The sequence below is a fragment of the Scophthalmus maximus genome, chromosome 2, assembly GCF_022379125.1.
Source record: "Scophthalmus maximus strain ysfricsl-2021 chromosome 2, ASM2237912v1, whole genome shotgun sequence".
Classification (NCBI taxonomy): domain Eukaryota; kingdom Metazoa; phylum Chordata; class Actinopteri; order Pleuronectiformes; family Scophthalmidae; genus Scophthalmus; species Scophthalmus maximus.
In genome coordinates this window covers 17,828,478-17,972,656 of record NC_061516.1, presented here as the reverse complement: position 1 = coordinate 17,972,656, position 144,179 = coordinate 17,828,478, and the positions used below count along the sequence as shown (strand labels likewise).

Sequence of the window (144,179 nt, the reverse complement as noted above, 5' to 3'; positions counted from 1 at the left end):
GCCTTGTTTGAGTTATTTGTCGTGTTAATGGCTTAAGTAAACTTAATTTTGTCATTAAGTTGTCAGACTAAAAATGACTATACAGATAGCTTTGTCCCAACACTCTCATATGACCCGTTGGAGCATTTTTTTGAATTAGTGCGTCTGTGTCGGAGGCAGGAGTGTGACACATATAAACTGTTGGATAAATGCAGGATCCAGTAGTATTCGCAGTTGTGCTTGTTGGCTTCTCCATGATCTTCTGCAAACTGCTGTTACCCATAATACCTTCCTTCACATAGGTTTGCAGATGTTTATTTGTACAGTATCTTCAGAGAATCAAAAAGCTGATTTTTACCCATTGTCAGCAAGACCAACACCAAAAATGTGTAAGTTTCTCAATATTTCCTGATTTATTTAGTGTGTGGCACCCCAAACCCCTTGATTCATACTGTAGATGCAAGTCTTTAAAAAAGCTCACAAATATACTGTTTCATTTTATAAAAGGCTCTGTGTAGACTGATATAACTTTAGCCGGCTTACCGTGACAAAAAACGACGAGCTTGTCGATGGCTAAACTATTGTAATGTCTCCAAATGATGGAGGAGTGTAAAAGAATGGATAAAAACAACAACAACAGAAGTACACACGTCCTTCCTGTACTTTTACTCTGTTGGAGGATAGTTTAGTTTTCCTCCAGGTGTTTTCCTCTCAGACAAACGCCTGTGTTTCCTGGCTGGTCAGGGGGTCTAACCTTCGCTCTATTTTAATCAGGTAAAGTAGTCCTTCAGTAATCCACTGTGGCTGTCGTGAGGTACAAGTGTGTGCGTCTGCGTGTGTGTGTGTGTGTGTGTGTGTGTGTGTGTGTGTGTGTGTGTGTGTGTGTGTGTGTGTGTGTGTGTGTGTGTGTGTGTGTGTGTGTGTTTGCGTGTGTGTGTGTGTGTGTGTGTGTGTGTGTGTGTGTGTGTGTGTGTGTGTGTGTGTGTGTGTGTGTGTGTGTGTGTGTGTGTGTGTGTGTGCGTGTGTGTGTGTGCGTGTGTGCCTGCCTGCTTGCCTGCCTGCCAGTCAGACAGAGGTCTTGTAGAGATTGGAGTGGCCTTGAGGTCAGAGGTCAGATAAACACAGCTGGCACTCTCCTCCTGGCTGGCTTAAAAAAGCTGTTTCTCCTCTTTGCTCCTCCCTCTCTCTCTCTCTCTCTCTCTCTGTGTCTTTATCTCCTCCTCCATCGTCTATCTGGGTCGGTCCTCACTTCTGTCTCCCTTGTGATCTTCATTTCTCCCTCTGTCTCCTCTTTCTTTCGCTCTTCCAACCTCTTCCCTGCCATCTCCCCTTTTTTCTGTAATCCCTTCTTTCTCTCTCTTCTAAGCCTTTTATCTTAACTTCTCATTTTCATGACTTGTCTCTTTTGTTCGCCCTTCATCGCATCTATTGTCAATCTATTTCAATTTTCTCTAACCTTAGTCTCGCTGGTGGACCTTCAATTTTTTGTTTCTCTCAAACATTTTCTTTGATTGTCCTGATTTCTTGTCTCTTCTGTTTTCCATTCTCTTCTTCTCTTCACCACTCTGTTTCTCTCTCTTTGTGTCCCCCCATTACCTCTGCTCAGGGAGGGATGCCTCCTAGATGCTCAGATCCATCACATCTCCACATTGTTGTCAATAAATCAGCCTCTTCTGTCTCTTTCTGTATCTGTCCGGCTTTTTAATCTGTGGCCTTGTCAAAGGTCGGTTTGATCATCAGTATGTGGACACCCGAACATTTACTCAGTAGGAAGTCCCCCAAGTCCACCTAATACTCATAAAAAAAGAAGAAAAACTTATAGCTAAATGCTAACATAATTGTGTTAACATGCTCATGATCTAGACAGTTCCTCAGCCCATCGGATGTAGAGATAAAAGCCATAAAGTTGTGACCCCAGTGTCTTCAGCCCACGCACCATCAAAAGCACCACTTTTTGCAAAGACTTCTTGCGGAGCTTGCTCAATGCTCCCTTTATCCCTCAACCAAAGGCTATTGTGATACTGTCTCAACCTTTGATCAAACACAAACCCGTACCCTAAAATAGATCTTAAAATCTCACTCTGTTTCCCACAGATCTCTTTGTTCTTGCGTTCAGGTCTCAGACTGATTGTGCCATGAAGAGTAGTAGTAGACACGTTGGACAGTCAATCATGGTGTTCTTTTGAAGCTTTCCCCCTTCAGTCAAGAAGATTATGATGTCAGTGCACAAGATTTATTTGTGTCTTAGTGTTTGAGTGTGCGTGTGCATATGAAATTTTTGCCGTTACATTTGTTTGTCCTCATGTCTGCGAGTGTCTCTGAAGGATCTGTGTTATCCGAACTGGTATTGAGAGTCAGAATGTCCCTTGGTATCTTCTTCCATCGCCGAGTTAGACGCCTCCTCTGGTTGAATTAAGTGTCTCCACAATAACATCAGAAAGTATCTCCAGTTGCTCGGAGTCCATCCATCATCGCCTCCACCTTTAAGTGTCATAGGTGAAGATGTGCATCCACAAGTCTCCCGGAGAAGCCTCCGCCGGGCAGATGAGACGAGTTGCCATGTCGGTATGTTTGCGTGGTTTTAACCGGCCTATCGTCGAACGAGAGGGCTCAGTAGTGGGGTTGTTATTGCGAGGTGGGGTGGGAATCCTCGTCTTGACTGGGAAAATAATAGCATGCAACAAGAACTTGTAAATATCTCCTGTCCATCTGTACACAGCATGAAGGTGCCCTTGAACAAAGCCTGGGTGCCCAGCTGCTTAGTGGTTAGCCGCACACAATTGTGGTTTTATTTATGCATGTAATGCAGTTGTTGAATATGAATCCAAAGGATGGGTTTTATGCAGAAGCCATGTGTTTAACTGTTTGAATGTTGAAGCAGGGCGGTCTCTGAATACACACAGGTTAACAAATGGTGACATTTTCTGCTGGTAGATATAACTAGCAAAAATAGGATATATGTCACCGGAGCATATATCCTATTTGTGTTTTTGCGCACGCACACACACACACGCACGCACGCACGCACGCACGCACGCACGCACGCACGCACACACACACGCACACACACACACACAGATGTGGTGATTGTTCTCTGAGACATTACAACGTTAGGTGTGCACAGTTTCTTCCTCTGGTTGTATTCATCATCGGGTGTAATGAATTGCTGCTCTTTTGTGCACTTTCCAAACACAGGATGTGTCACCTTGATGCCCTTTTCTTTTTGTCTCAGGAGGTTGTGCCTTATGTTGGGCACTGCCAGTGGCTTTGGGGCATTTTTCAGATCTGCGGCCTGTACCTGTCTTGGCAGTAGCTCGCAGCTGGTCCGATTGCATTGTCAATACTGTTCAGAAGCACAGATGGAATAATTCATGCTCACCCCTCCCATTCCTACAATTATACAACTAGCTTCACGCCTCCATTACTGATAGTCTCCAACCAGCTCTACCTGCTTAATATAAACACTGGCCTGCTGCAAGGTAGTGCCGGGACGTCCGCATTGCATGCAAAGGAGTTGGTTGGCTCCTGACAAGAGGCCACAGCTGCCAAATGAGAGACAGCTTCATCATTGTCTTCATGTTACAGATGGATGGCAGTGCTGACAGACAGGCAGAATAAATTGGCGCGGATATAAAGGAGAGACAAGCTTACATTTCAGGGCTTCTCTTTTTTTCTTCTTGTTGCGCTTGTTCTTTCAGCGTCAAGGTGCATTTTTATTCAAATGCAGAGAGAGAGGGTAAGACAGACCGTTGACCCGGTGCAGATGTTTGTTTTTTTAAAGGTGAATTTGATGCAAAGCAAAGCATTTGCCTTTATCAGTTGCTTGTGTATACAAAAGATTTCCCTCTGGATAACTGTGATGTGTTGTTGAGCATAATATTCAGCCGGCTTGAATTAAAACAGGGTGGCTTCATGATGAACTGTATTCAACAGAAATGAATTTTAAACGGTTTTGGCCAAAATGTCCTTCATTTCAGAATCTGTTGTTTCCTGCCCTTCCAGAGGCTGGTGTCCTACTTTCAATGTGAGACCTGCTCTCTGATTAGATTCGCTGATATTTGAAGAAATAGTTGATCTGTGACAACATGTTACATGTGCAGGTCTGAACTCCCATGTCTGCCGAGTAGCTATATTTTTATGGATTGGGCCATACCAGAGTGTGTGCAAGGTTTACCTCGTCACATATGAATCAACAACACCTGAATTCAAATTCAGAGCATTACAGGTTTCAGAACTTAATTAAAGTCTCAAAAAAGAAGAAAGCACGGATATCACACTTTTCACACTGTAGCTTTCCTATTTTTCAGCTGTTATATTTCTTTGACGGTGCCCCTGCAGAAGAGACACAACCGTGCATGTGCTTGCTTGTACTGGCCTTGTTGGCTTCATGTTTGGCTTGACTTTACCTACCTGCTGTTGCTCATTGACAGTTGGTCAAACTTCCCTGTGCAGCGGCCTACAGTGTCAACCTGTTAACCTAGACCCAGCTGTACACACATACATAAATTAATATTCTCTGCAATACACATGCGTTACATTGCTTAATGCAGTTTAAAAATAACGTGAAAAAATAACATCATTATTTTCACACACAATGTTACATTTTCAAGTGCATCCTCGTTTTTTGGACCCAAATGACATATCATATAACTTCACATGTTATTTAAACACGTTTTTCAGTCCTGGTCTCGGACAAACACCTTTACCGGTGAATTATGTCCCTCAACTCATAGGGGCTGTTAAAGTACTCGGGGAGAAGGGGGCAAGCAGTATATTAAGTCCAATTTCCATAAGCCCGGCCCTAAATTAGACGTTTGCGTTTGGTGGTGCTTTAACTAAAACCTGAAGGTAGAGGAGGCCAGAGTGGAGCCAGAGAGATCAGGAAGATATATGGTGACATCAAAGCTGTTCTTTGCACCCCACAAAACCTCGACAAAATCAGAAAAATCCATGCACCTCAGAAGGGGAAGAGGGCACGTGAAATCTGTTTCTGCCCTTTTCACATTGCTAAAGACCATAGCGCCACGAAAAACATTTTAATATTTTGTGGGCCTCCCTTAACAGAATACAGTAAGTAATGTTTGTGCTTTTTGTGTATCTGTATATGAATGTGTGTGTGTGCGTGCATACATGCGTGCGTACATGTGTGCGTACATGCGTGCATGTGACCAGTTGAGCAGTGGTGGAGAGAAACTCTACTTTTACAGAAGTACAATTTTTTGTTACAAAAAAAATATAAAATGAAGATATTTTTTCATTTTTTAAAGAATTCTTTTAAAATATATCACAGACATTAAGTGACAAACCAGAGACAAACAGATTTGCATTAGGTACAGTACTTTTGTACTTTGTTTATACTATAAAGATGCCTTGTGAGTATTAGGAATAGCAACCCTCTGACCTCCTGACCAGTTATGTATCATTCCAACTTTGCTCCCCATTTTAAACATAGCCAGCCTCCCATGCATGCAGATGACTCAATACAGACTGTATTCCTGCTGTTGGTTTCAGTGTATTCTGCTGATCAACAGTTGCACAATGCATTTTGATCAGAAACACTGATTGTAAACAGACGGTAAGTTTTGTTTGTTTGCAAGAAAGGTCCAAGGGAATATAATTATTTTTCTGTGTCTTAAATGCAATAACAGTCATGTCTTGTGGTGTTTAGGTTCTAGTTTTTGACATTTGATAATTGCCCAGCATTACCACTTTACTTTAGGTATCATGGGTGTCACATGAAATATGTCTGCAGGCCTGGAATGAAACTGAAATTTAATTTGTTATGAATCCAGTCATCAGAGGGGGTTAGAAGTGTGTTTCTGCAGTCTAGAATCCATCGGACTCACAAGCAAATTTGTATCCATCCTGCAGGATTTCTGTCGAGCCATTTGGTTTAAAATGAGTGTGAACCACATTCCTGGGAGAGTCATGCATGTAGCATTTGTAAGGCTGCACTCGTCAAACCCAAGGAGCCAACATGCGCTTTGTGACAGGTTTGGTTAGGTAAGAAAAACAAAACGAGGGGGAAAGATTAATCATCTTGGAAGTTTGGAGCAGTACGAGGGTTGACGTTTGTGTGTGCAGGAGAATAACCGCTTTGTTTTCGTCACGGCTTACAAAAATCAGAGAGCAGTCTTCGGTCTCACGTGACACCTCAAATTGCCTCATGTCAGAAAATTGGTGTGATCTGGGTCTTTTCAATCACACTGTATTTATGTGCCATTAAGGAACGATAACCTCAAACCTGCTCGCTGAACCTGGAGTTTATGAAGAGGTTACGGCCTGCTTTGATTTACCGTGCCAACCCTGGCAGCTCTCTGGCTGTAGGAGTTGCTTGTCCCGAGACAGGTACTCCCAACCACACACAACCACACATATAATTAAAACCAATTATATACCTGTATCATTCGCTCTGCCTTCCCCAGTGACTTCTTGTTTTCCTTTGATGTTGCACTCTTCATGGGTTTGAGAACCATGAATGTGTGAAGTGATCTTGCTTCGGTTGCTTTTCTCGCCCTCAAGAGAAAATTTCGTGTGATTAAAGAAAAAAAATGTCAACATTCGCTGCCAACTGGTAACCTGTGCCACGACTTGAGCTTTGCAGGTATAAAAACAGAACGGATTACAAAATATAGAGATTGCTCTACAACAGAAATTATATCTTTAAAAAAATGCAGCATCTCACAGTATTAGCACCCAAGGCAACACTCAACACTAGTTAATTCTGGAGAGGGACAATTACTACTTAAGCTTGATCTGGAAATACTTGGAGTAAATTAAATACTTTCTAATTTCTGTTATGTTATGCTTTTACTTAACTACATTTCAGAGGCAGTAATTAGTTTTTATTTACTTTTCGGATTCAGTGAACACATGAATGCATCACTCTTTGCTATATGTTCATAGTGTTTTTACTTTTCATGCTTAATTTATGTAAACATTGGAATGCAGGACTTTTACTTAGTAGTACTTAGTATTAATACCACAGTTTTTTTCTGTGTGGTATTAATACTTACATGAACCAGTGCCACTTGTTTTAATTTATAAAACATAAATTACAGGTATGTTCATGGTGGTGGTTATTATTATTTATTCAATTAATGAAGGCTACTTAATCACAATTGCACAGCACAAGTTACATTGATTTATTTAAATAAGAGGTAAAGATAAGATAAATAATATGATTTTCATTGTAAAAATGCATACTGCTCTTAGTTGTTTTTTTCAGATGTGATAGTATTTATATAAAATGTATTGCTTTTGCCCATATTCAACCTTCTACAAACCAAAGTTTTCTCTTTTGCTTCTTATTAACAAATTCAGAAATGTTGTGACAGAATAATTGTGGCGTAAATCCAGGGGGGACACAGGTGCGACAGCGATACTATTGTTTTGACAGCGTTTTAGGTAAAGTCCCGCCTGAATTATTCAGACATGCAACTGAAGTCATTGCACGCAGATCCCATATGAGCCCTTTGTGAGCCGTGACTGGAAAAAGGAAAAAGAGAACAAAAAATTATTCATGGTAGAATATATGAAAAAAACTGAAGACTGAAAGAAACTGTGACTGTAAATAACAATTGGAAAAGTGAAAAAAAAGCAAACAAAGATTGAAAGACGAAGAGAGAAATGGTGAGAGAGCAAGGACTTACTTTGGACTTACTGTAAGTCCTCACCCTGTCACTCTGCTACCGAAGCCTAATGCCGACACCTAAGTGGCCCTCATTTAGTCCGTTAGGAGCCACCTATAGTCAGCATGTGTGAGTGAGGTGGAAACAGATACAGCGGACGTGGGGATGTGGAGGTTAAAGTGGGGATTGGATGGATTTTGTGCAGTGTGGATGTAAACCTGTCTCCACGCCTGCTTGAGATTCGAACTCTGTTTATGAACCTACGCGCTGAGATTTCATTCTGAACCTGGAGATACTGCATCTTTGTGTTTGTTTCAAGAAAACCGTGGCACCAATTTGCCACAGGACAGTGTCGCGATGTGTTGCGGAAGAGAGAGTTTACATCCGCGTCCCTAGTTGAATCCTTCTAACTCCCTCTGGGGAAAAGACGCGGTCATTTTGGTTTCTTCACTGCTCAGCTTATGGTCCTGGCTGTGCGTTTAAAGCAGCAGCAGTAGCAGCAAACACAGCCCCACTGTCTTAGCAGCCTTCACACAGGCTACACACAAGTGCAGACAAAAGCCTGAGCTTATACCTGTAAATTTGCCTCACTGAAACGGCCTGTTGTAATCCTGTGAGCCTCCACAATCCGCCAGCACAAAGGGAATTGATGATAGGGTATTATAGCGGTATAGTAAATATGTCCCACCCTTAGAAGTGCCTGAGATGATATATTAACACTGTTTCCCTAAATGCAACTGTACCAACACTGAGCTGCTTTTTAGTTTGTAATTAGATAGAGGATATTCAGATCAATCGTTAGATGAAACCCCGTTGTGATTATAGTTATTTGTCTGTATTTGAACAGAATAATAAACAATAATTAGCTCAGATTGGTCTGATTCCTTTTTTTCTCATTCAGTATCATTTCAAACAAAAATCTGCATACTTAGAAGGTTTAGTCATGATGCCAGTATTACCCTGTTATGCAGGCAATTATCTTCTCCCAAAAAAGTTTATTTAATGGCTGAAGTGATCTTTGGGTTTTTCAAGCTCAGTCATAACCCTTTGGTAGTATATCCCTGTAATGAGATTCAGAAAGATTAGTAACAAAAGCTTTTTAAAACATGCTCCTTAAGGATCCAAAAAAAAATTACAACTGCTATCCATATTTTGAGATAAATGGGAACCTACTATAATTCGTGCTGTAAGAGGACATGACCTGCCATGACTGAAACTGCGATCAGTCATTCTGCCCTCAGACTCCTATCTTGCGTTGAGCTGCTGACTTTAAGCAGCAGTGAATAATTCAAATAATTCAATAATATCAAATCCACACGACCTTCTTCAGTCCGTTCGATGCATCCAGTGTGATCCGTGGTCGTCAAATGACACTTTCTCCACAATTTGACCGGTGTGTCTTGTTTTGCACTTTTCATCACGGGTGGTGACATTCCGAAAATAACAAAGTTGTCGATCCACTTTTTATCCAACCAGCAAAACATGTTTCCTGTGTTCTGGTGTGTAATGAGCACTACAGCTTCATGAGGCCGGTGGTGTGGCTACACGATTTTTAGGCTCATAGAAAGTAAGTTGACTCGAGTGGATTTATGTAAGTACAGCGTTTAGACAAGAGAAGTCAATGTGGTGTTGCTCATTCCGATTCTTCCTGCCAGGCCTGACAATTTTCTCACAAAGTCGCTTTTCTTTGTTCACATTACAACTAATGGGTCTCATACAAAACTGGCGGAACTTTATCAGAGTAAATGCAACATCAAACACATCCTTGTCTGTATCAGCAAAGCTCATCTGCAGTCCAACCGCAACATGTAATAATAACTTGCCAAACTGTTTAGTGTGAGTTCAGTGGCTTCGAATGGCTGGTAAATCCAAGTCACACAAAAACAATAGAGGCGTCACTCTTTCCTCATCACAGCCTCGAGTCAAATGTTTCCCCGGCTTGTCACAGAGTCACTCCGACAAGGACGACTTTTGAAAGACACATACACACACCACACACAGCCTACAATGACACGCCACAATCACACAGGTAAATGGGAATGCGCACGCACGCACACACACACACACACACACAAAAAAAAAACTGACTGTGACCAGAATACACACATGGACGTACTTGCGCATGCTTGCACACACTCTCTCCCTCTCCCGCCCTCGTTCAGCCACAATTGGAGTGTCAAAGTGTCAGAGGAGCATTTGAAAAGCTGTAGTAATAACAGTTAAGGCAGGGCATCAGCGCGACGCAAGACTGACACTCTTAACCTGCCTCCATCAACACACACGAACTGCCTCACTGGCAGAGCAACAATTCTCTCACGGCACTAGTCAAAACAAAGTGCACTGTTCACACACACACACACACACACACACACACACACACACACACATTGTGCACTGGCCAGGAAGCTCTGCTCCCCCGCGCACAATGCTTGTTTGTCGTATCCACACAGTGTGTTAAAAAAAACAACATGCTGTTCTCATGAAATCAAAAGACCCCCTGAAATCCAGGTGAAAGCCCTCATTTCCTATTGATCTCACCTGCTAAATCCGGCATGAAGGGACGGAGAGGGAAAATAAAGTTTCCAGAAGGATTTGGAAATCCCGAGAAGATTTGGATGGAAATTGTGAGGAGGGCCGCAACTCAATACGGAATAGATGGTCTTCATAGTTGTAAATCCGCTGCAGAGTATTGCAGTGTTTTTCAGCATCTGGGCTGAGGCCCAGAGGTGAGTCAAGGAGAGATTAAAATGGACTTTCTGGATCCATCCTTGATATAACAAAAAGCGTTGGCTATGATGTGGTCAGAGATTTTTAGACTCTCTTTAGAGAAAGCCGAATAAAGTATATCATGGCTTAAATGTAGGGTGACTTATTATTATTATTGACAATAAGCCTTTGTAATTTCTGGCTGCAGGAAGTAAAAGAGTGATTCCCAGGAAACAAAACTGATATGAAATGTAGAACGTTCCCATTTGTCTGTACAATTCTCTTCTGTTCTGTAGTCGCAGCATACATCGTCTGAGGTTGAACAATCTCTTCACTGCTCTTTCTGAACTTCAAAGATTTACGGCTTGTTGTCAGTGTAGCAACTCTTGCCTGTGATTTGCCACAGGCCACCACCATCTTGTTTTCTCGCCCGAAACAATCCTAGCTCTACCTCATGAAAAAAAAGAAAGAAGAAGAAAACAGACAAACAAATATCTGCCCCACAGACAGGCCGCATCATTTCCATTCTGAAAGATTCATAGGGATATTTTACACCCTCATTATGTTTACATTAGGAAAGTGGGTGTGCGTGTAGTGTGCTGGTGAATGTTTTATGAATCTATATCCCTTCGGTGAGCTGCACGTGGTAAAGTACACGCTGCCAGGATGTAATGAGGGATGATGATAGCCTTAACAAGTCAGAGGAGGGTAATGAGGGCTGGCGGGGGTGGGAGAGCTTTGTGCAAAGCTCTGGCACCATTAAGATGGGCGTGCTCATGTAAGATGCGGCCGACTTTAATCGACACGGAAAAGCCTCCAAAAAGCTACTGAATTTCACTGTTGAAATATGTCCGATTTGTTTTAACACCCTTGCTGATGTTTTATCATCGTAGATTTGCTGAGTGGACATTTTTCTGTGCAACATCTGATATGGAATCAAGCATTTGTTAAAATACTTGATACCTGAACTGAACCTGAATTATTTAAGTTCTAAAGATCCTTCTGGATCGGAAGCTGAAAAAAATCACACGGTCTGCTCAAAAACTGCTCTGCAGCTTTCGATCTTATCACATGATCGTAGACAGATGGAGTTTGTTCAGTTGTAATGGGATTTACAAAACAAATTCTGAACACTTCATATCCACGTTGCCGGAAAATCTGGGGTCAATTTAGAGCTATTCAAATTTGCCCCTGAATAGCTGTAAATTGATCTTGTGGTGACCCTGTTTTCTAATTGGTCTAAAATGTGTTGATATTATTAAAACATAGCCTGTGTATTTTATTTTTATACATAATTTAATGATAAGAGATTTGATTTGACCCTTTTCCAGTTTCATGTTTTACAGTGTAGAGGAGGAAGCAAACTAAAAACTTTTAGACACCAAGATACTTGTTCTCCTTTCTAACCATGGCTCTCCAGTGATAACTTAGTACAACTATCATTACCTTTCAGAAAATGCTTCGCGTAGAGTCACAGAAAAAAGATTTCAGTCTACATCTTGTCAAAGTTAAGTGGAGGAGTGAAGGTGAAGGACGGTATTATAATTACCACACAGCTTCTCCCTCCAGCCCTCTTCACTGACTCTCTTGCCGTCTGCAGTTCCTTTCCCAACATGACAGGATGCCCGCAGGGCCACCTGTCGATCACTGCTGTGACAGTAGCACGCAGGAGTTTGTCTTCTTACTTTTTCAATATAATATGAACAGTCGAACGGAAATGTGTGCAAACCTGCACTTGCAAACAAAAAAAGCGCAGATCCTGACATCAAACATACTAAAACACCGGAAATGGCGACACACCTGACCGACTCATCCTGACGTGGTCATTAAGGGAAACGGTAAATGATCTTTTGTCTGTTGGCTGCTGCCCGAAGGGATTGCAGACATTGCTCTGCCTCTGCACTATGTAAATTAGAAGAAAAAAATGAGTGAAGTAGATGAAGAGATAAAGGAGTGGTTTAATGTTCGGGCGGGGCTGAAAGTTCAAACCAATGACTCCTGTTCAGACCTGGTATTAACATCCGTCCTGAGTGATCCGATCACAAGTGGAGAGTTCTTAGTAGAGGTAGGTCATCGTTTCCAAACATCTCCGTTTTTTGCTCGACCATACTTCACGCAGCCCCAGAGTTTTAAAACTAAAATGGGGCGAGCATCTTTTTCCAAACTTTTCCCTTTCAGGCACTTGAACAATGGTTGCAATGGTCAACAATGGTCAACAATGGTCAATGTTGCATCCCCATCCTGTCTGACCATCTTGATATTGTTGGCTCCTAGAAAGAGTTGAAGCATGTTCCAGCATCTCAGAACATTTAGGAAAGAAACAAATTCACCAAAGTGACACATAATGTCCGTTGGATTTGCAGTGTTTATTTCCGAACAACATAAATATCAAAGACCAAGTGTTTTTAACTTTTTTGGATAGTTTTTGAGTGCATAATAGAATAGTCTTCAACACAAAAAAAAAAAATGAAAAAGGAGACTCGATATTTCATTCATCCAACCATCATTATGAATAGTTGCTTTCCTTTCTTCTAATATGTTGGGAGGTCAAACTTTTAATCAATACAATTGTCCTTGTAGTCTCTGGATGTTACTCTACAGGTTTAACTTGCTTCTGTTTTCTCTGTGTGACATTGACAGTAGCCTGTGAGCTCATCCCGGAGACTCTATCTAGACTTCATCAGACAGACAGACACTTAAGGAAGCCCCTTAAGGAAGCCCCTTAAGGAAGCCCCTCTCAAATAACCTCAACTATTTTTTCACATAACCTGCTGCTCTTACAAGGATGCACTGCCAGCAGTTGTAGGCCCGGGCAAGGAGTCTTGTATCCGCTGGGCCTTCCTCTGCAGAGTTTGCATGTTCTCCCAATGTCTGAGTGGATTTTGTGCAGGTACTAAGGTTTCTTCCCACAGTCCAAAGACATGCAGCTTAGGTTCACGACAATCCATCTGATACAGTAGTTGCTTCACTAAAAACCACAAAATGGTGACACTATAAGAACAGTTTGGGGAACATCAACAGGACCAACAGGATCATCCAAATGTCCAAAACCAAAATTCTGATTGATGGACAGAATAGAAAGCTATTGTAGTTAAATAGTTGTACTCTTAGATATGGGTGCAGTGTGTACAGTCAGTCCATTAACCCCCGCCCCCAGTTGTGTGATTTTCCTCTCAGCTCTTCAGGATGTGCATGGTCCAAGTCTGCCGCTCACACTCCTTCATGACTCATACATCTGTCAATACCAACTGTCAGAGCACTGCAACCGTAGCAGGTTAACAACTGGTGCCAGAGGTATGTTGTAAAGGTCAGACAATAATTTTCCATATGGTTCAACCTGTTGTGATGTTTCCAGGTTTTTGTAGTGACTAGCTTTTTTTCAGGCGTTTGAAGTCCCTAAGTTAACTTTAGATTTTCCACTAAATGATGGTTGTGTGTGTGTAATTCATTAATACCCCTCCCTCTGCTATTCTGAACAACTGCGACAGATACTAACTCTGACTTTCGTTGTCAGCTGCATATTTCAGCCTCGCTCGGGATTGTAATGACATCCTAAAATCACTTTGTCTGGTCTTTAGAAGAGACACATTTTAACCTGGCATGAAATTGGTCTGTCTTTACATCCACTGAAGATACATTTTTGCTGCTGTGTTTTGAGTATGTTTTTTATAGACCGTCATGTTGAGTAGATGATACATTGAAAACATGAACTCTAAGAGCATGAAGTATATTGGATGGTTTTTGTATTTCTGTCTTAGAAATGTTGCAGAAAAACGTGCTTTGTCACAAACAAGGTCATGGGAATGTCATGTAAAGAATTAACAGAGTGAGAAACACGGTTCTTCAATCTGGAAATGTTGAGGTTGTCGAGTCAATCGTGTTGCAAGTAAAGCAGCCGGAGGCTAAAGAAGAACATGAAACACAATAACTTGTGACAGCTCACCAAGCAGAATCGACACCTGTGGATTTGATATCAAAACATTTACAGTCTTTGTAAAGGTGATTCTTGGGCACGGCTGCCTGCAGGACATGGAATTATGTCTTGGTTTTGACGAGTGGAATCTATTTGCTTTTTTCCTTTCTTGTCGCCCCATTTGTTGTTTATTCTCTCTTGACCTGAATCTGAACAAGACCCAGCACAATGACACATATCACACAGGATACATTTTACATTGTGTTACATTTACATTTTTTTTTTTCATTGTTTGCATCATACCTAAATTGCTGATTTAGATTCAGATCAATTTAACTCTTTACTCTTCAAATTGTCTTCGCTAAACATTTCATCTATTTCTCTGCTGATTCTCTACAATGCGAAATTCCTCTTTCAACTCTTTGGTAACTTTTTTTGTCACTGAAACTTGCCTGCACATGAGGCAGAACAAGTCGTTGTTGAGGGCCACGACTCATGTAAATCACACTGTTACATGACTGTAACTGTGTCATGGTGTGTGACACTTGATCGTCCTTACAATCAAATCTCAAAACTGTGGGCCGACCATGGTTGCGTTCATTAGGCAGAAGAGTTTGGTGAATCTGAATTGGGGTGCTTGAGCAAGCAATCCTCATTTAAGAAAAAAAAACGGGAAGGATTCAGGAGAGCAATATTGAAATGTTCATGCATAATTCCCATTCTGTCCAAATCTCCGGAGAGGTCAGGTCGGGTCCACATAGATCGCAACCTAATAGGAATAAATTGCAATGGTTACAGTTCATTGGGTCTAAATCCAGCCTAACTTTCACAGTTATGATAGGAGGTGACCATGATGGTAAATGGAGGCTGAGGACAGGGTGTGAGGACCGATTTGTGAGTACTTTTACATTGTCTTGATGTCTATGTTCATATCAGTTAATAGTTTAGATTGTATACGTGCCAGTCTGAGAAAATTGAAGTAAATTCTGATACTCTTCAACTCCCACAACTCCAACAACTTGAGTATCAAAGGTCTCCTTTAGACAACATCCCGTTTGACATTCACTTCCACATCTCTCGTGTCAAACTTGTCCTTTAATTCCCTTGAAGATATATGTCTATATGCATCTTTCACCCTTAAAAAAGTTCCAGCCTCCTTTTAATTGACTCGTCTCAAAGATGGGCCATCACGTCTGTCTTTCTTAACAACCATATCCACAAATTCACCCACTGGAGGATAATGGCCAGGAGGAAAGGTGCCTTTAGGTGCCTCGGAGCTCCTCTCTTTCCTGCTACCTTGCATGGCCTGATTAAAACAACTGAGGGGGAACACACGGGCTACTTGACCCAAACGGTCTATTGTACCAAATTGCTTTTGTTAGGTGTACCCAGCGCTACGCCTGGCCTGCCTATCTGCCCGTGTCTAGGGGGGATTTGAGATGCATATACATGAGCGCTGCAGGCTGGGAGGGGAGGCAGGTGGAGTTCTGGAGGCCAATTTAGGCCTGGTGGAAGAGGTGAGGAGGACAAAGGAGAATGGAGAAGAGGGCGAACCTAATGGAGCTTCCTGCTAACAAGCCCCATCTCTGGGCTTTTCGTCTGATGTCACCACATCTTCTTCTCCCCCTCCTCCTCCTCCTCCTCCTGTGTAACGCTCACTGTTTGCCTCTGCATAATTTCCCATACCCATTTTGTTACGCTGTTATGCCGCCTTCTCGCCCTTTCTCCTTTCACACCAATTTGGATGAGCAGCAGTGAGTTAAAGACTTTTTCTCTTTCTGCCTCATTTGCGGAGGCATACAACAGGGGCATGTTCCAGGATTTGTTTGCATGTTTTTTTGCGTGTTGTCTATCCATCTTTGTCAGACAGGTGCTTTGTTAAGCTGCTGCAAATCATTGTCTGGTTTGTCTTCCTCTCCTGAGGGGCTGAGTTTCTTTATTTTCCTTCCATGCACTGTTTGCGGGTGTAACCACAAAGCAGCAGACAAGTTCAGGAGAGGAGATTACATCTCTAAGTTTTCTTTCCTTTTAGACATTTCTCATGCGTCCCACGCTCCAGACAGTCAGAGGAGTTCATTAAGGTGGAGTTCCATAGAAGAGCTTCAGGCCTGGTAGGTAACAGGTCAAAAAGTTCCCCCAGGCGGTGTCTATCTATTTAACAAAGTCACAAAGAACAAAATCCTTTGGAGTTTTTTTTTCTATGGGAGCAAAGTCACATTACTTCTATGAGGAAATAGTTTTGTATGAATATCAGATTGAAGCCATTTTCAGACATGAACTCGGAGAGTTTCCTGTTGTATTCGCAGTACGGCAATGTCGGAAAATGTCCAGGGCAACATTTGCAGTGTTTTAAACTCTAATCAACCAACTCACCCCCACGCCTCAATTTTAAGCAACTAAAATTGTCTTCATGAAAAGAAAACCAGCATGGACTTATGGTGATAGACGATAATGGTTGTCTCTGATCTTGAAGTCAGACGAGTTTACTGCCATTGATCTTCCCACCTCGCACTCTGATGTCCACCCAAAAGACTTGGTCGTACCAGCATTCATGTCAACAAAAGTTTGGTTTTAAATCAATTCAATCAGTGATTTTTACCCACAAAGACAAAACATATTCACCATGTCATGAGGATGTGAAAGTGATTGTGTGACCAGGTTGAGTGTTTGCCACTGGATAGGAGAATCCCCAGAACCGTGCTATTGGGGTGACTACAAAATTCCTCAGCCTCCTAAGCCAAAGTGTCAAATTCAAATGAAAACCCCCTTTGACCCCACAAAACCCTCCTGAACACGAACAGCTGCTTAAATTGAGTTGTGTTACCACTTTATCATTCAGGCGAGGTTCTGTCAGACATGGAGGGTTAAACTGAGAGCTTGTCTCCCTGTCAATCACAAGCAGCAGGAGATGAACATCTCAAAAATCGACCTCATCCTCCTCCCACCGTGCCGCGCTGCTCTCATTTTGACATCTGTGTTAAACAAGGCCTCCGACAAATCTTCCCTCTGCAGGCTTAGAGCAGCTATCTGGGGAAATCACAGCTGTCTGGGTGTGTGATTGTGTGAACACATGTGTCATACATATCCATAATGCCACTGCTCCTCTGACAGCATGTGAGAATAGGTGTGTGCATGTGTATGTTGGCGGCATCCGAGATGCTTTGGTGTACCAACTCCTGGGGGTAATTGACAGGCTTGGCTCCGTAGTTTAGTCCGGCCTCAGGGGAGGCAGTTAGGTTGCCTCCGCTCTGAGCTGCGGACCTCCACTCATGGAGAATGCATAAAGGGATCTCTGGCGAATCTGCGGATTAGCTGCATTGTGAAGGGCAAGGGGGCAAATAAGGCCACGACAGGTGAAATTATTTGTCATGCTTTAAGTGTGCATATTTGGAAGTGTGATTTCAAAACCTGCACTAAGTAGTCGAGGCAGTAATTATGGCAGAAGGATAAGACCTGGAAATGAAAAAGAAAAAGTCAAAATCACTGTAAATGTGACAATTTAATAACAGTGCAGGATATTTCCTTTTTTCTCATGAGGGGTCACCACTGATATATTTGTTCTCAATTATTATAGTCTGGCAAGTTAAGAAAATAAAGTTTGGCCTGACAAGGTAGTAAATAAAAAAAAAATCCTTGGTAAAAATATGGCTAATTCTGTATTTTGTATTAATTTTATCGTACAAATTTACAGTACAAGATGTAAAAGCAGACATGGTTGCAGCGGCAGGGCTGCAGCTCGGGTGTGATGATTTGATCCTCTGCTATACTTGTCAACGTCTCAAAGTGTCCTTCAGCGAGGACAACAGTATTAACAGCAACAGTGGTAGCAATAGTAGGAATAGAAATATAAGCCTTGTTTGCATCAGAAGAAAACGTATTGCACTTGCCCCCAAATTTCCCTGTTGTGGGACGAATAAAGGAATATATTACTGGTGCCATAAGGACCGAGCACACAATATCTGCCCGTCCTCTCACATCCATCTTCTGTCTGCAAGTGTCTCCTCACTGATACTTCCCACCCACAGTGAGGCAGACAGGACCCAACCTGCGGCAGGGCTGACCTGGTGGGTCTTTGCCTGCGGTCGCAGCATTAACAAACACTACCTCTCATCCAGAACATCAAACAGGGCAGGGCCTCCAGGAGGAACCAGGAGAGAGGTTAGCAGGTATTACTGATGACGTCTTTAAAAACATTAACATAAACATTGGATTAGCACTTGTATCCAAAATGATTCACAGCATGACATTTTATTTTCATAACATAATGCTCGGCCCCTTGAGGCATATACGACTAATTTACACAGCATTGATTCTGGAAGTAGCAGCAGTAATAACATAGCAGCGGTCTACATACATCCAACACAAAGAGTTTTAATTCTAAAGGACGACATCCCTGTTGCAAACTCCAAATCACACACAGCTATGGAAAAACCCTCTTACAGCCGTGCTAACAGTACGGCTAACAAACCTCTGTGACCAAGCAGGTGCAGTAGTCAAAAAAGCTCATTACAAAATGAAAACATTGAGGAGAAGAATTTGGAGTCAGGATTTACATCCATTTTGAATAATTCTGAACATCAGGGTGGTGGTGAAGTGCTTGTGACCTTCATTCTGGAAATTGAAGGTCAAAGCGCTGCAGTTAACTTGTTTTTTATGCTTTATTAATTGTAACTTTATTAACATTTTTCCAAACCATGCAGAGATATTGCAAAAGATCCGGATCGGAAACACTTGATATTAAAACATTTTGTCACCGAATGTACAAGCTCAACACCAAGAGAAAACACAACACAATTAACTATTTTGTCAAAATAGCAACTGTGCTCACAAAATCTCACCTGAGCCACTGACGTAGCAGGAGGGAGACGCGTCCTCGACAGTCGGCATTCATTTACTGAATTCCACATCTGCTATTGGATAGAACTATCAGATGATTGTGGGAAATCTGGCACGTTGTCCGTGATGTTAACCAGACGGGAGAGATCACACAGGAGGTGCTTATTTTCTCTGTCTGTGCCTGGCAGTCATGCCTGGCTTTGCTGAAACTCCTCAAGCAGAACGTGCCCTCATTAGACCGAAGAGATAAATTAATTACGATCTGACAGCGTGTGGATCCGCAAAAACAACTGGGGGTTGTGTGTGTGTGTGTGTGTGTGTGTGTGTGTGTGTGTGTGTGTGTGTGTGTGTGTGTGTGTGTGTGTGTGTGTGTGTGTGTGTGTGTGTGTGTGTGTGTGTGTGTGTGTGTGTGTGTGTGTGTGTGTGTGTGTGTGTGTGTGTGTGTGTGTGTGTGTGTGTGTGTGTCTGTGTGTGTGTCTGTGTGTGTGTGTGACACTGAGTCATCACCTTGAAGGAGATGCCGAAGTAAATGCAGGGTTTGGATGAAGGTGTCTGTGCTTTTATTGTGGAGTTTGACTTTGTTCTCCACAGGCGTGACAGTGCAGAATATCTCCTCCTCCACATTTTGGACTGCTGCACAGCTCAATCTGGTAGATCCGCGGTAATGTGTAATGCTCATACAATCTCCTTTAACAAATGACATAAAGATGAAACGCTTGAGATAGATGTGATACTCAAAACAATTCTCGTTTCTGGTCAGCCTGAAATTCAAATAGCTGCAAATGAACTCAAAAACTTTCTGTATCATATTTGGTTCCAATAGGACCTCTTTTATATAGAAAAAAAATACAGGGTTACAGTTACACTTTTGAGATTGTTGATTCCAAGATCGCACACGCATGCAAACACACACACACACACACACACCACACACACACACACACACACACACACACACACACACACATCATACCAAAACATAACACACAAGAAATAAAACAACACCCAAGAGGAGCCTGGGTGATGTGAAATGTGTATTCAATGAGTTTCGTTTTGATGTTTGCCCTTTTGTAGACCAATCTATTCATCCCTTTATTGTGGACATATTCAGTAGATTAATCAATAATGACGGCGTTGCAGCCCGACAATGAGGCTTAACTTCCTTCAAAATGACAGTTGTTTTACGCCACCTGTGTTGTGCTGATGTGTACTCTGCTATTTGGTCTGTCTCATTTTCTCATGGTTTGTGTTTCCTGTCAAAATGTGTTTTCACACGGTGAATATCATTGAAAAATTCTACCGTGACAGATGACAGATTTTTTTCTCTTCAAGTTGGTGAACAGAGTGAGCCTTGGATCTGTGTGGCACAGGAGTGATTAAAGGACTGCCTCAGCAGGTAGGCCCCGCACTTTGCAGACTCTGGTCTACAGTTTGGGGTTTGGCGCTTTGCGGACGGACCTTTTCTTTTCCTGTGGGTAAACAAAGACATAATCTCTCCTGGGTCTGCATGTCATTAAACTTGTTCATCTGATTGTACACTGTGGCACTGTAATGACAAACATGCTGTGGTGGTTTCTGTCTCAGGCCACATGCTGCTAAACCCTGAGGTGTGGCTGCCTGGTGTGATTACCTCTGCTCCAGACGGCTGTTTGGTTTGGTATGCTGGCAATTGGATGGCTTGATTGATGGTTTGGTTGACTGATTTGTTGTCTGGTGAGCACTGACTTTTTTGGTTGTTTTGTTGGAGTCTTGTTTGACTGGTGATTTGTGGGATTGTGTTTGCTGTTTCACGTGTGACATTTGTGCACTTTGTTCACCTGCCATCCATCCTAACCACCTTGTAGCAACTCTGTTATCTTTGAATACAATATTTGCCCCAACAACATCAGTGGGAACAGCTTAAGTAGCTGGACATCATTTTAAAGAGGAGATGAATCTTAATGAACAAGATTTTCAGATTTCTCATTTGGTCTCATTGAGGTACAATGGCTCCATCTCACTTGACCCACCTCGGCTTCAGCAGTTGCCTCACTTTGGATTTTCTTGTTCTAGTAACTGACAATAATCATTGTAAAAAAACTAAACACACAACTCCTTCCAGGCAATCACTCGTGCATGAGAACTTTAAAACACAAACTGCAGCTGGCCCAAGTGATGTGAACCACATCTGGTTATACACAGGAAAACCAAGCCGTAAGCAGCCAAGCAAAATCATACACAAACTTGGTAATAAGTAATCTCTGTCAACATACAGAGGAGACAGGAAAAAGATCAAGATTATGGTTTATGATCTGACTGCATGGTGGCTTGTGTGTATTCCATCTGACAGAGAGAGGAGGAGGAGAAGGAAAGACAGATGTTGTTTAAAAAGCATAATCCTTGCATCTGTGACAGGGCGTGTGGCTCTGCCGTGCATCTCAGCTCAGCCTGTAACGGCGTATGGCAGCTTCGTTGTGCCTCAGCCACAGGCCTCTTTCTGCATTTGGTTCTATTCTTTGTTCTCCAGCGTTATTTACATGTGTGTTTGTGTAGCATTCCTGCCTGTAAAACACAGTCACTGAACGAGACCGAAAGAGAGGTAGAAAACAAGAATTCGCTGAAACTGCAGCATCTAGAAGATTATTTCTACTTAAATTATTTATTATTTCTACCTAAATTAAGCCTGTCTGCATCTGGGATCCATGTGTTTGTGTGTTAGACGAAGTGGGTGCGTTTCAATAATTTTATTAATGCATGTAAGATAAGATATTTGACTTTTGACGTGTTATGGATTTATTAATTTCAAAATACAGTATAATAACATCTCCTTGAATACACACATCAATTTAAATTTAAAACTACTTTATGAAATCACACTTTTAACAAACAAATTCACACAAAAATGTTGAGTGAGACAATTAGGTGCTGGAGAGAGATCATGTCAACAATGTCTTACTGAAAACTGTCATCAGTTTGACAGCACTCATTAAGAGAACCCTTTCCTATTCCTATTCATTCATTCATGTGGCATATGTTTTTATTTTTTTTTATTCAGCTGATTCTTAACATGGGTCTAATTCTGTGTTTGCTGCCCTGCCAGCTTCCTCGACACTTCTCCACAGCACAGGTGAGTTGAGCGTTTTATTTAGCAAAACAGTAAAAGAAGCTCACAATCAGTTATGACTAAGACTCATCCCGGTAAGCCCGACTTTCATGGATCACCAGCAGCCTCTTTACTTGATCCAACATCAGTCATGAAGTTCATGGGTGGGTTGTTGTCAGTCGCCACCGTGTAGCTTTAGCTGCTCCCATTAGCAGACAAACGAATATAGTTACTGCAGCCATGCAAAAGTTTATATGACATTAGATAAGGAGGCACAGCATACGGTAAAATATGGTTTGACGCAAAAGGGCCTCTAAGCGTTTCAGGTGGCTTCTTTAAAAATTATTTCAAAGCAGAAATTATTTCAAGAAATGTTATTTTAATTATACCAGCAGCATTTCAACATTTGCTTTGGCTCAGTTTTCACGTGAACATTTTTGCAAAAAAACTTTAACCTCATTTGGGAAAGCAGAATCTCAGTGCATGCAAGATGAAAATAACTGTATTAGTGGATCAGTAGCATTTATCAGACCATCTGAACATGCTTAATGGTTGCAATCAAATTGTATTCATTGTTACGGAATAAAACAATCTTTAAAAATATATATTTTTACAACAAGGAAAACCCTGTTTGTAAAGATTATACCCCAAATTACAATTAAAGCACTGTATGTTTTATCAATGGGACCCTTTTAGGCTGTGCAGCACAATTTAAGTTTTTTATACAGTACACATGTAACAAATGTACCAGTTCAAAGGCAGCCAATGTCTTGTCACTAGTGTTCAATGAGCCTGTGTTCTCATCCCTCGCAGCGTTATTGTCAGAAAATGTCATTGTTGTTGTTATTGAGCATTCCATTGATCCATTAATCAGACTATCAATCAAGTGTTTGTGCAGACAGAATACAGGATGAAGGTGTGTGTAGTCTGAATGTTATTTCATGTCCTATTGTGTGTTTGTCATTCGGCGACATGGTGGGAACATTGCAAATGCTGCCTCGTCTTTTCACAGGAGTGTTTGTCGGTGTTTCTGTGTCTGACTGGCTTCAGTTTCTCACACAAACTAGTTTCTGCTTGCCTCACGGCAACATCTGAAGTTAGGAGTCTGTGTGCTGATGTGTACACGTGTGTGTGGGTGTGTGTTTGTGTGTGTGTGTATGTGTGTGTGTGTGTGTGTGTGTGTGTGTGTGTGTGTGGTATACAGGCTCAAAGCAAGTTTAAATCCCGAGGTAAAAGGAAAGGGATGTCTTTTAATTATTGTGTTAACAATGGAGGATTCAGGAAATTCAGATGCTAATGTAGCACATGCTATCTGCTGCCCTGCTCACCTGGACAGGTAGACAAGTCGCATGATGAATTAAATAATTTGCATTTCAGGGAGAGAGTATCGAGGAGGAGGTGGAGATGAAGAGAGCCCAGATAGAAACTGAGAATGAGACGTCGAGAGATGCTCGGGCTGCAGGGAGGAGGAGGGGTTAAAGACGGAGACGGGGGTTGCCACAGCAACATGGGTATATAGTATATTGTTTAAGGTACAAGGGAGAGGCTGGAGGCAGACAGGTTAATCCTCTCCGGGCAACCAATTACAGACTTCCATCTCCCATCCTTCCTCCCCCATATAATCTCACTGACTCACCCTCACACTCCCTTCCCTCCTCTCTACCTGAGTCTTATCCCAACTGCTGTGCTCTCCGCCTCCTCAGTTGTTTTTTTTCACCCACAGCGCAGCCAAGTATCCAAAGAAATTCTTGTACATATTGAATGATTGTCAAAACTTACGTGCAGTGCCAATGACGAGGATGAGTTATGGTGTGGATCATTAACACTTTCTATCCCGACATTAACACTGAAATATTTGCTACACGCACATATTGTAGGCATAATGTTGATGGCACTGGACACAGAACCAAGTTTTGCTGAATTGTTCAATATCAACTTAGTTAATTTACCTGTAGAAACCACAGGGTGTCAATTTGTTGGGGGGACTCTTGAAAATCTGCTGTAGCATACATAAATAATAATTGAACAGGTTTGGTAAATAGAGGCCAATGTGTTCATACACACCCACACACACATAAAATGAAATGACAATCACAATGTGAGTGTGAATCAATTTAGTAATATAATATTACATGAAAGTGAACAGTCAGACCTCCACATCTAAAAGGTGCAAACCAGAGTGTGGCCCATCACCAAAATCGTCTCAAAGCGAATATAAGTGCATTAGTGTTATTAATGTCGTGCATATTTTGTACAGTTTTAGAGATAACTGAGTGTGTTGTGAGTTTGTGTTTTAATAGTCCTTGGACTGCATCATTTCATACACTTCATAAAACAGTATGGGGCAGGAAAGGCGACGTACTGGAGCAGACAAGATACTTTGAGACTTTGATCTGTGGAGCAGCAGAAAACCATTTAATCCTTTAATGGGTGGATGCTGAGTCATCCTGACGTTCGTCACACTGAGAACCATCTGTCTCACACACACATGCACGCACCCACGCACGCACACACACACACACACACACACACACACACACACACACACTCTGAGATCAGGTCTGGACCACATTATGAATAAATATGATGATGATAAAAGTATGTTAAGTAAGAGCAGAGAAAGATACATTCATTAATTTAATCAATGAGGTTGTTTATGTATTTTCTCAAAATATAATTCACAGCTGACTTCAATAGTATTCTGTCTCCACATGTGGTTATTCTACTAAATCCTGCAGTTTAAACATATTTTTCAGTTTATTCTGAAAGCATAAATAACTTCCCATTTTTAGATGCTATCTTTTGTTCGTCTTGCATGTGTGTGTCTTTCCTTTAAGTTTGGATTTTTCTGCTGCAGTTAATTATCCAGCCACGATGCCAAAAATCACACATTTTAATCCTTGACGTGCATGAATGCATTTTACCAAACTGTCTTTGCTTTCACAGTGTTTAGACACCTCAGAAAACAAACCTCTTTATTCTGTAAGTCTCTAAGAAGGGCAGCCAAGTGAAACACAGGCCCCAAACACGATCAGATTTGCAAAAAATGAACAACCCCTCAGACTCACTGCAAGTTTTTTGTTTTTTTTATAATATAATTGTGGGTTTTATAGTGTCACATCTGAGTTTGTCTGCCACACAAGATGGCTGCTCACAATGAGGAATGATAAAGACACCATTTTGGTTTCCCCCTCCACACATGGCCTCTTCATTGGTCACCGTGATGAAGCATTTGTCAGTAAGGCACCACATTTATTAATGGTAAATATTAATGGTAAAAAAATAACACAAATATTGTAAAAGTGTCCAAACCAAACAAGTTACAATTTAATCTGAAATAACATTTTCCTTGAAGACTGATGCTGAAACAGATCCTCTGTGCAGTGCAGCTGAGAGCACTCACTGTGGCTTACAGGGCCCCAATTAGGCCCCTGCTCCTGGGTTGAGAGTACCCCAGGGAGGCCCTCACCCTGGAGGCCCCATCCCATCCCGCCTCACCCCCACCCCCCCTCACCACCTAAATCCTTGTGTAGGGATTAAAGATGGCTGAGCAGCAGAAAAAGATGATCCACAAGGGCTTCTTGCTCTTTTTTTCTTCTGGTGTGAGAGAGAAAGTGTGGGTCTTGTGGGGGAGGGATGGAGATGGAGCGATGTGAGCGCATGTGCATGAATGCATGTGCTCTTCCAGTCAGCCAAGTTCACTGTATCTTGCTCATGTGGCACTCTGAGTGCTGCATTTAATGAGCTTGGGGTCACAGAGTCGGCTGGACTTCTGTCCCCTAGTTGCACTGCTTTAAAACCCTTCCTGCCTGTCTGGTTACCTGCAATGAGGTGTGTGTTTGTATGTGCGCGTGTGCGTGTGTGTACGTGTGTGCGCGAGTACGTGTGTGAACGTGTGTGTGCGCGTGCATATTATTGCCAGAAGGAGGTATTAGTGAACAATGGGTTGGAGGAACTAAAATGGCAGTCTGCTACACTGAAGTCATTTGTTCTTCGTGGCTTTACCACACTGCAGCACACCCACGCATGAGTTTCTAAACTGTCCAGAGTGATGCTGTTTACATTGCATTGTTTTCTGTAACATGTAGTCCATTCATAAAGTTGACACCATCGCACATCCACTGAAGGAATTGTGCATATCCCACCATTTCCAATAATTCTCTGAAGGTGCAGGTTGACACCGACCGCCTTCAGGGTTGACACTTCAAAGGGCTCTGCAGCATCCAACAGCAAAAAAAAAAAGATTACAGGTTCAGTGAGAAGAAGATGTTTGGTTAGTTTAATATTTGACCAAACATACTGATTTATAATAAATCATATTGAAGCTACCTGTTCATAGATTGTACATACACAGTTATTAGTGACATTTGGTCCATAAATGTGGAAAATCAAACGCAGTTGAGTTGGTTTTCTGACAATGTGTGCGCTTCTATTTACAATAGATCTATGTAGAGAATGATACAAACGATTGTCAGAGTGACTTTTACAGAAACATGGCATCCTGTCTCTTTTCCTGTCATTTAGCTTTTTGGTTCTTTTTTTCTCCAGGTGATTATGATCAGATTTTAACATTGACCTTCCCAGTAGTGTCGTAGACGTACTGTGGCTTCATGAAGTATGCGGACACTTCAGTGTATTGTTCACTTTATTGTGTTGAAATCATGAATTGATACAGCAGGCCATTGAACGACATTGAAAACACGTTTTTAGACATTCTTTTGCAAATGTATTAAAAATCTAAAACTGAAGTCTTTCATAAATATTCATCCCTTTAATTCAGTACTTTGTTGGAGTCCCCTTTGGCAGCATTAGTTCCAAGTCTTCTTGGGTAAGTCTCTACAGCTGGTTTATTCCATTCCTCCTGGATGATACTGTGGAGCTGTCAGATCGGGTGGAAAGTGTCTGTGAACTTCGTTCAGGGCCGCTCACAGAGAGTCAGAGCTTTGTCCTGAAGCCACTCCAGCATTGTCCTGGCTGCCTGCTTCGGATCCTTGTTGTGTTGAAAGGTGAACCGTCGCCCCGTCTCAGGTCATGTGCTGCCTGGAGCAGCTATTCTTCGGGAACATCTTTGTAATTAGCAGCATTCAGCCCTTCCATCGAGTCTGACCGTCCTTCCCGTCCCTGCTGTTGAGAAGCACCTCCGCAGCGTGATGCTGCCACCACCACGCTTCACCGCAGCATTGGTTTCAGCCAGGTGTTGCAGTGTCTGGTGTTTGCGAGACATATGTTTGGAGCTCTGCCCAAAAATACAGTATTTCTTTTTTTGCTCTTGCTCTCAGAGCCTTTAAATGCTCTCTGGCAAACTCCAGGCAGGCTGTCGTATATGCCTTTTACTCAAAGTGGCGTCCGTGAAGCCCGTCTACCATAAAGGCCTGTTTGATGGAGTGCTGCTCACATCGAGGTCCTTCTGGCAGATTCTCCCATTTCTGCAGAGGACTGCTGAAGCTCTGTTGGATGCCCCGGTCTCCTACCTCCCACCTTCGTGTCCAGCTACTCAGGTCTGCCAGACGGCCAACTCAACTGGTGTTGCCAAACTTCTTCCATTTCACATTATTGAGGCCACTGAGCTCCTAGGAACACTCAAAGCTTTAGAAATGATTTAAAACCAGACTCTGATCTAGAGAATGTAAGGTTTTATTGCTGATGTCTACAGAGCGTTTCTTGGATCTCATGGCTTTGTTTTTAGTCCTGACATGTAAGTGTTAGTTTTGGGACCTTTATATACACAGGTGTGTTTCTTTACATCCATACTATTAGGTTTCAGTTTACAAACACGTTTGAAACTCTCTGTATCTGCATTTTGTTATTTAGTTACAGAAAATGCCAGGAATGAGAAACAACAATGGTGAAAAGTAAGATCAGGGATTTCATCTCCTGGACCGACAATGAGGTGAAACTATTACTTTACTGCTGGTATTGAGTCTTGACTGATAATAAGACTCTTTCATCGTCTCCAAGCGTTTTTTTGCCCGAAGCATCCCCTTAATTTTTTCAAACTGGAATGAGCAGCAATTAAAAAAACAACAACATAGCGATGTGGATGTAGCCTCAGTTTTCACAGGTGGACTCCAACAATCAAGACCACAGTATGGAGCACCACAGCAAATGGTCTGCCTACTTTTATAAATGTATCTTGCAGTTTTTGATTTAAAAAAAATAACATTCTAAAACATGTTTTCATAACAGGTTATTTGGTGTAGATGGGGCAATTTTATCCATTTATTTTTTGATTAAAAAAAAAAGAAAAGCTGAAGGCATCTGAACACGTCCTGAAGTCACTGTCAGGCTGAAGGCTTTCTTTTTCTTCAAATGTTTCAAAAACATATTGTTTCCTCTCCACTTCAGTGTCAGTCAAATCTCCAACACACACACACACACACACACACACACACACACAGATGCTTGTTAGGCATGGAAGAGAAAAAAACTGTAGTAAGGGGGGAAGAAAGAGAGAGAGGGAGAGAGCGAGCCCCATCCCCTAGGTACCTTGTAAATTGCACTGGAATGCCGACTCAGCCAATCAAATCACGTGGGACCGAGCCAGAGTGGGAGGGGCAGGCGTACAGCAATGATGATGCTAATGCAGCCAATTAGAGCTGAGGCCGCTCACACTCTGTTTTCCCTCCTCCACAATGTCAATGGCAACATTTATCCCCCAATAAAACAGACATGATCTCAGGAGCCGGGGCCCTGCCAGGGCTTTTCCGTTCCTACAGATTCCAGTTGATTGTACAGTGGTGAGGCTGTGAGCACTTGGAGGGATGATTACTGAGCTTGCATTACATGTTTAAAAGGAGATTCCACTCTTGTTTTTTGGTGGGTTTTCTTTCTTTATGTTGGAATTCTTGACTGAAATTGTTTTGTTTTTTTAAACACACACACACACACACACACACACACACACACACACACACACACACACACACACACACACACGTTAACAGAATTAACCTCCTAAGGTTGGAAACAACCACAGAAGGAAACAGTTAACAACAACGGACTGAAAGGAATTCAAATCACTTTAAAGTGTAATAATGCGACAAGTTTAGGTGCTTTAAGTTGCTGTCAGGTGAAAATGTTAAGATTCAATTTTTTAAGTAACTAAATATTTGTTTTTAAATTAAACATTATTTACTTTTGACTCTTTTTTTATTTACTTGAAATTATATTGAATGTGACAGAGTTTACTTAAACAATAGAGGATATTAACCTCTAACTCTAGAACAAGATGTGCACTGTATTCATGGAGCTACATAATTTATAAGACATATTATTATTTTTTATTAAATGTTATGCTTGTTTTTTTGTGGGATGGTAGATGTTTAAATAAATCCTGAAAATATCACAAACAACATTTATCCGAATACACACATTCATCAGTCAATATAAAATATTGAGTAACTAATTGATGACGGTGGACTTGGTGTTTGAACGCGGCAGTCTGTTGCAATGTGTGAATGCTCTCCAGCAGCAGGGAGGTTCAGAAATGTTGCAGCTAATCTGGTTGATGCATCTAAAGACCATTATGTAGCGAGCCGCATCACAATGGTCCTTTAAGCCTCATAAAACCTGTTCAATTAACAACTAAATACTTCTGTCTGTGGTGCACGTTTTATGTCCTCGAAGTGGTGTGTGTGTGTGTGTGTGTGTGTGTGTGTGTGTGTGTGTGTGTGCGTGTGTATGTGCGTGCGTGCATGTGGGGATGTGTGTGTGTGTGTGTGTGTGTGTGTGTGTGTGTATGCTTTTATTTTTCCTGCACAGCACTTTTCGTGCACACTGTCAGTCCTCGCTGATTCAGGTTGCTTCCATGTGAGCGCGTGTGCCTCACAAAAAAAAAGTGTGGTTTTGTTAAACACTTCACAAAACCACAATTTTTTTTGGACCTGTGAAATAGCGAAATGCAATGTTTCACAACACAAATGACGTAGGACCTGCTTTTTTTCATGGTGTAATATGAAATGTTGTGGTTTTAAAGGATACAATAGCTGTTACAACATACCTACTGTACTTACTGTACCTTTTTCAGTAAAACCGTTTGTCAATAATTTCTTCCCACATTTCACACCTCCTGTTCCACACGTCCCATAGTGTTCTCCGCATCTGACTGTGTCTATGCTCCATAAAGACAGGGTGTTCGCCGTTATCCTGCAGTGATCCCCACCTCTCCTTGGTCATTAGCAGCGCCACTTAACAGCTCTGCCTGCCTTTCCCCGGGCTCTGCAGCAGCTGTGATCCTAAACGCCCGGTCCCTGAGACAGACATAATCTGCAGGCTTTGTCCCGCCACCAACAGTCACCATGCAGGAATGGTGAACTTTATACAAGCAATGCCAATCCAACACTTGCTTTCAATTACGCTGCTGTGGTGGCTTTTCTCACTTACTTTGCCCGGTGCATGAATGGGCATTGTTTGGACAAAAAGATAAGGACGAGAGGCAGAGAGATAAGTGACCCAAAAGGCTATAAGGGCCACCGTGGGGCCTCCGACACCAACCGAATATGTGATTTTTATTTGTTCCTGTGTAAGTTATTTATTTTTTGTCCAACTGAAGTATTCAAGGACACATTCCATCATTGTTTTAGTGTATACACCCACATGCCAAAAATACTCCACAACTATTTGTTGTCTGGACCAGGCTTTAAGTTTAAAGTTTCTAACCCTAAGCTGGAAAAGATTTTTATTTTTACGGTTTAATTTTTTTTCCCAATTGATAACTAATTAGCTAATACAGTAAAAGAATCCAAGGCCTAATGTAAAGCCCTACTCACCCCACATCTGCTGCACAAGCCTCCCTATAGACGCCTGGCAGTGCTAAAGTGTGTGTGCGCGTGTGTGTGCGCGTGTGCGTGTGTGTGTGTGTGTGTGTGTGTGTGTGCGTGTGTGTGTGTGTGTGTGTGTGTGTGTGTGTGTGTGTGTGTGTGTGTATGTATGCTTTTATATATGTGTGTGTGTGTGTGTGTGTGTGTGTGTGTGTGTGTGTGTGTGTGTGTGTGTGTGTGTGTGTGTGTGTGTGTGTGTGTGTGTGTGTGTGTGTGTATGTGTGTGTGTGTGTGTGTGTGTGTGTGTGTGTGTGTGTGCGTCTGTGATTGAGGGGCTTATGGCTCTCCTGCCTGGGTTTATAAACCAGTATAAGGGCTTTATTATAAAGTGCTCTGCCTGTTTGGAGGTAACGCCATGTGTTCTCACAGTATTGGAGGCTTTGGCGTCACTTTAAACTTCACAATACATCATTTAAATTATTATTTTTATGTTTGATTGTTGTTTTTTCCCCTTCAGGTGATTAGTCTGTAAAGTGTCCTGCGGGTTTAGAGAAGTGTTTTAACAACATATTATCTCCTCTAAAATCATGTTTCCTCTCAATTATCACGGCTCTTCTGTCCTTGATTCACGACGCTGTCACACGTCGTCTCCCACCCTTGAACAATAAAAGGTTGAACTTGACCGGTGAGGTGCTTTTACTCAGCGTGTGTGTCTCGCAGGGTCAAGCTGTGTTTTAGTCCATTCACACGTTTTGAAGAAATTGTGGAGCGACTGTGAATCATTCCATGCCTGAATTAAACATTTCCCCACGTAATTTAATTTCTCTTCAAATTTATTTTTAATCCAGAGGTTTTCAAAGTGGGAGGCGGGCCTCCAAACAGTACATATTACATTATTTATTCCTTTAAAAGGAGATCGTCTCAAATAGCCTGAATGTGTGCTTCAAATATATAGCAGGTTTGGGGATTTCTACAGTTTCCCAGAATCCTAAAAATAATGAAATACCGTAGGTAGGAAAGACCTTTTACTTGGTGTGGTCTTAGGTTATGTCAAAAAGCAGTACAATTAGACTATTATTGCTCAGTTGTTGAGTGTCTATGGGATCAAATAATGTAAAAATGAACAAAACTTGGCAAGTAAACTGCGATGTGGAGAGGGGAGGGTGCAGTTCTGCCTTTCTCAGGCTGTGTCATGGGGAGGCCCACAGTCTCAGACATGGAAACCCCATAATTTAATCCATATGCGAAATCATAGAAATACAGAAAAACATATAATTGAAGTTGGGGTCAGAATTGCATTTTAATTTTTTATAGATGTAGAAATGTAAATGAGATTTCATGCTGAGTAGAGTACAAGAACATATTTCTCTTTGCATTTATTTTGAAATCTTACATTTGAATCAACAGAATCAGTCTTCACAAAAACACATCCACATCCATGAATCAGAACGGCTTTAAAAGCCATGGCTAAAATGCTTACATTCAGATGTCAACATCCTCAAGAGCAGCCAAATAACACACACACACACACACACACACACAGTGGGAGGCATCCAGGGATGATTCATGTCTATCGGGCGTCCTCAGATGGAGACAGGGGTCTAATGGCTGGAAATTGATCCGTGTCCATCAGATCGGGTGACGTTTTCTGCGTCCTCTGGCTCCTGTCAGATGATCACTTCTGATACTGTTCGCTCTTTTTATCTTCCTTGTTTTTCCGGCCTAATGTTTTCCCACCGTGATCTCTCTCTTCTTCTTTCTTTGAGAACCAAAGACAAAGAAAGTTTCTTACTGTACTCTTCTGGCATTTTTTGGTCTTTGCCCTTGTTTTACATCAGAAAGCATCAGGGTTTTTTTTTTTTGTTGAAGTTAACAAACTTTACTTCATCAGTATTTTTTTTTTCTTTCAAAGAAGGAGGTTGTTTGTGTTGCTTAACACATTTCATATTTTAGCCGTGCTTCTTGGCACAGTCGGAAAGTTCCCTGTATCATTTCCGGTTTCCAGTTCTTTTTTTTCTTCAGGTAAAAGTAAGACATTTTATTTTTTGCTGCTGTATTTCTGTGGTCTCTGGAGGCGAAGCAGCAGTTTTAAGTAACATCAGGAATCTTTGTGTGTAAGAGGCTCAAGTGTAGAACAATAAGGAGGGTAAGTCCCCCTCCTCAGGGGGAACAAATAAAAAGAGCTGAGCCCCCCAACCCCTTCATAAAAAACAGAAAACACATCACACACACATTCCCTTTTAACACACACACACACACACAAACACACACCCTTTTCGTTTCTTTTCATTTCTTTTCAAGGTGAATATTTAATTTTCGTTTTCAAAATACATGAAAAATATTTTCCAGTCTCTTTTACAGTTTTAAATGATTTTAAAACACATTTCTGACAATTGTCTGCTTAAAATAATGTCTTTACAATTTTTAAACCGCATTTTATTGATGCAAATAATAATGATTTTATTATAAATAGCCTATATAACATATCTATGCACAATATAAAGAAACGTGTCCACACATTTCATTCAAATAGGCTGATTTCTATTATTAAATGTTATTCGTGCCTCTTCGTGATTTTACATGAAATTATATTGTTTTCTAAATATGTAAATCTGTTTAAATTTAAACTGAATAATGAGTCGTTGGAATATATATTTTTTTCAATGTATTTTGCCAAATTCAACAGATGTTTGTTTCCTGTATTTTTCTCCGTCCATGTTTAATTTTTCCATCCTCTGTTTTTGTCTCAAGCATGAAATGAAATTCACCCTAAACACGGATATCTTCTCTCGTTAGAAGAGTCTGTTTTCTTTTCTATCACTGACGGAATGTAAACGTGAAGGTGACGCGTCAACTCAAGTTTGATTTCCCTCGTCTGCGAGTTGGAATCCATCACTTTTATTTGTCATACTTCGAGGTAATGAGTTCACAAGGTTTCACTTGTTTTCAGCGTCTCCCGCGAGTTTTGAAATATGTATTTCGATGTGTTAAAATGCACGTGTTGCGACGTTAACGTGGATGAAGACGCGGACGGAGCTTCGCGATCATCACCAACAGTTCGAAGCTTTTACAATCAGAGCCCGAATGGCCGCGCAGTGGGAAGGTGAACAGGCTGCATGTCGGGAAATGCACAGACTGACCATTATTTAAACATCCTTGCTGTTTTTAATTCTAATGAGGAATAAGAAGTTGGAATAAAAGACTCGATAAACCACACGAACACAGTTTTGTAGAGATTATTCACATTCCGCTTCACCAGAGCTTTTGTGATGAAATGAACAATTCAAAGTGAGAAGTTGTGATTTGAAATAGCTGATGAGCTGATCCTGTATATTCTCTGCTGCAGGTTTCACTTACTGTAGGCCTACATGATCTTCTCTTATAACAAACAGAGCCATGGGGTTTTTTTCTCCTCGTGAAAGAGAGGTATAAATTCTCTTCCCCTCCTCCTCCTCCTCTCCTGCCTTATTTTATTTTTTTTTACCAAACGTCTGCTTTTGATTGAGGCCTAAAGGTCAGCGTTGGAGTTTTTCTTTTAAAGCATCTCTGACTCCAGCTCTGTGGCCAACAGCTAACAATAACGCCCCCAACTCCCCTTGAAATAACTGAGATTTTTTTTTTTTTTTTTTTTAATCAAGCCTCTAAACACCCGTTTTCCTTGTGAGGGCTTAGGTACTTTCATGTCTGTAATAACTTTCCATACAGAGCATGTATACACGCTAAGCTACAACAAGGTGATAATAAAGCGGCTGCTACTCATGGCGAGGCCAAAGCCGAGCACGTTTCATAAAAAACGAAAAATTGACGGCACCTCAGCAGTAGGTTATTAGTATTTAACGCGGCTGTGGTGAGTTCAGCCGACTGAGTCACAAAACCAGGCAATTTTAATCAAATTCCTCGACTTGCTGGGGTGAAGCATGTGCTGCAGCGTGGGATTTCACTGTCATCGGGAAGGGAAAAAAGGCCCTGATTGATGCAGTCTTAAAGTTTTGTCTCAGTTTAACATAGCCTTGTATGAATTCAGATGTTATGCCTCAGTCTGCAATTTGGCACCTTGAAATTAAAGCTCACTTGTTTAGAAAGTACTGGAAATGGTAACAAAATAGTTTTGCATACTTGCAAACACATTTTAAGAAGTTGTTGTTTTTTTTCCAACATGAAGAGTCTCCTCTTTATATGGTATATATATATATATATATTATATATATATATATTCAGTGTTTGAACGGCCCCTGACTGATTATACCTGATACGGCTGCTGGGATCCTCTCACCCACTCTTCAATGGCCTGTGCAAGTGCTTTCCATCCGGCCTCAAGTGCTCTTCTTCATACTGAGTAGAGTTGATAACGTGAAGCTGCGCACACACAAGAGCAGGAGCATGTGAACGGGTTTACCTGCACACAGGGTTTGACCTATTTGTTTCACTGAAATATCAAATATCCACCTGCCACGGTGACGTATCACAATCAAGCTCCAGGACATCGGCCCGTAAATCCTGCCATCACATTTTATTTTCCTCGCATCCCTTATTTATTCCTCTAATTGTTGAAACGCTAGGTTTGGAGTATGTTAATGTTTCCCAAGTGTCTCTACAAGCAAACAGGTGTGGTGAGTCAGCCCGCCTCCGAGATGGTTTATTTAATCTGGCTTTTCTGTTAGTGTCTCTCCAACGCCCCAGTCATGGTCTACATGCTGTTTCTGAGGCTTTTCTGTCACAACAGTAATTAAAATGCTAAGAAGGAAACACAGAAAACCTTTAATTTTGTGGCTTTTGACTTGAGTTTAAAAACATCACAGCCAGCTGTGGGCTTTTAGAGCGCTGAACTTACATAAACACATGAAGATGACAGACATACGCAGTACAAGTTGTACTTTGTGGGTTTTGACAGTATTTTATTGTTATTTCATTTCCATCACACTTTTGAGAAAAAAAAATGTAATTCCCATCTTCCGTCTTTTCTCATATGGAGTTTTCCCTCTGAGGAGCTGTTGTGGGAGATGTGGAAAACACTTTAACTCAAGTTCTGGGCTGAAACGAGAAGACCTTGCAATCTGGGCATCCCCACTTATTGCTGCATTAGTTTATTCTTTTTCAGACGCATTTCTCTCAGTAAGCATTGTCTTTTTAAAAACGCTCAGGCTTTACCTCAAGCCTGCAATTTTCATTTATTTTCTTCAGGGCCAAAGGGCATTGCAATTGAATATCATATGTCTCTTGCTATCGTGAGATCAAAGGGGGGGTTTGCCAGCAGCTGTGTGGTGCTTGTGTACGTGAAAATTTAATTAGTTTTAAAAGCTTCTGTGCAGCTCAACAGGCAAAATCAACATTTTCAATTTATTTTAGCCCGGCCTGCTTCACATCTTTCCTCAAAGGCATCTGTGAACTTCATGAGCACAAGTCGCCCTCATGGCCAAAATTCAAAAGAAACATGAACATGTAAATTACAAAAAAAAATTATAAAAAGAATAATCAAATAATGAATCACATTTCGGCAGATGTTGTTTATTGCACTTCAAAATGAAATAAACCGGATTTGTAAAGAAATCACTGAGGAAAACGACTATTTTTTTCACGTTTCCACACCAAAAAAAATCTCACATCTAAATTAGATGCTTATTCTGTAAATTATGATCCATTATAAATATGTCAGTGCTTCCGGATAGAGGGTGAAAGAAAATACTGTACATACATGGTCAAAAAAAGTCAGACTGGACCTTTGAGGTGATTTTCACCTTGAGAGAACTGCAGCACTGGAGCTGTGGATGTTGACTCTGACTTCGTCTGCGTGCCGTTAGTCATGCTGAGGCCCCCTGTCCTGCCTCCAGCTCCGGGAGACACAGAGGCACTTTCTCAGGGCTGCTCAGCTCTGCTGTTCCGTGATAATGATAAGGCCTTAAATCCCTCTGCAGATTTGACCTCTGTCCCCTCCTCTATTTTTAAACTGTCTTGTGCGTTCAAGAGTTGCTATCTGGGCCGGTGCAGGGAGGATTAGGTGTATGTTTTGGCAGAGGTGACTCCGAGGGCCCCCCCTCCGTTTGGTTTGGCTACCCCGCAACCGCCACACAGCTGCCGGCAAAACCCCGCTTGATCTACCAGATACCCGAAATCATTATGTGGTGTTTGTTATGGAGCAGTGTGCAGAAATGAAAAGAAAAGAAAAGAAGAAAAAAAAAGACAGGTTCACGTTTGTTTGAGGAAGACTTTCAGTGTTTGAAGTCTGGTCACTCAGATATGTCACAGGCGTCTTTTCAAACTTGACTGAGATTTTTACGTTCGACTTCCCCTTTTAGACGTCTATCGGCAGCCTCATGTTGTGCTGCATCACATCACATCACATCACAGCCACCATACAGTTACACAGCCACCTCATCACAAACAGAAATGTATCATACAGGCCCCTAAAGAATAACACACTGGTATGGAAATATTGGTTGTTTGTGTTAATCATGCTCGGAAAAGTTAACTAAATGTAAATACGCACATCTGCAGTACATTGAAATTATATTTTGCTTTAATTATTTTGCTTAAATAAAAAAAAAGGAATTAGTTTTACTCAAGTAAAGTTCAGAAGTATTTGGCTGGATGGGTGGACACCACTTTTTAGTAATATTTAATTTAAAGGTGTTTACTAATGCATTAAGGTCTAAGCAACATTTCTGATTTAGATGAAGCCAATTTTAATTAGGCTGCTGTACATGATGTTTAATCAATAAAAATATAAATTTTTATGAATGACAAATGAAATTTGTAAGATAAACACAGACATTGGCTGTAAACTAAATATGGCAGAGCAAAATGTACAATATTCCCATCTAAAATGTACGTGAAAGTATGAAGTAGCATAAACTTAAGATAATTAAGTAAAATATAAGTACCTCAGAATTAACTGGCTAAACACACTTACATACTAGATTTGGGTTCAGATGTTTTCAAAGTAAATCAAATCCCAAAGGAGGTACTGTTCAAAATTCTAAAATATTTGACCATTAAAAGTTTCTCACGTATTTTTTGTGGAGATAAAGTCGCTCTCTTCAAATTCTGAACTCAGAATTAGTCTCAGAGTGACACCCACATTTTCATGTCTACTCGAGGCCCTCTGATGCGTCCGACCAATCGAGCCGTCCGTCATTCTTACGGAGACAAACTCGTCCTTTGCCTGACAGTTAATGGGTTTGGCCCACTGATTAATTGTGATGAATGGGGGCTCATTCATAACCCATTGTGCAGTTGGCCGTGTGTGCTGTCAGCTGTGCTGGATACAAAAGCAGCAGGAGCAGCAGCAGCAGCAGAGACAGAGTCAAGTTACTGTTTTTTTTCTTACAGCAGAAAGAGGCAAACTACTGCCCCCTGTTGACCAGACACGCTCACTGAGGAAACACTGAGGGATGGAGGACGTCTTGTAGCTGCGGGTTTGGAAAAAACAAAAGTACAATTTAATATTGTGATATTTTCAGGATGGATAAACAGGAAGACACACACACTCATGCACGCACACACACACACACACACACACACACACACACACACACACACACACACACACACGCACACAGGCCGTGAATTATAAACAAGATATTTATCTCCCTTGTCAATTCTTATGGTAATATGAAAAACACATGAAAAAATGTAGCTGCGAGCAGCGATCAGGGGATTAAAGCCCATATGGGAATGTTAATAATTTAAGGCTGTCAGGGGTCAAGAGCTACATGGGAATGCTGGGAATGCTGAGAGCAGAGATCTCCCTGGCAATCACAGACATAATGATATGGAAACCATCCACACAGGAAAAGTTGTTTTCATCAATATTAGTGTAAGTATTTATCCATGCTTTTAATGTCACAGCCGAGGCTGTTGTGACGGGTTCACTGCCACCTCCGTGTCGCAGGAGTGAATCCTGTTTGTGAGGTACGTTTCAGTGGGAGGGTTTTCGCGTGTACGACATGTTTTTCCTCAGAAGTGTACGAAGCTACTGTGAGTTATTGTAAGTCAATACACACCCACACTTACAGCGCAGCAGTGCACCCGACTATTCAAGTCACCACATCCAGACAGGGTGTGTTTTGTCATATGTAAACATCAATGTAGAGTAGGTATTTTAAAATCATTACAGAACTTAACACAATTTGTTTCCTTAATGAGCTGGGATTCAAATGAGCGAAAAACTCATCGCTTGCTTCCACTACTTGCTGCTGCTCGTGACCTTATCACTGGTTCCTTTGAGGATGAAACCAACTGTTAAAATAAAGCGGTTACAAAAAGTTTGCCTTCTTTGCCAAATTAAAAGTCCATCTCTGAGTTTGACATATCTAATGTCAGGTTTGGACGCCAACTGAACATGTTGGCAGTGTTGTCGATGTTGCCTTCCAATTTTGCAGCTGCACATGAAACTGGACCTGATCTTTACAAGGGAACCGCTGCTGCCTTCGCTACAGTTCTGACGCCTGTCGCATTTTAACATTTCAAATGGACTTCTCCAGTGATGGTGTTGATGCTGAAGGTTCATCTTATGGTTTTTTCGCACTTGGCAGATGATGACATTTTGTGTCCATCAGTCAGGGCCCCTCTTTCTTTAGCTTCCGGCCGGTGAAGTTTGAGTTTCTGAAAGTGCAGGAAATATAATGGACAGCACTGTTTCTGTTGGGGGAAAAACTTTCTTAAACTGATTGGAGGTTGAATCACAACTGTGTTTTAATAGCAATCGATGGAGAGCAGACAAACAGCCTTTTATTTATTCTTTGTTTCTCTTCCTTATATACTTTCATTATTCCTGTGTCTGTCTCATCCCACACAGCTTATACTATACTCTCTCTCTCTCTCTCTCTCTCTCTCTCTCTCTCTCTCTCTCTCTCTCTCTCTCTTTCTCTCTCTCTCACATACACACTCACACACGCACACGTCCCAGTGCAGCTCCTCCAAGATCTGAGGCCAGATATTTGATTTACACCCGCGGGGTCAAAGAGAATGCATTAGGGCCTTTTGCAGGAGAGGCACAAGGAACGGCCAAGAGTTATAAAGTGGTCGGATGGATGCTGACACATGGCCCTTCATAACAATCAGCAGAAGAGTTAGATGCACTAGCCCTGACCTCCTCCCCACTAACACCATGATCTACACACTCCAGCCCCCTGCTCCTCTGCACCACACAACAACTCCTGTCAGGAATCTGCCTAAAATCACTTTTTATTATGCCCATTTCTTTTTTACTCATGTTGAATTTCTAATCCGCTGTTTAATTTCTCAACTGTTGTGGATAGTCATCATCTTACGGCATGATATAGTGTACGCTTCTAGAGTCTTGTCTCTTTTATATGTAGTAGTTGGCTATAACCCAGCTCGGGTTGAAGAAGCGGAGCAGAGGCCATGTTACTCCCATGTAGATGTGTTATCCGAAGGTCTTTGGGGATTTTATGTCTGTTGTAACGGCTCTTTATCTTTGTTTGAGCTGATTACTCAGTGAAAGGATCTTCAGGTGTATTTAACACACGTTTTTATGTTTGAAACGAGCCTTTTAGATATGACAAATATGACAGTCAACAGCTCACACGTGAAATGTAATATTTTGTGTGACAAGTTGAAATTTTTGGATTAGGAAAGTTACGTGCACAAGAGCAGATGAAAGGGGTTTTATTGTTGTAACTTTAGCACGATCGGTGCCATTTTGTTTTTAAACAGTATCTCTCAATCATGCATTGATTCAGAAAAGGAAAGGAGGCAAATATGCAGGCACATATTGTCATGCAACATTTCTGATTACTCTGTTGCTACAGCAACCGTTACTGGCAGAGCTTGACGGCAGTGTCAGGACCTGTGTCCACAGGCAGCTGTTTTTGCGCTGGCAGCATCTATTTTCTGTACAAATCCTAAGTAAAGTATTGAGGGTGCTCAACGTCGTCTGAGCAAAGATTCCCTCAGTGTGCAGCTTTTTTCCCACTACGCTCATTTCTATCTCACCGACCAATAAAAATCAATAAGGAGGCGGGTCTCACAGTATCAACACTGTTCTGCTTCACGTTGTTGTTGTTTTTTTTCAATGAAATTGCAGAAGCAAGTGAAAATTGCAAAAAGAATTCCGATTTTTGTTTGTATAAAGCTTTTACATCATGTTTAAATATGTTATTTGAGGCTTTTTGTTCATGAACTACTTTCACACTGCACTGGCTGTGCACTTACACAAACATTCATTGAATAAAAACAAAACATAAGACGCTGCTCCACACAAATAACGCCTTTCTCTATGAAGAGCTCCATACTGTATTCTCCTGCCAGACCTCTCTCTCTCTCTCTCTCTCTCTCCAGGCCTCTCTCAATGTTTACATCACTTTTTATAACTTTGGGATAACAGACACAGACCTACTCCAACCCAAGTACTACACACACACACACACACACACACACACACACACACACACACACACTCACACACACACACACACATACACACACACACTTGTGTCTGGACAGCATCAGGCAACACTTCAAAGTGCAGGATCCCCCTTTTTACAAGCCATATTAGGCTCACATCAAAGTACGCGCTGCGCTTCAGACCAGAGTTTTCTGGACAGACGAGCATCTCGGCCTCATTTTGCGGTGATGAAACGCCGCAGCGCTGCACATCACGTCACGTCAGACCTGACACCCACATACCCGCGCAGGAACATTACAGCATGGACTCAGACCAGGGCACCGAAGCTTTGACCTTTGAACTCTGTTCCACCAGCCGCGCGTAATGTCAGTGTGTCAAGGAGTTTAGCGGGGCTCTGCTGGTGCGTCTGTCCATATCGGCTGAATGCATGCAGCAGTCCATGCAGTGCGTGCTCAAAATGTCAAGGAAAAATAAGCTTTACAAGTTTTAGACTTCCAACTACGATTTGGCAGCAGATCTGATTTGTGAGTTCAAAGCGAAAAAATGTACGCAACATATAAAACTTCTTGAGTGTTAATAAGAAAATAAACCTTCTAAAGCTATTAGATCTGTTTAATCTCAGTCTTTAATAAACTCACAGTTCGGCGGCCACAGTTTTTATAGGCAGTGTTTTGATTCTTCTCTTCATACTGAACAGTTCTTAAGACACTCTTTTTTCTCTCCACTTATTTAGTGTTTCTGTGTTCCCAGGCCTATTTTTAACAGGGTGTCTGAAAACAGTGAGGTAAATTCAAGGCGATCTCTTTATTTTTTTCACCTCATCCTGTCGTTAATCCCCTGGTGAAAAGCACTTCAAAGCGTCACGCAGAGCCCTGCTTAGCTGTTGTTGCCTTAGCATGTTTCATGCCTGGATTCTCATGCAGCGCGGCGTCCATGGCGAAACACGGCATTCGTCATTCGGTGGGGAACGGCATTGTCAGCGTGCTGAGAATCCCCAATACATCAAACCTCTCCAACTGTAGTCATGGTAGAAACCAAATAAATACTGAGCGTCAATGTGCAGAATCGTGTTGACAAAGAGCAACTATCCGTCTTTTTGACAACAGCCGAGTCCTTCGATAAACACAGCAGCACCCACGGTTTGCGCCCGGATACTGTAGGCTTTGTTCGAAAACCATTTTTTCCCTCCTCGGTACTGGTTTCATCTCAGGGAAGTGTACACAAGGAAGCTGATCGTGACTTCAAGTGTTCTCAATGTTCTGAATGGCCGGGCCACCGTGCAGGAGTTGAATATTTTTGATGTGCATACCTCTCCTCCAGTGAGTTGTGTTGTCAGTTACCTCAGTCAGGTTCTACCTTTTAATTCACCTTAACCTTTCGTTGTATTTGCCACTCAACCTTATACCTCCACCTCTTCTCTTCATGGCTCACTTCAGTCGTCACTGTTGCTGATCAGAGCTGCATCATCTTGAAACTGTTTTTGTTTTTTTTCTTCTTTTGGGACATAGTTTTACATGATACATCACGTAAACTTTTTCCACACGAGAAAATGTCAGCCAGCATTTTTCTCTTGCATTTCACTCGCCACTCCTCACCCTGCCAAACAGACATATAGGCCACCTATTCATCCGCACTGGTTTGCTCTTTGTTTTAGACCCAACTTGTTTTTCCAATGGGCAGCGTTTTTAAGGGAAACTCCCTTTCCAGAAGTTGACTTTGTGCAACCGTACCACCCGTCTTGATTCAGAAGTCCCACAATTCATCAGCTCCTCCACGTCACAGGGCTGCTGTCAACCCCCCCCCCCCACCCCCCAGCTACTCCGTGTTGGGTCACAAAGTTGAAACCAGACTACTGCGTCTTCAGAGGATACACCTCTCAACTATTGTGCACTGCTTGTTTCATAATGCAGCACATCTTCCCATGCAGCATCGACAACGAAACACACATCGTCTGCTCAGAGTTGTGTCCCATTACTGTGACCTGAAAAACAGTCTGTCATACTCTCAATATACAGTTTAAAGTTAACAGTAGTGGAATTAACTACATTTACTCTTTTGTTCTACTGTATCATTTTGAGATACTCGTTTATGCCAGTATTGATGTTTTATGCTGTTCTACTCTGTTCTATATTTATGTCTGTGTTGCTACTGAGTTTATTTACAAAGCATATGATGACGTAAACTAGTAAAGAAAGTACTGCAGTAATTAAAACAATATATTATGTGTATATATATATATATATATATATATATATATATATATATATATATATATATATATATATATATATATTTATAGTCCTTTCAAAGATCATGTGTTGGTCGATTGCATTAACCTAAAGTAAGCTCTTGCAGCAAAAAAAACTAAACAGTCTTTGGTGATTTGTTTTGGTTGCAGATAATGTGTTGAATTAATTAAATGTTTATAGTTGGCAATTCGGACACTTCATCCCCATTTGCACATTTACATGATTTTCTTTCCTTTTCTATTCTTTTTTTTTTCATTAATTCATTTTTTCTTTTGTCTTGTGCGTATGCAGAATGAGTCACTCCAAGGCGTTTTCACTGCAGAGTAAACCAGGCAGAAACTCCCATTCATCAAACAGGTATGTGATTGTTGTCTTTGCACACAGGAGGGATGCAATGGGGGAAAAAAAGGCTGGTGAGTTGTTTTTTTTTGCAGTGTTTGGGCTGCCCTCCAAACCTTCATACCATCCCTGGGCCGTCCTATCTCCCACACTGAGGCCTGGGGTGGAGGGGGGGGCAGAAACCCTGCAGGATTAACACAAAGTCCTCTAATGGGGCCTGAGGTGCAGAGACCCTGCATACGGCAACAACATTTAAAGATCACCACTTAGGCTTTAGGTACTTAGGTTAGATACTCAGCTCGTCTGGCTCCTGGTGTTCAGCAGCGCGGTCAGCGTTTGTGTAGTGTTGTGGCAGAAATGGTGATTGTTAAAAATGGAAATTGGCATCAGGAGATGGCAGGTGGCTGTGACCGGCTGAGTTGATTTATTTCTCAGTAATTATTTAATCCTGTGGCCGCAGACAATATGAGTCTGGAGGATTCTGTGTCTGCTGAATTCTAATGAACCCTAATCCCGGTTTAATACTGAATTCATTCAATTCTGCGCCTGGAGTTTAACCGTTGAAGGAACCACTGCTTCGGTTTGTTCTCAAAGTCAAACACAGGGTCGGCGTAGTCTCTCTCTGCTCCTGACCTATTCATATCTAAATTCTTACGTGTCATAAATTACAAAGCACCCATCAACCAACTTCCTAAAACCACATCAGTGCAGGCAAACTATGAGGAAATGCTCCTCTGCTGCTGCTGTTTGAACAGGGACTCGTATCTCCTCCTCAGAGACTCAGGGGACAAAGAGGGACAGCGAGATAGGCCACGTCGACCAAATCCTCCAGAATTCATTCACCCAAACTATCTCCAAGTCATTGGGCATTAACAAGGATCTAATGGGCTAATTGCCATTAGTAATGGCTGTTATCAGTGCGGCTTAGGCGGCCTATCGCGCAGTGTGAAGTGTGTGTATGTGTGTGTGTGAGGGTCCTCGCCCTGAGGAGAGGCTCTTGGGTAATCCTGTGTTGACCAGAGGGCTTCGTGGTCCATTACAGGTCACAGCTCTAGACGGAGTGTAAACAAATTCCTAACTAACGAGGGATGAGGAGGGAGGGGGCCAGCCTTCACTCCCTCCTCCACCTGAGAGGATGACCTCACATGTGTCATGGCGGTACAATGACCGTTTCCAATTTAATAACAGACTACTGATGTATTATTTTGCTAACATTCAATATAGCAACACTTGAGTGTGGGACAGTTTATCGGCTGCTCTTTACTACTCCGACTCTGTAAAAGCTGACTGTGTTGTTTTAGGCCCCATTTACAGAGGATCAGAGAGTACATTTATCATGTGGACCGAATGACACTCGAAGGATCTCAGCCGAGCGATGAGGCTCAAACAATGCGGTTTCTGACTGATAAGGATGGATCTGAAGGCAAAAAAAGTTAAAACTTTGATCTTTGGTTTGCCAAAAATTGAGCAACTATTTTAACTTGTTTGAGATCACTCAAATGAAAGACAAACATGAACTAAACTGTAATTTTTAGGTACTTTCCAGTTGTTGCCTGAACACTGAGATTGTTCTATGATGGAATCCTAATCTAACAACAATAGAATAAAAAGGATTTGCAGAAATCAGCGAGATGTTTAAACATCCTCATTTACTTCGAAACCTCTGCTCAGGCTCAAACACGTAAGTTCCATTGCAACTATACTATGAGCTCGCCCATAAGTTCCTCCACCTTTTTCTAGCTTCAGTCTAGTGCAGCAACTTCATTGTCGATTCATCTATAGATTATGTTGACAGTTAAATGATTATATTTTAGGGTCAATAAGCTCCTAGAACCCAAACTATCTTTCTTCATGAGACCCGTAGAGCAAAACCCAAATATATTGAGTTTACAATCACAGAAGAAATAAAACCACAGAAAGTTATAATAATAATAATAATTATTATTATTATTATTATTATTATTATTATCATTATTATTGTTATCATTATTATTGTTATTATTATTGTTATTGTTATTATTATTATTATTATGAGTAGTAGTAGTAGTATGTAAATTCTGCTGGATGCCTGAATTTCCATTGGGATAAATAAAGTATCTATATATCTATCTATCTATCTAGTAGGAGGAGGAGTAGTAGCATTGTGCTAATTATTTGACTAATCCAATAATCGACTAATGCTTCAACTCTGCTTCTGTCATATTCCATTCAAATATTCTACTATTCTAAATTTCCCTTGGGATCAATAAAGTATTTATCTAATTATTCGGGTTAATTTTTACCGCTGTTCTCATCTCCAATAAAAATAAAAATGGACTCTGTTTTCATCAAACTATCACGTGATTTTTAAAAAAGCATTTCAACGAGGACAGTCGCAAAAAATAGTTTGTTTTACTTAAGATTGAAGATGTTTTCGCTTTGATGTAAGTCACACTCTGCATGTCACAATGTGTGCGATCTGTCTTCTCGGTGGCAAACATAAGGCGTCAGCTGCTGATTATCCTTAAAACCCTTTTTTAGCATGAACTGAAAATACTTTTAAGCCTGCTCTGCACACGAGTTGACACTTCCTCTCGTCCTGCGCTCCACGCCTGGTTTACACAAGCAGCCGCTGACAGCCAATCGCTTCCTCCATGTTAACATGCAGATCAGATAAGGACAACATTCCCACCCTCGCTAAGACTCGGGAAAACAAACGCGTGCTCTCAGACAGTGACAGCAGCGGGACGCCGCTGCGTAACACAACATCCATCAGCTCTTCTCCAAGCTTAAAATGTGACGCCGATTTCATAAGAGTTAGGGAAACAAGCTTGTTAATTAGCCAAAAATGTACAGTTTTTGCATATAAAAATTCCATCTATCTCAACAGGTAGATCTGGATGAAATCTGAACTTTGAGTGAGAATAATTATCTAATGGTTAATTAGCTGCCTGGGACCTTTCACTGGAGATGCAGCTTCCTGCATTACACTTTCAGTAAGAGACTCTTTCCCCAAGTATTTAAGTGTGTAGCTGCATTATAGGTTAAATATCAGCTGTTATATGGATTTGGTGCATGCTCTCCTCGGGATGAGTTCACTTTTAATATACAATGTGTAGCACCTCCATCAGGGCAAGATGTACATTTTTCTTGTAATCCTTTGGATCGTGACTCAACACCTGTAAAACTATAACAACATCTCTGTCATCCTCAGCTGCTCTTCGTGTTTAGTGCCAACTAGCAAACCTTCGCATGCTAATGTGCTCGTTTTACTGTTTCAATTGTATTTTCCTTTTATTATGGTCATGTTGAAGTAATACTATGCTCAATGCTGAACTTAAAACTGAGAAATCGGAAATTATCAATCAGAAAAACATGTATAAAACGTCTTCATTGGCCTTCAGTACACCCATTAGTGTGTTAGTGTGCATTTTCAGCCACTAACTAAAATAAGATGAGAAAACACAAGTGTAACATCATCTCTTAGTGAAAGGATTCACCCATGGATCATTAAACACACAGATCAGATCAGATCAGATCAGATCGGATCAGAGCTCTAAGTCTAACACTGTAGCCTCAGGGCCATAAATACTCATTAAAAATGGTGAACATTTTTACACTCTTGCACGGTATGGACACACACACACACGCACGCACACAAACATTACAACATCCCCCCTGTCACTCCTGAACAATGACAAAAAAACCTGTGTTTAGGTTTGCAGACGGTGCAGCAGCCGGATGCCCCGGAGCAGTGTCTCCCCCTGACGCCACGCATGTCATGCAAACATGTCACCCGTGTCAGTTTCGTTTTAACACCTTGGGAGGGATACGGGCAGAAACGCAGCGGTCCGGCTGACAGACAGCCTCCTCTGACCTGACGTTCACCGCTAGCCTTCCTGTAAAGGCTGTGAGACGCAGCCAAAAATATTGAGACAATGTAAACGCATGCACTCGTGAGATTTGTCAACATGCTGTTTGTACAGTAGCTGTAGGCCGTGATGTAGTGGTGTTGTGAAAAGCATGTTGACTAAGTGACCTCTTCATTTAGGGTCAAACAGCCATGACACTTGAAAAAAAACTGTTCTACTTCAAAATTCCATCGTCTGTATTGTGTGACATCCTATTGTCATGAGTATAGATGGGTTATTAAATGTACTGCTTTGCTGGGAGAAGATGAATTAATTTGAGGAATTTGTCAGGAAAAAATTAAAAACATAATGTCATAATCTTTGGTCATTATCTGTCCCCAATCGTAACCGAGGATTTTTGAATGACTAAACAAAACCATGAAAAAGAGGAATTGTGTTTTTTTGGGGGTATTGTTTTGCAAGCTTTAATATTGTAGCATGAACAGATGAAATATTTGGTCAGTTTTAAACACGCTTTAAACACTTTTTTTTTAAATTTGACATTTCGCTGATAACAAATGCATCCACAAAATGTTGATTAAAACAATTAGGACGTCATTGCGATTCTGTCTTTATGTATTTATTCTTTGAAATCAGTAGATTATGTAAATGTAAACTCTTGGAAACATGACTGAATAATATTTCACTGACAAATGACTCATAAAGATATTTTATATTCGTATCAGGCAAACACATAAGCATTGCGTGCCGCAGTTTTCTCGCAGGTTGAAGAGTGCAGCCGGGCCGAGTTTAGCCTCCGCAGGAAGACGTCGAGGTTGTTGGTTTAGAAAATGCAGGGTTTGTTGTATCGTTCGTGACATGCAAACACACTGAACTTCACCACTGTCCAAACATGAGAGCATGTTCCACATGGCGCCTTGCTGAGAGAACCCATCAGCATCTGCCAACGGGACACACACACACACACACACACACACACACACACACACACACACACACACAAACACATACACACACACATACTGTATTTTTGCACTTGTTCTAAGATACAAACAAACAAAGATCTTGTTGCGATGAACCTCCAAACAGAAACACTCGTTTGTCACGAGTGTTTAATTATTGAAAGACCTCCTTACTTGACATGTGGGTCATTCAATTGATCAGTAACCAGCCTCAGTGTCACCTCTGCGCTGACACCATCGCGGCGATGGTCACCACAGTTTGACAGCCGATGTGTTTGTCATGATGATTTTCTCTCTGATAAGCCAACAGCTTTGGGATCAGGCTGCTGCAGTGCCTGTCGCAACGCAGCACCACGAGGTAACCATTCACCGAGAGTCAACAACACCCGGGACCCCCTCGACAAACACAACACGCACAGGTATGCATATTAAACTACATGCTAGAATGTCCTCAGAGAGATAGAGACCCGGTGAATGCAGGTCGATTCCTGCTAAATGACGCGGAAAGGAAGGGAGGGGAACACTTATGATGCTGGCCTTGTTGTAACTCTAGCATCTTCCTAACCTCCATTTCTGAACGATGATTAGGGTGTATGTTAAAGACATTAATAAGCCATGCAGAAAGACAAAGGCTGTTCTACAGTGTGCAGTGCAGTTGGGTGAACAATATTCATCAGCTTCAGGGTCAAATGAGCTCTCACTCTCTTTTGCACGGTCCAGTCGTTGCCTGCCTCTGTTTGCTCATCGACTGCCACAGCAAACACTGAGAGAGAGAGGACAAAGCCTGCACCACCTCCGCAAAGTGTATTCAGCCCTGTTAGACATCAGCAAGGCCCTTGTTAAATATATATATTGTACAAACACACACACACACACACACACACACTCGCTGTTCACAGACAGACACACATAGCATCACAGCACAGATCCCGTCCCTGCATTTCATCAGTGTGGCAGAAAACGAGCCCCCGTGTCTTCGTCTTCCCTCCTCAGATGCCATGTGTTGTTAATAAGAAGTAAATACACACTCAGATGAATACGTCTGCAGATGGATTCCCAAGATGTTTTACTCCTGTGTGTCTGTGTGTGTGTGTATGTGTGTGTGTGTGTGTGCTAACAAAGTGTCAGTGATTACTCTGGTGTAATCAAATGGTGAAGTTACCATAGTATGTGTTTAAACTCTCTCTCTCTCTCTCTGTGGGTCCATCCGAGGGATGAAACAAATCTCATAAATACTGTCATTGGGGAAGGAATGGACCTTAACAAGGTAACTCTAGTGGCCGCCTCGGCACAACCAATGTGGACCAGCTGTGCAGACTAATCTGTTACCTTACAGGGGATTTGGGGCGACCATGTCAAGTTTAATTGAGCATTAATTACAAACAGTGCAATTTCTCAATGAGATGGGTCTTGTGCATGATTGGGGGGAGCTGGTTTGGATTCACTGAGTCGGAGGCTCCCTTATTTGATTCCTCGTGCTTTTTCTTGCTGTTGGTCTTTGACTGATTAAAGTCAGTTATGAGACTTTAATAATGATTTTGACTTTTCAAAAGATAAATTATTGCTATGACAGGGCGCTCCCAAGAGAAAAGTAATAGTTATAGATGCTTATTTCTTGAAATGGCATTAACAAAAATAATAGTTTGTTTCCTGATGTAACTGTAATTTTAAGGGACATTTGAAACGCTGTCATTTTTATATGCTTACTGTGTTTTTCTGTTCCACTTCGACCCTTATCTTCAAAAAGTCTTCTTTCAAAAACCTGTGTTGAAAAAAATGGGGGAGAGACGTTCTTATAATCAGGGTCATCTCGTATTCAGTCCACTATTCAACATTCAACAGTGTTCTGGGTTGTGTTATGACAGTACTGTGCCAATATCAGGTTTCTGCTCAATAATACACACACACACACACACACACACACACACACACACACACACACACACACACACATGCTTGACAGATATAATCTGACTAAACTTCATTCAGCTCTTTATCAGCCTGTTCTTCTCAGCTTAAGTGTTTGTTTCTAATACAGCACTTGACCCAGACCTCGGCCGTATGATGTGTTTGGGAGTGTGTGAACGTGTCTTAGCGTTTCTATGTGTGTGTGTGTGTGTGTGTGTGTGTGTGTGTGTGTGTGTGTGTGTGTGTGTGTGTGCGTGCGTGTGTGTGTGCGTGTGTGGAGGACGAGAAGGGTTTAACAAAAACAGTTTAAACTGTAGTAGGTCACAAACACAGGAAGCCGTATCCACTTGCTCTGTGGATTTACAAGCTCTCACAGTTATGGTGTAAAGACACACAGACTGGCTGTAGCAGCGTCCTCGGTGACTCGCTACAGCGTGATCTCTGTCAGGAGCAGCTGCTGTTCTGTCCACCGCTGCTTCCTGTGTGTGTAACCTACAGACGACATGAACCACCTTCAGCTACTAGCAGCTGATTTCCTACACCCGTTGGAAGCTCTTTGAAACGCCCTCTCTGGGTCACACATCAGCAGCAGCAATGTATTCAGCCACCACCAACATTTGCCCAGAATGTATGATTTTTTGTAATAAAGGGTCCAGGCCTGAAACATTTGAATATGGATAAACTCCACAAACTGTGCAAAGGGTATCGCGTCATTACGCGAGGTTCAGGTTGATGATTTTATCCCTTAAATCAGTCATGGATGACCAAACTACCACCAACCAAGTAAAATCAAAATTAAATGTTTAATAACACGAAAATGAACAAGACTGAATATGACAGACTTTAAACCCAAAGTGTTTTCGAAAACTTGAACTTTCTGATGCCGAAACAACAGTAAGAAGAACGGGGGGGAAATAAGTTATAACATTTTCCTGGGTTTGGATTGCTTATTTTTATCCATAAACCATATTAAATTAAAATAATCTGAGCTGCCTTGAAGTGGGGGGAGGAAGGGCAGGAGGGTGTGAGTAAATTAGAGGAGGATGGATGGATGGATGGATGGATGGATGATGAGCTTGAGGAAGAAGAGTGGGGAGGAAGGCGGTGTTGGTTTATCTTGACTGGCTCAGAGTGGTCACCCCCTTCAGTCAAATATACACGTCTGACCCCGGCGCTTTCATCTGGGCTCAGAGAGAGAGACGGAGCCACGCTGCTGGCGGTGGATATACAGTGAAAAAACAAGCTGTCCTCAGCCGAAGCAGGCAGGGATGGCCGGCTGACACGAGATGGGGGGAAGTGGGAGGGTGTCGTAGTGTAAACACAACTCAATCCTCCGAGGCCATGATGTGTTCTTTGTGAGGGGGGGGGGGGGGAGCGAGGGCGCTGCACGGGGAGTCTCTCGTGGTCATCTTTGGCTCAGCGGACAGAGAGCAGCACTCACGCCAGCAGGGTTTACATTTTTCGCAAACATTTATCAATTACAATGTTGGCGTGTTGCTCGATCAGTACGGCGGTTGGTCCTTTTCCCTCTTTCTGTGCCGTTTGAAAATATCCAAACATCTTTTCCGTGGATATGCTTTGAAATTTGGCCCAAACATTAGAGGTTGGCAATGAATCCTACAGACTTCTTTGGGTCCTCTGACTTTAACAATGACAATGTTGACACGGGCTCGTTGGCATTTACTGTATGTCAAAGGGCCGCTCTGTCCGTGCGCCCCCCGGAGCCACGAGAGCAGCTGGAGTCATACTTGAATAACGTATGATCGAGACTCAGAGAGGTATGGCACGACCAAAATAAACAAACACAGAAACAGACCTTCATGGCCTCACAGTAATTTGTTTTCCATTTGGAAACACTTCAGAGTTCAAAAATTCTCGTCTTCCACACTGTCTGTGACTCCAGACTGTTTTGTCACAACATGAAAACATCCCGTGTCTGTCCACCGTGCTTGTTCACATTAGGCAAATGGGAGCAAATAAACAACATGAGCGAAATGCTGTGAGTCTGGATCTCATGGTGGCTGCAGTGGTGACCCACGGGGCCTTGCTATTGATCCTTCCTTTTCTGTCAAACATTTTTGGTATTTTTGACGCAGAAATGAATCGTAACATTTTTTTGTTACATCTATTTGTTTCCCCTTTTTCTATACGAGAAATTGTTCCTGTTGTGCAGAAGCATTTTATTTCTGTGTCGCCGCAGTTCTGTGGCTCAGAGGTTTTAGATGAAAACGTATGATCTTCCTCCGGCGAGAAAAACATCTAAAGACGCGACAAGAGAGTCAAGTGGCAAGACAAACGACAACATGGCTGAGCCGGAGTAATTTCGCCAAGTCTGACTGTCGTACCATCTGCTCCATTCCTGCCCTCCTCACCTTCGACCATCCCTCACTGTCATGTTGTAGAACGAGAGGGAACGCGGCCATTAGGGTGATCCGAGCTCTGTCACGCTCCACAAGGTCTAGACATGGCTGACATTGACAATGGCCACCTCACCACCATATGTTTCTGCTCGTCACACATTTTTCGGTTTTCGATCAAATCGATTCGGATGAAACATCCCCCTGAAGTGATTGGATTTCACGTGCAAAGCGGTCGCTGCTTTGAAGTGACAAAATCAATTGTCCTAAGTTGCTGACTCGGTATCATCTGCTGAACACGACACTGCTCATTCCTCCCACCAGCGGAAAACGCTTTTTCCCAATGTCACATTCCTCGGCCTTGGTTGGGTTTCAGATGCATTTACATGCAGACAGTGACTGCAACTTTGAAGTAGAGAATTCGCAAACTTGTACAGCTGTTCGAGGCACATTAGACACATTAGGTACGTCAATCAGCTTTGTTGAAAGCTCTGGAAAAGTCCGGTCAACCTGCATCTGCGTGTTCATCTTTAATCTACAGTATCATCTTCTATCAGTGCATTTTGAATCGGCAGTGGGCTGAGTTGAAAAATCTTCAACTTGTCTAATTTAAGAATGTCTTTTTATGAGGTTTGACAGACCTACAACCTGAACCACAGCTGCAGTACAGTATAGCTGCTCCACCCTGTTACCGCGATTACTGTGATAACTAGTATTAACTACCACCACTGGTACAAATAATATCAAGACCAACTCTTGTACTTGCTTCAATATTTTCACTCTAGTCCCAGTGTTAATAACTTCTATTACACCTGGTCTACTCTCACTACTTACGTTACGACAGTACAGCAACTATGAATGATATTGTTTATTACTGATACTACTCCTGGTGCTGCTACTCGGCTCTAACGTCCAACTACAGTACATGTGTCCCTCAGGTTTCGGCCTGTAACACCTTCATCTAGAACATCTTACGTGTACAAGGCAGTTTGTGAAGATTTGGAGCTTTAGCTCACAAAATCCACGTGTACATTTTTTCACCAGTTACGAGCTTTTTTCAGAAGAGAATATTGATTTCATGAATCAATAACTAATCTTTATCAACTATTAACCTTCCATCCTCTAATATTTAACTTTCAAATCTGTCTATGTTTGGGCTACAGTAATAATGTAACGGCAGCCTCTGAGCTGTGACTTGATTTGATTAGTGCCATAGCCTGTAGATTAGCAACTGACAACTTTATTATCACATAATCTGCAGACTATTTTTGATTGTTATTATTATTATTATTATTATTATACAATTTTAGTTAAGGAAATTGTGACTAGACCTCGTCACAATTACTAGAGAGAGCGTTGCATTGAACAACAATATGAAAGAAAAAAAATGGAGCTGAAGGCCACATTTGAGAAGCTGTTTGGAAATCAATAAATACGTCACAAATAACCTAGACATTTTATCAATTATCATAATACTTTTTATAAATGAGTTTAGTAAATAGATTCAACACAATATGGAATGAGTATTAGTGTCGTTAACTATTTCTATGCTGCTGTATCTCAATACAACGACAACGATAACTGCAGTTCTCAATCAGGCGGACATCAGGGCAGCGGTACGACCTCCTGTCTGCTGCTGAATGTTTGCTATTTGTATGTTTGTCCTAATGAAGGAGTGTTTGTGTTGTCGGGCTGCTAACAGGGGCGACGGCAGCCAGTTCTCTGGTTTCAGATTGATTCAGCTGCATGTTTCTGAGGATTAGAGCCAGTAGCCAGCCAGTCTAGACTGGTCTCCTGTTACACTGGACGCACACAATGACTGGGACGCAGACAGAGAGGGGGACACCATGGACAATGTTCTTAATGGATGAAGGGGGTGATGCTCTCGCTCTGTGTGTGTGTGTGTGTGTGTGTGTGTGTGTGTATTATGCAGTGCATCACTGTACGAGGATTACACAAACACTATAATCAATATAAAAAGCGGGTCAGTTATTGTTGTTTGTTTGGGTTAATAAATTATTAATGATCTAATTGTTGATCAAGAAAGAATTCAGATAGTGTTTTATGTCATTTATCAAGCAAAAATACATGAATTTCTTCCAAAAGAATAAATATGAAGAATTCATATTTTTGAGTTTCGAACTCTTGCCTAGGCGAAACAAAAAACAACAAGGGAGAACTGAGGGGTGTGGAAACCTGTCACCTGGACATTTTTCATTACTGACTGACACTTTATAGTCCAAACCAGTGATTCTCAACCTGGGGGTCACCAGATGGTTAGGGGTGGGGGGGTCCCTGCCCTTCTACACATTTTATATATTCTTAAACAAATATGTTATACGAATTTCAGTCAATTATCAAATGAGCTAATTTACGCATAGCCCATCAAGTGTCCCTTTCAGTAATCGTTTTAATGAGAATTTGAGACTCCGGATCTCCACCAATCCACAGAATTACAACGACTCCCTTAAGTCTAATAGAAGCATGCCTTATTAGTCCCTTATCCTTCAATGGCCTTGTTCCTATCATCCAACTTTAATATCTTCGTAATGTCTAATGTCTAAGCCTCTGTAAAGCACTTTGACATCGTCTTGTCTCTGGATGTTGCTAAATAAATAAACTTGCATTGCCTCGCCTTAATTATCTTGTCTAAAATACCTTCTTTGGTAGAGAATAGAAAAAGACAACAAGAGGCAGACATTAATAGAAAGAGAGAAGTACACACACACACACACACAAAGATTTTGCGTGTGCTCCTCCATCAGTATTTGTTAACCCGGCAGTGTAAGGCCTGTAAGCTCCTAATTGTGTGGCATTGTTCTGCTGGACTTTGAACTCAGAGGGTGAATGGATGACACCCAGGGCTGCTGTTGGAGTCCTGCAGATGTGTGTGTGTGTGTGTGTGTGTGTGTGTGTGTGTGTGTGTGTGTGTGTGTGGGACAGGCAAAGGCCTAAGGTCCTGCTGTCTTCCTGAAAGCATAAAGGAAAAAGGCTTAAAGCATCAAGAGCCTGACACCCAAAACACACAGACAAAGAGGTACATGTGTGGCCTGAGCAAGCACGGAAAGATGATGTGACACACACACACACACACACACACACTCAACCTTGTGTTAAAAAAAATACACACACACAGGTACATGTTTACATATGCATGCAGAAATACAATTCCAACCCCCAGACCTCTCTCTGCCTCGGTTTCGTTTCGCCTGAAGACCACCAGGTCAGCTCCACCTGTCGAGCATACTGACAAGATCTTCTCAGACACAATCTGTCTTCAGGGGGAGTTTTCTTATCCCACTCTGACTGACTGGGCTGAGATATCTGTGGGACACATTTACGCATCCAGAACTAGTGATGCGGAAGGTAGATTGATACTTTTTTTGCTAGGTATGTTACTTACTGATCTAGTAGAAAGAAGGCCATCTGCATGTGGTTTCTGAAGCCTCTGAAGTCCCGGAGCTCTCTCCACAGAGTGAATGTCCGTCTGAGGTTCACTCTTGTTTTTCTATCACTCTCCCTCTTTGTCTGCTTCTTGGTTCTCCATCAACAGGATTCTTTTTCCCTTTCGGGGTTGAGTTGATTTTGTCAATTAGGCTGTTCCACCGTCTGCCATTTTCATCACTAGGGATAGGTAGCGGGAGAAAGCTATTCTGTTCCTTGGTTTTTTCATGCAATGGGTGTTGCAATTCCTTTGTGCCGTAAAAAGTAATCATAGTTTTTCCGGGAAAAGCTGTGTCCCGGTGGCCGAGAGAAAAACATGTTGATAGAAAGGCTTATAGGGGACCAATATAAGCGTGAATCGTGTCGCCATTACACTGTGCAATCAGTTTTTACAACATAGTTTAAGCCAAAAAGTTGTCTATTGCTGTAAATTAAAAAGTAAATGAACTTTGTCGCCTTCTACCTCTACAGGCTCTGAACACAGACCTACTGTATGCAAAACTTGTGCATTATTGCTTCCAAACATTGTACTTGATGTACACAGCTTCAGTGATAATGGGCAGATAATGTAGTTTAGTGTACAATGGAATACAGACACATTTAACCACATGAATTTGGTTGTTCCTCCATGACAGGATGTGTGCGGATCAGCAGATTGCTCTGATGCCAATCATATTGTACTAATTTTTCTTTTAATTATGGTATGAAGCCAAAAAACACAGAGCATGCAAGATGATCACACATCACCTGCTGTTTACCCCAAAAGATGGTTCATATATTATGTAATATAATAATAGTTTTTTCTTTTAACATGGCATAATATTTAAGAACACGTGTACACTGATTTGCTTTATAGCATTAGCTGCAGTGGAGATCTTGAGCCCACAAAGTTGCCAAATAACTTAAATGCAAAAAGCAGAAAGGATTGCCAAGGCTTTATACAGTATGGGGCATTGGTGAGAGTCGGTGACTGGCAGGAGTTTTACTATAGCAACCGTTTCACATTACAATGAGTCATTGTGTTCAGTGTTGCAATGAGTGAGACGTAGTGGAGCATAAAGCTAATAAAGTCAATATTTTTACATTTGGTAATAATGGATCAAATGACTGTGCATGTGCAAGGCATAGTGTTTAAGGGTTCAGCCCAAATTGAACTGTTTGCAGCAACAGTTTGTGAACGGCTGATTTCATCAGTCCACAGCATTTCGGGCCCTTAAATGCTATGATCGGAAGAAGATTTCCACAACACCACGGTAGGGACTTTCCTAATGAGGCCCCATGCCACGAGCCTTCTGCCAAAAGCTTCGACATTTTAACGGTTTGGTTGAAGATTTTCTGAAATTTACAGAAATGATAAGACGTCCGCAAAGCGTTTTTCAGCGCACTGACGGTCGAGGTCACAGTTCAGGTGGAGTTAACAGCCTGCTAAAAACAAATAGTAGCACAGGGAAATTCAATACAACCAGAATCAATAAAGTCACATGACCATGACAGACAGTAGGTGAATGGCTCACACAAGAATACCAGGCGGCCATATCTGAGGCCCTTTTACATTTCAGCAACAACAACTAGTAACTTTTCATTGTCTTCTTATTACTAACTTATTAGTATAATTATTCAGTTCTTCACGGATTTAGAGGAAATTGTGTGTGTAACGCTGATGCCCTTCCCTTGATTCATTTGCAGCATTTTCCTAAAAGCCAATTTCCCCTAATAGGTCTCAACGATGATAACAAGGTTGCCAGGTTAGACCAGCGATTCCTCTGCAAAGCCTACTGTTCACTTTATCTCCACCGTTCCATCTGCGGCCATCTGACTCCCGGCCTCTGGTGTTCTCAGGAAATCAGCTGGCTGAGGACGGTGGCGTCAGTGGGGCTCCGTGGCTCCGAGCGGCCTGAGTGGATTTAGGGTCACACCCAGCGTTTGAAATGAACACCAGCCTAACACCGACCAAATGCTGATAGATGTAATCTGAAAATGGTCTCCAGCTTTTTTGACAGTGTTCTACTTGGACAAGGTGAACCTTTTATTATTCTCTCTCTCTCTCGGGAGAACTGAATAAATATCGAAAATCCTTTTCTGATGCGAGTGAAATGTGATATGAAAACAAGCAATGTTTATGTAATATACTTCATTCCTGTTGTCATTAACACATTCAGATCTACGAATTTTGGCGGTTTTGTTTAGTAGCTGTTGGTGACAGTTATTTTTGTCAACTGAGAGGTGTGACACAGTTTTAAGAAGTCCAAGTGAAACACTGTGTCATAGTTGTCGGTGTTTCATGCAGTGGAGTGGTCACACCCTGCTGAATACCTGCAACAAGTCGGACACACACACTCACCTCCCTGTGTGGAAAGTGTGCAGGCTTACACATGCATGAATACAGACAGACAGGAACACACCATGCACACACACACACACACACTAGGACACAAAAAGCAACGTTCAAACAAACGCAGGGAAGAACCTGAGTCACGGCGCCCTAAGGTACACCCTCATCCTACCTCCACCCTTCTTCCCTCCTCCCTCCCTTCCACTCATCTTGGGTGGGGGGCGCCGTGGCGTCACCTGTCTCCTTCTAAAGGTGTCAAAGCGCCGAGGTGAGAGCTTTCAAACTCCTCGGACGAAGGTTGGGATTCCAGTTAGCCAGAGGCCGACCTCCCTCCGCCCCACACAGGCATCGCAGTGATGAAGAGACATGTTGACGGTGAACCGAGGGGCCCCAGTGGCGAATCCTCTTTTAAAACACGATTAATGGAAACATTACTTTGGCCTCGTTGTTGAAAGGCTGCCCAGCTGCTGATTTGCCTTTTTATTCTGGCTCATTCTCTTTACTTCAACCTCCACTACTTTCTTTTTGGATGTTATCTTTCCTATTCGCTTTCTCCTTCTGCCCCTTTCTTCTCTTCTCTCTCTCATTCTGGCCCTCCCTCCATGCCAAACCTACATGCTTTGATACCCTTCATTTAGCATGTCAGCAGCGATGACACACAAACCCATTCATCCACCCCCGTCTACATTGTTGGAAGCGTATTCCAAATCAAGCAGGAACAAGCACGGCCTTTTGTTTCTCATTGAAAATTTTCTGCCCAATAAAGCCTCCAGACATTCAAGCGGCTGAATACTTGGTCTTTTCAAACGGATAGCTTCTTGGAGATCCCTCATACAAAGCCAGGAGAGAGTATAATTTGTGTGCTGTGTTTTCAGCGAGATCCCATCCTGTCAGGGCTGAAGGGTCTTTTATCTCTGGGGGTGTCTTGAGTGGCTCTCATGTCTGGTTCAGAGCATGCAGGGGCTCAGAGCTGAGCGACAGAGTAACGTCAACGTGAGTGGCAGCGGGGTCGGCAGCGACGGCTCGGACAAATCCAGCTCCCTCTGGCCCAGAATCCTCCGGGGCTACTAAGTGAGCTGCCGCGAATCACCTTGAGCTTAATGATTTGTAGATATACAGAGAGAAGGGGGCTGGCCCCTCCAGGGCCGGAGTTTATCTCCTGACCTGACCCTTTGATCTGGCCCACAGATTAACCCTGTAGACAAAGAGATACAGCCTGTGTCTGTGTGTCTCCGTGTGTGTATAAGAAATGACAAGCCTCTTGTGTGCATATATCTTGAGTGAATATATTTGTCTGGAGCTGTTTGAGACTTGAGTAACCTCAACATAACCCTAAGTCCCTGGCAAGACCAATAAAAGCAATTTACAACTGTCCAGTGATGCGTTAACTGACCCCGTTGTCCTGTTCTCAAGGGGAGAAATTGAGGCGTCAAGGTTCCTCTCCTGCTGTCCATCATGCGACTGAGCCGTTTGTATTGGTCCAAGTGACACATCCACATTTAATTGCAAAATTGCAAAAATGAAGTCTGGTCCAGAGTAATATATTTGAAAAGGGCATTTCATTTTAAATTCAGTGAAGTATGCTGCCATTTTGATCAGTTAAATTCAGTTTTCACGTCTGTTTCACCTCTGACTTCATCCGCCGTCTCCGATGGGTGTGGCTGTGTGCTGACAGAAGTTTGCTTTGATGCGCCTGTATGCCACCCAGGTACTGGAGTTCCTAAGCATCACCGCCTCGAGTTAAGTAGAATGTAATTTGGACTGCAACATTTTGTACATTAACAGTATGACAGATTAACATTACTTTTTACCACGTGAGTCAATTATTGCCAAACCCTAGAATGTTTGTGGTCTCCAGCACCATATGTTTTTCGTTGACCCCTGACACTTCCATTATCTCCACGAGCCATGTTTCCATCCAAATGTAGCACACACACGTTGACCAAATTACCATAAAATCTGCAAGAGAAAAATGCTAATTAATGCTTGTTTCATTCCACTACCATAATGTGAATGTTATTATGTTATTATTGCTTTGATCGATACCTCAGCTTTTCCACTTCAGCCAAAAATACAAACTTTTTGGAGATATTTGGATTTGGATTTTCAAACTTCAAGTTTCCATTCATGATTTATATGCACAAATGCAAAAACAGGTGAAAGAAAAAAAATGCTAGTTAAAATTTCCCCCCTTCATCCAAAACGTGGATTTTCATTATCCAGAGATTTAATATTTCTTTGGGGTGACAACCTGACCAAGCCAATTGGATTACCATTAAATTTAGTGACCCTTACTCCTTCATATCTCCTAGAGGATGAACTCTTTCCAAGTCATTGAGCTTTCGACTAGCACCACCCCCAGCCCTCAGCTTCACTCTCAGGATATCATATAATCTGATGGGTAGATTGCTATGAAATATGCATGTATCCAAAGTGGTAAACCATTATGTTTTCAATGAGAGGATTGCCTTTCCTGTAGCCGCCAACATCATTAGTTATTTATTAGCCTTGTTAAAATATAGTTGGTTGGCTGGATGCAAAATCCATGAATTTAAAAAACAGTGTATCAGGAAAAAACAAAAACATTTGTTCTTTACCCTCTTGAAAAACCTGCATATTCAATATAAAGGTTTGGAATGTGAATACAGATCTGTGTTACATTTAAATGGGACAGTGATTAGTACAATCTGCTCAACAACTGTTTCACCGCAGTTAAAGTTTATGGTCTTCAGATTGTTATCAAATAGGAGTGTGGAGTAAAGTTTATTTTGTCAGATCCAGTGTTTGCAGACTGATGAATATTGTACCGTGAGCCTCTTTTCACTTCAGTTGAACTGAAGCCTTCTACTGTGCGATTTGTGAGATACAAAAAAAAACTGGATAGACCAGGGCAGCATTCTTTGCACTTTACCAAAACCCCAAAGGCTCACTCTCCTCAGACTGCTCCTGCTTTATTCCACTATAATGAAATTGTGCTCCAGTTTGACTGCTCTCCAAGCTGTGGATGAGGACGTCGCAGAGACCACCCACTGTGCCGACGACAGATGGAGAGACAAAGAAAGAAAGAAAAAAAAAAGGAGAGACTGGTAGTAGACGGACGTTAGATGACTCAATTCGCAGTTGAACATGCCTGACTTGGACCTTATTGCAAAGCCACGTTATGCAAGAGTTTGTCAATACGCCCTCCGTCTCAGCCTGAATCACAAAGACGAGCAGTGTCACAGATCGACCGCCCCGTCGCAGCCAAGCGTTCACTCCGCTTGCCAAAGTAACATCCTCGTGAAGACGACGACAACTGAAATGTTCACTCCCTTCGCGTATAGGAAGTGGTCAGTGAAGAGAGTCAAACACATGATTTATGACCATTCTTTCACTGTGAGCTGCTTTTCTTCCATATCTTCTCTATTGCAGGATTGCAGGGATGTTAAAGATGTAACTCTCTGCAGGTTTTGGTCATTTCATTTCGTAATTAGACAGACTTCCCAAGGTTTGCACGATATTTCCCTCTTTTTGTCAATTGCTGATTGTATCTATTTCTTTATTGCTTTAGATTTTTCTCCTATTTCAGTTCCTGTCTGTATTTGGCCCGTGGGAACTAACTGCGTTAGTAAATTGTATTTAGTTTCATAGTGAAGCATAGGTGTGTTCTACTTGATGTCGTGGAGCCTTTAAACTTATCTGCAGGGATGCGTTCTTGTATTTTCATCCTCCCTGGAAACTGCGACACAGCTCTGCTGCTCCCAGTCCCAGACTCAGACGACACGGACCAGTATTCCAAACGCATATTACACAAATTGTTGTTCCCCCCTCGGCCATAAGACCGGTGGCTCTGCTAAAGCCCCTGACACTGCGGCGAGGCATCGTGGACTAGGGCGGAATACTTTGAATCTCAGACTCTTGAGCCACTGGGTGACACATCTTCATCCCCGTCCCTTTGATTTCCCTTTCCAAAGCAATGGTTATTTCCCACGTCTCCTTCTCCGATTCCTCACGCTGACTGACAGCTGCTGCGAGACTTCATTATCACCACACAAAAGCCATATTTTAAACATTATTCACCGTTTTCCTCAGTAGGGCAGGATGGCGGCAGGCTGGATGGACAGGCGTTGTGGAAGAGGAGGGCAGGAAGGGAGGGAAAAGCTCCCCAGATGAAAATCCTAAATCAGTATGCCCTGCCGCTGCAGCTGAGGCCTCAGCGGGGATTGCATTTAATTTATTCTCCTAAGCCTGGGAATCAGGCCATCAAAAGGAACCAAACTATCAGGTTTCCTGCACTGAATGGCCCAGCAGTGTGATGTGGCCAGCCTGGGATCCGACTTAACCCTTGCGAGGTGGCAGGCGAATGTCAGAGTCAGTAACCTTCCTTGTCCGGACTAATTCATCCCCTCAGACTCTGACGCTGCATGCACAGAGGTGTCCGAGCTCAGTGAGGACTTGTGGACTGTAGGTGACAGAGTGGGGACGGTGGCACCCCCCCCCCCCAGTGTTTGGCAGATGTTGGATATCCCCTCTTTAGCCTCGTTTAATGGTTGTGAGTCATGGGATTAAGGGACACAGGCTCGCAGTAGGCCATCGGAGCACAGCCTTCCTCTTTAGTAACCTGTTGAAATGCCAGGCCATGTCTCTCTAGGAATTCTCATTGGATTATTCAGCATTAGCTTTAAATCTACTGCCAACATTCAGCGCCGATGCAGGATGTATTCTGCATTTTACTCAGCGAGGCAACAGAGTGAGGACAGTGAGCTCAGAGCGGTGGATCGGACGTCTCTCTGCACCTCATCATTTATGTCAATGCCAATGTTCAGTGCCAAGGCACGATGCACTGTGTCCCTAATGTCCTTTATTTGCCATACATTGCTTTGTTTCCCAGCCATAAACTCATTGTTTTACTGATTTATAGTAGTACACAGATACTGAAGAAAGTTTGAATTTTTAAACAGTTGACATAATAGTTACTATAAAGTAAAATGTGATGGGGGCAAACAACATTAGCATGCAACACATGGCTCTCATGAAGGAACATAGTAATGTCTTTACATGGACAATTCATAATGGATTTTTTTCTTTTTTTATTTGCCCCATTTTCCTTTTTGGTCATTTCTGGGCAGTGGAAACAAGTCATATTGACGTTTAACTACCTTTGAAGGGTGATTAATGAAGCTTCCTGGAGAACAGTTGCTTATTTATCCAGCGGTCACAAAGCAACATTAACATTCACTTTGTGAAAACAGACTCTGACATTATGAGAGCAGTGAGGATGGTCACGGGCCGGGCAGCTTAACATGAGCTGGAACTCTATAAAGCTCTGTAAAGCTGCGGCGAGCTGCAGATTCATGTGATAATTCTCGGCAGATTGATCACCAGCAGCTTTTCCCACGATACACATTGTCATTTGATGCATTGTTTGTTTTAACAAATATTAATTATAGCTCCCTCGCCTGTATTTTAATTTGCATGTGACCTTGACAATTGTTTTTCCATAACCACAAACTTCACGCCAGGTGTGTGAATGCTGTAGGATTCAAATCTTTGTTTTGAATCTTAAGTATTTCTCTTCAACATTAAATATTTGTAACTAAATGAGCAATAAATCTATGTAATGAAAAAGTTTTCCCTAAATACTGAGAGATACTTTACATGAAGAGATAGGAGAATAAAGGCATAAAAGACAAACACAATACAAATCAATATGAGCTGAGATCAAAACACTGAGAGTAGCTTTAAGAGGCAGAATTATTTAACACACTGCTTCTTCAGAACTTTGATCAGATTCGATGGACAGCAGCTTTTTTTATTCTGGTGCTATAAGCAAATGGTAACAGCTGCAGATTTTGAGTCATATATTGCTACCATCTGACTTACCAGTTTGAAGTGGGCAGGATGAGAGAGGGGCACAGTTTTTGAGTTTTTTTGAATGGGGAAAAAATGCAGAACTTGCTTGTGAAATAACCAAAAGTGCTCAAACTTTGGCAGAAAATTGTATTTTCATGTAGAAGCCTATCACTTGAGAATCCGGTTGAGAACACATGTTTTCAGGGCCTTAAAGCAGGCTCGCATCGAGGGTCTGAAAAAATATAATTGAACGTGATTGTGGTTTTGCAAAATCAGCCAAAATCAACGTTGTGTCCAGCGATAGGTTTGGAAAATGCAGAGGCAAATGCGCCAAGAACTGATTGCGTTCACATTTCAACATCTGGAAAACACAGATACTGACAAATTTACATTTACTGTCTAGTGGATTCAGTCGACGAGCCTTTTAGAAGAAGATTTTATTGAGGTGCAGTTGCAGCAGATACTTTAAGGAGGAGATATAAATATATATATATAATCTATTATTTATTTATTTAAAACAACTAGAGCTTCTCCTGAAAATCCAGTTAAAAAGTCTGTTAAGTTTTGTGATGAGATTCACCCATGATGCCATGTTGGCAGGCAGCTGTGGACACGAGGAAAGTTAGACATGAGACAGGAAGTGACAAGTGAATTTGTACAGTTTGTCTCTGTTTACACATCTGACACAATCTGAACTGTCCTCATGTTGTTAAACCAACCTCAACCAGTACCGTAGAGAAAGATTCAAGTTGAGTCAGGTCGGCATGGAGCGCAAATTCCACGGTTTCCCAATATAACTGATTTGGGTCACACGAGGTCACATTCAGTTGTTTTGTTTTTTTGCTCGTGTGTAAATCCATCACTTGAGCTCTTTTTAAAGTATCGAATTCCTCTCTGTGACTTTGTCCTGGACCACATGAAACCCACTTATGACCAACAACAACCAAAGGCTACGGTGTAGCTGTTGCTGAGAAGCACAAAACACCGACCGCGCTCACAGATATTCTACACACAGGCCTTATTTCCTGCTCAACTCCAAAACCAGTTTCACCGCAGAGGGATTAGGAGGTTTTTATTAACTTATTCCAACATGAGTGGTAGTCTGGTGCACAGGTTTCTCAAAGTGAGGTCCTGGGGTACCTCTCAGGGTCACCCCGCAGGTTGAAGGAGCTTTGTCCCAAATCCACATGACATACTGATTCTGAGCATGTGGTGAAAGTGGTTATACATTTAAAATGTAAATATCAATATTTCTTTTGCAAAAAACATCATGCTTTCTTTTTCTACAGTGGCAGTGGCATTTCAAAGTTGCAAATTTTGCATAATTTCCCCAAAAGTACAACGTACAACTTCTATACAAGTTCCAAAAACTATATGCAGATACAATTAAAAAAAAAAAACACATTACATGGAATTTGCTTTGCTAAAATCATCACAAAAGAATGCTCTTGATGAGGTCCGATTATTTTTTAAAGAATAATTCTCAGTTGTGTTGATGTTTTATGGAGAATTGAGATAATGCCATGTGCACTAGAATGAGATGATCTCAATGCTCTGTTGTGTAGTGTGTGATAGATTTATTGTCCTGTTTATATTGTCTGCAATGGATTTTTTCCTATAGTGCTTGTTTTTAAGCTGCTTTAATTGGCCACTTTAGAAAAACAGATTTATTTTTCCCAGAGACTTAAGTATATTAGAAACAGTTGACTAAGATAAAAAAAAATCTGCAGTGTTATGATAAACACATCTGTGTACTATCTTTAGAAAAACCTGTGCATGAATATATAAGGGCACTTTTAAGTATTAGAATTGCTCAAAAAATGTCACTCGGTTGCGTCTCGATGCCGTTTTTCTAAAAAATGATGGCGGTAATTAGCTTGTTGGCCTTTTCTTAGACCCACATCCTCTACAGCCACAGACCGTCCCTTGTCTTCAGCTCCAACACTTTTGTTGGAAGAGTAAATGTCCCAGACCAGCAGCAGTTGGACGCTGGCTGTTGTTGTTATCAGGCTCCAGTCAGGACTCACAGCCATAGAGAACATAATATTACTTTCTTATTATGAACACACTGGAACAGATCTCTGATGACCAGCTCCTTAACCCTCATCTCCTCGCCTCCTTGATCTTCCCCCACTGTTTGCTTTACTTTATTTTCTGTTTTTTCTCCCCCCTCCCCCTGTAATTTTTTCGTGCAAAGAATAAAATTTCATCTGCGCGGGCTCTGGGAAAGGCGGCCCTCGGATTGGCCCTTGCCCGTACAGATGCTTTGAATTTATGGGGCTTTTCTGCCTGCGAGGAGAAACATAGAGGGATGGTGGGATGGATGATGGGATGGAGGAAAGCAAATGGGAGGGATGCTGGGGGGGAGGTGAAACCTGCCTGTATTTCCTGGGGATTAGGCGTCAGATGGGCCCTCAGAGGAGGTCTCGGGTCCCGGCCTCCCTGGATGGCTGGGAAACTGACCCCCCTCTGACTCCCCTGTACCCTGCCAGCATGTAGCCCCAGGCTGAGGCCGAGGCCTAGACTCTGTCTGATGACCAGGCAGCATGTACCTTCCATTTTAATCTCCACATTTGTTCTTCATTTAATAACATATGCCTGTTGTTGTTTTTTTCCGCTTGAGTCATAATTTCTATCATTTATAATAATATTCTGGTCAACACAGGTTGCGAAAAAAGATGTGAGAACTTATGTGTGATAGAAAATGAATAACCCGCTTGACTAACTGTTACCAACATTTCAGGTGCGGTCACGACCTGAAATGTTACAAGACGTGGTTTGTATTATCTGAACAGTGGATTATCAGTTCGTCCATTGATCATCTGACTTTATCAGACTCGACATTAACAGCATCCAAGCTACAATATTAAAGTATCCCAAAAACAAAAATCCAAAAAGCCTTTATATTATTTCTGTGGGTCAGCTCACTGTCTTGTATATGGTCTAAAACACTACAGATTGGGCCTCTCAAGGCAAAATGTAGTTTTCGTGTTTTGATGCAGAGTTTATCAACTTCATCGGTAGAAATTAGTTCATAGGTGAGTGGCTTGAAAAAAATAACTCGCTGATCTGTCACTGCCAAACTGAAAAGAAGGGGCAACCTTGCAATTTTGGTTAACTCACCGCTTAAGAAAAATCAATGTTGATTTCAGAAAAGTAGGCAGCTGTATTTACGTTACCTGCCCAACACCAAGCGACAGACAAAGTTAGTGACTCATCATGAACACAGAGTGGGATTTAGCAGCTCGAGAGCCAGATGTGTCCCTCGGGAGTTGGTGGAGACTAAATCAGAGGTCAATGCACAATCCCGTTTGCCAATCTTATTATTTTCTGAGATTTTGTTGTTATTTTGTTTGTTTTTTCACTGGTGGACTTTGCTTCCTTGTGTTACAACTTCATGCCGTTGAAAATGGGACCATGTTTGGGAGGCTGTATGGAAAATAGTGCGGATTAAAAAGTAACATCAATGAAGCAGTTACAGTTGAGCAACAACGGCATAGTCGTCCCAAACAAAACCTTATGCCGACATCCTTTAAGCCTTAAATGAAGAGAATTTAAATAAATGTAACTGAAATGACATCTCATCACTTCTCACACCGTAAATATTTGTTTCCTCGTTGCGAGACCCTTTGGGCCTTCACTGTGGCTTTCAGTCAAAGCAAATAACTATAGCACGTCATCCTCTGCCATTTTTTCTGCAAGCATCCTGAAGGTGTGCATGAAACACAAAATGATCTCATAATATCAGAGGCACAGGAGGTTTTTTTAAAGTTATTTTATTACCGGAGTGTGTACAGACCTTTTCTAGAATCATCAATTCTTTAGAAAGCATTTTACATGTTTTTTTTTATTTTTTTTCATAAGAAAGTTAGACTGTTGAAAAGTCCAAATGCAGCAGAGCAGTCTGGTTCCGCGTACACGTCCGTCAATCTCAATTCAAATCCAACTCAAATCGATCAGTGTCTGTGTGAAGAGGCCTGCTGCTGAACAGAAAATGGCTGAGGTGAAAAATCCAATTCTTGATTACAGGGAGCCATCTAGTGGCAGCGTGAATGACAGAATGAAACCGAAAACAACAGAGGAGAGAGCGTCTACTGCCATCAAAGATTAGTAAATATGTTTTATGGCTTAACAAAGACAAAACACACAAAAAAACTATCCCTTAGATTTTTCTTTTCCTTCAAATTACCTGTTGCCTTTTACAATCAGTGTGGAAATTAAAATAGTAAATAAAAATCTACGTTAAAGTCCAATAATTTCCAATAACAGTTCACAAATACTCCATCTATATAAACACAGAGAGCAACACACAATACAAACCAAGTGCCCTGCAAAAACCTCCGTTCTCTAATTTGACCATTTTATGTCATAGTTTGATTTATTTGTACTGTAAACGAAAACCAGCTGGTTTTCAGTTTTGCAGTACACTGATTGCACTACTACCAAGACAATATAATATATGGGTATTTAAATTACAATTCAGGGTTTTTTTTATATTTCAATTAGCTTTTTTTGGAAATCCAAGGTCTCTGCAGCACACCAAGATTTTTTTTTGCCTGTGTAAAGGAAGGCAAAAACATAATTATGATACACACAACACAAAAACAAATTCCATAATTCTGTTATATTAGTCTCCTGAAGACCAAAGTAGAGCAAGCTGTACTTTTCTTTATGCTTTACTTTCTCAGTATACAGTACTATTAACAAACAGAGATGTTCCAAAACGCAGAATCGACACCAACAATACACGTGTCTTGTGTTTTTGAGCTCAAGAGAAAGAGATCAGCTGTCTTTATTATCTTTACTGCCACATGCTTTAACCCGTATTCATCTGACTTCTCTGGAAGCCTTGTAATTGAGGTGTAGCTATCTCAAAACATCTTTATTTTTATATAATGAAAATTAAATCTTAAAGTGAGCCTTCTCACTTGTTTAAATCTGCTGTGTGCCACTGTTTTTTATTAAAAGACTTGTAGAATTAATAGTGCACTTTGACATTTAAATGCCAGAGATGACGAGTAAATAAGAAATTAAAAACAATATAGGAAAAAACATACAAACGTAATGCAAAATCAAGTTCCCGGCCGTTAGAAAGATTCTTCCTTTTCTTCTTCTCTTCATATTCAACAAATCACTAGTAAACACCTTCCCATTTCAGGGGTGGGGGGGAAAGGAACAAGGTGGAGAAATTATTTTAGCTCGTCTCCAGCTTGGCCATTTCTTGCACGTAGATCCCGATGCTCTCGCTGTCAAACAGCACAAAGTACACGGTCTTGATGGTGGAAGACATGGTGGCCACAAAGTAGCTGGATATGGCCTTAAGGATCAGCTGGGCCGCTGTCTGCTTCGGGAAGCCATTCCTGACAAGTGCACACACACACACACACACACACACACACACACACACACTTAGTAAAATACCGGTAAACCAACTAGTCATTTTTTGACATTAATTAAGTTGGGAGATGAGCACACAAACAATTAGTAATTTACTAGGAAGTATTATACATAGTTTGAATTTGTGGACCAATGGCCTAACTATATGTTTTTCATTTCTCAGAACTTCTCAAAATCTTTGCCCTTGATTTTCCCAAACTTTACAAAAGTCTGTAAACATCTTTAAACCTGTTCATACAAGGGAACAGAAAGACCCTGAATTAACAATAAAGTGAGTTAGTGGCTCTTTGAGGCTGCAAAAAGACGTAGCAACCCTTTGAGCTGAGGCCGATTGGTTTGTCATTACCATTGTGCACCTATTTGGTCATAAACCACAGTACTGGACAAAAAATAATTTTGACCTGATGATGGCACTAGATGAAAAGTTAGGGTCACAAAAAGTTTTAGACTAAACTGCGTGAATGAAGACGCCGTCATGTGTATAACTGGATTTGCAGGATGTGTAGCAGGCTGGTTGTTAATGAAGACACACTGTATAGTGTCAATTAGTCATAAACAATATGGTTTTTCCTACCTGCCACTACCAATGGAGGGGAAGGCCACAGACTTGAGTTTCTTCTCGTCGGCCAGAGCCAGGCAGTTCTTCACCGTCTTGTCCAGCAGCTCCTCACACTTGTCGGAGCCCCAGCCTGGACTGTTGCAGTGGATCACGTACTTTGCAGGCAGACCAAAGCCAGCAGTCAACACAGCTGAGGGATGGAGAGAAGAGAGATTGAAGAAAGGTTAGTGAGCAAGAGGAAAGAAAGACGAGGAAGTCAGCTGCGAACTATACCACTGGTTAAAACAGTATCTTAAACATACTTGTTCCAAAGCAACATGCTGTTTCTTGTGCTACAGCATCACATTTAGCAAAATTGGTACCAGTTTTGTTCCGTCAGACAGAAAAAAAAGACCTGCCCCGCTGCTGGATTTCTGCGTGTCACATCTATCACCTACTGTAAAAATTCAGTTTCAGTAACAAGTTCTGCCACAAGTGGAATCCCAACAGATGAGTTTGAAGACCCGAGATGCTAAATGAACTCTTTGCTTTGTGGAGAATGTGTGCAGCAAATCTCCACAAGCTTAAAATGGTTTGACCGGGGTATTACAGTGAGGTGGGCTGGAGGAATCACTTCTCAAGACAGGCTGAGAGGAGAGGGGAAAAGAGGGGAGAGCAAGAAGAGAAGACAAACGGAAAAGAAGACAAGAGAGGAGTCTGTGTTCTGGAGTTGAAACGTTTAGCGTCCACTTCCATCAAACCAGCAGCTGTAGACAGTGCAATTCAGCCAAAGCCCCCCGATGCTGCGAAGTGAGAAAGTCTCCAGACAGAGTTTATTAGTCCACAGTGGATGTAGAACTGGTCTGGAGTCAACTCAGAGGACGAGCTGATTTCCAGATGGCACAGAGAGAGAGAGAGAGAGACACACAGACAGACAGACAGACAGACAGAGAGAGAGAGAGAGAGAGAGAGAGCGAGAGCATGGAGAGACTTCACACAGCAGGGCGAGAGACAAATCAAGAGGAGAAGTCTGTGGAGGATGAGGAGGATGATGATGATGATGACTACTGTTTTTAAGGAGCGCTTGCAAAGTTCAGCATTGTTTTATGGTTTGGGTAGGTGGGACGGTACCTGGTCGGCTTGTGTACTCCACATCTGGAGATCACCTGTCAGTCTAACTTTAGTTTAGGCAATAGAGGCTCGTGAATACGAAAAAATTATTTAATGTGTTGTAATAAAAAAACGTGAGGCTGGAGGTAGGATACCACTCACATAAATAGTAGGATTCATTTTTGTGTATTTGAGTTAGGATTTGTCAGACAGCAAAATAAAGAATATAATCAGGCTTATATATTTCAAGAGGAGCAAATGAAAAAGCTTTTATGAAATTACTTTAGAGTGAATCGTGATTCATTGTCAGTCAGCAAAACATTTCCAGAAACCTTTTCTGAATAAAAAAATGTTCTGCACTGAAAAGTTTATCTTATTTGAGTTCACTTCCAACTCAACTGTTTTTTACTCTGTTGTATATCTGCAATGAGCCTTTTTTTTTTTTTGGAGCGATCAGACAGTCTAAAATGAAGGAAACAATTACTAAATTGTATGAATTGTGTTGCATCATTCATCTTTATATGACCACGCGCTGCAACAACGACAGAGCTTTGTTCTTCATCGATTTAACCACAAGTAGCCAACATGTCGTCAAGTTTATACTATCTCGACAGCAGATCACCGATGAATGAACCATGCATTGCAAACAAAAGTCAAACTTGTTTTTGAAAAGCCTCTGCTTGAATAACTCGGTGACCAACTCTCGTACCTGCCTGGCCTTGAAACTGAGAGGTTTGCTCGTAGAATCCAGATGAACAAATACATTTCATCTTGAAGAACCATTTTGACAGCTGCTCTGGTCAGGGTGACCGTTCGGCCCGATCCAGATCCCCAGAATCACTGACAGGCTCTGCTGGCTCAGAGTTCAGTCCCCTGGTAATCTATTCATGAGCTCCACGCAGAGGCTGGGATTAGGATGCTGTGCTAACTTGGCTGAAAGTGAGGGAGGGCGGTGGTGAAGCGTTTGAAAAAAGTGAGAGCGAGCGATGGATAATGAGAGAGGCAGATGGAGAAAGAGTGAGAGAGGGATGAAAAGAGGAAGTGGAGACAAATGGGCTGAAGGATAAAATAATCTGTAAGGGCTCAAACAATATGACTCTCTGAAGACTAATGGCTGTAGTCTTAGAATCAAGTCACCAAGATTATTATGTGCCAGTGCTAAAAGTCTTTGATCAGTTTCATGACAGAAATATCCGGCGCATTGACTGTTTCTATACAAAGTTTAATTTGTGGCACATTGGAAGTAATCTTTGAAAGGAATCCTGCAGAGGTCCAATGATAAAACAAGCTCTGGAAACATTCCGGGCTTTATTTGAACTGAGCACATGGTCATGGGGCAAGTGCATGCAGGGAGTGTCCAAACCCAGTTTTGCTAGTTTTACTGTGGGGAAAAAAAAAAAAGGTCACTGTGCCAGGTGTCTCTTTATTATGTTCTTCATGGGTTTGTTTTGGGTGTAACATGCAAAAAAAAAAAACTTCCACAGATTACGATTATAATTTGCCAGGTAGTAATAAAGACGGTTGATAATGCAGGTAATACGTTTCACCTTGCGCACGAGCAGATCTGTGTTTGTTAGAGTGTGTGTTGTGCCTATCTAGTCCCATAATACTATCTTGATAATGCATCCTTAAAACAACAGGAGAAATACTGCACCGCCGACCTCAGACCAGGTTCTTGTCGGTCAAAAGCACAATTGCACCTGACCACACGTCATTTTTTGCACCTGACCACACGTCATTTTAAGACCAACATGCCCATGGGCGCCCAGATACATGCAAACACATTTTGCTATTCAAACAATGTGGCTGCTGACTGAGGAAATGAAAATAGTTCCGGTCTAAAACAAAGACACTTGCATTGCGCTCTAAGCCACTTTGGACAAGACAAGGCCCTCAGTCTTTAGGAGAAGAATGAATTCATCAAACTATGTGAAATCTTTGTCGTCAGGTCCAAAGTGCTTGATTGCTTTATGTGCTTGATTTACTGAATGTGGAAGCAGAGGCCCCAGCCCTGTGTTGCCGTGTGTGTGCGTGCGTGCGCGTGTGAAGAGAGGGTTTACAGGACACTGACATCACTGTCATAGGAGCTGGGTGTGGTGGCTGAGTGAATCAATATACACTCTCCAACCCCTTCAGTGGTGACATTGGAAGAAAGTCATGAAACGTCAGTGTTGCCCAATGCTGAGTCAGATTGTAAAATTTAAAAAAAAGAAAGGCATCATGACAGAATGGTAACAGAATTAGAAATTATTGTTAGGTGCAGCCGTCAAAAAGTCAATATAGAAAAGCCGAACAAAACCAACATGGTTTAATAATGAAAGAGCCCAACCAGAACTTAGCAGACTAAAGTAAGACCAAAGCAGGAATTACACACTGTGCTGGTTTGCTTTTAATACAAAAACTTTAACAAATATTTTTGTACAAAAGGTTTTTCTAAATTTCTCTTTACCGTCCAATCCTACAGATTTGATCAACCGAAGATATCTGCTCTGTGCACTTACCACCAGCCACCTCCAGAGTGCCGTGTTTCTTCTTCAGCTCCTGCAGCGCCTCGGTGAACTCCTTCCCTCCCTTTTTTTCCAGGGCAGAGCCTGTAGGTGGAGAGACGACTGAGGTGAATACATCCTCGCACATATTGCTGACAGACAGACTGATGGACAGCGGCAAAACTGGAGAGGTGGTTTCATGCAGACGGGTACACAAGCAGGCCGACATGGAGACAGACGGACAGACAGACGGGTATGCAGGCGGACAACAATGCTGTCAATCATTTTTACCTGGCCTCTCTCTCGGTCTCTGAGCTCACAGCTCTCGTGCAACACATCCAGGCTTTGTTATTTTAATTGTGGGACTCAGGAAACGTCTCATAAAGGGCTGCTATTTTCCAAATGACTCATTGTGAGTCAGTTTAACTAATGTATTAAAGCACCAGTCCCTAATTACTTCCCTCTGTCCTCACATACTGGTTTGTTTGCAGTGGACGGAGGGTTTTTTCTTTCACTCTCCAAGTGTGAAGAGTTTGTTTGGGGAAATAAAGGAGAGCACATTATAGATTAAAAAGTTAAAGCTCTTTTAACCTTGTTTGTACACACATTTCAAGTACATCAGTCCAGAAAGCAAACTAAGTTCAACTCAGAAGAGGAGAAAGATATTATGAGACCACTGGGGAAAAACTAATTCAGTGGTTTCTTTCCTTCTTATTGTGATGGAAGAGATTGCACACCAGTCGCACTGTTTCTGATTTTGCTCAGAGCTAAAGAGAGATGCCACAAAGGAAACCAAGGAGGAGAAGAGGGGATTCAAGTCCACCAGAGCCAGAGAAATGAATGGTCAGGCTGCCATATCATAAAAAAAAAACAGGCAGGAGAGAAAAACACAAATAAAGTTAATGTCAGACTTTCAAAGAAACGTTAGTGGAAAAAGCTCTTCAAATTATTTAGCGCCAAATACGAGCAAGCAGATAAAGAATAATGGACTTAGAAGTTTAACAGCTTGTTGCAAAGTCATTAATGGTTAAAGGGTTAATATTCATTAATCTGAATGACTGGTGATCGCCCCTCGAGAGTTTTAAATTAATGTCTCGATTAAGGTGGAGTTCCTCTCTAACCAGCAGCTAATAGCACAGTCGAGGAGACGGAGGTTACAGGAAATGAAGCGAGTCCCAGATTGTCCACAGTTCAGTCAAATGGGTAAAAGGAACAACAACAAGCAGCAGCTCAGTTTCAGGATTAAACTGACAGAACTATACAGAAGTGTATGTACAGTAGAGGATAACATGATGCAATCTTTTATGTGACAGGATATTTAATGACTAACACACTGTAGTTGAGCCTGGCACTTTTATTCTTCAGGGGCATTAGCTGTGAGAGCATCATTAGTGAGTAGAGCACTGCAGCAACACATGGGCTACCCATGTTAAAGGGCTTCGTCCCTGCTCAGAGACATTTTCCCACCTGTATCATGTGAAAATTAACTTGCAAGGACTGGAAAGTTGCTCAAGACAATGAACATTTACTGCAGTCTGGTTGATCAGACCCAAATCCAGCACTCATTGCATTGGTAAGGATGTGACAACGAAATCCAGTGCAGGACGACTGGTTTAATTTCAACTCTAGAGGTCGTCACGGCAGCAGGTTTTTTTTAATATATCGTGTAAGGGCAGCAACAAGTTTAAGTAGAAACATGGTGTTTATATTAGGAAGCAGTCTTCCAGGAACTTCCAAAATCAAATGACAGACACTCATGATACAATAAGTCAATGATTTGACTCAATGTTTCAACAAATCAATAATTACTCCAGTGAAGGATTTACAGTAAGAGCAGAAGGGACATGGGTTGTGGATTAAAAGGATTCCATCAGAATACAAACTGTGCTGCTGCTGTTGTGCAATGAAGGAAAATGCAGAGAGAGAGAGACACAGAGAGAGAGAGAGAGAGAGAGAGAGAGAGAGAGAGAGGCAGTCATGGTCTCGGTGGTGTCAATAGTTCCTTTACCTACTTCACCACCTGTAAAGAGGGAGGAGTTGGTCGGGTGAACGACAGCGTCGCTCTCCACGATGGAAATGTCGGCTTGGACAACTTGCAACTACGGACAACAACGACGACAGACAACAGGCAAACAACATAGTGGTAAAAACACAGTGAGTGACCAGGAGCAAAATGATGGGACAAAGAGTAAGAAAAAAAAGAATGAAAGAGAAAAAGGAAGGAGTAGAAAAGAGACAAAAGGTGAGCGCGCTTCCTTATCTTCTGAGGATGTCACAGGAAACAAGGAGGCCACTGTGGACACGGTGGGTCACAATATGTACTGAGGAAGCAGGACAGCACATTCAGTCAGATTTACTTTTTAAAAAAGCACTAAACTACAGCAATGACCCCAAATTTGTTGTGTTTTTATTACTCACACACAACTGGCTTTTAAAAGATTCAAATTCTATTATTGCAAATGTGAACATTGTTTTCCTGACCGATTGTGTTGTCCTGATTTCTTGGCTCATTAATATGAGCACACGTTTTAATGATCGCAGTCCAGGAAAACAACCTTACAGCCGGGCTGCAAGTGAGCAACTTACAGCAGGTCACATCACTTTATCTTCGGGGGAATTGCGCGAGTTGTATTTCAGTTCAATAATGTTTCAGAAGTTATACAGCGGTTATTAAGCATTACAAAAGGCCCGGCAGCCATCTGAAAGGAGGGCAACCTGGAATGAACCTGGACACATCAACACAAATGGGAAGAGCAAGCAGAATCACTGCTCTGAGGAGCTCTGATTAAAATCCTTGAATATCTCTTTCTCTCCGAGGAACAGAATTCATTCATGATTTTTAATTCATATGCGAGGGTCAACGATAAGGCCCTCGTCATGTATTCACACTGTGGACAACACCAACAATAACACGTCCTTTTACTTCCTTGCAAGTCTAGTGAGGATTTTTTTTTTTTTTTAAGTAACACTGCAGAAACAAAAACATCAATAACAATGCTTGGCTGTAGCTTTCATTGGGTTTTACTGTGATGTTTAGGTAATTTGACTGGAATGTATTTAGAGTAATTATGTCTTAATGTTATGTTGTGTTTAGAGGGCCGGTGTCGAAGCAACAGAAGATAAAAGGTGTGTAGCAGCATTAAACTTATGACATTTTCCCCTAAAAAGAACTGGACATCTGGAGCAAACTTGTTCTAAAGGATTTTCACCCATTTAATTAAATGTTCACGAGCGTCCAATTACTACTTTTTTAAATGCTACAAGAGGAAGCAGATCATCATGGATTAAACCACAGAAACTTTTTCCAGTAATAGAAAAATGCAGTGAAAACCCTAATGATCTACAGATTATGCACCATAAGCCCTCGAACAAGAAAATAATGACAAATAAAACTATACATTTGTTTAAATTCAATCATAGTTAAATAGATTGGCTGTGGAAAAAAAATCGTATTTTCTTCTGTTGCTTTTAAAAATGATACATATAAATTACTAATTGTGTTTTAAATAGAAGCTGCAAATAATGAGTTGGAACAAAGCCACACACACGGTATCTCGTCCACTGACCTGACTGAGTGAGACTACAACCAAGTTGTCCACAGTGTGAATGAAGACATCGAATGGAAAGTGGTTCGTCTAACCAGCGAAGCAGCCTGAAGGCTTATTCTGGTCGTTCTTTTTTAATTCACTGAGGATTTCACAGTTGTGAGGCTTTGGACATTCAAGGATTTTTAAGATGGAACCCCTGTTAGGACCAGAGAGTGGGTGGGGTGGGGTGGGGTGGGGGGGTTGCGGGAGCTCACCTAGATCATCTTTAAGTTCAAGTTCAGCATTGGTGGGGTTGATGACCCCCTCCACGTCAAAGCCAGCCAAGTTACTGACCTCGCTGTGGATGAGGTTGAGCTGCGGAGCGGGAGGCGGGGCATGGAGTGAGGGGCGGGGCATGCCAGGGAGGAGGAAGAGCAAGAAGGAAGAGGGGAGGAGGAAGCAAAGCCATTAAAAACCAGATTCACACTGCAGATTTTTTTTAAAAAAGAAAAAAAAGAAGGATACCTTGACTTTTTGATGAATTACAAAACTGTTGTTGTTGTCTCTATGTAAGATTGATGGAAATTGCTTTGCACTCTGACCGGACCAAGAAAAACTGTATATTTATGCTTACTGTACAAGGTGAATGTAATTTTAAACAGTAGCCACAAGTCAAAATGTCAAGGTATCCATGTAAATGTTAAGATTTCCAGATTAGGCGACATCCTGTTAGCACCTCTTAGTTTAAGATAGATCTATTATACAAACAACATATTTTACCAACAAGGATTTAAACCTCATACTTGATTATAAAGGCCCAGGTCATCCCAGAGAAAATGTAGTGACAGGAATTAGTTACGACAGAAAAGCATGTGACTGAGACGGAATTAAACACCAAGGCGAGAAGCTTAAGCAGGAAAAGCGCAGTTACAATAATTAAGTCTACAAAACAGAAACAGACCTGTCTCTCTACTCGTGGGTTTATTATCTTAATCAGTGAGAGGTTAACTGCGTTTATCTGATTAATTATCATCTATTGATTTCAACAGCTGCTACACTCGGTGCCGGTGGTGAGCTCCACAATCAAGCACCGAGACATTTCACAAATGAAGTAGGTATAGTGGCAGCAGACAAACACTTCTTCTACTAAAGGGAAGAATGTGCTGGTTTACGCTTTAGATCACATTTCAAATCCTCTTCAGATGCTATTTTCAGCATGTGGTGTTTTCCATTGTTCCTTAATAAAAAACAGTATTTATTATCAAGGAAGGCAACAACCACATCAATGTTCATCATGTTGTGCTTTTAAAAGAATCTGTAAAGGACAGCAGCCAAATTATATGGGTGGGATCAGTTCCTAATTTTCTACCAGACAGTTTAATGTGTTTGTAGTGGGGGGGTTGATTTCTATTAAATAAAATATGCATTTAAAAACATGAGACCAAATATGTATCTCATGTGCCATCAGCAGAAGCTGAAGTCACCACTGAGCTGAAACATGGAGATGTGGAGGTAAATTTCACACATTGAGGGTTTCTTTTTCTTAACTACAGATTACAATCCTGAAAAGGCCCCCACTTGATCCTGTCCTTCTAATCTGGACACAGGGCTGGACTGGCCATCTGGCATACCGGGCATTTTCCCGGTGGGCCGACGCACTTTTGGGCCGAATCGCCGATATAATTGATAGGCCTTCTTTTTTTCTTTTTTTTTTTGGGCTGCGCCGGCCCATAAAGAACTGACAGCGGCCCATTGGTTAATTTTCTTTATTGGCACTGGCCTGACCCAATCAAATCCAGGAACCCCCTTCCCCACTCCCGGCCGCAAATTTACGAAGCTGATTGGTCAGGGGATAGGACCTGTACAGATGGGGTTACGTTACCTTGCGTGGGCATGGACGCCTGGCCAATAAATGCTATTGAAGGGCGGGTCTTGGCGTGGCCGTAGTGGGATTCGTAATATCGCCTCCCAGCCCTGAGACACGAGCTGTAATAATGCTTATGCTGGAAGTTTAGCATCCACGTTAAAATGGACAAATGACCACCAAAGCGCAAGGGAGGTGCAGAGAAATTACGGGAGAAAAAGATTTAAAATCGACAGGCGAATGCCTCAAAATGTGCCAAAATTTCAGACATGTTTAGGGCTGTAGTAGCTGCTTCAACATCAGCACTACCTGTAGAGGAAGGAGGAGAGGTGGCTGGCTATACAGAGAAGCACAAACAACATAATGACAGGGAAGAAGCCGAGGAGGAGAGTGACCATGACAGGGCCATGGGAGCGAGTGAGGAAAAGATGGAAGAGAGAGTAGTTGACGACGTGGTAAGGAGTAGGCAAATTAACAGGGGACTCTCAGGAATGGAGGGAGGCTGTGTGGGTGTGGGTGTGTGTGTGTGTGCGCGTGCGTTATGTGCGCCTCACGTCATAAAAAATAAACAAATACTAAAATATACAAATCATAACTCTAAGAATGAATTGATTATTTAAGGGTAAGATCAACAGATACGTCTTGAGACCCCTCTTGAAGGATCCAAAACTATCACATGAACGCAGAACACTAGGCAACTCATATCATAGAATGCACGCATATTTTAAGAGGACTGTCTGCAAGGAATGTGTCTGACCAATCACGGTGGGTGTGGGCCGCCTGGGACAAAAATCCCAGGGACGATTTTTTGTCCCAGTCCAGCCATGTCTGGAGATGTACTTCACTATCCACAAGCTTCAGCAAGAGGCGACAAATCAAGAAGTTATTGTTATTTGTAGACTTCTGATCTTGAAACTTGAACATTTAAAGACTTGAACAGGTCTTAGATGAAACCTTCAGGTAAATTTACTTCCATGTTTCAGCTCAATAAAAAAGCAAAAGGTACAGATTTGAGATACAAGAGACAAACGGTTAACACAATATTCAACGTTGCTATCATTACAGTTCAAGCTACAGTGAAGAACTATAAAAGGCATTTATTCAACATAATTTCACAATAAACAAATGAATGTCTATGAAAAAGGCCAGTGGACTAAAACATTATCACATCATTTGCTTTCCACTTCGGTCCAGTTGTGAAGGGAAGTATAAACAAAAGACTGAACAAAATCATTATTCTCCTCTGTAGGGTTCTTAAAGACATAAAGAACAATTTGTTAGATTCTTATAAAGAATGAAATATCAGGGTTTCCCCAAAACAGAGAGAGAAGTGTGCATGACTAAAGAAAAATTATTGTGGCCTTTTCTTTGACTTCTGAAATAAGTCATTAAGTCTTTAATAAAATCTATATTAAAATACTGTGGCCAAATGATTCAGACAGAAATCAAACGTGTTAGCTGCAACTAAAGGGCAGGTTGATAAGTCAGTATCAATATTGGTAATATGTTGATATCAATGAGCTCATGAATTACTGAAAAAAATACAAATACATATTTTTTCCTTTCACTTGAAATAGAACAGGAATGCCAATTTTTGTTTTTCTTATAAGCCTCATTTGAGCCTGACATGAGTTTGGTATCTCTTCATCCCAAACATAAATTATTCAATAGACACTCAAGTGTAGTTTATCATTTAATCAGCATAGAGCTGTTTGTCTCCCAGTGGGCGGGAAACTGACCTTTTGACCCAGGAAGAGGCTCTTGGTGGAGAGCACGGTGAAGCTGTCGGCTGGAGACCCCTCGGTGGTGCTGTCAGCGGACGCCGCCTTGCTCACCTCACCCTGTTTCTGATGAGGACACAGAAGACGCCAATGTGAGACCTTATTTCTCTTTATGTAAATCTTGTTCTTATTTGTCCCCAGAGGGGGGGGGGGGGGCAGCCACAGTATCGCTGCTGAAGCAGTAGTTCTATAACGTTTGATTTCCTTGGTTCTGGATGTCTTCTTCAAGGATGTTAAAACGTCTTCAAGAAACTACAACCAAGTCCAGTTGCTCCTGATTCAACACCCTTGTGGATAACTATGACCTGATGAGAATCTCCACAGACTACTTGATGTTAATTCTACTTGTCCCTGATTGTCAAATCTTGATAACCTTTGTGCCACTTTGTTTATTTTCTCCCCATTCATTAAACTATTTAAACCACTTAACCTTTAGAAATCTATATATGTGCAGGAACCCCTGGACATACATAATAATCTGTCATGTCTGCTTCTTGTTCCCAAAACGTAATGTTTTCTTATAACACTCATTCCTGCTAAGGACATTGGTTATGTTTTAGTTAGTTTGCTAAAATCAGTATATATTTGGAAATGATTGTTTAATTAGATTCTAATTATTACATGCTAGATCAATCAGTGTATCAAAAACATCAAGGTTCCTTGTGCTCTTAAACAGCCAAACAAAATACTTACTCTCCGATGTCCAGTAATAACACAACCCACTTTCGACCTCGAACATATTTTATCATAATAATCAGACATGTCGTGTGGAGTCGTGTACCTTAGCTTTTCCTCCTCCCTTTTTCCCGCTCAGTTTTTTTGCAGCGGTCTTCTTCACTGGCTTGGGTTTCTTCTCAGGGGCGGGCGAAACGGGCGTCTCAAGTTTTCCTTTTGCTCCTCGCTTCTTGGCCAGCAGCTCTGGGTGGATGTTGGGCAGGACTCCACCTGCTGCAATGGTCACACCTTTCAGCAACTGAGGCGAGACGACAAAGTGGACAACTTGAAATCACATGACGCTGCACTGGTGAGAAATCTGTCTAAATGTGTGCTGAATGCACGGGACAATAACTATATTAATTCCACACATTTTGGGGGGAAATAGGCTACAGAGTAAAATAAAACATGACTGATGTTGCCCCGTAAGTGTCAGATAATAATTTTCAACAGACCTGGTTCAACTCCTCGTCGTTGGCGATGGCCAGCAGGATGTGTCGTGGCGTGACGCGGCCCTTCTTGTTGTCTCTGGCAGCATTACCTGCCAACTCCAGGATCTCAGCTAAGTGGGTAAAACACAAAACATCAGACAAGTTCATCAATAAATACTGAGGGTGAGTAACTTAAAACAGAAAATCCCTAAATGCTCACGTAGACTTGATTAACAACAACAGACTGACTTTCATGTGGTCCTTATATTGTATATAATTAATCTAAACTCAGTAAAAACAGTAGCCACAAACTGCTAAATCTCCCTGCTGCAGCTGATATTAGATACATTTTAATATAACTTTATTTTGGCCGTATTGCGTTGTGTGTGAGATCTGAGATGTCACGAAGTAAAAAGAGTTGCTAAATATTAGGTTTGTGCTACATTTAACAAATCTAACTGCCATGACCGTACGTAAGGAATTCAGTGTTCCAAGGTTTGAAAAGTGCCTAAAGACATCTGTGATAAGTACATAGTCTTCAAATATGCATATTCAATATCTCACCATTCTCTCTTCTCCGAAAAATAAAACTCACCAGTAAGATACTCGAGTACAGCAGCCAGGTAGACGGGTGCTCCCACACCTATGCGATACTTTGGCAGGCCCCTCTTGATGTAACGCAGCATGCGCCCCACGGGGAAGATGACCCCGGCCTTAGTGGACCGGGACGTCTTGGTCGACTTCTTCTTTCCTCCTCGGCTGGACATGGTGCTTTATGACTGCTACCTGTGTCGGGCTCTGCGGGGACACATCGACCAGGATCCATTAACTAATCTCAACATTTATAGACTTTCTATCTCAAAGTTTTATGGTGGAACAAACACTAAACAGGAAGTCACTATGAAGTACATGGAGAAAATAAACCTTCCCATCTTCTCCAGCTTGAATGTCGAAGAGGAGATGCCCTTACTTCTCTAAGAGTAAGGGCATCTCCACCGGAAGTGTTGGATCAGAACAAAAGAGGGAAATAAACTATTTCCCAAAAGCAGTTTAACTAATGGAAAAGTTCCTGTCTTCCCACTGATCACTGAAAACGTCACTAACACTAAAATTGCGTGTTCAGGTCACATTCTCGATACTATGACGTGGAAAGAAATGTTTTTTCTAAACAATTTAACAACAAACAAAATGCAATTCCTGAATAAGGCGACAACAACGTATTTAAATTTAGTTTTTAAAGGTTTGACACGTTTTAACATCTGAAAACTGATGCAAATCAAAGCTGTATGTTTTACACCAAGCTCTGCATCCTTGCTACATGTTATCATATGTCTTAATTTATGTTCATTACATTTTCAGCAATCATAATCACCAGTCTTTAATATGCCCTAATACTTACTGACTTAAGTACACCTGGCTCTAACTGAATATGAAATGCAAGCAACAACAAAGTATGCCTGCTTTATATATTTCACTTTAAATCAATGTGACGGGCTCGGTCCTACTGGTTTATATAGTCTGGAGGTTTCTCTATCAGCACATAAATAAACAAAAATGGCTGGAGCCTCTTGTAACAGCCTTAGATGCTACATAGATATAGGACACAATGTAATATGTAAACAAACTAAAAAAAATCTTATCAGACATAACATAAATTAATCTTATCTAATCCACTGATCCAAACTGAATGAGAACACAACAATATACTGTTTTGCCTCATAACATTCACTGAGCATGTTGGTGGGTATATTTACCCAAATATTCAAATGAGGCGTATTGTGTGTTTTGGGCTGATGACCCTCAGGCCGAAGAGAAGCATAAATGTCACACTCACTCCAGGGAAACATGGATGATGATAATAATAAGAGCTGAATACTGTGTCTGTTCAGCACAGCTGCAGATATTTAGCAACTGATAATATTAATATGCATATAGGAATATACATTTGGAGGTTAAACTCTAATAATAACACTAATAAAACACTGACATTCCAAATCAACCCTGTGGATAATTTCATGACATGAGCAAAATATAGTTTTTGTTTTTCTGTTGGTTTTTTTTTATTGTAGCACCAATTAGCTGCCTGTTAGTGTCAATTAGCCGCAACACAGGCCGGACACTTCCTCAACCAGCTGTAATACACTGATCTGACTGCGCGCGACATCTACATCCCTACACCGCGAACCGCAGCCGTTACAACCGGCGTCGAGCGGCGCACACCGGGGATGTCCGCTGCGACATCCCCGGTGTGCGCCGCTCCGGCCAGGTGGAGGTGGTCTCCGCCGAGGCTCCGCCGACGCTTCCACCGGACATTTGTTTGTGCAGCCCGTCGACACGGCGGCAGCGGCTTCCGCATGTCAACAGCCCGCCGGGAAGCCTCGCACAGGCGCATGCGTTTCATCCACACAGCGGCGGACTCGACCTACGACTGTCGCCGAGCTGTCGCTCGACCTGGGCGCCGTTTCCCCCGTTGGGGTCAGCGAGCTTTCCGGGTCTGAATAACCCCGGCGGAGCGGAGTGGAGGCAGCCGCCCGCTCCTCCTCCCCCCTCCCCCCCCCCCCCCTCGCCAGCTCCGGCAGCCCTCGGTCCGCGCTCGGCCTCCATGCCAGGGGGAAAAGCACGAAATGGCAACGCGAGCGGCTCCGCTCGGCGACCGGACAGCGGCTCTGCCGACGAGGGGGCGACGGGACTCGGTAGCGTCCACCCCGGTGGATTACTTACAGCTCGGTGCGCGGCGGGAAAAAAAAAATGTCTCCGGTTTCTCCGGGAACGAGCCTGGGCAGTGTCCTCGACTCCCACAATCCACAGCGAGTTGAAGTGTCGAGGCGAGCCAGCGCTGCCCGCGGAGCGACGACAGCAGCAGCGAGTCTCCGAGAGTCAGTCCGCGGCGGAGGTGACCTTTAACCCTTCACACCTTGACACGTGGTCTGGACCGAGCCGCGGCGCTCACTGTCACTGGAGCGGTCACATGCTAAATAGAGCTCGTTCACTGGACCGACTCTCGCACCAGGGGTGTCGGTGCCAAGCTGAAGTGGTGGTGTCATGGCACACACCTAGAGCCGCAACGGTTAATCGGTTAATCGATTAGCAGTCGACTACCAAATTAATCGCCAACTATTTTGATAATCGATTAATCTGTAGAAGTAGTTTTTATGAAAAAAATTGTGAAAAATGCTCTGATTTCAGCTTCTTAAGTGTGGCGTTAATGGCTTCCTGTGAATCTGCTGAATAACAGAAAAAAGACTGGAGGGAAACTATTGAAAGAATGAAGTCTCTCTGAACTGAGCACTTACAAATATTTATAATTCATGTATTTATTTCTCGCCCATTGGATTGTTCTCAATAGTCATACGTTTATATTTAATTATCTTATTTCTAAAAACCATGTTAGCATTCAAACCATTGCTAATTAGCACTAAAGTACATCTGAGGTTATTGAGATTGTCTTATTAAGTTTTGCTGCTACTGGAACTACTGTACAAATTATTTCACCTGATGTCGGCGCTTAAAGAAAACGTCTAGGATTCACTGTTGGAGGGGACATGGTGGTCTGCACCACAGGTCAGGAAGACCCTCCCAGTAACTGATAAGATATTTCACTAAAGGCAAAAAAAAACATCAACAAGCAGGTGATTGCTGGAAAATCAAAATATGATTTAACAAATAAATTATATGAACAGGAGGAAAATTAGATAATGGGCAAGAGAGATCTTTTAACAGGATTTATGTTACAAAACATAAAAGGCGACTCAAGCAAGAAAAAGGTGCCGCCCCCTACCATGAATCAGGTGTAACCTTTGAGTCCCACTCAATTGACTTCAAAAGAAAGTGCTGCCGAAAGAGGAGCCCAAACATGTCTGGTCGGTTTTGATTGGACAAACTTGTTGACATGGACTTCATTCCTACTGTGTAGTCTTTCAAGTCGTCTTAATCACTCGTCCAAAGTCTTGGGTCACCGAAAGGTGCTCAGTACGTGTTCAGCTGAATGGAGTTGAGCCATTGTTATCGTGACCGCCTTTCTTACCGTCACGTGTCTAATTATCTTCTGTGGAAAAGGCCTTTATGAAAACTAAGTTATGCTACTAGCACCTTTGTTGAGCCTCTGACTGTTGTTGACCCAACAACTATTGAATTTTTTTTTAAAAGTCCTTCATTTTCACAAAATCAATTAAAAACAAAAGCGGCGATTTATTTCCTAATATCAGTTTTGACTCTAAACCTGATCAAATAAGTCGGATCCATGAAGCTTCATCGTTCTATTCCAATTTAATAATTTGAACAATTAAATAAGTAAGTGAAATTATTAAATGAATAAAGATGGAAGAAAGGTGTGAAATTGTATTTTATGTCAGAGCAGCTGAGCAGTGACTGAACTTCAACTCCCAAACAGAGTCTGTGCAGGAACCAATGGGCAGACGTGTGGCTGGAGCCCTGCAGCCCACTGATGCAGTGGCAGCAGCTTCACACCAGAGGTCCGTCTTGAGCTGCGCATCATTTTATTCAGAGCTAATTTACCTGCTGAATTAAATAAAGGAGAATACAATAGAAATGAGTCGAAATAATCAATAATGATGAAGTAAAAATATCTTGGACCATTGGAATAAATTACAGATTAATAAATGGCTAAAAGCAAAGTACAAGCCTTTCCTGTCATAACATGGCCATAAGCTTCACTAAGTAAAAGCATTCAAAGTGACAATATTTGACCCCTTTGTGATAAAGGTTGGAATAAGTTTGTTTTTGTTTGTTTGCTCAAAAAACAATCCGACACACAATTATTACATCATTATATCATTACATTCATTTATCTGACGGTTTTTGTCCATAGCGACTCAAAATAAGTGTGTTCAAGCACGAAGATATTGTCCAAACGTTGCAAGAATCGTGCGAGTACATGAGCATTTATCAAATGAGTATAAGAGAAGGTTATGCCATAAAACTGTGTGCTAAACTTCATTCTAAAAATCAGTTTATCTAACTTCGCAGACCGGTCAACAAACGTGTGTGTGTGTGTGTGTGAGGCGTAATAGTAGGTGAGTAGAATCAGACAAATGTACTTATTTATTTTGTACTTACCTTGTATGAGTTATCAGAGTGAACATCTCTGGTGCCCCCTCCTGGATGATCTAAGATTAGGTTTGATCATTTATTCTCCAGAACCTGATCCGATGAAATAAAGTAATAATCTGTTGTGGCTGAACAAACCTTCACAGAGTTATGCCTCTATTCAGGGGTCCGTTCTTTTGTCACAGATCAGTGTTCAAGGTCGTACTAATTTTACATAACGACGGTGGTGTTGTGACCCCATGTACAGTAATGATGAGTGATTGTGAGGCCACGTGTTGCAGCAGCAGAGAGGTCTTGGGGGTCAAGTGATAGCTGAAGGCGATGACATTGATGAATAGAAGGCAGAGTTGTTTCTGTGTGTGTGTGTGTGTGTAGTAGTAGTTGAGTAAAAGTACATTCCACCACTGCATCTAACCTACTGTAACTCCTTCACTGTATTCTACTCCCACTTTGTACTGATATAAATATAAATATATAAATATATATATATATATATATATATATATATATATATATATATATATATATATATATTCATTTATCTTTTTCTTGAACATGTTTACAGTATGTAGTTCCAGCGGGGTGACCATGCTGGGTCTCAGATCTCAGGTCTCAACCTTCACCTGATCCATGGAGGAGGAAAAAAACAACTCACCTCAGTCAGCTGACCAGGAAGGAGCCAATCAGACGCGTCTGTCGGTTGTAAATAAATAGTCCGTGATTTGACTCTGTGGAAACAAGCAGCTGGGTCCGCGGAGGAGAGCCGAACCCGAGAGGAGGCAGGCACACGATGGTGAAGACAAGTGACGGAGGTAAGAGACCTGCAACACGTCCATGTGTCTCCGTTTGTCACATAAAACACTACAGCTGTGTGAGTCTGTGTGTTCAGTGAGACGCAGCAGCTCATAAACTGTTGTTTCCTTATTACTCTGCCGCCCCTATTGACTCTAATCGCCATAATCTTTGCATTTCTGAAGCTGTAGCCTATGAGAGTCTGAAATAGTTATGGGTGAAATCAGTATCGTTTCTCTACAAAATAATAGTGATCAAACACCAACTGTGTAGTTCCTGGAATGTGTTTTAATTTAAAGTGTTTAAATTCGATAAATAATCAGCTAACTGGTTTTAATGCTGTGGCTGATCTGCAATGGTTGGACAGATCAAAAGAAATCGAGTTTATAAAATGTGAAGTGGATGTGGATGACTGTTTGTCATCTACGAGTAAACTCACTATGTTTAAGCATCATCTCTAATTTTGTATTTCTACAACGGTCAGTAGATTATATCAACTATTCAAATAATGGAAAATGAATTTGAAGTAATGTTGACATCTTTGGTTCACTGGTTTCCAGTCTCTCAAATGTAGAAACTTTTGTTTTTCATCATTCTTTTTCTCTGAACACATTTGATTGTTTTTGGATGCCGGTCAGAAAGAAAACACATTTCGCAAAGTTTCCATTGGTTCAGGGAATTTATCATAGTTTGTTCAGTTTTCTTACTGAACTTCAAAGACAGGGAAAGAGTGTTATCCCCAAGAATTTCACTGAAAAAGTGCCCACTGTAAAAATGGATTATCACAGGATTATGTTTAATCCTCCATCTGTAATCATGCACTCAGATGATTATTGTACCATGGAACAGTACGACAGGGACAAATATATTTACTTTGCTCCGTGCGTACAACAGAACAATTTCAAATTTGTATGGATAACTAAACAATAAAATATTTAGCATATGAAGAGGAGTTTCATTATGAACTGAAATTGAAAGAAAAACAAAACCTTGATTTTCAACACGAATTAAAAATAAAGCATCATTTTTCAAATCCACCATTATATATATATATATATGTATATATATATATATATATATATATATATATATATATATATATATATATATAGTTGTTTTTTTCTTTGACCAACTGGGATCAATACACCTTTCTAAAATGAACAGCAGAACATTTAATCTGTAATCTTCAGGTATTATGGACACTGCAGCTGGCTCATTTGCTTCCAAAATCATCCATAATGTTATAGGATTTAAAATGTGTTATGGTGGAATTCATTTGTTGTTATTTGTAGCAAAAGATGATGAGGTATACTCGCCTACATTTATACTGTAGTTATGAATGCATCCCTCTGAATATAAATCAAAATAAGTATCTGTAAATTGTGTTCACAGGGATGAGGGGAGCTGCCATGACGAACAGGAGCATACAGGTGAGAACACAACATCTTTTCAACCGAGCACTTTGCTGCGGCCTTAATTCGACTGAACCGATAGAAGATCAAAAGGAAGCAGATCAGCAGCAACACAATAGAATGAGTCACAGCCAACACTGACACAAACCCATGGAGATCATGGGATCAGATATGTGTTTTCTCCTCTACATTTTTTGGGTGGTCTGGTTTGATTTGTTGGATTTCTGGTGGTGTCTGGGAACTCATCTAACACTGTAGGTACTGTCAAATGTATGTTATGTACACAGTTAATGTTATCAAATCTTTGTAAAAGTCATTTCAGTGTCACATACCAACTGTGTAATTCAAGTTCCTTTCTGATCATCACTACTCAATACATTTTCTATGATCATATTTAAAGTTTGTCTGCATCATCATACAATGTTTTTCATTGATCATAACCTACTGACCATCAGTATGGGAAAGAGTCTCACCACTGATGACATGATTACACACAAACACGCGAGAGTGTGTTTTGAAAGAAACATTGTAGAGACACAGTATCTCCACCGCAGGAGGTTTTTGTGGGAAACGCTGATGTAGCTCGACATCACGAGATGGCACAGTATCGACGGGGGTTATACACACAACTGTTGCTGTTCCTCTGCTCAGGAAGGCCCCGCAGGACTGTGGGACTCCGTGAAGAAAGCTGCGTTCGTCATTGGATCCGGAATCTTACTCTTGGCTGCATTCGGCAACTCGCTGACATGGTAGGATCCCCTTACATGCAACAGTGTGACCATACGACAAACCAGCAGTCTGTCCAAAAAGTAAACCCGAAAACCGAAAAAAGAAAATTTGACCAAAATGCCAAACAGAAGAGACTTGATTTAAATGTTTCAGGGCCTTGGAGTGAGCCAAGTGTACACGTTCCTCAATTAATTGAATATTCTATTTAACCATGTAAGCTTAGCAACATCTTGTAAACTTGACACTGATTCCGCCTCCAGGCATCTTCAGAGATTCTGGGGAGCTTCAGGAGATTTCTGGCAGAACTTGTGGACCAGGCTGTACTTGGCATACGAGGGCCACGATGCTTCTTTGTTCTATTTAGGTAAGGAACAACTGTTTTCGTTCTTCTTGTCCAGAAACCTCCAAAGGATAAAGCTGCAAAACACACAAGCTCATCACAGTAAGACTAAAACACATGTACCGGTTGTTATGGGAACCTTTTATTCTCCTGTAATTAATATGCGTTCAGTCTTATTTTTGTAAGCCTCTCTTACCCAGGATGACACAGTACATAGAGTCGCAGAATAAGATGATCCAAATTCAACACATTTGTGTGTATATTTATACAGATTCAGTTATTCCTATCAGTGTCCCTAGGACCCAAGGTTGAGTCAGGGAGCCAAATAGATAGCAGCTGGAGGAAGGAGAACACACTCTGGCGTTTTCGGAGACATAGTTCATAGTTCTCCAAAAGGCTGTTGAGGCGGCAGCAGCTGCACTTGGTGGTAGATGCTTGAAGACGTTTCCCCTCTTCTTCACTTCTGGCTCCGTCAGAACTGAGGGAGCCTCACACCAGTGTATTTTGAAACTATACTTCCACCTCTACCTCCTGTGCCACAGCCTCTCCGCCAACCCGAAGGTTTCGGTGGTTCGATCCCAGCTCCCTCCGGTCCACATGCCGGTGTGTCCGTGGGCAAGACACGTAACCCTAAATTGCCTCTGGCGGCTCTTCCGGCATAGTATGAGCGTATGAATGTGATAGAAGAAGGAAAAAAGCGTGGTGTCAACATGCTCGCTTTTACGATGCAGCCGTCGTGTGCCATTATTGTAGTAATTATGTAGAAGTAACACACAATGACAGCGGGGTTTGTTTTTTCTTCTCAACAGGGACAATGTTAATCCCCACTGTGGCATTCTGGGTGCCCAATTCTCTGCTGCTGTGGGCGGACACCACTGGTAAACCGTCCTTCATCACTCGCTACCGCATCCAGGTGGACAAGAACAACCCGGTAGGCTCCAGGCCCTCACCATGCGTCTCATTGTTGAGATGTGTGTGTCTATTTACAGTTTTGATTCCTATTTCTCTTTTCTATATTGCACAGTTCTTCAATACATACAAAGTGATTCTTCTGACATTTTCCGGAACTTTTCCAGCCAGCCCCCTAATAAATTTTCTGAAAAATGTCAGAGTGAGCCCGTGTAAGAATGCACCAGGTTTTCACCAATCTGAAAACCGTGAACCGCTTCACATCCGATACACATCTGATTGACGTCGCCTGTGGGTGCTCTTGGCTGTCGAAACAGCAGTTGTTAGAATCTTTGGAGACACCTGAGGCCGGTTGTGTTTGGTGGGTACATCTCTTGGGAGAGGGGGTGAAAGAACAGTATTGTAGGTTTGGGACAAGTGGTGTCAAAGACCTACTCCTCTGTTGAGGGATGGGGTTTTCTTTCTACTTTGATTATTGTTAACATCCATCCTGAGCGATCAGATCCCAAGTGGTCACAGCAGGCGCGTTCTGATGCCAGGTGTAATGTCCACTACAGTGTGTGACTCGGCAACACATTGAGACAAAAACCGGTACATCCAGAAGAGCACACACACCCAGTCCGCTGCAGCGAGGACAGAGCATTTAGTCGCTGAAACCAAACAACCGTTCAAACAAAAGGCATGACTCTACAGGGCCAACTCCCCTGACTGAGCACTTCACCTCCACCCGAAGGATACGGGACACTCGTCCGACGAGAGCAGTGTTGCATATTCTAGACAGAGAGGACAGATGGTTTGAAGCAGGAGGGAAGGAAGCGAGCTGCTTCGTCCACGCGTCCACCTGACCAAAGTCCTTTAACAGTGTTTGATTAACAGATGTTGTCGGACACTGCAGAGATAAAGACTTGACAGGACTGATAACCAGGACTGGACTCTGAAAATGTAATTGCATTGTTGATTACCTTTCAAAGATTATAACCAAGAGGAAAGTGCACAGGAAGCCAATGCTGGCTTATAAAACAATGGGGAAAAAAGTTCTCCACTAAATTCCAGAGACCGCGCTCAGGTTCACTAATCAAACTGTGCCATGTCTCACGTCCGAGTGTTGCCTGTGGCTCTCTGTGGTCCGTCACTCTGAGGAGAGATACGTCGGTTCACTGACCGACAGTAACGGTCTGGAGTTGAGTCACACGGGTCATAAACTAAGCTCCGATGTGCTGTTGTGGAGCATCGACCCAACTGACACTACACTCGTTGGGTATTTTATCAGTCAATCTATCGGTATCTTAATTTCAGAGTCCTCGGCCACTTGTCCGACAGCCTTTCTTCTCTTTTCTTTTTTAGCTGACAACACACAATGTCATAGTGCAACTTTGCACTATTTACTGTAAATACTTGTTTTTGCAAAAAATGTACTTGTTTTTGTATGAATTCAACCAAATCAAAAATGAACACACATGTAGTTACAAAACAATGGGTCTATGTCTGTACTGTAACTGTGCAAAAGTTTGCGTGTCATTTCAGACACACACACACACACACACTCACACAAAGGTCAGGATATGTCCGTGAGTTTGTTACCACAGTTCAAAGTTTAATTTGAAGCAGTCAAGGTGACAATCAATCATCTTTATCAATTTATCTTGAATTTTTAGATTTTTTCCAGATATTGGTTCTAACTTGTAAACATGTCTTTGTTTGTCTAAGATACACTCTTACATGTCTTATTAAAACGTACTGACAACAATTTTTTGCACAATTTTGTGTAAATTCATTTTTAATTAATAATTTTCATTTACAACCTACTGTATTTCTAAAAAAAAACAGTATTGGTATGGTACATGAAAAAACCATGTTATATCAAACAAGCAGAATAAATACTTAGCATAATAAAGATAATAAATAAAAACCTAAAATGAAATTAAGAAGTAGTATTCAACAAATATATATTTTGAGAAGAGCTTTAAAAGTTGTCAGGAAAGACAGACCTGACCAGAGACTATGGACATTTAAATGCATTGTTTAATTTTCAATGATTTCAAGGTATTCTTACAGAAATGCATCTATCCACAAAAAAGCCTATTCTTTATATTATGCATCGTATGGACCTCTACTGTATCTGACTCTTCCCTCCTCTCCCAGGTGGATCCAGCTAAGCTCCGTAGTGCAATGAAGACCGTCGTCTTCAACCTGTTCTTCCTCTCCGGGCCCATGGTGGTGGGAGTCTACCACCTGACGAGCTGGAGGGGGAACCCCTGCGGCCCCGAGCTGCCCACCTTCCACTGGGCCCTGACGGAGCTGGCCATCTTCTCCATCATAGAGGAAATTATGTTTTACTACTCACACAGGTAAGACGTTATTGATTTTATCACGTCCAGTGTCATTGTTTAAAAAAGGAATATATAGTCCTTGAAAAGTGGAGGCTCGTTCCCGAAAATCCTACCTCTTTTCTACCCAGTGATCGACTGGGCGTGTTTGAGATTCAGTCGTCATTGGAACGTTACACATTACTGCCACCTAGTGGTAAGAGGGAAGACGTCCATATCAAGAGCCACTAGCAAGATTCAAGATGTAGGATAGTGTGAAAAACGTCTAATACCTAGATGTAGATTGTCGTTATTCTGATCCTCCTCTTCTTCTTCTTTCCTCTCAGGCTGTTCCATCATCCGAGCTTCTACAAGCATTACCACAAGCAGCACCACGAGTGGACCGCCCCCATTGGCCTCATCTGCATTTACGCTCATCCTCTCGAGCACGTGGTGAGTGAACTCCCCCATCACATTCTTGGCCTGTCCTGATTTGAACATCTTCATTTTATTTATTTCACTTTATTTATTTCACTGTCAATTGTGAGATTACTGTAAGTTATTGGAACAATAAGTTATGTCCCTTCGTAATTAATGGATATTGCTTTTACTCTGTGAAGCACTTTGTGTTGTATTGTTTGTATGAAAAGTGCAAAACTAATAAGGTCTGATTGATTGATTGCTAGATCTCCAACATGCTGCCGGTGGTGATGGGACCCATGGTCCTGGGCTCCCACCTGGCCACCACCAGCCTCTGGTACTGCCTGGTTCTGTGGAGCACCACGATCTCCCACTGTGGGTACCACCTCCCCTTCCTGCCCTCCCCGGAGTTCCACGACTTCCACCACCTCAGGTGAGTCAACAATTTTTTATTCATTTTTTTTAAATCCAGGAATTTAGTTTTAATATCAAAAATGTGGAGATTGAATCAGTGAGAGATAAAGGACCATGTTCTGAACTGTCTCAAAAGACTTTGTTTACTGAATTCTTGCAGCATGAAACATAATCGTTTTTCAGACAGGAACTCCGGAAAATGTCAGGAACTTTGGTCCGGACATTTTCCGGAGTTTGGGTTATTTTTGTCAACAAAATAACAAAAAAAGACCAAAGCCGTCAATGTGTTAAATGTGTCTCTAAATTCTGTTCATTTCCATTCTTTATCTGTTTGTTCCTACCGAAGATGTTAATCTTTAAAAAATAAATGGTCACAGATTTGTTATTTAAAAACCATAAATAATTTTCGCAAAATGTGTGGGTGCCGTGGTTTTTAGCACATGTTACATGAACAGAAGTGAATGTTTTATTTGTTGAGGTCCGGTACCAGCTGCAGAGTAATACACTTACAGGACGGTGTGCGTTGTTCATGTCTGTTTGTGGTAATGTGGCTCGTTGGTTTTGGTCTCAGCATGAGTTTGTTGACTGTGGAGGAAACGTAGAAGGTCTTTTTATCTGTGAAACTTGTGAAGTTAATGACCCTCAATCACTGTACATTGTATAATAAGCAATAACGAATAGGGATACCAGATTTAAAAAAATGTGATTTTAAAATTTTTGTACGTAATCACTTCCCCTTACTCCGCCTCTGGCTCCAGGTTCACCAACTGTTTCGGGGTGCTCGGCGTCCTGGACCGGCTCCACGGCACAGACAGCAAATTCAGGCAGACCAAGCAGTACGAACGCCACGTCCTGCTCACCGGCCTCACCCCGCTGAACGAGAGCATCCCTGACGCCCCCAAGAAGGGTCAGTGATGACCTGTGACCCCTGACCTCTGAGCTCAGGCCTCGCCAAGTTTGGGAATATTACCGTGATACTTGGAGATAAAACACAAACTAAACAACAACTCCCAATCAACCCGAATGTCAATTTGATTTTGATCAGTTACAGACGGTGAACCTCTGCTCGGTCTGTGGTTTTATATTTTCAAAGTAGAAATATTGTTTATTGTACTCAACCAGATACATTTATCCTCCATGTTCACGGTCGATCATTTTAAACCTGTTGACCTGGGAAGAACGTTCTTGTATCTCATGACTGGTTCATGGATGGTACCGTCGCAGAGAGGTCAGTGGGTCGGGGTTATTCATCTGGTAAAAGTGACAAAGTAAAGTTTTGCGGAATGGAAAGGTTAATGCATCATCAAAAATGTGGTCACAATACAAATGTTAGATGGTAAGTCAAAAATGTGACTTACCATGTGTAATTCTATTTTAATGATGACTTTTTTTATCCGTTTTTCTGCTGGAAAATTGCTGCCGTTGATGTTTGCTTCATAATTTCATGGTTGTATTTGCATTTAGAGACAAGTCATGTTTTTCCTTTGCACTGAAACAAACCAGTTATTATTCGGCCCCTCCTCCTGCCTCACTTGAACTAAACTGTGAGAGGAATCTGCAGTCAAAAGAAACCATTCCAGTGATACTGCATCCGTGTAAAGCGTCTGACATGTAGTCGGTGAGAGAATCGCTCTCTTCTGCGTCCACAGCTTCCAACATTCCTGAATAGCGAGATCCGCAGCTCATGTGATGTACAAATCCTTTCAGCATGAACAGATTCTGGTTTTAATGTGAAGTGAAACCTTTGTTGTTGATTAAACGGATCATACTTCTGTTGTCATTTTAGTTTTCAATGCTGTCGTTAAGGCATGAACATTAATTTTAAGGTATGTATTAATCCTTGTGAACATACTGTATTTTAGTAACCGCTCACCAGCGATGCTCCTGTGCTGCGTTCACTTGCTGCTCAGACAGGAGATATTTTTTGCACTTTTCCTTTCCTCAAGCACTTAAACGAACCCCCTGAATGTTGAATGTCTTCATGTATGACAGAAGACCGTCATAATGCTGATGGGGGAAAAACTGAATGTTGGGGGTAACAAAACAGTTTTATTATTAAAAAAAGAAAAACACATCTAATGTAGTTGACACAATGGTAAGAATGTCTTTACTGAACCCTTAGATACAAAAGATGGATTTCACACAATAAATAAATCACTCGACAGTCGTGTTTGAGGTTTTTTTGTCCGTTTTGTGTTTTTTTTCTTTATTAAAGGAAAGCATAATTACTACAAATTACAAATAACACTAATAGCGAATCACATCAGCCTACAAAGCAGATATTATGAATATTAAATGATATTATACAAGATCTCATTCAAGTATTTTACATTTTTTCCATTTTATATATTTTTTTGTTCTTTTCCTCATTTTCATCTTTTTTCCTCATCACAAGCCTAGGATATTGTGGTGTAATGAACTATTCGAATGGTTCATATACAGCTATTTCTTATTCTTATGGCTTTATGGAATTTTTTTTTTCAGTCTCCAGACATCGTAACCAGCCATATTCCTCAGCAACGTCACAAACCTCAGTCAATGTACTTTCTCTTATTCTTGTTTTCCTGCTGCTCCCTCTCTTCCCCACGTCCATCACTCGTCCCTCCAGTGTCCAGCCATGTTCTCAAATCCACGACAGAACTGACGAGCGGCGGCTGCAGCGCCCCCTGCCGCTCAGTCTGGGCATCATACAGCAGTTCCAGAAAGCTGACTCCCAAAACATCTGAAACCCCCACACGTCTGATGGCAGCTGACGGCCACATTAGAGGGAGGGGTCGTGTGACTGCAGCCACACACCAGCTGACCCGTTCAAAGGCGTTCGTTGGTTTTGGGGAAATTCACGGAGTTTAGCTTTTCTAAATAGCTTGTAGCCTTTTTTTTTCCTGTCTTTAAACCTCCAGTAAACAACATGATGCATCAACTGTAAGTTTCTGAAACTGATCCAAAGCTCCCTGAAGTTAAACCAACAAGACATTGAAAGAAAAAAAAAGAAAAAAAAGAAAAAGGAAATACAGCTTTGCATTTTCATGTTTCCATCAAATTCTGGGTTTAGAGGAAAAAAATGAAGACACACTGACGAGACAATTGGATATCTGCCTCCTTCCTGCGAGAACAGGCAGAACGACTAGTTACACCAAAGGACCTTGACTTAAAAAAAACAAATGAGCAAAACAGGCACGTGTCCAACACAAATTCATCTAAACAAGTCAGGCCTTTTCCTATTTAATTCCTCAAAAGCATTTGACGTTTTTTGCAATAGTGTGTGTGTACTCTGCAGCAACAAACGTGACATGTCACTGGAAAATAGGTCTCTTGATGAAGCATCGGGATAACCATGGGTATTAAGATTCTTTATGAACTTATTGTTCAGTTCAAACCCCCAAAACAAATTAATTTATCCATTTGAGTCTTGACAGACATACGGACTGAAGGAAACTTGGAGGCTGAAGATTTAACCAATATTCTGAGTCAGGTTAACAGTTGGTTGAACTGCCGCTCAGTCATCTTGGCAAAAAAGAGCAAATTAGCTGAATTCATCATGAGAATCTGTGAAATACCTGTTGACAACCTGATGTCAACTTTCCCTTTTGTGATGTGAACTATGTTCCCGGTCCTGAAATCCACAGAGGTTTGTTTTTTTTAACAGCCTGACACAAAAACCCCACGTTCATCATAACAACGCTAGAAACACTGCAAATTGAAATTAAAAAGCATTAAAAGATAATTATGAGACCATTAAAAAAAAAAAAGTTAGAGTACATACACTTGTAAGGCAAATATATAATCTGTTCTATGAACAATAAAACAAATAGCAAGGAGCTGTAATCATTTCTCTTCATCTGTCAAATTCACATTTACATTAATGGAGGAAAGAAAAAAAAAATCAGTATTTGATATCATCAGTACTCAAGTTGGATATAGATCTAACTACCCACACAGCTGACTGGAAGAAGAGTGACGACTGAACTGAACAGGGGGCGAACGAACAATACAGCCTTGAATGTTTGTCCACGACGAGGCAAGACAAAAAGCTGCAATTGTTTTCTTCTTGCTCAGGCTGCTACATCTGTACCTGACGTGTGGTGTGTGTGTGACAGAGAAACAAGAGGCGGCGAGCGCAGTCAGCCCCCATAATAAGCAGCGGGTCGGGCCGAGCGAACGACAGTGAAGTCAGAGGCCAAGTGTTTGAGCCTCGTTGGCGTCTCCATCCAGAGCATTTTGCACAGATCACGAAGGTCCTCCTCACAACCATCGTTTGTTCAAGTAATCCAGATTGATGATTCCTGTCTTGTAGTGTCACTGATGGTCGACCGATGGATGGATGTCAAGCGGATGGATTAACGGATGGATGCAGCTCGTCTGACTAGGAGGCCCGAGGTTAGGAAGCACCCAAAGAGAGATCCGTAGTGGCGGTTGGGGGTGTGGGTGTGTGGGGAGGGGGGGGGGCGGCATATTTCAGCACAAAAAGCCACGACTTGCAGACACACGGAAGAATTACTGGACTTGTAACAGACCAAATGAAACTTGGAAGACAGCTGAGAAAAGGTGACGGAGGGAACTGAGGGGGGGAGGGGGTCGATGGAAAACAGTTTGGTAGGCGCAGCGCCACTTAGTGGCATCTGCCGGAAATGGTGACCAGATAAATGGGTGATTTCAATGCTGTACAATCAACAATAAGGTGGCGGGCACAAGTTCGAAGCAGTAAAACCATTAAAATAAGGCAACTTTCAATGATCGTGTCCATACTGAGGGGGTGGTACAAGTCTTTTTTTTTCCTCCTCTCTCTTTTCATCATTTGGCTCTTTAAATGTTTCTCCCCTCAATATCCAGCCATAAAGTAAATCAAATATTTTAAATTTTTTAGCCCCTCAGCCGAGCGCACACTCAGGGCTCTGCGGGTGAAAACGTCAGTCGCTCGGTTCAAACCACTTTGGTCCGGTTGGATGTGAGGAGCAGCACGGCCTTGAGCCAGTTGGCTTTTTCAGATGCTCAGTCTAGTTCAAACCATTTCCAAGTCTCCAATTCCACCACATGCCGAAGAAATAATAATCACTGATCTGTAGAGATTTGGGCAAAGAATCAAATATCTTTCAGCCAGCGGGACAGTGTCAATCAAAGAGGGGTTTCCAGTGATGGAGAGGGGGGGTCAACATGAAAAAAATGTTGATAGTGAATCACTGCTGAAACCATCCACCGTGTGGACCAGCAATGATATATATAAAAAAAAATGTTTGATACCTCATCCAGTCTTTGCCTAAATAAAGAAAAGGTAATTTTTCTGCAAAAACTTCAAACTACTGAATAATCTGAACATTTTCATTATTTTCTTCCTTTCTCAATTAAAAAAAAAATTCTCAAGCTTAAATGGATGGCTGGATGCCCCCTCCCCCCTCCTGTTGCACTGAAAGGAACCCGCGACTTCCAGACGTGGTTCAGTTGATCCATGCGGGCCCGTCTGTTTGTGGAGTTACTTCAGTGTCTTGGCATCTGGTGCGGGGTCAGCGGCAGGAGCGGCAGCAGCTTTCTGGCTGGTGGGTTTGGCATCATCCTTGGCTGCGGGGCCGGGGGCCGTGGGGGCGGGGCTGGGGCCGGGGCCTGAGCTGGCCTGGCTGTGGGGCCGGCTGGTGGGCTGAGAGGGGTGCCTGCGGCGACCGTCCCCGCTGGACGAGTGTCTCCTGCGCCTCCCCTCCTCCATCGGTGGCTGCAACCAGACACAAGCAGGGTGGAGAGCAGATGTAGGGTCCTTATATAGCATTACATCTGCGTTGTTAAGAGCATAGAAGCAGCAGCTTTGTCTTTTAATTAATTAAAATCATTATTAAAGCTGAAAGGGGGATAACAAAGCAGTGGAGACCATTTCAGGGACTCAAATATAGTCTGTAGAAAGTGACATTTCTGATGCAAACTATTTGACTATTGAACCATCTGTTCAGGGTCAGAGACCCGCCGATCAACCATGGTCAAAAAGATTCTACATACATCAATCCTGAAGTCCTCCAGACGTTTAAACTTGCTCAGGTGCTCCTGCAGCTTGGGATCGATCTCCATGGTCTTGGCTTTGGAGTATTTAAGGAAGGCCCAGAACTTCTCCAGTCCATAAAGTTGACCTTTGAACGGGAGACAGAAATGCAATTAGGTGGAGGAGAAAGTGAATCAATTCCCATAAAAGAGGAAAACTGAACAAGAAACTCTGACATCATGTTTTTCAACATAGTGTTTTAAATCTTATTCAAGGTGACCAGGATGAAAAAAAGCCATTGGGCGTCATTGTGTTTTTATCCTCTGTGGTATTTAAATGTATGTAGTGGCTTGTGACATGTGTTTATCATAACTATGAAAGAGCTCGAGCTGAGATGTTTTGACTGAGAATACATTTGGTCGGCTCTGATCTGGCCACACTGTGAGCTCACCAGCCTCGTAGTCTTTGATGGTCTCCTCTTGGAAGTCCTTGAAGATATCAGGCCTGAATTTCTTCTCTAGACCGTAACTATAGTACCTGAAGAGGCACTCCAAACCGTACCTGCAACACACACACACACACACACACACACACACACACACACACACACACACACACACACACACACACACACACACACACACACACACACACACACACACACACACACACACACACACACACACACACACACACACACACACACACACACACACACACAAAACATTGAATGAGACGATTAGAGAATTGAACAATGGAAAACCACGTCGGGGAAATGGTCCAGAGATCAACTGGCTATGAAAGATCCATCTAATCACTGGTGAGGAATCTTACCTGTATCCCTCTTTCCCGTCCTCCACCACCAGCTGCCTGAACTCCTCGTACATCTTCCTATTGAAGTGATCTCGCAGGAAAAAAGACCAGAAACGGAAGAGTGTGTTCATCTCCTGTGATTGGCCTATTCCCAGCCGCTTTCGCTCTGTGAATGTTGGAGAGGAGAAGGGCATAGTGGACAGGGTTATTTAATAAGAAATACAAGGGGAAAAGAAAGGATCCAGTGTATGTTCACTTTTAATACTGCTCAACCGTTTTTGGACAGGATTGCTCTGATATTTGAAGATAGATTAAAGAAAATAAATAATTGAGGAGAAAGAAGTAAACATGAATGTGTGTGTGTGTGTGTGTGTGCGTACCGTTTAGGCAGCGCCGGCGGTACTTGTGGTAAACATGTTGCGTGAAGCCGTTCTCCTTGAGCAGCTCGTGTGACGGGTGCTGGAACTTGGGGAGGGACTGAGGCGTGCAGCCGATGTTTCCCAGGGCAGGAGTGCCCTCTGATGGGCTGGCGTTAGAGCTGAGGGGGAGAAAGGTGGAGGAGCAGGAGGAGAACATTAGATCTACAGCAATAGTGAAGATATCTGAATATGCCCAGAATCTGGGGCCAAATTTCTGCTGTTTCACTTAACAGTCGTTTCACTTCACTTACAGTGTAAAACCCCAGACATTAGTGTGGGGAAGATGCATAATAAAGGCAACTTAATCCATTAAAGGCATTTATAGTCCCAGTGTTTTTTATTCTGGCGGCATCTGGTGGTAAAGTTGCAAACTGCAACCAACTGAGCACTGGACAGGGACAGTATTGTGGCACAGCGCTTATTCCATTTTCGGTTTCCGGCAGCGCTGAAAATTGGGACGTATTCTGGATCGTTTTGTTCAACCGTATTCCACACGATGTAGCAAACATGGCTTACTAATTGATTATAGCTTGACCCATACCCAGACTTGAATATGAAAACAGAAGAAGACCAGAGGACTGAGCAGTGACTCTAACCTGACGGAGGCAGTACGAGATCGATGCTCTCTGGAGTCCATCACCCAGCCAACGTGGCACTCCATGGGCGGGTTGGAGCTGTGTCGGGTCTTCCTCTTCCTTGGCGTCTGAAAAGATACAGAGACATTTTTATGACGGCGGTTTCAACTGTCAAGTGTTCAACTGTTAGTGTGGCTTTTATCCCCTAAAACCTTAAAGGGGCTGTAAGCAATCTTGGAGAAAGATTGTTTGTTGTTGATTTTTTAACTGTACTGGTCGCAGTCTCGGTTGTTTGAAACGGAACCGCTAACCAGGAGCACTGAGCCGTAGCGTCTGTCGCTAGCACGTCTCTTAATGTGTATGGGAGTAATGTTTACAAACTGCACACACAGTAGTGCAGCTCACACCATTTTTTTTGGTTTTCAATTTACAGCGCCAGGGCTGAGCCGAAAAACCCTGAATTACTTTCGGCGCACACACACAGAACCGACAGCTAGCGGACCGTGAGGAAATGCTTGCTGAATTTTTACAAAAAGTGTATTGGATTAAAATCGCTTACTGCCCCTTTAACATCAGGTGTTGGAGTCTGATTTGACCATCACTCTGCAGTCCTCTCACCTTGGCGTCGACGGGCCGACTTTCCTTCACCACCGGGTAGAAGCGCGGGGTCATGGTCTGATCCTTGCGGTGAGGGGTGCGAGGCGTGCGGGGCGTCCGGGCACTGCGGTAGTTGGGTGAGTCAGGCACAGTTGTCGGGAGAGAGCGAGCTATTGACGAGGGCTCGGGGGCGCCGAAGAGTTTGTTTGCCAAAGCGTCTGTGGGAACTGAGGAGAGGAGAGATGTCACAGAGGCGCAAAAGTTCAATAAATATATATACTAATAAATAAATAAACCAACTGTCTGAAGACTTTAAGTGTACCTCAATATATTTCACTTTTATCTGAGCAAGCCTGAAAAATGTACTCCTTAAAGTCATTAAGAGATCATCTATTATCTGTCCACTGGCAACCACTGGTCCTTTAATGTTTGGGACATTAAAGGACCAGTGGTCCATTAAAGGTCCAGTTGTCCATTTAAGGATCAGTTGTCCTTTAATGTGTTTAAATTTTTTTAAATTTGAACAGTTTCTCGAGGCCTGAGGAGGTTAAAGTGTCCAGTTTTTTCCACATGAAAAATTTCAGAACGGTTAGAAAAAATGTATCATTCCACAACCCCCAAGGTTAATCCTTTTGTTTCTTAGAGGTTCAGATCCTGAGGCTGTGTAGTTGCCACAAGTTTGGCCCCTTTACCATCTTAATACAGATTTAAATTGACTCCTCAACATCATAGTTTTAACTTAGATTCATCTCATCAGTGTATTCCATATATAAATAAAAAGTTGATGTCCTCCCGGGTCCTTACTCTGCTTTGGGGGCGGTGGGCCTGGCGGGACTTCCTGGTTGGGGTCGACAGGGGGTTCTGGGGTCAGGCAGTCGAACTGTTCGCGACTGATCAGGTGGACCTTCTTGAAGTTCTCCACCTCTTGCTGTAAAAGGAAGACGATCCAGTGTTAATGTGATGAGGAGGGATTTCTGTACAAGCCCAAATATGTAAAGACTCATTGCACAGAATTTTGCTGTAATATTGGAAACAAAACAAAAAAATGACACCAAGTAAGGAAACAAGTAATTAAAAAACGTGTCAAACAAAAAAGATATTTGAAAACATTTTGACCTGAGACATGAAAGGAAATGTTAACAGATGGATGATAAACAGACCTTATCTGCATTAGTCTGGAGATTAAGATGCAGCAGCAAAACATGGCTGCCAAAAACACTCTTTTCCCCTTCATGTCTGACTTCTCCTACTCTTCTGACACTGATGAACCCACCAGCCTAGTCACATCCACACAAACCCTGAATCTTCCACGAGTAAAGACCTTTTGATAACACAACAGTTACGGTCCTCACTAGAACAACAGCTTGTTTTAAAACTCACAACCAACCCAATGACTCCCCCGGCTTTTGATCGTTTTACAAAGATGATCAAGTACGACTCACACTCTCGCCTTCATTCCACCAAATGTCCTCAGATCTTTGAGTTTCCATCTTTGCCTCCCCCCTGCAGCCCGTCACTTCGTCCCCTCAGGCCGGGGCCTTGCATGTAGGGTTTATTTATAAACAAGAGTCCTCTGTTCCACACGCCGCTGGATGTGTGCGGGGCGAGCTCGTGAAGGTCCCACAAAGAGTTCAACAATGCTACAATGGGCAGCAATGACAACAAAAACAAAACAGAAAAAAAAATCTTTCTGCCCTGTGTCGGGTTTCCATGTCCAGAAACAGCTCTAACTGAAGATGAATAAACATACTCGTCCCCTGGCGAGACACAATGACGCAAAATGGAAGCTGTCAGAAGAGCCGGCTTCGAGTTACGTTTCGCCACACGTTGGGTTATTAGACTCTAAAACTCTGACTGATGGTCGTACACTTTCTGGTTGAGTCTCCATTTTTGTCTCTTTCGCAACAGCTCGTGATTTTATCTGTTTTTTACACCCACCCCCTAAAAAATCCATATTTTCTCTGCTTTTATTTGCACCATTTAAAATAAAAATTGGAATATATAGGTTTTTACAAATAACAACACAAACATATTGTTCTTCAATTTTTCATTGTTTGTTTTGAACTTTTTAACTAATATGTATCATTGAGGGGCATTTAACATTTGTGTTTTCTTCCCATTTTAGGTCTTGCAGTATCTACTTGAAACAAAACAACACTTTTGGATGGGTGGGGACATAAAATCCATTAAACTTATGTTTCTTTAAAAAAAAATAAATAAATAAATAAATGAACCTCATCTTTATTATTATTATTATTAGTTTATTTAAAAGCTTAACTCAAATATCTCACACCCGTTTGTTGATCTACTACATGAGAACAGCTTTGACGTCAAACATGACACGTGGCCGTACCTTGATGGTGGCGTACTCGGGCTCGTACGTGTCGTCCCACAGGTCCTGCTCGTAGTAGAAGAGGCCATCGTTGATCACCTTGACCAGCTCGCACGTGAGCTTGGAGCGCGACGTGTGGTGTCCCGTGCGGTCGCCCCCCGGGTGCTTCCTCAGGTAGGGCGGCGTCTGCGTCACAATCAGGATCTTGTTGACGTCATGGTCGTCGATCTCCCCGTCTGTATCCTCGTCCGACCAGTCGGTGAAGGTGTTTCGCCGTCCATCGATCTGCTCCATCTCTTCGTCGAACATGAAGTCCAGCTCCTCTGGTTCGTCCGGTTCGCCTCCGTCCTGATCGGAGATCACATCAAAACAAACAGAACAGACACTTCAAGGAGGCGTTCACTTTCTGTTTACCATATGGCTGATTACATACAGTTTCTAAATTAAAATAACAATGATGTTTATCTTTAGATAATTCGGAAGTAAAAACTTTATGAAAATCAATGTATGATTTAAAATTAATTAAGTTAAAATGTCAAAAATGTTCTCTTTCCAGTTTCTCAAATCTGAGAATTTGCAGGTTTTCTAATTGATATTCTTTGTAAAATAGATGTCTATGACATTTAATAACCTTAATGATGAACCCAACAGCATAATAGAGGAATTAAAATCATTAGTTGCACTTTTAAAAAGAACAAAAATATGTCTATTTTGTTCTTGGGGGAACAGGTTGTTCTAACGCACCTTATTTCCTGAGGTAGCGGGGGCGGGGGAGGGGCCAGGCTGAGGCACGGGGGAGCGAATTTGGTCGTCCTTTTCCTTCTGCTGCTGCTGCTGCTGCTGCTGCAACGAGGGGGCCTACATCAGTCAAACACCATCGAGCACCGGGAGAAGGAAGGGGAGGATGACGAGGTTGTGAAAAGAAGTGAGCAGATGGAGGAACGGAAACCCAAAAGTTATGAATGAGTTGAGGAGAAGGCAAAATGATTTCAATGTGGTTTTCTTTTCCAAAAGACAAAAAAAAGCATGAAATGTTTAAACAAAAAGTGCTTAAAATTTAAACAAGACTCTGATGAAATTGGATGGTTCTACACAAACAATGCTTAATGGATACTTGCAAGCATGTAACTCAACTTGTTTTTAGAATTTCCAATCTGTTCACCAAATTGAATGTTTCAGCTGGCAAGTGGCCACAAAGAATCATGACCCTTGGAAAAACCAAATGGAAAACCGGATGTAATGATGAGAAATGATTCTATGATGTGGATGCGAACACTCAAGTATTCACAGCTACAAATCACAACTGTAGATGCTGCAAAAGCAAAGTGCTTCATCCCTGTCTTCTTAAACCTTCTTGAAACATTTCTGTTCCATCTGAATTTCGTCTTCTCTGTGCTGACCTTGGGTCTGGCCGGGGAGGGTCTTGGCCTCTTCTTGACCTCAATCCAGGACTCGGAGTCCAGGTCAGGCAGGCTGGCCGAGAGGCCCTTGGGCATCGTCTTCAGGTTGGAGATGTCTGGTTCAGCCTTGGTCTGTCGCTGTACTGATCCAGAGGCTCTGGGAGAACCTGCAGCAAACACAAGAGGGTCAGAGAGAATATCTCATATGATCGCTGCCACAGGAGTGCAAATGATGCTTCTTGAGAGAGATTTTGAAACCACAAAATTATAATGCAGGAATTACTTGTTTCCTTTTTAATGGTTTGACTCACGGTTCAGTGTCATGAACAGCAGCTCAGAGCGCTCACCTCTGGGCTCCTCTGGCATTTGTCTCGGGACAAACTCGGGGCAGTTTATGAGCTGGGAGAAGTCGGTGTGGTTGGGCATGTTCAGGCCCGGAAGAGGCCACTTCTCGGGGTCCACCTTCCGACGGATCTTCATGTCGATCACCTCCACTTCCTTACTGTCCTTCAAAGACTGATGGTGGATAGAGATGGTGGCTCAGTTAGTCTGTAGATGCTTTCAGACATGCCAGAACACAAACGTCCGCCAGTGTTGCTCTTGAAATATTTTCAGGAACTTTTCCTGCCAACCCCCTAATAAAATTTCCATAAGTGTGTGAGTGAGTCTTTTCTCATTTGTCTTCCAAGTATCAAGGGACATCACAGTTCAACTTCGCTGTTGTGTCAGCGAGTCAGAGAAATGTGCTTACTTCGATAATGACGTTGACGTCGGTGGTGAGGGCCTGCACCCTGTGGAAACTGCCGATGAGTCCGATGGGCAGGAAGCCCTCCTGATCCATCTTCCTCCGCAGGAAGAAGTCCCGCTCCAGGTTGTCCAGGCTGAAGTAGTACTCACTGCAGGGGACACGGAGAAGTGAGGACACACATGGTCAACATTATCCAGAACATTCTGACAAATCCGCTGCTGCTGTTTGTTGTTGTTCCAACACGGGACGGACTAGGACGTGAGGAAAAGATGCAGGTGAGAGAAACAAAGGACATGTTATGATAAACACTCTATTTAAATGTCTCAGTGAAGGAATTAAAGACAATACTAAGACACTGGAAACAGAGAGACTGGTTTTCACCTGTTTCAGGTGTAACCAAATAAACCACTGATCAAAAACAGAAGATCTGAGAGGATTTCAGAGTCAAACAACTTTAATATATATTTAAACAAAACACGAGGAAACAATTACAGTTAAGTTTACTTTGTGGTAGGAACAACCGCCTTCTTGGGCCTTCTTGAGACATTTGATTGGCTGCAAACCTGCAATATAGCTTAAAAAAAGTCCTTCTTTAGATTTTCTCTTTGTCTCACTGCTGTAAGAAAGAAGCCAAACTTACATCTGCCTCTTGATGTAGTCCTTCAGCAGGCCCTGATCGACCGAGTACAGGTCGTTGCTGCTCATGTTGTCGTAGTAGTAGGTCACCGAGTTGCCAAACTTCTGGCCGAAGGCTCCTTCTTTCATATCGTAGGACTTGTAGCTGTAGTGGTAGTCATAGTGGCCTGGACGGGACAGACGCAGTCAGTTAGAAAGGCAGATATGCTCTTGTGTCACACGCGGTCGATTGAAGTAAGGATTCCGGGGGCAGTTGCCATTTTGGATGAAGTTAAAGCAGATAAATTGCTCAGATGTATTAAGCTTTGGGTGGAATCATTCTCCTGTCTGACAAATTAAGATCTACTACTGCCATATTTCAAGTTGTAGGTTAACTGACAGAGACAAAAATTACAAAAAGATTAAGGAAATAAAACGAATCAAGTTGCTCCATTTTTGGAATGAAAAAGGAATATAAAACATCACAACGTGTGTATGAAAAGATTCCATTCATTTGGCATACTGGGTGATGCCTGCGCTTCCAAGAGGCTAAAGCAATTCTAAAATGTAGTCATACACATTAAGAGTGAATGAAGTCAACTTAAAAAATACAGAATGTGTGTTAATGTGAGTGTAGCAAGTATGTACGAGCCCACACAGATGAGAGGAGAGTAAATACAAAGACACTAAGTTAGTCTGCTCAGAATGAACGTCTCACTTTGAAATGTGCCAGTGTTTTCTCTACCTCAGTCTGGGGAGGGGAGCGAGGAAGGAGGAGACAGAAAACTAAGAGTGAGAGAGAAGGGAGAGAGTGAGAGAGAAGGGAGAGAAGTCGAGAGAGAGAGAGAAGAGGGGAGAGTGAGAGGGAGAAGGGGAGAGAGGGAGAATCCTGCCAAAACCAACAGGAAACCTGCTTCTTCTGCTGGATCCAAGGCCTTTTTCCTCATTCACACACTTTCTGGTTGTTTTTGCACATTTCTGTAGTGGCCTTGGTGGAGCCTGATCAGGGCCACAGGCCAGGAATCGTACCAAACACAACCAGAACTAAACAGGACACAGAGAGTTACAGATCTGCCAGATTGGCCGGGCAATTTTTTGTTAAACTTGCTTGATTTAGTTGGACAAAGCAAAGCCTTTCTACACAGTAGCCATAGGAGGAAATAAGATGATTTTTCGTTTTTTTTGTTGCTTAGAATTACGAGAGAAGATGGATTAGGGGAGAGTCTCCTTCACTGTGTGTTTTAATGGCCTTTGAGAGGCCAATGTATTGCTTCACCATTGATGTCTGATGAACTCTTTAACCCATGTTGTAAACACCCTTAAAGTTTCCTCAGAGGAAGCACTCACCTGTCCTGTTCAGCTAAAATAATAAAATGTTCTTATCAGGAAATATTTATCATTTCTTTCATTATCAGTGTTAGTATCATTTACATTGAACTGAACCCAGCATACAGAATCAAGGGATTTGTGTTTTACATTTTGCACAATGCTGAGATCAGAGTTGTGAAGGTTCTCTCTCCATTGATGTTTAGTCAGAGAAGAGACATGAGGAGCTCATCACTTCTACAGCACGAAGAGTTGACCTGACCTGATGTGTTCTCGTTTGACTCAGTGTAGAACTATGAGCTTGTGCTCATGGGTCCATAGTTTATAGTGTATGATGTGTATATTAAATGTCACTGCAAGTTGTCAAGTGTTTGCGCATTAACATCACAGACACGCGGTGTACTGGTAAGTCGCTGGACTGGAAAGTAAAAAGTATTACAGACAAAAATGCATAAACAAAAAAAGATGATGCAGACCACATGAGAAAGGCCCGGTAAAATAAAGTTGTATTTTAAAATCTTTTTGGGGGGCAATGGTGGTGAAGTTGTATTTTTAGTGTTTTACACCCGTCTCTGTGTGCGTCTGTCTATGAGTGAATAAAAATACCTCTCCCGCCTCTGCCTCGTCCCCGGCCTCTTCCTCTTCCACGTCCGCGACCTCTGAACCCTCCTCGGAATGGCGCCCCTTCGCTCTTCACACTGGACACCTCGTCATGATCATCACGCCACTCCCGCTCATACTTTTGACTGTGCCAGTCTGCAGGGAAACCAACAACAACGATCATTCATATCCACACAAACACCACATCTCGCTGGACCAAAAGTTCAAAAATAAGAATTCTACTTGTGCAGATCAAATGTTTGCTAATATTCTTTCCTCTGAAAGGTAACCAAGTGATTTACATATGCACATCTAAACAATTAAGATGGCAAAGCAGATGCAGCAAATAGGGAAGCACATTATCTTCTCCACATCCTCCTGCTGAGTCAAACAGCCACATACAGTAAAATCAAAATCTGCTGTCCTTTGCGATCACAGGTCGAACATCACAACTGTACATTAGCTTCTAGCATTTGTGACATCATAGGTCTCACCTCTGAGGTCGTTCCTGGCGTTAGGGGGCAAGCGGGGGTTCTCGTTCTGCCTGCTGTTGTTCCTGGAGGCTGAGCGCTCCCGGGGACCCTCGGACTTCACCTCAATCATCAGGGGAACCCACTTCTGCTTGTTTCCTGTTTGTAACAACAGCGAAAGGTAACACAGTTAGAGAGGAAAGGCTTGGTTTGTCAAAATATAAAGTTTTTTTTAAATCTTAAATTAAAATGTTATTAAATTTAAGCATTTTAAGGCCTTAAAGCTTTTTCGTGCCAAATTTGTAAACTGATTTCCCCCCCCAGTCTTTCAGCATTCTTATTGCCCTACATATACTTAATGTTTAAATATCAATTATGAAAAGAAATCCTAACTTCTAACCAATAAAAAGTTTTATAATAAGTCAAATGCTTACTGCCAGATATTTTGACTAGAGTACGCCAACTATTTTGAATCACTGATGAAACATGAAAGGATTCAAGTCGATTGTTAATTTTCTAAACCACAGTTGACTACATTCTCAAATATACCAGTCTGGTGTATTTTTTGGGCAGACTTGCACTTCCGTTTTCTAAATGGTGAAGCAGCATTAACAGTATTTAGTTGCTGGATGGGCCAAATGTGAAAAATGGTGATCATTTATTACTCCTGAGTCTTTTATTGGCGAACCAACACCAAGACAGCTGCAGTACCTCGGTTGGCCAGCAGGCAGCATCGCTGCTCTGCTGTGTAAAACAAGGTCTGGTTGTAGGCCTGATGTGAGTTTGTCTGTGCTACTGTGGGAGAGATACCGCATGAAAAGAGAGAGAGGAAATGACGGGCCACTTTTAAGTGACGTGGCCTTGCGTCTGTCTGCTGACTGAGTATGTAACGGAGGTGAGGAGGGAGGAGGTGGGTTCCCAGTATAAAGGAGAATCAGCACGTCTGCTTCCACCAGATTCAGATTATAATCTGGATGTGCACCCAATTGTACAATCTCAGATTTCATGAGCATAAATGAGTTTTTACATCAATATCCAATAATTACTTTGAAAAATTAACAAAAATGTCAAAAAATGCAATAAACTGCATCAGCACCAAAAATTAACATGACGAGTGTTCAGCCCCACCATCCGACCACCCATATACACACACCATCAAACAGTGTCCAGACATCAAAATAGTACAATTTGGCAGGGGGGAGTAAATTTGGTTAGTCTGTCCGTCTCCCTGCATTGGTGTTCCATTTCTCCTTTTTGCTTCAATGCTGAGATCAGAGTTGTGAAAGTTCTCTTCATTGATGTTTAGTCAGAGAAGAGACATGAAGTGCTCATCACTTCTACAGCATCTCTGCATGTATGCAGGTATACATATGAGTTTTTTGCCCTTATAGTGGTGAAACCTGTCCTGTGTATTTCTATGCCTTGTTTCAGGAAGTAAAAAGAGCCTGAAGACCACCAGAGACGGACAGAAGTCCCTCACAACAGGGTACCCGTGTTGTGAAGGTCAGAAGACACTTCGCTGGTGTAGTTAAAACCTTTTATTGCTGCCAAAACTGCAAGGATCCCTCACAAACTTCTACTCCGTCACCTCTTGTAGGCTCAAATTTAAAAAAGAAGCAGTATCGGACTTCAAGTGACAATACCTTTGACATACTAATGTCTCCAAGTATTTTCCTGTGGCATTTGGTAGCGATTGATGTGAGCATGCTTTAGCAGGCCAACATTAATGTGTGTCACCAAGGATCGTTTTGAATTTACTGTATTGTGGTTCACCTTTTTTCTTCGGTCCGTTCTTCTGGGAGTCGTCGTCGCCGTTCTTCTCCTCTCCAGAGTCGTCTGACTTGGCCTTCAGGTTCTCCTTGCTCTCCTCGTTGCTCTCCCTCTTCTCCTTCAACTCCTTCTTGGCCGTCGTCCTCTTGGGGACCTGGACACAGAACAGGCATACAGATTTGCGATCAGAAAGAGACCTGGAAGAACAGTTAAGTGTATCAAAGGAGACATCAACTTTTTAAGACTTTTTTAACATCTCACAAAACTTCTTTCTTTTTTTCTTTTTTTAAATAGGAAATGAAACTGAAATTAGAAGTCAAAGCTCAACAACCTTAACTAGCAGACATATATGCTATGCAAACTATGTTAAGCTTTGGATTTTTAAAAATGCCACAATGGTGGACATGAATCTCTGGTACGAGCGATACTCCAATATCCAGCGTGTGAGACAGCTGGTCTTTACTTTTAGCCGTTACAAAACCTGACACTTTGCTGACCTTTCACATGCGAGGTGCAGAGTCAGCCTCAGTGGTTGAGGGTGATATCATGGATGTAGCCAATAGATGCATCTATAAGGCCCTTTACAGCCTTTGTGTCGTGAGGCTCATCAGCCAGATGCCTTGTTTTCAGATGTGCTAGCTACAGCTGATGAAATCTGCCAGTGACAGTTGTCATCTCAGCCTGCCTACATTATTCTAAAATGAATAAGAGTTGGAGTGGTAAAGTGGTAATGCAATTGCTGTCAAGTGCATGTCACGGGAGAACAGAGAGCCTGACAAGCATCCTCTGGAATAACCCTGTAAAACATTTCAGTATATAACAAGTTCTACCAAGATCCTCTAGCCAAGCCTGGGGCCAGCAAGCAGTTACGGACGGCGCACATGGAATTGCCTGAGGTGGTTTGTTATCTTTGCTCACAGAGCTAATATCGGAGTTTATTCAAATCAAACAGAGTCCAGACACTCGTCTGAGCTACGGCAGCTCAGCTATCAGCTACACACACATCTGCGAAGTTTGATACTCCTCAGGGCTTTTGCCTAAAAGTCATGCAAAACGTTTTTCTTTAGTCAAGTGAGTAACTAAGCGTATGACAGTTTCATAGGCCAAGTCATTCAGTCCATGTACACACACCCTCACACCGTGACATGATCAGTCCGATCGAATCACACAAACAACTCACTTCAAACGTGCACAGTAGTTCTTAATATTGTTCAAATGTGAGTCTCTCCAAAAACACAAAAAAGGAGACAAGCAATTGTGGAAATGACCCGAGATCTTCAAAAAATGAATAAATGTGTAGACAATAACCAGTAGTAAAACAACAGTGATTAGGCTGAAAGAGGAATTATTTAAATAAACCGGGGGGACTAATTTCAGGTCCATCTAAATCAGGCATCTGTATTCATCAGGATGCAGCGCCTCTGGTCGGCCACAGGTGTAAGACGGAAAAATCAGTGTGTAATGACATGTACTGTAAGAGATTAATTTCATGTTCTATAAAATTCTACTTCTAAAATCCACCCATGCTACAATCAGTCAATCAAGTCAAATTAAGTCTGTGCATCCTAGTTTAGTTTATTTACAGACCGATAATGTTTCCAACACTGTAGCTGCAAAATGTGTAGTTCCACATTTAAGCCCCTTTTCAGTATTAGAACACTCAGCATTACTGGCTTTGTCTATCTGTTAAAGAGATGGACCTTTGTTATTTTTGATGTTGTTGCAAAAGACAGAATTTTTGATATTGTGATGAATATGTTCTCCAGCCTTCCTTGGATGTGTTCTGAAACCTTATATTTAAAAAGGAGGTGACGGAGGAAGAGGAGGATTAAACAGGCAGAGCTGCAGACTGGGTTTTGATGACAAGAAAAGAAAGAAAAAAATGAGTTATGATGCTTTGAACGGTGCAGCAGGTTTAACTAGTTTAAAAAACATCAGCCAGTAGGGGAAAATGAAAGGGCTTTATTTATCAAATAATCCAGGGTTGTGCAAGCTGAAATGTTACCGTTTTGACTCAACAAACCCAGGCTGCTCTGATTGGTCAGCTGGCCCGATCTTTTAGGATTGGTCAATGGAAAATGTTATTTTGACCCTCTCTAATAGGTTATATAGGTAACATAACTGTGTGATCTCTGTATGTATTTACTCGCAGAGCTTAGCTCGTTACTTGCATGTTACTCTGTGACATAGATGCTTCGTGGAAAAAAAGACTGGAAAGCAAACAAGGTTTTTCAGGCTCTTCAGGATCAGTGCTTTTGTGTAGACTTTGGCCTTTGTAAGTCAGCAAACTATTTACAGTACAGACACAAAAAAAGCCACGAGGCACAAAAGCCATGAGGCACACTAAAGAAAAGAGAGGAAGAAAAAAAGCATAACATACGCACTGTTTTGTATTCTCAGTTGCTGGTCACCTAAAAGTTATTTACATAAATTATGTTTATCCAAATGATTGATGGCCTAACTTGCACAATTAGACAGATGAGATTGGTGGATCTATAACCATTAGAATGTTGTTGTTTTTTTAGAAGTTATAAAGTTGTCAAATTTTAAACAAGTGGCAGTGTCCCAGCTTCGCTCTTGCAGTGAGGGCTACTTGGACTGTGATGGGGTTTTGTCTTTGTGTGGTGTAGGAATGTTTAAATGTTGCGCTTATTCCTGTTATCACAAATCAGATACAGTGACTGGATGTCAGGTGGGCAGGCTGCAGGGTTCATGGGCTTCAGGTGGAACTTACAGTGAATCTCCATGAGTCTTTGACCTGCCTGACAGTCGGCGGGCAGGACACGGTCCGTGTCACTGCCTCGATCTGAACAGAGGGAGGGAAGAGCAGTTTAGAGAAGACAATGAGGCGGACCATGATGTGCACACACAAACACACACGTACATGCACACACAGTGTATGAAGAACACGTACAACACATTCTATTGCTAAACAGACAATGAACATATGTCTCCAATGTTTATGTCTATGACTTAATGATGCTGTGAAGTAAAATTAAGTATTATATCTCAGTAGCTGTCCTAGTAGTAATCTGGTCATTTTAAGTAATAATGGGGGACTGAAAAAAAATTTGCTGCCGCTTTATTGGCTCTTCAGTGTTGTGTTGCGCTGCCCAAACAATGAGGGTAATATTCTCCTTCCTGTTGCCATCAAAAACAACGAAAAATGCCAAGTGAATGCCGCACAAGCCATGGATAATAAGAAGCATCTGCTGCATCTACAGTCTGCTGAGCTCTCTCTGGGTTTTATAAAGTACACCCAATATCCGTTCAGCGGCTAAATGGCAAATGTTGTGTCATTACATGAAGGCAGGCATTCATTTGTTCTGTTTTATTGCTCTGGATTTTCTACGCAGATGGGAATAAGAAGCAAATATGTTTTTGGCAAGGGCAGAGGGTGTGAAATGATGGTAATCACGGGTGAAGTAGAAGAGCGTTCAAAGCTCAGGTGTGAAAAGTGGAGTGAGTTTTCTGGATCAATAGAGACATGACACATGGTGTGACGGTCGTGAAAATGTAGAAAGTGATGTTGAGATCACAAGGACGCCGATTCATTCTTCTTCTTCCACCGCAGAAACCTACCGATGACGCTGCTGCTAGAGTCACGTTCGACAAGCAGAATAAAAGAATGCTGATCATGGCTGCAGTTTCGGTTAAATCCTCCAATCAACGCGAGAAGCAAACACTGCACCGACCATATTTTATACAGACAACCGAATAGAGAGTGAAAGCCGATAAGACAATTGGTTACATGTGATAGATTTGGGTTTGATTACTATCACATTACACCACACATGACAGCCACTACACACTGCAAACTGAACACAGCCATTTCCCCATTTCCTGCTGCTACTGAAAACCCTATTGATCAAACCAGTAAGTGGAAAAGGTAATGGTTTGATTAAAACAGAAAACATGATGACATAACTATGAGAAAGAGTTAAAAAAAAGTAGGGATTGGAATAGGTTTGAATTTCCAAGTTTTTCTTAATCAAAGCCTGTGGGTTTTGTCTCCCACCTCTTCCATTAGAGACCGATAACTCTTTCAACTTATAGAAAGGCAAGAAGAGCTTTTTATCAAGATAAACTTGAAAAAACAAAATATCTTCAAATAGAAAAGATAAAAGTCACAAGTTCCCAGAGCTCAATGACAAATCTTGTTTAGAGATGCCACAAATATTTCAATCCTCAAAAAGAAGAGAACATATGGCTGTGTCAAAATATGAGCTGAACTATCATCCATTATCAAAAATGGTTGCCAGTTAGTTTTCAGTCAATCCTCAAATTAAACAAATGCTGACATTTAAGAAGTTCAAAGTTGGATTGATTATTTACCAATTATTGAAACTACAGCACAATCCTGCAGTCAGAACTCCTCCTTTATCAAGTTTCAGTGTCAATTTCCCAGCATGCATTACCTGTGGAACTCCGTGACTGATTTACAGCTTTAAATGTTACGTGATGGACAGTACTCCAGCCCTCTAAGAATAGCAGCAGCACAAATGCAGGAGGGGGGGGTGTTATTGGGGGGATCCCTAAAAGGACATCCCTTCCCAGGGCTTGGCTGCCGTCTCAATACTCCCCGCTGCCATCGTAACCACCGGTTATTCCTGGCTATGATGACGTGACCCATATTTTCCTGCTTGGGGACACAGACTCTCTCAAGACTAAAATTGGGGAGGTTACCAGGGTCGCTTTCCTGGTGACACACTATCGTGCCCAGATCGGAAATAGAAAACAGCTTAGGGGGGTGATCCACTACTCCTGCTACTGTAAGAGAAATTAAATTAGATGCATCCCCTGCTGGGACAAACAGCTGTAGTGTACGAGTGTAAGTATTTTTTTTTTAGGTAATTTCTGTATGTTGGATTAAAGGTTAAAGCTGCTATGCTAAGTCGCTCTAGTAGAGTAGAGCTTGTTAGCAACAGTGTTTAGAAAAGAGACTATATCAGAGTTCTCCTTTTCTCCCTTCATAAAGGAATAGTTTGACATTTTGGAAAATTAATTAAATGAATTAAATATTAATATAAGTAAGGCTTAGACGCAGTGTAGATGTGTGAACAGTTTATTTATAATAGGGAGCTGATTGAAGAAAATTATGGCAATGGATTTTGTGATAATTGGCATTTACTTTACAGATTGTGAATAATGACCATTTTACAACCTTCACCTAAATTACTAATCATTTTTTAATCTTTAATAGCATGGTGTTTCAAAAGACGCTTCCGATATGTTTGATAAAGTTGTTTGATTTGAAAATGAAGACAAATCCTCTGATTGGATAATGTATAGATTATTTATTTTGAAATTAATCTATATTTTCAAATCCCTCAGGTCAGAGACTAGATTTTCCTTAATTTCTGAATTATCTTTCCAAATAATTGTCTTTTAACCATTTCATGGGTACACAACAAGGGAATGATTTTAGAGTTGGAATGCTGTGCCTGATGCCTGCTTTGTGGTCAGCCATCTTTGTTTTGTCTCCACAGTGTCGAAGAGGTCTTGGTGCAGGCAGTGGTGAGACTGGACTAACACTTAAAAACAGAACACGCAGATGGGTCAGCGGGCACAGGCGGCCCTGTCTGGAAGTGATGTTGAGCTGCTGTGGAATTACAGCCACAACCACTAAAATGCCTATTGTAGAAAACTACACACCACCACAGTTAGCAGGACAAGCTGAGCGTCTCTTTCTCACTGATTGGTGAATCTAAAAATTTGAGACTTAAAACTTCTAAGACACTTTTTAATTCAACAGTCTGTTGTTACCCATGTTTCATCAAACTTTTGTAAAACTCAAGTAAGAAAGACTGAAAGCAATTCAGTGACCTGGTTCCCATCATTAATAATATTAATCCTGCATGCCGGCATTGCTGTGTGTGTACGCGTGTGCGAGCGCACAGTACGCCGGTGTTGAGCTCAGGTCGCACACAGCACAAGTGGCATTTACAGTCCCCCGATGCTGATGTGTTTGTGGAGAGAGAGGGGCAAAGAGCACTGCACACAGCTCTACAATTTTCATTTTCCTGACATCATACCACCACTATTTCAACTTCACACAGTATGAAGGTACCCATTCATAAACCCAGTACAGTCACATAATCACTGAGGTAACAACTTATGAGTATGATATTTGACTTTGTCGTGGTGACCCAACTCCATGTGATGTTACAACCACAGAATCCCCTGTACATACAGGGGTCATACTGTTTCCTGATTTCTCATCACAGACACAGTGAACTTTCAAATACAGAAAATACATTATTCAAGTCATAAATTGGTGTCTTTGTGATCATAAAAAAATCTGATATTTTCGATGATTCATCTTAAGCCCGGGGCCATTACATCATTTTTATCCAATCAAATGTGGTTTGGGGTGACCAGCCAATCTTGCCCAGTAAACAAAACTGTTCTTGACGGTAAGCTGGAGGGCCATAGTAATTAACAGAGCGATATGGTGTGTCAGAGGTGTGCGTTTTGATGTGAGCCAGCAACAATTTCAAAGGAGTGTAGTTGAGGTCTTATATTTCAGGTGAGGGACAGTCAGCGTATAGTACATTTATGGAAATCAGGATGATTCCACTGCAGCAACACAGTATCAAAAAGTGCAATGGTCCAAGTCCATCACTGAGTTTTGGACAACGCACACCACCCTCATCTAATTAGTGTGTGTTCTATTCATCTACCAACCTGTGACTCAATACTTCTCAAACAAACAACAACACCTACCTGCATGTCTTTAGTTGCAATCTCCCCCGGAGTTGGCCAGCTGTTTGCGTCACCAAAATCGCCAACCTGAGCAACCAAAAAATGTTATTCAATTAGGAAAAAAGAAAATAAATGACACAAAAGTGAATGAGCAGGGTTGTCACGGGTATGTGGAAATGTTTTTATACTTTAAGTGGTCTTGCACTTTTTTTTATCCTCAGTTCACACCAAGTACCAAAAAACAAAGATACAATAAATTTAGAAATTGTAATATTTGAATGACATCTTGGTGTAGCAGCTGTAAAATCCTGCTAAGATATCTAGAAGACACTTTGGTTTTCTGACTTTCCTTCTGTCAACTACCGACTCGTTTCCTCCAGCATTTAGCCATATGCTACCTGTAGTCTGACAATTTATGTCTTTTGTTCCTGCAACACAGCAGCTAACTCGGAGCGTCATAAAAGCTTGTGGTCAAAGTGTGGTTAACAACCCTGGAGAACTGGAACATGCAGACACTGCCATGAAAAGGTATGAAGTTTGGAATGACACGCTGTGAGCAGAATGTGTCTGCTTTAATTGACGGGCCATTGGCTCATCTGGAACTAACATTTACACATTGCCAGGTGAGGGGAGGAAACCACACACAGCATGCCGGATAAACACCACCACTCCGAGTGTACATACCATCAGTGAGCTGTCAAATGAAGGTGTTTTTCACAGGCTTTAAAATGTATAGTGACATGAAAAAAAAGGTAGTTTTCTTTTATTTTCAATTCATACTCCTCGTATTCTGGTGTATTTTCTCTTCGTATTGAACGTTTATAGAGATTATGAAGTCCAGATGGTGATATACAGTAAATCCTGCAGAGTAACTGAACATTTGAATTAGTTTGAGCTTAAGAGGAGACTTCGAAGCCATGTCTGATTATAAAGGCCTGGTTCAGTAGAACACTTCACGTTGGTCAGTTCACACCTGTCATTAGAATGTGGATCCTGTGACCACTTGTGATCAGATCTCACGCCCCTGCTCTATATGCAAATACACAAGTAAGTCGTTTCTGTGTGTTGGACATTGAGCAGTCCACTTGTGATTGGATCACCAGAGAAGAATTCTAAACTGCAGGCTATACAAGGCCCAAGTATGAAGCTACAGCCAGAAAACTGTTACCTTAGCATAATGACTGGAAGAAGGCCGCATCTAACCTAGTTCTGTCCATATTAAAAAGGAGTCTTACAGCACCCTGTTATTTAACCCACGTTATCGCTCACAAGCTTTGATCACATGCTCTGAAAATAAACAGTAATGGGAACAGGGAAGTGTGACTTAGCAAAAAACTACTGACGTAACATTAAAATCGCGAATCACGGCAATTTTTCCACTGAACAAAATCGTATTTTTGCACCTGTGATCGTTTAAGAAGAAGAAAAAGAAGGGACATTATTGTGAGCTACGTAATGTCGAATTTGTATTTTTTCCTATTTTTGTTTATTCTGCCTTCAGTATTCATTCCCAATAAATCTAAGAGTCAATCTGACAGAAGTCACATGGAGCAGTTACTAGCCACGTTGGTACCGTCAAATCTCATGAAACCCTCTTAACTTTAAATGGAGCATTACAGAACACAAACAAGGATTATTACCTTTCCTCCACGTCTGGCTTTGGGTGGGTTCCCTGCTCTCACCACCTTGGCGGGGCCGGTCGACTCTGGAAACACAACAACATGTCAGAATTAAAAGTGGCTCTGCATACATGAAGACGGGCTATCTTAAACTAAATAGCAAATGCTTAATGTTTCAGATTCCAACTGACACGATGACTGCGTTGTTTTTTTTGGGTGGGGAGAAAAATAACTCAAACAGAGGAGATCTTGTTTTCCCCACATTCAATGACTTGTTTGTCTCAGATAATTTATTGTCCCGTTTTCTAAGTTTTAATTAACTTTTCCATCACTTGTCTTATCTACCTGTGGCAGGATGGCTCAGCAAATCACCCGATTCTATTCGTTGTTTATTTAAGTGGGTGTCAGTCGTGTCATTATTTCCAGATAAACTAAACTAAAAACCAAGAATTTCTCTGCCCGTCATTGTTGTGACCAGGTAGGCGACAGTATTGGCTCACTTCAACACACAAAAACACAATCAAACCAACAAATTCAACCCAAAGAAACATAGATTAAATGACAGTTAAACCAGGTCAATAAGCTTGTCAACCAGCAGCGTCATAGAAAAAACTGGGAATGGTTTAGAACAATTTATCGATTGTTTAGTGTAAAAAATGTCAAAAATAATGTTTGTCATTGTCCAGGGAGACGTCTACAAATGTTGTTTTACTCGACCAAAAGTGAAAGAATCCCTGATATATGATAAGAAAAGTTTGCAAATTTGTCCAACACTGTTTTGTGGCACTAAAACGGTCAAATAAACTGAAATGATTTGTCATATCTGCTCCCCGTATTTTATGTGTATGCATGTATAAGTTGGCGTGGCAGCAAAACCATTGTGCTTAGTTTTTAGTTTTACTTTAATTTTTATTTATCTTCCACACGTTCTGAATAAATTATCAATGTCCAAATAAAACATTGGTACAATAACAATAGCATAACCATAAAACATAAAACCAAGAAACAAAAGCAGTAGCTCACAATACAAAAAAACCCCAGCCCAAATCAATAATATCAATAAATTGGACCAATTTGCAACATGTGATCCACATAAAATCCAGCCAGCTATTGCACTACACAAGAACAGGCACATAACCCCTTATAATTGCCACAATAAAGTTGCAATAAAGTATAAAACGATCCATTACATTTGTTAAAATGTAGTCAATAAAATGGTTAGTCACATGCTTTAGGTGCAACTGAATTGGTTTGCTAAAGCGCTTGCTGAGTCACTGTTTGATAACTTGTTCCATTCTACAGAAGCCCTGTTTACAACCAACAATGAGATGTGTCTGTGTTCGTCTGCTAAAAAACGCCCAAGCTCCATTCACGCGTGCACTGAAGTCCAGACATTTTCCTGAACTTTTCCAGAGGGGCTGTATGAGAGAACAGAAAGTTTCCTGCCAGACCCCCGGTAAAATCGTGGCAGACATGGACAATCTCCTGCTGCGTTCTTCATACATGAACAACGAGCAAACTCAGGAAATTGTCCGGACCCAATTTTGTTGACATTTTCTGCAGTCTGTGTCTATAAACAGCTCTAAAAATACAGCGTTCCACGTGGGGAAAAAAATACCTGGAATATTCATATGAACACACCAACAGCTGAGCTCACGCTCTTTCTTCCTGATGTCTTTGGCTGCAGTGTCTCCACATGCAGTGAGGCGAGGGAGTGAAAGCGACTCACAGGGAGTCCGTCGAGCCGTTTACTACAGAGAGCAAATCTCAGTAAGCTCCTTAAGGACAATCGTGTCAGGGGGAATAAACTCCTTTGGCAGACTACATCTCTAGCATCACCAAGAGCAGCAGCTCACCAGGGTTTCATTACAGACACGGGTGCATGTACGCATTGATGAGTGCAAAATATTATTATGCATTCACAAAGCAGTACCATCAAGGAGCTGATTAACCGAATGCATGTAATGACAGACATGGGTCTCTTACAAACCTAAATCAACTTTTATTTGAATGTTCTATATATAAACCTTCGGAATACCGTCGAATTGAACCAAGGACAGCTACAACCACTAACCAGGTATTCAACCAACTGGTTAAAATACATCCATCATCTATACTGCTTATCCTTTGAGGATCATGGGCCAACATAGAGACAAACAACCATTCACATCTATGGGTAAATTTAGTCACCAAATAACCTAAGTTGCATGTCTTTGGACTGTGGGAGGAAGCCGGAGAAAACGTGCAAACTCCACACAGATGGGACCTGGTAGGCAATGACGCTCAAAGCCCAGAACCTCATACCACCGTGTGATTGGTTCAAAATGCCTGTTATAACTTCACTCAAGTTACTATCATGTGAGAAAGCAAAGGCATCAAATCCCCTTTTGAGAAAAGTTGAACCATCTGAAAGTTTTGCTTTACAAAAGGTTACCTGATTGTTTTGTTTTTTTAAACTGCGAATTTCTATCAATCAACTAAAATCTTGCAGCGCTCGACTGAAAATTCTGCAACAATTTGACAATTACCATCTTTTAAGTCATTTATCAAGCAACATTTGCTGACTAGGTTTTCAATGGTGAAGATTAGATTATTTTCTCCGTTTCATAGCGTTGTAAATTGAATATCTTCGGGTTGGGGACTGCTGGTCTGACAAAACAAGAAATTTGAGGACTTCACTTTGGGCTGCAGGAAACTGCGCTAAGAAAGCAAATACCAGATTAATTAATTGATGATGAAAATTTGGATGCAACCTTGCAAAACACCAATCAGACAGAAGTCCAGTTGAGGGGTCCTGAACCTTTAACAGATCAAACATTTAGTCAAAACAAACATCTAGATGGAGCGAGCACATGGATGGAAATACTTCCACTAACAGAAGATGTTGTGTCTGAGTTGTGTGAAATACAGGACTTAATATCCACATGAGGCCAGAGTACCAGTGTGAAACACAACAGGCTGGGGAGCATATTGGGGTACAACATTTCTTCACATTCCTGAGACCACTACTGACGAAGGCAACTCAGCAAGAAAATCAACTCAAAGTCACAACAAATGTCAAGTAAAATTAGTTTTGTAACAAAATAAGAAGCCAAGTCATAAGTGTACCGAGGTTAAACAGTTCCTGTCAGACTTTCCAGCTGAAGCCCTGTTGAGAAGTCAAGTGACAGTGCACAGGGACCAGAGGATAATGTTTTATGTTAGTCTGACTTACAGTCCCAATACTTCAGGCAAAAAAAAAGACAAACCACAGGTCGTTTTTGCAGAGAGCATGACTGTATAACCACACCGAGGGTTAAGTAATGCAGAAGGAAGCATCGTTACAAAATCAGGGTTGTGAACGTGCCTGGTGCATCCACAACATGGAAATGTTCTCCCTGAACACTCGATCAACTCTGAACTCATCAAAACACAAAACTGTCCTCTAAACAGTGTGCAACATACAGACCTGTACTGACCCATAAATGTACAATCAGCATTAGAGACAAGTTTGAGAAAGTCAATTAAGATTTAACTCACACTTCCTGACACCAACAATTGAGACCTTTGTTTCGAATCGTTTGTTATACTGTGTCACAGTCATGCTCCCTGGGGTTTTCTACAGAAGATTTGGAGGCAGAACGATTTTTTGCAAAACTCTTTTTGTTTGTTTGTTTAAGGGTGCACAGTCTAAAGTGTCGAAAAGAATCGAAGAGGAGATAAAATCCAACAACCCTGAAACCTGAGTGCACAATAACTTCAGGGTGTGGCGGCTTTATCATACGAAGGAAAATACATAAGAACGAGCACAAAACCATTAAACGCAACTTGATGAACGCTAATTTGTCCCTCAGCTGTTGCTCAAATGGAGCAAACAGTGTCTGAATAAGAGAAAAAAATTGGGACAACTTGTGGAATCACCATCCTTCCTTTACGTAAGTATATACAATTTTATTAAGTTATTTGTAGATTTTAGATACATCAGGTCAATGAATCTATGAAAAACTATTAAAAATTCACACATTAAATTACATTTTTATCTTGCTTCTCGGCACCCACAAAACTTTAAGAGTAGATCATTTGGTTCCTGAAGTCGTGATATTTCTCTCATGAAACCCAAAATATCAAAAGCTGCCATTTCATTAAGTCATTAACATAAATGATTGTGTTTCATGAAAAAATTATAAATGGTTTTTGAGTTCTGCTCTGACAGACACACAGATCCCTATATCCCCCACATTATATTCCAGGGGGTATAAAAAGCCCATGTTAACTAATTCTGAAATGTTTGCTTGGTGACGTTGGCAGCTTAACTTCTTAACCTGAATACATTTTGCTTGTGAAATAAAAGCTTCTTAAAACCTGATGCAGTCTCCAGTGGTTAACTCAACATCTCACACTCAGGCAGGCATAATGTTGCTTTAACAGTCTGCTGCTGATCCTAATCAGGGCTGCTGGTATTACACGAACCTGCCGTTTAGCCAAAAATCCCTAGTTACAGGTGGGAAAATGAGGGTTTCACCAACATTCGACACGTTCTAGATCAAGGAACCAATTTAAAAGTTAGATTTTCTGATGATGGACCGACCTCCAGCATAAACGTCTTTCTGGGCTTTTACAGACAGCAACATTGGAGCATTACCAGGGATTTTCTTCTAGTGGCCGGTTGACTCCAAATACCACTTCTCCTGCAACTATTTCACCACCTATAGATCTAGATAAGCTGCTTTTATAGGACACATTTTTCAGTCACTCCTAAAACCTGGTGAAGTGAATATCAATTTAAAGACTCATGGTAGCTCACCTACTAGCCTCACATATAATAAGCAAGCTTGAAAACAAACGGGGCAGAAAAATTAAACATCCAGTAACTTCTCATAAAATACTGCTGCTCTCACCGACATGTCACCGAGGATTACGGGCTGATCAGGTATTTTTTCAGCATTTTATTAGCCTAACTACAAGGACTTTGTGTGAATATATAGCCACATTTGGGCCATGTAAGTACACATTTCGCACAAAAACTTAATGCTAATTAAGTAAATGAGTCCACTTGAATTCCTCAAGTATTTATCCCCCATTATCTGCTTAGTTTTTATGCACAGGGTGGGAACAGTAAAAGACTCAGTTTCAAAATCCATACTGCTGACTACAGTGCATGACAGAGCATGTTTAACAGGCAACAACACATCCCAGGTGGCAGACCTGTGGTGTAACCATTAGATCTTTGCCGCATAGAGTTGAAATACGCCAACTTTCTCATTGGTTTCACTGTAGTGATTTCCTCTGAAGATTCCATAAACAGGGTTTTCTTGCATTTCCTAAAGTGCAATTTAAGAAGTTTCTCAAAGCACAGAAACCAAATCTGGACCTGATCATACTCTGCATTAGAACGTGTCTCCACATTAATCTTCAGTTACCACATGTGATTGGATGTCACTTCTGTGTTCTATATGGAAATAAGCACATACATAATTTCCATTTGCAAAGACCAAATGAATTTTAGCCAACTGGAGGCAGCAGTGTATAAATAAGAAGAAGTAATCCAATAAATATAGAAAGGGTCCGTTTCTTGGTGCGTTCCAGGCAAAGCAAATCACATGATATGTTTCAAACAGTATTAACATATCTCTGTGGCACAGAGGACATCCATTGGTCCCTCAATGTGGCTCAGGACATTGGGTTTCACAAGCTAAAAGAAAGCAGTCCTATGTGGCCTAGACCAGCTATGAATGTGGTCTGAATGATCTTATTAAGCACAAAAAAGTATCATAATAGGTTGTGTATTACAATAAATGTTGCTGGACGCTCAAATACAGGTCATATAAACTTGCAGTATCGAGGCAAAATGAAAATCGATTCAACAAAAGTAATTGTGCCTGGTCTGCACCACAAATGTGGAGGTAACATTATTTTACAGGTCACAATTATGATTTGCAGTAGTTACATGTTTTAGTAGGTTCATCAATTAAGTTTAATTTCAGATCCTTTGTAACAGGCATTTGGGAATCTACCACGCGAACACGAGTGGCAATGAGCCAAGCATTGAGGCGGTCAGGTTTGTACTTCCTAAAACTGTATGGACTGCTAATTAAATTTTGTAGTCCATCAACCATCGCAGCCAGTGGACAAGCAATGGTTGTTCAATGATAAACAGCATGGTTTTTTTTCGAGCACATGATCTGCTGAGCTATGCGCTACCATTCCTCCAATAAGGGCACGTATAGGGCATTACTCACGGTGGCTCACAGGGCCGCTCAGTGTTCACTGTGTATCGGATGGTATCAGATGATAGCTTACGGTCAGACAAAAGCCTCCCAGGGCAAAAACGTCTACTAAACTATGAGCTGCCGCTCCCTAGGCAGACACACACGTTACTTGACGTGCCTGGGGCTTTAAATGCATTCTAGGATTTTTTTTTTTTATTATTTTAGTTTTTCAGTCATGATTTATTGCTGATTCCTTCAGGGCATAGCAAAAAACCCTTGACCTTTCTTTATTACTTTAGTAAGGATTTTTTTTTTATTCCATTATTTTTTAAGGAAAACTGATTCTTTTAATGTCCTTCCGATATACTTTTCTACCCTAGCTGCTAATAAATATAGTTGTATATAGGAACTCCACGTGCATTTTGATCACAGAATTCTACATCTAGATTTGTTTCCTTTGACTTACAGTACATCCTGCCAACACAATCACAATATGCTAGGGAACTAATCAGAATTTTCAGACTGCTACATCTTGTGTTCAACATTAGTTTAACGTTTTGTAGCCCTAACTACTGTTAAAAAAAAAAGATAGAGTCAGACGTTATTCCATAAATGGACAGAAACTATTATAACACATAATTTGCTTCTAATTTCATCATGGTTATGTACTAAAGAAAGATTTTGTAGACGACAACAAATATTCCAATATCAAAATTGTGCATCGGCAAATCATCACTTTTTAAGTTGTTAATATAAACAAGATACTCAAAATTTACTTTCATTCCTCAAAGTCTAACTTTAAACATTTCATTTGTGGGTTTAACAGCTTCAGCAATTATTTGCTCAAGAGAGCTCAGAGCGTGACAGCACCTTGAGAACAGTCTGTACAGGTACGAAGGTGTTATCTAAACGTTATGTGCTCAATTCTGCAAGAGCTGTGATAAGCGTGTTATATTCTTCAAAACTCAAGAACAGGTCATGTGTGTTTTGACCACATTCCTAAATAACATACAAATAAATGGAGGAGAAAGAGAGAGTGACGACAAAAAGCCAGGGAGGAGACGGGGGCAAAAGAAGTTCTGACGATTTCGCCGTATTTGTTTAAACAGGCAAATAAAAGTTTCACCAAAACCAAGTTCCCCTAATTTTCCCAGAGAAATTGGAACAAATAAGAACAAAATGAGTCAGATTCAAGGACGAGGAGGAAATACATTAATCTTTCTCACAAAAAGCTGACTTTGTATGCTGGCTTCTATTTGCAGCTCTGCTCAGCCTTTAAGTTAAACAAGACTATTTGAAAATCCCTGCTGCTTGACCACATCAACATCCATAAAGGTGGTGAATGTATCACTGTAAGCAAGGAGAGAAGAGGCAAAATCTAAATTGTTGTGAGTGAATGTTTGCCAATCACTGACGAATGTGAACAGACACCGACACAGTAGCAATGTACATACACACAAATGCTGCACCATCCGCTGCAACATCAAACCAACTTCATGTCAGAATCACATCTATATGACATCTCAGTAGTCCTAACTTTATCCCTTACCCTGCGCCATAGCTCTGAGATGAAGTGAGAGATATCCCTTCTACTTTGGTATCGTTGCCTATTTTTAGGTCTGGCTGGTCAAGCACTGCTTGTCTTCCTTGTCCTGCCGACACCTCCCGTGGAGACTCCTCATCGCCCCCCTCTCCTCTGCGAGTTCCTCCACTCCTTCAGTCTTCTTCCTCTCTCCTCCTCCCGTTTTTATTCCTATTTTCTTTCTTCAAAGCACTCAAAGCCAGTTGTTGTAGCCCGAGGCTGCCATTAACATTAGCCACCACCAACCCCCGCCAGTTCACATTAACCATTATCTCTTCTTCTGTCTCATAACACCCTTAGTTCAATTCATTGAGCTTTGTCGCTCCATATCAGATCGTTTAACACATCCTAAATGCTTTACTGATTTGCTAACATTTACATTAAAACAAAACAGCTGCAGGGATCTGAATGATTATTTACCTCAACTTCCATATACCTAACTTTTCCGTTATTGTTTAAACGCTCAGAAATAGTTCTGCCCACTTACTATTCTCACTCACCACCCCCCAACACACAAAGTCCCCATCTCCTCTTCCCAGAAACTCACAACAGAGCACACAGCTCAGGTGTGAGTCCACAGGCAGTTTCCCATGGTTGCTACAGCATGCACCAGTGCCAATACCTGCTCCAAACCCCCACAGGGCTTTTCACTGTAGAAACCTTTAAATAAACCTTGTGCCACGTCGGCTCTGCAGCCTTAGATAAACACAGTGGTATTGTTGGGAAACTGGCCCAGTCCTCCAACAGATGCTGGGACTTTTTTTTTTTTGTTGCTTTGGCATGTGGGTTTTCTTCAAACTCCCGCATGTATTACGAAGTCATGTTGTATTTGAAAGAGTTACTTATTTAGGTACGTGTTGAATTTTGGGATTTCCCAGACACTGAGGTAAGTAAAAGGAAGAAAAGGCAGCACTCTGAAATCTTCTTCACATTAAATTTTTAACAAAACATCCACAGAAGCCAGTGTCTACTAGAGAGAAAACCCCTTATTTTAAGCATAAATTTCCAAATAGATTTCAGTTTCTCTTTGGATTATGAAAATGGGAAACACTGCCAGGATTCCTTAAAATGTTCGACGTGAGACAAAAGAAGGCAACGGAGACATCTTATTTTGATTCATTACAGGGGAACAGCCTCTAGATGAGGAGGTGTGACAATCAGTCACTTTCAAAATCGCATTTAATGTTTAATCAGCATGAAACGTCTACAGTTTAGACCACTAGCTGCTTCCAGTCTGATGATCTTATATCCAGTGCAAAGCAGCGTGACGACAGAAGAGGGAAGCCTGTATGTTAGAACCAAATATGGAGGAAACAACAGTGAGTGTGTGCCACAGACCGCCTGCCACACGCGCGTCAAATACTCTCCTCTAGGTCACATGATCAGTGTGGTGACATCAACTCTTGCACCGTCAAAAGATCAGTCGGCAGTGGGCAGGGAGGTTACTCCCCGCGTATACCGAGCAGCAGTAACAACCCACACACACTACAACTCTGTTAAAAGGTCATGGAACATGTAAATGGGATTATTGAGTCTCGCAATCAAATCTCATAGAACATCATCAATTTCCCCACAATATAAATTTGTACCACATTACACAATGTATTTTTTTTCCGGTAGGTTGGGGATATTCACACTTGATCTCACTGATAAAAATAAACAATCTGTCAACTTCAGCTCTTCATCCAACACTGTCATAATAGCACTGAATATGTCCATATATTCTTGTATTATTGAGAAGAGAACCAAACCATGAAAACTACACTGCATTTCCTGTAGTTGCTTCAAAATAAAAAGCAGAACAAAATCTGTTCTGGCGATCTAAAAAAGAAAAAAAAAGTCCACGCACGGGGTTATGAACAATAAGCACTTCTTTGTAAAATGTTACGTTTTCTGATCTTTTCAGAGGCCAAACGTGAAATGTCCTAAAGGCTGAGTGAAAAGCCGGCCCTCATAGGAGCTGTGCGAAAGGCAAACTCGGAAACTTCCAGAGTTCATGTCTGAAAACAGCTGGAGACAGAGATCATTAAATTCAGGGAGAGCCGTGTGAATTGGCAGACATGTCTCCTGGAAGACACGTATAGTGTTGCACTGAGCTGTACACAAGAAAAGTAAATGAAGGAGCCAGAGAGAGAAGTTCACACACAGTTTACTCTCTCACCACCAGAAACCTGGCCAACCACTGACCCACCAGTCAGACCACATGTGGGGTGAAGGGGATTTCGGAAGCTACTGGACAAGTGCTTCTGAAGAAGCATGCAGTACTTGCAGTTTTATCCACAAATTTGAAGCTGCAGCAGAGCCAAAATGTATGGCACAGCTCAGTGTGATAGAAGTCAGCTAATTCGTAACAGGGGGGAAAAGGCAAAAGTTTAAACTGCAGCTTTTTGGAGTAGTCACTAAAAAAGAACATGATACAGCAGGAGAAGGTGGTTTGGAGTAAATGCATAGACTTGTGTCTCACCTGGAAGCAGAACACAAAGCCAATGATGAATTTTGTCATAAAAAAAGACAGTTGAGATGTTATTTTTTGATTTCCTTGAAACCTAAACTCCCTTCACTTTCAGATATCTTCCTCCTTTATCAAAACAGTTGCCTCTAAACAAGTGATACTTGGTGTCACGTTTCTCTCTGATGGCTCACCGTGCTCAGTGACACATTTTCTTAAAGCCCTTTCCTCGAAAATGTTTTAAGAGTAGAATTTGGCTAATAAAATGTTTTTAAACATCACTGACAGGACACATCCTGGATGCAAATGGTCCACACCCTCAGCAATTGCCAGTGCTGCAGAGCCTCTATCACTGAGCCCAGACGCAACACTGACAAAGATAAAGCAACCCGGACCGGGCGACTTAAGACGCAGGATCGTCTAAAACAGCTTACAGAGTAAGTCTGTGTGTGTGTGATGACTGGGTGTGTGAGGTGTACTGGGAGAGGTGGAGTACATTGAGCTGATGAGGCTGAATTAGGCTGCTACACTTTTAGGTTAATCTGCTCTGAGGTTCTGACCTCTCACAGAGTGAACAGCCTTAAGTTTTGTTTCGTCTGACCAACAGTGTACAACCCTCAGATATTCAATTTATAAAAGGCAAACAGAAAAATTTACATTTTGGCTTGATAAATGATTCATCCATCATTAAATTAATTTTCAAATTAACTATCTGTTGATCGACTGATCGTTTAATCGTTTGAGCTATAAATCCAGTGTTTCCCCTACCATTGAATTGGGGGGCGCCCCACCCCTCCAACGGGAGCCCACGCCCTACCTGAAAAGTCAAATTATTTTTTAATTAATTTTTTGTATTTTACATATAATGCCAAGCAGAAGTAATTTAAGGTCACTTTCTTTATAAACATTATTCCTCATTCCTGTATAAAAGATTGTGGATGAAACATGATTTGTGAAACCTAACCCTCCCTAACGCGCCCTAACCCCCCCCCCCCCCCCCGCCCCCCCCTCGTATGAGTTAGTAAAAGTATTAAAACCTACAGTATACTTAAAGAAAACAAAATAAATTGAATAGAAATCAGCTAAAAATATATACATGTATTGTGGTTTCTATACAGTTTGACTGCTTCCCGGTTGCCCTGCCACACACATGCCAAGTGTCAGGACCGGGATTAAGACCAACAGAGCTACAACGCTCATCTGGACCGAGATTGTTCATGTTTTAAAAAGATGTTTTGAAAAGAAAACGTGGTAGTATGGATGTAGCCTCAGAAGCAGCGGCAGTGTCAGTCTGTTCTACAACAGTAGTCCCACTTCACCTCTTCATACATCAGCCCACCCTCCAGCTTCACCACATTTGCTGAGTCCCAACACCTCGTAAAATCCAACTACGAAATGCCATCAAGTGGTCCGATGACAGAGGGTGGGGGTCCGTCTCTTCACAGCCTCAACATAAGAGGAAGACATTCACAGGAGAGGGCAACAAGTCAGACGTCCATACTAATTTTGAAACAACAACGCACTGGCTCTGAGATGCACTGCTGAGAAGTGGCCGCTGCAAAAGTCGCAAACTGCTTGAAAACATACAAACCTCAGAGAACTTTGTGTTTATGACCTTGACATTTGACCACCAAAATCTACTCAGTTCATCTTTTAGTCGAAATGCACGTTTGTGCCAAATATAAGGACAATTCCTTCAAGGCGTTCCCCAGATATTGTGTTAATGAAAATTGGATGAACAATACAAAAACATAATGCGTCCAACTACGACTGTCGCAGGCGAATATGCAATTAAAAGTTGAAGCCGAAAACATCCACATTGCAAAAATAGACTGACCGACTGGCACAGTGTGCAGGGAACTTCACTGTCAGTGAGCAGCATCAGGTGCCACAAAAGGAGGCGAGACTAAACTGGTTGAGCCAAAATGGCAGAATTTTGCAGACAATTAAGAGTTGTTAAGAGTTAATTTTGTGCACAGGACAGTACTTACTCAGTACGTTCTCATTAGCACTGGAATTTCTGATAGCATCAGCTGAAAACCAGTGTTTTCCATCAAACACAATGTTTAGAATTTAGAAGTAAACTTTAAGTAGAGACGGTCTGCTTATGAAAACACACTAGAACTCTTGTCTTGTGGTGACCCATCAGAAGGCTGCTCACACCACAAGCATTTATCAAGGATCCACCAGTAAGTCCCTCAGGGGGAAAAATACATTATGAAACAAAACATCAAGCTGTTCATAGGAACTGAGCCTACGATTCAAATTTAGGAAACATTTAAAATACACTGAGAAGCAATGCTGTACTTCCCCAATTAAGTTTTACTGAAACACTTGACCAAGACAATCATTTGCATTTGCCCTATTTCCCTTCTATTTGTTTTTGTTCAACTGCTCCACTTTGCAATATTCAAGAAGACATACAAAACAATGTACAGCAGATCAATCCTGCTTAAGGACAGAAATGAAAATGTCACACCAGCCCCCCCACTACAGTCAAAGCTGAGCCAGTAGGCGTGATGCCAGACGGGATTTCGCCTGGCTAACATTTACGTGAACGATGTAGCGAAAAGCAACAACAGTCCAGAAAGTTAGAAATCATACAGCTTATCAAACAAGTGGCAGAGGCAGGGTGAGCTCACAACCAGAAGCTAATAAATCTTGTACCACTAATCACACAGGCTTTTATAAGACATTAACTCCGTAAAATATCTGAAAATTTGGAGACTGTCTGAGTCAGGCGTGTTCTCACCAACAGGAATAATTCCAGAGCAACATGATTTGCGTTCTCATTTACAGCCTCAACGGGAAATTCCAGGAAAGTATCCGTATTGTATGTAAGTCTGATGGCAGCTACAGATTAATGAGAAGCAAAACCAGTGTAATTTGACTTAAAGGTGCCCTGTGCTGTTTTTGACCACTGTGGAGCAATGTTTTAACAAGCATGTGACGTGGGATGCAGACATGAGACACAACAGACACATCTTTATGCCAAAAATGGCTGTACATAAGCAGACAAACACAGCATAATTAGAAAAAAAAATTAAAGGAGGGAAATCCATTTTTCGTGTTTGTTAAGTCTAAAGGATATACGTGAAATGTGCATGTGTGAAAAACACTGAATGTAAACAGAACTATTGTTTGTTTATATGAAAACTTTGGGGCACCTTAAAGACTCTGGCCCGAAACTTTTTACAGACTCGCCTGGGGAGAACTGTAGTGCGTGCCAGAGGCTCTGAGGTGGTTTTTGGTGACGGCATGAAGAATGCAGCCACACACTCTGGACACAAGACACAGTCATGTTTACTATTATTAGCTACTGACACCAGTAGGTGTCCTCTCTGAATCTGCCCAGACTTCCACTAAAATGTGTTATCTGTAACAAAAATGGTGGCCTGTGAGCTTGTTGGTTTTTTAGACTGCCTGAACTGTGACACAGTTTCAGAGCTCAGCTCATATAATATCTGGTTACAACATTCTCTCTGACCTCTGTATATGCAGTATGTTTCATGCTCAAGTCTGCATTTCTGTCAAAGTTTCACTTGGCTGGGAAACAAGTTTCTCTTTGGAGAAAATTAAATTCAAAAAAGATGGACGTTCAGCTTCCACCTTTTTTAGAAGCTGAACAGTTTCAGTATTTGAACCCAATGCTGCAGTTATAGAAGCAAAGCAGTTAAGAGAAGCAGACTTCATCATGCATGTCACTGCATCCTTGTGGCTAAAATGATTATCTGCCAAATCAGATCCCAGATATTAATAAAATCTGCTGTCTATTGGGAATGCAAATTAGAGCTGAAATGGAAAGATGAATAATTGACCAGCTGATGACAGAAAAAGAATCAGCTGCTATTCTGATATTCCATTAGGCACGAAGGTCATTTTTAAGGTACAGGTAGTGATTCAATATTTTTTGATTTTCAAGCGTGAAGATTCGCAGCATTTCTTTGACATTCGAAGACATCTTTGGGGTTTGTAATTAATCACAAAACAAAAATTGGCGTACTAACTGATCTCGAAAACCACTGTCATTTGAAGACCTAATCAAGATCCACCCTTCTTGACAGAAAATGCAGGCACATACGGTAACATACTCGCACTGCCTAGCCTGTTGAACTACGTTTCCATGCTTTCAAAGTGGTTTTATCCAGGGCAGGAGTCCGGGATCTTGTTCAAGGACACAGCGGCTACACAAGACTGATTAGTTAGTCGTCTACCTGTCTGTCAAAAATATTTTCTCCCCCCCCTAATTTTTACTGGAACAATCTCTTTAACTAAAGAAACCTTTGCGAGTCTGAAAGAAAATTGCAATTGCATTACTTCAGTCTGCACTCACACTACAGCATCAAGGAGATTTGCTCTTGTAGTCTAAGCTAAAACATTTAGTCTTTACTTTTGCTGAACTAATCGATACAAAATGTATCAAATATTTCGTTAATCACTTGATCATTTAAGGCAAATATCAAGCAAAAGCCACATGAAGCAGTCAATGGTGATTGGTAACTGCCAGGTTAATTGACACCAGAATAAATATCATTAGGTTCAGCTGTAATATGTTCAAGTTTCTCCAAAATCATTGGCTATACCACTTATATGAGAGTAGGCTGTTTTGCTGTCCTTCATACAAGAGTCATGACCCTTGACTGTCCACAAACAAAACAAGCTTTAACATCCCGTTATGTTTATTTTGACTATCTCCCTCTGTTAATGACTCAAGTCAAACCACCTGATAAGAGTAATTCACTTTTTGATTTAACTGCTCGGGATTCATACAAACAACCTGTGACGACAACTACAAGTAGATATGACCTTGTATTAACAAGTCACAAGAAAGAGGAGAGAGTTAGTAACCACTGCTCCAAACGGACGATCTGACCTTCAACTCTGCATTTAAAGCATTTTTTTTGTCTGTGAATTCTTCTTCTTCTTCTGTCTGGTTATCTCAGCATCTGGCCCACAGCCAGGCGTGCTTGCTGATGTGACACCCTTTGGACCCCATCCACCCAGACTAGTCCGGGTCCAGGCTGTGCTATGAAGTCTGCAGCCATCACAGCAGCTGGCAAACACAAAGACAACACGAAACGCTGACATGCAACCAGCGGTGTGTCTGTGGATGGCGGTGCCCCATGGCTCAGAGATAAGAAGCCACGATGCCTTGACAGAGCAGGAGCAGAGCTGCTCCACGTGCCAAATAATTGATTCATGATTTAAGGTGATATAAGACACCCCATCACAGCCCCCTTTTAAAAAAAACAAAAACAATGACAGAACACATTAATATGGACCGTTTCTGCCCCGATCAGAGCCTGATCGCACACAAGCCACGATGACTCTGCCTTGCGTGTCCACCCGTGCTAACGATAGCTAGCTCGGCTGGACAAGCAAGGCGGAGTCGTGGTGGCTCGGTTTGCACCGACGACGTTTACACGACGTGACAACCGTCGTATCAACCTCGAAACAACCGGACTGTCCCGCGGACGACACCCCCGACTGTCCCTGGCCTCCGCGGGGGCGCTGCTGCGGCGTGTCGAGCTAACGCGCTAACGTGCTAACAGCGCTAACGTGCTAACAGCGCCCATGCCTTTCTCTCGCGGAACACGTGGAGTGAGCACGTGACGTCTCACAACAAACCAGCTCCCTTTTTTAAAGGAAATAAAAACGAGACAATGTTCAACGTTCGGTCGGGTCACGAGTGGGTGTCGGCGATCGAACTTTCGGAGACTTCAATTAAAAAAACAAGAAACGACTGGCGTGTTTTACACATGCGTGACTGGGGGTGGTGCTGTAGCAACGTGGAAGCTAAGCTAGCATCCGAGTGCGGAGGGCTCGGCGAGACACTAGGCCAGAGGAGGGAGTGTGTGTGTGTGTGCGCGCTATTGTTAGTTGAGTTGGCAGCCCTCCCTCCCCCCCCCCCCCCCACACACACACACACACACAGACACACACACCAAGCTCCTGGCTTAGCTCATACTTGATGCGGTGCGAGACATTAGGGTGGAGGTCTCATTAATGTGCGGCCTCGTGTCGAAATCTCCCTCAGCAACAAACGCGTAAACACCAGTTCGCACATTGGGCAAACACAGGGAGTGTGTCAGGTCTCACCGGCTGGGGGGAGGAGGAGGGGGGGGGGGAGGAGACTGGACACAGCCAGGGCAGCGAGAAGAAGCTGAACACATTGACACCTCAGCTGCGGTGAAGTCGAGACTCTCTTGAGTCTCTTATTTTGAAAGTTTCAAGTCACTGCAGCAGGCATGCTGCACAGTGACACTGCTAAAAATCTAAATCACCCCCTCTTTTAAAAAAAAAGGGCTGAAAACTGCTCCTACTGACACCACAACTCGCTCTGATCAAGAGCACTCGGTTCGTCTGGTGTGATGACACCAGGAGAGCAACTCCAACACCACTGCGCTGCAACACAGCGTGTCCAGTGCTGCAGAACTGTTTCGTAAACACTAAATCCTTCGTGACAACTCGAGTCTCTGTTGTGAAACTGATCAAAAGTGACACACAGCTGGTGATGAAAAAAACAGAGATCTCAAGTATATAGCAAGTAAAAAAAGAAGAAGAAAAAAGCAGCTCTTCACACTTAATAAAAACTATGTGGAGCGTTTCAACTTTTTTTTTAAGGGTGTGATCCCTTGTGCAATCGACCACCCGTGGGTCCACACTGCCACCTTGATCTTCATGAGGACCCTTCACCAGGAGGAGGAGGTCAACTGACTCCGAATACAACCAGGCTGCAGGGAGCAACAAGAGGCCGAGCACAGGCAGGGATTGTTCACGCACCTCCTCGGCTCTTTTATTTTACAATAAGTGCTATGCGGACCCCCCCCACCCCAGGTACGACCGCCCGGTCACCCCGTGGGACCACACCTGGACGCACAGACAGACACCGACACAACACTGACAGCCAGGGAATCGACGTGCAGGGAGGGTACAAACCGTGGTGTGCTTGTCCGTTCACGCTGACCACGGTCACCGCATTCATTTTCCTAGTCCACGGGTTCACCTTGGGCGGGGGAGCCTCGGTTAACTCCTTCCTGCTGCCTTTAACCCCCTCCTCGGTTTGCTTGTCCTCGTTGTCACAGTCCCCTTTGCTCTCCTCCTCCTCCGTCGCCTGTTTGGAGGTCTGCTCCTCCGTACCAGGGGTCCCTCCCTGCCCGGGGCTGCCGCCGCCGCCGCCGCCGCTGCTGCTGTCGCTGCTCCCCTGGTCGTCGACAGCCGTCTGCCGCTTGGCCACGTCGTCCCGACCGCCCTCCTCTTCCTCCGGCTCACCTCGGATCACTTTCCCGTGCTCCTCGGCTTTGGCAAGCGGATTGCCAGGCAGGAGAGCCTCCACCTGAGTGGCCATTTCCCACCACCGTCTTTCTTCCCCCCTCAGGATTACCAGTCCTCCCCCCCGGCCCGGATTCGCCTTCAATTTCAAGGAAATGTGAAGTTGTTCCGCGGAGTGTGCCGCTCCTCTGTCGCTCCTAGACCAAATAGCTTCAGTCCAAGACGCAGAGTAGTCCGCGCGGGGCTAAAACATATGTAAAAAAAAATGAAGAAACGTGTTCGACGGCCTCTCAGGATTACAACCTTATCTCCACCAGCAGCAGCAATATGGATGATCCCCACCACGCGATAGAGGGGTGCGCGCACGTACAGTGTAAAGGGGGAGTAGCCACGTAAACCTCGGGAGCGCGCTTCTGGGTCAGGTCGAGATGCGGCTTTCAGTGCCGCTTGGTCGTAAAACCTCTCGATTTCGGAAATCGCAAAGTGCCACTTTGTGAGAGGCAATCGAGCAGTGGCGGCCCGCGGGTACTGTCACCGAGGATGCAGACTAAGCATCATGCCTCTTGTAAGAGCATCCCGCTACAGTTGAGCAGCCGAGCCTGCCGTGATCCGCCGTTAGCGTTAGCAGGCTACACAACTGATCATGTCACGAGCAGATGCAGCAGAGCGTCGCTATCAACGGCTCTGATTCGTCGAAAAGTCAGACTCGGCAATCCTCCCTTCAACTCATTCTTTTGTTTCACTGTGTTAGAGATACAGAATTGACAACAGCAAAGAACTTGGTTCTGATTTTTTTTTTTTTCACAAGGCCGTTTCAAGTGTCCTCTGATCTTTTGATGGCTGGTTTGATGTCACAGTAACGTCAGCCAGACAGGAGCAATGAATGCAATTCAACTTTAGGTATTCAGTTCAAACATACAAAGTCTCTAACTGATTGTGTCAGTCAGGCACACACAGGCCTGCATCACATGATGTAGCCTTCACAGTTACACAAGAGAATAATATTTGCAAACAGTATGATCATTTAAGACCTAGTTCTGTTTCACATTTGCAGTTGGCCCCATGTATAAGAAATGTTGTCTTAGATAACTTGAGGTAATAAGTTCAACAACAAATAATTTATTCTAAATATACAGTGGGATTCGGAAGTCTGATGCCACTTTCCATTGAAAACCCCACATTACATAGGACCTGCTGTAATAATCCCTTTACAATCATTTCTAGGTTTGTGAAATGTTTAAGACCAGTTTGTTGCAAATGTTACATTTTCATAAAGTCAGAAGAACAGAGAAAATGAAAAAATCGTTTTTGGTTTTTTGTTGTTGTTTTTTTACATTTAAAGAATTGTTAAGGTTTTTTGTAAACACAGCAAATGCAATGTACTGAATGCGCAAGAGCAGAGTTTCCGACAAACTTGAACGCAGCACGGAACCCTGGATGACGTCGCTCACGCCCTCTAGCCGCGTCAAGTCGCCGTTAAAGATATCTGTCACAGAATATTGTGTTTTCACCGTAATAACTGTCGCACAAAAAAACGGGTGGGCCTAATGTGACATTTGCTAAAACACGGGCCACGTATATTCAAGGTCTTTCTGTTTTCCAACGTGTGTATAAGGAGTTGGGGAAACGCACGTGAATCGCTCTTTACTGTTTGCTCACTACACACACGTGGCTACACCGGAGCGACACGTGTGCCTTCACGGTCTGAGCCCAGTTTCCTTTTAAATGTTGAGACCTTCTGTCGGAAGCTCTACGCTTTCGACTCAACAGACTGGGAGTTTTAAGTGTGTGTCCGTCCGTGTTGTGTCTGTGGTGACATCCAACGTTCAACAGAAGCTTTTTTAAGTGTGTGTGTGGTTGATTATATAATAGCCAGAAGAAGTTCACGTCGGATTTGTGTCATTTGATACGCGCGCGCGTGTGTGTGAGAGAGATTTAGTTTGTTGAGTCCCAAAATGAGTTATGCATTTTTGTTGAATAGGAAACAATGGGTTAACTGTTCTTCTACAGCTACAACTGCTTTTCTGTTTTTTGTTCATATTAGTAAAGAAACCAACTCAGTTTTCTTCACACAGACATGAGAAGTCTTTCAAAAATAGACTTCCATTCAGCCTGGTTTTTGACATTCACCAGTTCATATATCAGATCAGACCTGAGAAGAAGTTTTCAGATTCTTCAGTTTAACACAGGAGCTGAAACAGTGTGAAAACAGTTTGTTACAATTTTACATAAAAAAGTAGTTGTGTAAAAGTAAACATTCACCAGTTCATGCATATTAGTACAAAAATATGTATGTGTGTGTGTGGGTAGTTTTTTTTTTACTCCAAAATCCTTTAATGGCTCTATAATTCAGTTAAAACATGGAACTAACAGTAAATCCTTAGTTTTTTCTTACTGGGACTCAGGTGATTGGACAATTGTTTGACTACGTGACGAGCTGATTTGGCCTCAGGGGTCGTCTGATCACAACCATCTAAGAGGTCAGTAATTATGAAAGTTTTATCTGACAACATGTTAGGGTAAAGGTGTTATGGCCTTTCCTGAGCGGTGGAGCTGTTGTAGAGACAGATGAGACATTAGGAATCCTACAAATGGAGATATACGAGCAAACACTTTCAGGCAATCTCCTTGCAAAGTTATTCACAGTGATGCACTGAGTTGTCCACATTTACAGAGACATTGGCTGTCTCATTCGTTTTCACTAACACAAATTATCCTACACAATAAAACATGTTATCCACTTGTTTTACAAATAAAAGTAAAGCATCATAATACCATTTTTTATAATAATGTGGGGATCGACAGGATCAGGCTCTGTTCCAGATGCAGGTTTATCCAACACAATTCAGCTATACTATGAAAGAATAACACCAGTTAATGCACACACTACATATTACAGATTCCAATACAAAGTTTTCATAACCAGTCCAGTGTATTACCATACATCAAAACATCGAAGAAGTAGAATTAAATCACAACTTTGGATGTACTTGAGATTGAATGCAGAGTAGCTTTCAGGCTGTTAATAATGTTAATTCTGGTATAATATATCATATATAAGATCTGAACCAGGATGAGTATGAAAATTATTATGTAAATATATATCAGTCTTACAAAAGTGCACCCAAACAGCAGGACCTTTAACTGCTGCACATGGCCAGCAGGATTCCTCATGGGTTCATGACTCAAGCCTGAAATATGTCATCTATTAATGCCTATTATGACATATGTATTTTCTCACAGCATACTGTAAATGGCTGCATTATTTTGAAAGGTGCAGCGGTTTGCGTTTGCTCTGTTTGAACGATGGGAAAGTCTGGGGAGTGTGCAGGAGAAAACTGGCTAAGCTGTGGAGCAAGTAATTAAAAAAGATGGAAAAACAGATTCAAAAAATAAACTGACTTTCATGGATGTGAATCCATGGAGGCAAAGTCATCCATCATGTGCTTCTCTGGTGGCTTGCGCTGATTCATAAGTCACATAAGAAATAAAACCAGCCTTCATTTGTACTGTAAATATGTTCTTTTGTGTACATCTATAAATATGACATGCTATTATTAAATGCACCCAGTGGCCTCATCATCAGAGAAACCCAGGATTTTTTTTTCTAAAGTCACAGAAACTACAGACCTATGTGTTTCAATTCAGTATAGTTTAAACTCAGACATGTTGACGTTTCTTTCCTCTGAAAATCACCAAAATGCTGACTGGTATACATTAAAAAAAAAATCAGTACAGCACACTATGAAACCCAAGTTGCTTCCTCCTGCAGCAGCAGCAATAAACCCCCCAACCCCCAACCCCACGGTACACGACCATTATCCCCTGACTGAATGGGGTGTGGTTGACAAGACCAGACCGGCCACACTCCCCTGGCTGCTGCTGTTAAGCCTCTGGCTGTTATTCATGTTTTAGTCAAATGACTGTTAAACATTCGGTCCTCAAGGTGAGAAAAGCAAATGTCAGGTCAAATGACCCCCCCAAAAAATGTAATATGTTCAAGCATCCTTTCTACTGAAGTGCCACAAGTATCTGTGCTGTTCTCCGGAGACATCGAAGCCCATTGTCTGTCAGGTTATCTTCTCACACGCTTTTCTCTTTTCACTTCTATGCTGAGGATGCACAGGTCTACATAAAGATTTCAGGCCACCACACTGATGTCTCAAAATGGGTGCTGGTATGCCAGCTTCATGTCAGTCTCTCGTGACATCTTGCTTGTGCCATGGTGTCTGGCTGCAGTGTATGTCATAAACCCCCCTCCTACCTAAATAAAAGAATAAAAGTACATGTTCATTCATTCTGAAAAGTTTGGTTTTAATGAGTTATTTGACACTATAGCAATGAAGTAAGACATAATGATTGACAGCTGAGATTGACTTAAATTAGTCATGCAGGTGTATCTGTGCGACTTTTATATGGTGTCTTCAATCTACATTTAATTCTGTGCATACATATTATTTTCCCCGAGGGAATTTCTTCAAATTCGGCACAAATGTTGACTGAAAGATAAGCTCATTCGATTTTGGTGGTCAAAGGTCAAAGTCACTGTAACCACTTCAAACACATGTCTAACGGATAAAGGGATTGGAAAGACAACTGTGTAAAGTGTGTAATATTTGAAGTTGTAATGGTCAAATGATGATTCTGTGATTAGTATTTCCAGTTTAAACAATCAGGTTTCGACAGGGAAATACCGACATTGTGTTTTGTGTTAGTGTGTTTTCAGTTGCGTTTGAAAAACAAGTCATGACACATCAGTGTCCATCCTCTGGTGACAATTCCCCCCTAATCCCTCTATTCTGTATCCTTCTCTCTATGTCTCTCTCTTTTGTCCCTGCCAGGCTACTGTTTGGTCCAGTTCATAACAACATCACCATAACACACAGCTGACAAGACACACAAACACACACACACACACACACACACACACACACACACAATGTGAAGCAAAAGTCTTTGTTACTGTGAGGTGTTTCCACGCAGAAACACTTAAATAGCTGGGAACAATTTTTCTGACAGTGACTGTTCACAGACTGCTGCTGAACACACCTCTGTGATCAGATGCAGGGGGATGAAATAAAGTATTTTATCATGCCTAGCATGTCCTATTCATTCTGAGGAGTGTTACCCATAGGTAAAAACTGCAAACAAGGTTGGAAGAGCAAACTTAAACACATCAAGACACCTCAGAGAGAAACTTAAAACGCTTGCTCGGGACACATCTGTTATTTTTCTCTCGGTGCAGTAACTCAGACCATGTCAAACTGTACAGTTTTGGAAAACTTCAAATTGCACAAAAACTTCGGGGAGTCCGTGGCCAGACAAGCATCACATCTCTGTGACAAAAAATTTAAGTTGCGAAAAGCATGATTTGAATTTACTTGTTTATTGCTTTTGTGAATGTTTGATGGTAGGTCTTATATCCTGGAGTGAAACACCCCCAATCATCAATCATGACTCAGGTGACACATTGACCTACTATCAGTGTGTGTCTCTGCAGCACAAACACTTCAATAGTACAACAGTGGTTAAGGCTTGATCACATACCACACTAATGTTCCTGTAACTTGACTCGTAGACTTGTGGGTTGCTCATTGCGAACATACCAGCGTTTGTGTTTGTGTAACTCAATAAATCTCTCGGCGACTCACAATCATGTATGAGTGTATGACTGGCTTATTGTTGGCAAGCCAACGAACAGTCTAAGTTGTAGAACCTGTCACACATCCTTAGACCACACAGTGTCTACTCATACATGCACCAAAACCACTGCATTCACAGTCATTGTCTCCTGTTGGTACTGACACACACACGCACACACACACACACACCCTTCCTGCCCATGCTGGGCCACTCACTGTAAATAGGCAGATATTTCGCTCAGCGGCGGCTTCCTATTCTTCGCAGCCGATGACACTGGTGACATGTAAAGCTCTCTGGCATTGTCCGGCTCTCTC

General features: G+C 41.9%; 3 protein-coding genes across 16 annotated transcripts; 1 reads left to right on the top strand and 2 right to left on the bottom strand.

The window, feature by feature from the left end:
- Positions 1 to 68,648: 68,648 nt before the first annotated feature.
- Positions 68,649 to 88,267, bottom strand: LOC118301641 (core histone macro-H2A.1). 9 transcript variants are annotated; one of them, XM_047330579.1, is made up of 9 exons: positions 88,117 to 88,267; positions 82,990 to 83,192; positions 82,419 to 82,525; positions 82,031 to 82,222; positions 81,208 to 81,315; positions 77,880 to 77,979; positions 74,093 to 74,182; positions 70,518 to 70,692; positions 68,649 to 69,906 (listed from the first exon to the last, which is right to left on the bottom strand). In XM_047330579.1, the coding sequence occupies exons 2-9, from the start codon at positions 83,159 to 83,161 to the stop codon at positions 69,741 to 69,743; spliced, it is 1,110 nt and encodes a 369-aa protein (XP_047186535.1). In that variant the 5' UTR covers positions 83,162 to 83,192; positions 88,117 to 88,267; the 3' UTR covers positions 68,649 to 69,740. The 9 variants fall into 9 exon arrangements, 7 of the variants coding, with proteins under 7 accessions (XP_047186535.1, XP_047186534.1, XP_035483179.1 ...); XM_047330578.1 differs by lacking the exon at positions 88,117 to 88,267 and adding an exon at positions 87,471 to 87,581; XM_035627286.2 differs by lacking the exon at positions 88,117 to 88,267 and adding an exon at positions 85,116 to 85,255.
- On the top strand, positions 85,149 to 96,947 carry faxdc2 (fatty acid hydroxylase domain containing 2). The gene is made up of 10 exons (XM_035627290.2): positions 85,149 to 85,287; positions 88,027 to 88,273; positions 89,646 to 89,683; positions 90,317 to 90,414; positions 90,655 to 90,758; positions 91,544 to 91,665; positions 93,786 to 93,991; positions 94,297 to 94,402; positions 94,636 to 94,802; positions 95,542 to 96,947. The coding sequence occupies exons 2-10, from the start codon at positions 88,252 to 88,254 to the stop codon at positions 95,696 to 95,698; spliced, it is 1,020 nt and encodes a 339-aa protein (XP_035483183.1). The 5' UTR covers positions 85,149 to 85,287; positions 88,027 to 88,251; the 3' UTR covers positions 95,699 to 96,947.
- Positions 96,948 to 96,953: 6 nt separating this feature from the next.
- larp1 (La ribonucleoprotein 1, translational regulator) lies at positions 96,954 to 138,727 on the bottom strand. 6 transcript variants are annotated; one of them, XM_047330573.1, is made up of 21 exons: positions 137,890 to 138,727; positions 120,753 to 120,817; positions 119,134 to 119,199; positions 115,142 to 115,213; positions 112,411 to 112,561; positions 110,662 to 110,796; positions 110,174 to 110,323; positions 108,267 to 108,429; positions 107,630 to 107,774; positions 107,190 to 107,394; positions 106,879 to 107,045; positions 106,223 to 106,321; positions 105,500 to 105,826; positions 103,951 to 104,074; positions 103,168 to 103,373; positions 102,571 to 102,677; positions 101,936 to 102,093; positions 101,577 to 101,721; positions 101,194 to 101,303; positions 100,763 to 100,890; positions 96,954 to 100,484 (listed from the first exon to the last, which is right to left on the bottom strand). In XM_047330573.1, exons 1-21 carry the CDS (start codon positions 138,296 to 138,298, stop codon positions 100,251 to 100,253), a joined length of 3,366 nt encoding a protein of 1,121 aa, XP_047186529.1. In that variant the 5' UTR covers positions 138,299 to 138,727; the 3' UTR covers positions 96,954 to 100,250. The 6 variants fall into 6 exon arrangements, with proteins under 6 accessions (XP_047186529.1, XP_047186530.1, XP_047186528.1 ...); XM_047330574.1 differs by having other exon boundaries at positions 106,223 to 106,318; XM_047330572.1 differs by having other exon boundaries at positions 106,223 to 106,336; positions 137,890 to 138,726.
- Between the last annotated feature and the right edge of the window lie 5,452 nt (positions 138,728 to 144,179).

Excerpts from the sequence above, each read along its gene's own strand:
- LOC118301641 (XM_047330579.1), bottom strand. The coding sequence starts at position 83,161 with ATGTCCAGCCGAGGAGGAAAGAAGAAGTCGACCAAGACGTCCCGGTCC. Across the intron at positions 77,980-81,207 it reads GCCTCTTCCTGGGTCAAAAG|CTCAACCTCATCCACAGCGA; the intron begins GTCAGTTTCCCG and ends CCCGCTCCGCAG. Across the intron at positions 74,183-77,879 it reads TGAACTTAAAGATGATCTAG|GCTCTGCCCTGGAAAAAAAG; the intron begins GTGAGCTCCCGC and ends CTCCACCTACAG.
- faxdc2 (XM_035627290.2), top strand. The coding sequence starts at position 88,252 with ATGGTGAAGACAAGTGACGGAG. Across the intron at positions 90,415-90,654 it reads TTCGGCAACTCGCTGACATG|GCATCTTCAGAGATTCTGGG; the intron begins GTAGGATCCCCT and ends TTCCGCCTCCAG. Across the intron at positions 94,403-94,635 it reads CTCATCCTCTCGAGCACGTG|ATCTCCAACATGCTGCCGGT; the intron begins GTGAGTGAACTC and ends ATTGATTGCTAG.
- larp1 (XM_047330572.1), bottom strand. The coding sequence starts at position 138,298 with ATGGCCACTCAGGTGGAGGCTCTCCTGCCTGGCAATCCGCTTGCCAAA. Across the intron at positions 103,374-103,950 it reads CCCACCGCCCCCAAAGCAGA|TTCCCACAGACGCTTTGGCA; the intron begins GTAAGGACCCGG and ends TCCTCTCCTCAG. Across the intron at positions 101,304-101,576 it reads GACGGGAAAGAGGGATACAG|GTACGGTTTGGAGTGCCTCT; the intron begins GTAAGATTCCTC and ends TGTGTGTTGCAG.